This window comes from Spermophilus citellus (genome assembly GCF_964194105.1).
Source record: "Spermophilus citellus genome assembly, chromosome: 3".
In the NCBI taxonomy this organism is placed as follows: Eukaryota; Metazoa; Chordata; class Mammalia; order Rodentia; family Sciuridae; genus Spermophilus; species Spermophilus citellus.
The window spans coordinates 199094354-199238532 of record NC_138184.1 but is presented as its reverse complement, the minus strand read 5'-3'; the positions used below and the strand labels follow the sequence as shown (position 1 = coordinate 199238532).

General features: G+C 37.2%; 2 protein-coding genes across 2 annotated transcripts; one reads left to right on the top strand and one right to left on the bottom strand.

Moving 5' to 3' along the window:
* The first annotated feature begins 32004 nt into the window (after positions 1-32004).
* Positions 32005-90932, top strand: ASB4 (ankyrin repeat and SOCS box containing 4). Its single transcript, XM_081286357.1, has 5 exons — positions 32005-32265; positions 42427-42726; positions 71015-71505; positions 84483-84596; positions 88723-90932. The coding sequence occupies exons 1-5, from the start codon at positions 32079-32081 to the stop codon at positions 88909-88911; spliced, it is 1281 nt and encodes a 426-aa protein (XP_081142483.1). The 5' UTR covers positions 32005-32078; the 3' UTR covers positions 88912-90932.
* Positions 90933-129652: 38720 nt separating this feature from the next.
* PDK4 (pyruvate dehydrogenase kinase 4) lies at positions 129653-142127 on the bottom strand. The gene is made up of 11 exons (XM_081287391.1): positions 141778-142127; positions 140694-140835; positions 139451-139522; positions 138520-138704; positions 138278-138364; positions 137725-137802; positions 135791-135867; positions 133875-133973; positions 133565-133675; positions 133163-133276; positions 129653-131894 (listed from the first exon to the last, which is right to left on the bottom strand). The coding sequence occupies exons 1-11, from the start codon at positions 141905-141907 to the stop codon at positions 131751-131753; spliced, it is 1239 nt and encodes a 412-aa protein (XP_081143517.1). The 5' UTR covers positions 141908-142127; the 3' UTR covers positions 129653-131750.
* Between the last annotated feature and the right edge of the window lie 2052 nt (positions 142128-144179).

Genomic DNA, 144179 nt, shown 5'->3' with positions numbered 1-144179 from the left:
ATAAATCTTATTTTACATAAAAAAAATACTAATGAATGTGAAACTTAGTAAAACCCTAACTTTTACTTGATCATAGAGCTTCATATTTAACCTGTTATAGTGAACTACATATTTTTAAAAGTAGTGAACAATCAATATACAGACATAAACTCAACTAGGTCATTTGTTTTAACATAACTGCTAGTATTGATTTGCAAATATTTAGTTAAGAGTCTACCTGTATGTTCTTAAGTGAGATCATATTCAATTTTATTTTGAGGGCAGTATTTGCCTTGTTTCTGATTATTGACTGGCTTTATAAGATAACTGTGTCTCTTTTCCTTTTTTCTAATTTTATGGGAGAATTTATATGTTATGTTCTTTGTTTGTCTGAACCTGCTAACCTGTGTTGGATGGGGATTCGATCGTGGCTTCATTTTCTTTAATGGTCATTTATCTATTCTGGCTTTTACTTCTTTTTCTGCAAGTAACAATTATCCATTTTTTTTGAAAATTGCTCATTTTGTCTAGCTCCAGCTTTTCAAGATTATTGCCTTGAAATTGCTGACATTATCTTCTAATTTTTAAGACTACCTACTGTGTCTGTCTGTAGTTTTATTCCATTTTCAAAACCTGATACTATTTACTTTTGTCCCCTCTCTTGCCATTGCTAGTCTGATCAAAGGTTTATCTACTTTGAAAGATTTTTTTGTAATAATCAAGTTTTGCCTATTGATCATCTCTTATTATAGGGCATTATATTTTCCTTTCAGATTCAAAATTTCTTTTCATTTCTTCAGGTTTATCCTATTTTTCTCTCTAGGTTTTTTTCTTTTTTTTTTTAGTAGCACCCTTTTTTCATTAACTTTCAGTTCCTTGTGTTCTAAATTGTATAAATATAATTTAGCTGCCTTTCCTAAATTTTGATAATGTGAAGCTTCAGATGCCTTATAATTCTGAACATTTTTATCATTTCTTTTGTGATTCCCATGTTAATGTATAAAAAATTATTTATGTGGTGCTGAGAATTGAACCCTGGACCTTGTCCTACCTATGAAAAATTTAAAGCATATGAAATGGATTAAATGTTCTTTGAGACATTTATTTCACTCTTTTCTATATCTGGGGTAAAGGAAGATGAGCAATCTGGTAATGGTGCTAGTTACTCAGATACAACACTGAAGTCCTTGTGAAGGTGAACTTTGCTCCATTAATGGCCTTGCAAGGGGCATACATTCCAAAGTCATTGTTCCTAGCCCTGTGCTTAAATAAATTAGACATGATAGATACAATTAAAATTCCTTATAAACCATTTCCATTCCATTTCCCCCTCCTGTCTAAGCTAACCACTCTCCAGAATTTATATGTGTCATTCTGTGAATGAATGAATTCATAAACAACATACTATATTATCTTCTATTTTTACAATATAAATGTTAGTGTATTGTGTCTACTTTCATGAGACTCATTCTGTATTATTCAGTTGATATGTATAGATTATATGGTATTTATGTCTATAAAGTTACTACATGTATTGATCTCCTTAGCTACTGACTTAAAGCATATTCTATACTTTTGCTATTAAAAACAATACCTTAATAAATTTTCTTTTTTTTTCTTTAATTTACTTTTATTTTTTGTGCCAGGAATTGAATCCAGAGACACTTAACCACTGAGCAACATCCCAAGCCCTTTATAAATTTTTTTATTTAGAGACAGGACTTGTTAAATTGCTTAGGGCCCTGCTAAATTGCTGAGCCTGACTTTGAACTTGAGATCCTCCCACCTCAGTTTGACTGGGATAATAGGCATTTGCTACTGCATCTGGCTTGATGAAGGTTTCATCTCCAGGATGCTCTTGCTTCTTCACCAAAAGTTTCTGGGATGTATATTTAAGTGTAGTTATCTCCAATTCTGTTAGTTAATATTAAATTGTTCTCCAGAATGCCTGTGCCCACTTCCTAGTCTGTTAGCTCAAGCACCTCATGTGACACTCCACACCCACTCACACATGATCTTATCATGTTTTCTTTTTCTCTCATAGTCTGGTAGGTGTGAAAGGACAATTGATTTTGTTAAGTCACAAACTAGGCTATATTTCAATTTATGAGAAAATGTGATTTTAAAAAGTAATTGAATTACTTGTTTTAAAGTTTATTGCAATATGGTCAGAGAGCATGGTCAGTATCATGGCTATTCACTATTTCTTGTGTGTGTCTGTGGTACTGGGAATTGAACCTAGTGCCTTACACATGCCAATCATGTGTTGACTGTTGAGCTGTATCCCCAGCCACACCTTTTCTCTGGAATTTTGAGTCTTTTCTTATGGTGTAGTATATGATCAATTTTTATAATGATCCATTGTTATTTGATAACTATATAATGTACAGAGTTTCCTCTGTTTCTTTTAAATTAAAGATTTTATTAGAATTATTCAAGTATATATTCGTGTTGTTTGGAATACTGTTGCCTCCTCTTCATTTTTTAAAAAGACTTTTCTAATAGTCTCTCTTAATCCTTGTTGTTAAATAAAATTTGGATCTTCTGGAAGGGTTGTTTAAGTTCTTCTTCCTTTTTTTTTTTTTTTTTTAAAGAGAGAGTGAGAGAGGAGAGAGAGAGAGAGAGAGAGAGAGAGAGAGAGAGAGAGAGAGAGAGAGAATTTTTTTTTTTAATATTTATTTTTTAGTTCTCGGCGGACACAACATCTTTGTTGGTATGTGGTGCTGAGGATCGAACCCGGGCCGCACGCATACCAGGCGAGCGCGCTACCGCTTGAGCCACATCCCCAGCCCTTCTTCTTCCTTTTCATACTTTGTTTTTTAATTGTATGTTCTATATTCTGTGGGGAAAGAAGTTTGTTTTTTTTTCTTCTAATTTGCTCTTTTTCTGTGTTCCATCTGCTCTTCTATTTATCTATTGAATGATTCATTTCAAAGGTAAAGTTTTTAATTTATGTGATTTGTGATTAAAAGAATTGTTGGTCAAAATATTCTCTTGTATCTCTCGGAACTTGGTGTATTTCTGAGACTTAGAATCAAATTAGAAGTTCTCATATTGTCCTAAAATGTCTATGTGACCATGCCTCCTACGGGTTCTCTACCACCCATTCTGCTCCAGAAATTTTAGTTTCCTTGCTATTGTCACCGTTTCAAATCCTCTAAACTGACTCGTTGCTCCTGCCCATTATTCAGATCCTTATTCAAAGGTCACCTCCTCATCAGAAAGAGACTCCATCTCTGTCCACAGCACACCAAATATTCTCACACTCGTTCTTTCTCCCCCATCCCTTACTTAGCTTTATTTTTGTCCCTTACACCTTTGATTCTGTGATATTTTGCTTAGTATTTCATTGTCCATCTCCATCCGTAAATCACAGTGTCCATGATGGTAGAAACCTCGCCTATTTTTTGCTTAATGTACTTATATCCAGAAGTTAAAAAATTTCTGCTTCATGTAAGAAAGGCTCACAAAATCGGTGTTAAATGAAGTGGTGCTGGTGTTCCTCTAGGCTAGTTCCACCCATTCTATTAACCACTTCTTTGGGAGTGTGTCCTTCCACACTTAGTGCCCTCTCTCATAATGCAGGCTCTTTTCAATGATGATTACTCCATGTGTTACGGCTGCCTGAAGATGGGTGCCACTTGCTTCACACAGAGGGAAGAATGGAATGGTTGATCTACTTTTCTTCTGTGACTGTAGTAGTCACATTATCCTTCTCCTCATTCCTTCCTATTTCAAATGTCTTTCATCCAGTACACGAGAACCTATTTCTTCAAAATAACTTTTTTTTTTAAAGTAGTTTAAGGTTCACAAGAAGTTACAAGGCTGGAGTTGTGCCTCCATGGTAGAGCACTAGCTTAGCATGTGTGAGGCCTTGGGTTTGATTCTCAGCATCACATATAAGTGAATAAATAAAATAAAGGTCCATCAACAATTTAAAAAAAATAAAAATTAAAAAAAGAAGTTACAAAATTGTACTTCAGGGAATTCCCATGTTCTCTCCAGGAGACTCGTCTTGGTCCAATACTATTGATTCAGGTCTGGACCTTATTCAGGCTCTTCCAGTTTTTATATGCACTCTTTTTGTTTGTTTTTCAAACAGCTTTATTAAGATATGATTCACATGTTATAAAATCCACCCATTCAAAGTGTACAGTTAAATTTTTAGCATGTTTACAGAGTTGTACAACCATTGATACAATATAATTTTAAAGTGTTTTCATCACCTCCCAAGACTGGTCCTCATCAGCAGTTACTCTTTGATTCTGCTTTGTCCAGTCCTATGCAGTTAAAATTTACCTTCTATATCTATAGATTTTCCTAATGTTTTTATCCATGGTGTAGCATGTATTACTACTTCATTCCTTTTATTGCCAAATACCATTTTGTTGTATTGGTACACCACACTGCATGGATCCATCCATCAATTGATGGTTTGTTTCCACTTTGGGTCTGTTATAAATGATGTTGGACAAACTGTTATGGAGAAACAGTTGTATAAAATTTTATCACTTAGATTTAAATAACTACTATCACAAGTAGGACACAGCTATTTTGTCACTATAAATAATGTCCCTTATATTACTCCTTAATAGTCACACATTTCCCCCAAGTCTAAGTCCGGATCTGTTCTCCATCTTTACAGTCTGTCACTTGGGAATGTTATACAAACAGAATCAAACAGTTTTAACCTCCTCAAAATTGACTTTTTTTTTCAGACTAGTGATCTCAAGATACATCTAAGATGTTGCATAATCTATGTTTTGTTTCTATTTTTTGCTGAGAAATTTTCCATAATATGTGTCTATTCATAGTTTGTTTTTTCACCCATTGAAAGACACCAGGATAGTCATTAGTTTGGCACTGTTACAAGTAAAACTACAGAGAATATTCCTTCGTGTTGTGTAAACATGCATTTTCATTTCTGAAAGACAAAGCTCAGGGGTGCAAGTTTAGGTCCTGTGTTGGTTACATGTTTAGTTCTTTTTGTATATATATATATATATATATATATATATATATATATATATATATAGAGAGAGAGAGAGAGAGAGAGAGAGTGAGTTGTGGATGGACACAAATATCTTCATTTATTTATTTTTATGTGGTGCGGAGGACCAAACCCAGTGCCTCATACGTGCAAGGCAGGTGCTCTACCACTAAGCTACAGCCCCAACCCACATGTTTAGTTTTTTAAGAAGCAACAAAACTTCTCCCATAATTCTACCATTTTTACATTCTCACCAGCAATTTATAAAAATCTAGTTTCTCCAAATATTCTCCAGGGCTTGATACTGTCTGTAATTTTTATTTACACTATTCTAATGTGAGTGCAGTGGTGTCTCATGATGTTTTTTTTTTTTTTTGTATTTTTGTAATGACTAATTACATTAGTTTTCTATTGCTTTCCCAACAGATTACCACAATTCTATCATCTTAAAACAACACAAATTTGTTATCACAAATTTATAACACAAATGTATTATTCTACAGGATGAAAGTCCAACACAGGTCTCACTGGGCAAAAATCATGCAAGGCAAGGCCTCCTTTCTAGAGGGCTAAGGGAGACTGTGTTTCCTTGCCTCTTCCAGCTTCTAGAGGCCACCAGCGTTCCTTGCCTCATGGTTCCCATTCTTCCATCTTCCACATTGGCGACGTTGCATCCCTCCTATTCTTCTATTGTCACTTATATCTCTGGCTGAAGGTAGAAAAAGTTGTCACCTTTGAAGAACTCATTTGATTAGATAGGGACCACCTTGATCATCCAGGATAATCTATGGCAAGATCCATACCCTTAACAACATCTGCAAAGTCCCTTTTGCCAAGGAAGAAAACATATGCACAATTTCTAGAAATTAGTAGGTGAAAAATCGGAGGGGGGCATTATTCTATCTGCTACACAAATACTGTGGAATAGCATTTATTTATTTATTTTTGGTACTAGGGATGAGATGTGGAATATCTTTTAATGTACTGTTGCCATCCATCCACACATCTTCTTTTGTTAAAATTTTTTACCCATTAATCGTCTTACTTGGGTCATTATTGAGTTTGGAGATTTTTTTTTTTTCTGGGGACAACTGTGGAGGCTGAGGCAAGAGGATCACTAATTCAAGACCAGCCCCAGCAATATAGTGAGAACCTCAGCAACTTGGCAAGACCCTGTTTCAAAATTATAAGGAAAAAGGGCTGGAGATGCAGCTCAGTGGTGAAGTGCCCCTGGGTTCAGTCCCTAGTACGTGCCTCCCCACCCCCTGGAAAAATAATACTTTTTTTTTTTAACATATTGTGGATATAAGTGTTTTAAAAAATATATTTATTTTTTAGTTGTAGTTGGACACAATACCTTTATTTCATTCATTCATTTTTATGTGGTGCTGAGGATCGAACCCATTGCCCCACACATGCTAGGCAAGCGCTCTACCGCTGAGTCACAACCAAGCCCATGAGTGTTTTATTGGATATATGACTTACAAATATTTTCTTTATAATGGCATATTTTACAGCAAATACCTTAAATTTTGATGAATTGCAGCTAATTATTTCTTATGATTCATTCCTTTGATGTCATGTTTAAAACTCTTCATTTCTAGTCAGAGATTTTCTGCTATGTTTTTGTCAAAAAGTTTTATAGTTTTGCCTTTAAATCTATAATCTATTTATCCAGAATACCACTAATATTTTTACACCTGTGCACCATCAAGGCTTTTTGAGCAAAAGTTACTGGTGATATGGGCTAAAGTATAATTTTACTACAATCGACTTCACCTTCTCCACAGCTTTAGCTCTTCCACCCAGAGTTACCTGCAGTGATAGGAAGTAATACAGAGGAATCCTTGTACACGTCACATCACTCAGTTTACCTCAGTTGATAATATTTAGCAAATTTATAGCAGGCTACACAATCAGGACACTGACTTTGACAAAATCTGTTGATCTTATTCATATTTCCCCAGTTTTACTTGTACTCTTGTGTGTGCTCATGTGTGTATGTGTGTAAGTACTAAATAATCCCATTGCTTTCAAAGGTTCATGTATCCACCACCACAGCCAAGATGTTTAATGGTTTCAACATCACAAAGATCCTTCAAGTTACCTTTCTATAACCACAGCTGTCTTCCTCTCATCCTCCATTTCCCTAACTCCAGGCAGAAATGTATCTGTCTTCTTCTCCTAGGATTATGTTATTTCAAAAATGTTACATAAGTGGAATCATACAGTATAGAATTTTGAGAGTTTGTTGTTGTTGTTGTTGTTGTTCATATTCCCTTAAGGATTTGTTCCATCTGTTATTTGTACCAGGAGTAGCAATAGTAGTAATGATGGTTCCTCCTCCCCTTCTTCTTCTTTTCCTCCTCTTCCTCCTTCTCTTCCCCCTCCTCCTCCTTCTCCTCCTCCCCCACTCCTCTTTCTTCTCCTCCTCCTCCTCCTCCTTCTCTCCTCCTCTTCCTACTTGTAATTGCTCAATAATTTTCCATGGAATGTATGCCTCCAGTTTGCTTGACCACTCACCTGTTGAAGGACACCTAGACTTATACTAGTTTGGGGCTGTAACAAATAAAGCTTCTGTGAACATTTACCTATAGGCTTTTATGTGAACATAAGTTTTCATTTCTTTATAGTAAATACCTGGCACTGCAATTGCTGAGTCATAGTTCCAAGTTGATTTTTTTAAAGAAATGTCAAGCCAGGTGCAGTGGTACGCACTTGTAATCCCAGCTACTTGGGAGACTAAGAAAAGGATCCCAAGTTCTAGACCACCTGGGCAATTTAGCAAGACCCTGTCTCAAAAATAAAAAACGTAATATGGTTGTAGATCAGTGGTAGAGTGCTTGCCTCGTTTGCATGAGGCTGGAAGTTTGATCCCCAGTAGGAGGAGAAAAATCTGCAAAACATTTTTCCAGAGGAATTCTACTATTTTGCATTTCTACCAGAAATGTCTGAGAGTTTCAGTTTCTCCACAGCCTCATCAACACGTGGTGTTGTCATCATTATTATTTTATGTAGCCTCTCTTTTCAATATGTAGTGATATCTCATTGTGGCTTTCCAGAGGCTTATATGTTATTTGCACTTTCATTCAGTTTATTTAGAAAACAAATTCCCTTGAGACTTCTTTTTTAACACATGGATTAAATAATTAGGTTGCTCAATTTCCAAGTGTTTGGAGATTTTCTGATATCTTTCTGTTGTTAAATTCTGTTTTGACTCCACGATGATGAAAGAAAATGCTTTCAATGATATCAATCATTTTAAATTTGTTAAGGTTTGTTTTGTAACCCAAGGAGTAAGCTCTTCTGAATTTTCCATGCACACTTAAAAAGGATGAGTGGTTTGCTGTTGCTAATTGAAGTGTTCTCAGGAATATTGATTACATTTCATTGATCAATGTTGTTGTTTAATTCTTTAAAATCATTGCTGACATTTTGATTAGTGTTTCTACCATATTCTATCAAAAGAGTATTGAAGTCCTCAACTGTAATTGTGGATTGGTCTATTTTTCCTTTCATTTCTGTCATTTTTTGCTTCATATTTTTTTAACAGCTCTGTTTTCCAGTACACACACATTTAAGACTGTTAGGGGTTCTTGATGCATTGACTCTTTTTTCATGATGCAATGTCTTTTTTTTTCCCCCAGTAATTTTTTTTTTCATTCTACATTCTACTTCCTCTAATATTAACGTAGCTTCTCCACTTTGTTTCAATAAGTGTGTACAAGAATTGGTTTTGTTTTTAAAAATCTTTTCTGCCAATCTTCCTCTTAATTGGTATGTAGGGACCATTTAGATATAAGGTAATTATTGATATTTCAGAACTTATGCCTAACATTTTGGTACTTGTTTTTTATTCCTGTTTCCCCTTTCCTGTCTCCCTGTGTTCCACTTTTATTTATCTACAATATACCTCTTGTGTGTGTCTCTTCATGCATTTTTTAAAAAATGGTTGTTCTGTGGGTTTCAATAAGAATATGCAGCATATTGTTGTCTATTATTATCAAAATTTTACAACTTTAAGTGGAATGTGGATACATCACACCATGTAAGTCCCATCAGTCTCCCCTTTACAACATAGTTGTCTTAAAATATTACTTCTACATACATTGAGAAGCACATGAGACATTGTTACGTTTTACTATTAACTAAAGATCATCAGGAAAAAAAGTCTACTAAACTTACAAATTTAATTCTAAGTTGTTTCTTCATTTCTGATGTTCTTGTGTTATTTTCTTTCTGTATGGTTTCCTTCAGTGATTATTTCATTCTTCTAGTGACAAATTCTTAGTTTTTTTAAATCTTAAAATATATTAATTCTTTTTTACTCCTGAATAATATTTTCACTGGATGTGAAATTCTGTGTTGAGAATTTTTATTTTCTTTTTTCACTTAAAAAAAGGTCACTTCTTTTGACCTCCATTCTTGATGAGTAATCTACTGTTGTTTGAATCTTTGTAGTTCAGGTTTTATAACTTTTTTTCTGTTTTCAAGGTTGTTGTTTCTTCTTTTTGCCTTAAATTTTTGGAATTTTCTGACTTAGATGTTAATGGGGAGAGGGGAAGTCTCTGAATCTGTACAATTACATCTTTCTTCAAATTTGAGAAGATTTTAGCTATTATTTCTTCAAATACATTTCAGTCCTTCATTCTTTTTTTTCCTTTTTCTCTTATTCTGGAACTTTGAAGCACATATATTGTATCTCTTATTATCCTATTTTTTCCCTAGGGCTCAGTTTGTTCTAAAAATTTTTATTTTTCTGTTATGCAGTGGCACATACCTATGATTCCAGCTACTCAGGAGGCTAAGGCAGGAGGATCACAAGTTCAAGGACAGCCTGGAGAACTTAGCATGATCTGTGTCAAAATAAAAATAAAAGAACTAGGGATGTAGCTCAGAGGTCAAGCACCCATGGGTACCACCAAAAACAAAAGCAAAATGCAACTTTCTGGTTTGGGGATTAAATAATTTTTATCAATGTACCTTAAACTTCACTGATTCTTTCCTGGCCCTCTTATTATGTTATTAAGCCCATCCAGTAAGGTTTTTTTTTTTTTTTAATTAACATATTATTTTTCAGTTCCTGAATTTCCATCTTGTTCTTTATGTCTTCTATTTCTTTGGTGATGTTTTCTGATTTTTTATTTGTTTCAAGGTATTCTCAATTTTTCATTAAGGCATTTTTGTGCAGCTTCTTAAAAATTATGCTCAGACAATTGTATTAATAGTCTTTTCTCATTTGATTTGAGATTTTCCTAGTTGTTAGTATCATCAACAGTTTTGTACTATATCCTGGACATTTTGAGTATTACTCTAAGATTCTAGTTCCTGTCCAATAATCTACTTTAGCAAATTATTGAGATTCTGTATGCATATCCTGAGACTTATTGTGTGTTGTAGTTCAAATATCAGTTTGTTTTAAGAAACCTCTACTATGCCATTCCAATTTGCTCCACTTCTGTATTACCCAGGTTACAACACTGTGTCCCAGAGTATCTTAGCACTGACTGGGTGTTTAGGGTAATGCCACTTTTTACTGCATGGCAGACTTTGGAAGACAAGGTTTCACTCCCGACTCAACTGGAAAGAGTCTCTTTCCTAAATACTGGTGGGCAGGGGCATATTCCAGTCGCTGCAGGGAAAGGGTCAAAGTCAAAGTTTTGCCCAAAGATTCCACAGGAAGAAGTACTCCCTGTTGCTGCAAGCAACTTGTGGAAATCAGAGTTCTGCTCACAAGGTCTGGAGAAGGGCTACCTCCTTGTTGTGACAGAGACAGGGTAGAAGATGAAGCTCTGCTTTCTAGTTCTGCCACTGTAGTGCCATTGCAGCAAGAGAGGGGGGTGATCTTTTTCCTAGTGTTCACCCCAAGAGCAGGCAGGGATGATTAAAGAGTTTCTGACCAACATTTCCCTTGTTTTCTGGCTAGAGAAGGCAGACTTTTATTGAGGCTATATTTTGTCTATGACTTTTGTTAATGCTAGGTTCTGGCTTCTAGGACCAAGGTCAAGCTATTTATTTATTTATTTATTTTTATTTTTTAATTTTTTTATTATTAGTTGTTCAAAACATTACGTAGCTCTTGACATATCATATTTCATACATTTGATTCAAGTGAGTTATGAACTCCCATTTTTACCCCGTATACAGATTGCAGAATCCATCAGTTACACATCCACGTTTTTACATACTACCATACTAGTGTCTGTTGTATTCTGCTGCCCTTCCTATCCTCTACTATCCCCCCTCCTCTCCCCTCCCCTCCCATCTTCTCTCTCTACATCGAGCTATTTATGAGGCAACAAGAAACTCACTGCCAGGTTGTTCTCAAGCTGTGAGGTCCCTCACCTTTCTACCTTCCTTTTCCCTCCATTCAGAGTCCTCTACAAGTGTCATATTTTTGTCCAGGATTTGTGTGTGTGTGTGTGTGTGTGTGTGTGTGTGTGTGTGTGTAGAAGTAGAATAGAGTGTGATTACCCATTTCATCCAGAAACAGAAGTCCCTAGAGCAGCAGCCTTTGTAGTTGCTTGTTCCTGTTTATTTTTTAGCAGGCGTTTTTCCCTCACATTTAATTTCATATACATTTTTTTTGTCTTTGTAGGATTCTTTCAAAGGAATCCATTTATGTTTTCCTTTGTGACAATAGACTTTAAGTCACACATGTTTTCTGTTATTTCTAGTAATTCAGTGTTGAAGAGACAGGCTTCCACATGGGCTCAGTCTGTCATTCAGAATAAGATAAAAGAATGTTCTCTACTGTGAACTTATTTATATGTAAAAGTATTACAAAACATTAAAATTAAATCATTTAAAACTCAATTAAAAAATCACGCTTATTGAGAAAAAGAAAATTATATGCCAAGAAATACGCATTTCAGCAAAGATATGTACATCAATTAATATTGCATTTGAATAACTAAACTAGGATTATTCTAGCTCTGCATATATAAAGACATACCACAGACACAAATTGAGCTGTTGGATGGAGTGGCTTCTGAGAAATCAGACAGCTATTGATTTGGGAATCGTTGCTATGGTTGACTCCATGGCAACAGTTGAAAATTTTAAAAAAAGTCAAATGAAAAGGGAGAAGGAAGAGAATTTGGGTGAAAATCCCAACAGAAGCCCAAAGAAAAGAAAAAGGAGGTCTCAGGAATTTCTAAAACAGATTTGTTCAAAGTACAAGAAAACTGGGAGATCAGTGAGTTCTATGTAACTATTGAAATAGAATTAAAGAGATTCATTTTGAAGAGCAACCGTGGATTGATATAAGTTGTCTTCAACCTAATCATCCATTACTTACTATTACTATTACGTTACTATGTCATTTTACCATTGAAATTGACATAGACTGTTTAAGAAAGAAAAATAAATCATGGCAGTTCTAGAGATGTAAGGATTTTAATTAAAGTGGAAAAGATGTCCTATTGCATTAGATGTATACAAAAATTAGTTTATTAAATGAGATGATTTTAAGATGAATAAAAATTTTGTAGCTTAGAAAAAAACATTATTCTGACGAGTTTTCAATCCGTGAGAATGCTCAATTTATTTACTTTCTTCAGAGCAGTCCTATCCTTGATCATAGAGTTGAGAATATGAATCTAGAGGTTGAGTAAATTGAAAGTTCACTCAGAGCCTGTAACAGGGGGTGAAACTTAATTGCTTTAAAAATTCTAAATTAGATGACTTGAACACAAATACATTTATGTAATTTTTTTAGTAATTATAATAACATTAATAATGACTAATAAAACATTGCTAGAGATTCTGTTAGACCTAGATGAAAAAATAAATTAAGATGACAGTAGCTTGTGAGCAAATGATGCTTGAAAACAACAAATGCAAATAGTGCTTGAAAACAATGGCTTAAACATCTCCCACATCTTACAACTATTAATTAGCAAACTATGCTTTCCCAGATTGGATTGAGGAAGCTTCAGTGCAGTCAATGAAATTATCATAAACTTGAAATTAGTCTGGAATGAATGGTATTCTGTACTAAAACTAAAAGCTTGATTTACTTTTTTAAGATTGTAACACTTTTACTTTTCTTCTCTTGAAAACTTCCCTTGATTCTATTTTGTTGATAGTTAACCTTTCTTCCTCTTGAGGCACATTAATAGTAAATTGAATGGAATCAGGATTCCTTTTTACTTAGGGGGAAGTCATTTAAATGATTGGTACAGGAATTCTGTGCCCAGCTCTGACCGTATTTTATATTACCAATCTTGGCTTGTAATGTTCTCAATTTATACCAACTAGGAAAAGATAAGATATTGTATGTTTATTGTCAGTGATAAGTTATTTTTACTCAATATTAAATTCTAAATTAAATCCTATAAAGAACATCTAACAAAATCTGTAGTCTGCTTTACAACTGGATGCGCGTTACCTTTAGGGATTCTGCTACCTCTCACATTTTCTGTTACCGCAGAAAATTAAACGATATCTTAGAAAAATTGAAAAAGATTAATACTCCGTGGAAAAATAATTGAAAGTATAGCACTGGACTCTTTTCAATGCCTTTTCAAATATGACCTCATAGCTCATTTTGGAGCTTACAGAATCACATTTATTGCAGTCATAAAAATTCTGGGCATACCCATGACACAACAAGACACAACGAAAAGTGTCAGGGAAGCCATCTGTAAGGAATACAATGGAAATAGTGCCCCTGCAGTCCCTGGCTCGTGTACTTGTTCCTGTGCCAGCTACTGAGATACTCTCAGTTTAGTTAGGAAAAACAGATATATGAAAAAATGATTTTTATGGAGTACAAAAAACAATAATGAAATATGTTCAAAATACTATGGTAATGCAAAGGAAGAATTCACATCTGAAGAAGTCCTCCAAGACCACCTACAGCCTTTTTTGTTGTTTGTTTATTTGTTTGTTTATGTTACTGGGCATGGAACCCAGAGCCTCATGAATGTTAGGGAAGGGCTCTACCCCTGAGCTACATCTCCAACCCATTTTGGTTTTTGTTGGTCAGGGTCTGGGCAACTTGGTAGCTGAGGCTGGCTTTGAACTTGGGATCCTCCTGTCTCAGCCTCCCAAGGGAGGGATTATAGGTGGGAGTATAGGTATGCAGCAGCATGTGGGGTGCCTCATTCACTTTTAAAGAATTATCAACAGAGGACAAGTCTTTACAAAATAAAATAATGCAGTTAAATCATTATAATAAGGTCCACTTATTGGATTCTTACTACGTACCAGGCCTTATGCCTTTTTTTTACCCTTCTTTTTTTCTTTTGGTGGTACTGGGAATTGAACCTAGGAATGTTCTGCTACTGAGCAGATATATCTCCAATCCTTTCTAATTTTTTTTTTTTTTTTAAACAGGGTCTTGCTGGGTGCAGTGGCACATGCCGGTAATCCTAGTGGCTCAGGAGGCTGGGGCAGGAGGAATCCAACTTCAAAACCAGCCTCAGCAATTTAGTGGGACCCTGAGCAATTTGGTGAGACTCTGTCTCAAAAAACAAAACGAACTGGGGATGTGGCTCAGTGGTTAAGCGTCCCTGGGTTCAATTTATGGTACACATACACATTCACACACACACACACACACACACAAGACAGGGTTTCACTAAGTTTCCTGAACTTGTATCCTTCTCCGAGCCTCCTGAGATTCTGGGATTTATAGGCCTGCTCCAACATGCCTGTATGCCATTTATTTAATGTGCCCTGCTTTTTTATGTAATTCATACAACAAGCTCATGACATAAGTATTTTTATAGCCATTACAATATTTGAAGTTTGCTGAGTGAAAACTTTGAAAAACCAAGGTCACATGGTTCTTCTAAGAGGTGGAGATGGTATGTTTGGGGAGATGGGTACAATAATGGTGTGCAGCAGGGACCTTCAACATGGCAAAATGAGTATGCCCACTGCCTCTAAGGATCAGGTACAATGCCGCCAGGTTTACATTTGTGAATTACTAAAGGCTGTTTTTACGAAGCTCAGCAAGGTGAAAAAAAATTTTAGTCCTGCAGTTAGCATCCCAAGCAGGGACATCCTGTGGCAGCAGGATAGCCTATTGTTAGCCTCACTCTACCATCATAGCTTGTGTGACCTTGAGAAAGTCAGTTAATCTCTCAACTCCCACTCTTCTCCATGAAAAATATATGAATTATTCTTTGCTAAAACTCAGTAGTAGGTACATAATAAAAATTAAAGTCCCTTGACATCAGGGAGTCGGGAAGGGTAGGTTAGGGAAAATGGATCACAAACCTTCAGAAACACTGTAAGAGTGTGTATGTGTGTGTTTATAGAACTACAGAGAGGATCTAGACTTAAACCTACACACAAGCGTGAACAAACATTATTTAATAAACTTTAAGTCAAGGTAAATTTAACTTCGAGCCTCCATTCTGCTTTGGATGCTAGAAAATCCAAGCTCAGTCATTTTTGATACTTTCCCCATCCCTCCCTTTGGCATTACACAGGTTTTCGGGCAGGGTGGGAGGCTTCTATGAGTCGATTGGCAGGTTGTGCTCCACACAACCTTAGGGGCACCATTCACATCTCAAGAGGCTTGACCACATTCTTGGAATAGGAGAGAGAAAAAAATAGAGCATGAAACAACCCACCAATTAACATTTCAATAAATTAGCCGGCCACATGCATTTTTTTTTTTTTTTTTTTTTTTTTAGGGAAGAGGGTTCATACCTTTCATTAGATTCTCAAAGCAAAGAGGGAGGCTGATTTGATCCAGCGAAAGAGATGGGTGTCAAACCTCTGTGCTCCACAAAGCAGGAAAACATCACATTTGCATTGATTATAGACCCCTTTCATAGTGCTGACACATCTATGAGCTTTGAGTGGCCTCATTATTTTTTTATTAAATTGGGTCAGGGTGGGGGCCCCCCATTCAACCTAAATGCAGATGGGGTCATTGTGAATGAACTGCAATATACACAATAGGTAATAAATTCTGGGAAATGAAATCTGTCATCAGACCACTGTTTCACACAACAAAAACCGAAATGGGGTATAACATTAAGACTGCAGGCCAAAAAAAAAAATCTCCAAGATAAAGAGGCAGAATTGAATTCATTGAGTTATAAAGCATTTGGGGGGCCTCTTCTATGGATAGAACAGGAAAGAGCCAGTACTGTTGCAGTAAAAAGTATATAAAACTACTAAACAGAAGAGCATGCACGTAATGGAGGGAGCTTATGGAGTACACAATGGTTTCACAAATAAATATGGACACCTGAATGGGAACATCATTATCAGCCTCATCTTCAAATATAGGCAGAGAAGGCGCTTTCAGAAGAGTCGTAGGAAAAACACTCAGGTTAATGAAGAAAGCCTGCACTAAGTCATATCTGTCATTTTAAGTGCTCATTACAATGATTATTTTTAACCGGCATTTAATTTTGTACAAAATTCAATTGATCAGACCTAGAGCCATGATTAATCACTTGAGGAAGACTAGACGTAAGTGGGTACTAATGAGCAGTAAGTGGATGTCCAAGTCCCATTTTTAGCATTGTTCTTCAAATAAGCAGCGTCCACTTTCTGCATCCTGTCGCCTTCGGATGAATCTGGAAATCCCCATCTCGTGACAGTTCAATTTAGCCTTTTGTCACTTTGATTCCAGAGTTCTTTAATAATTAAAAAAAAATCAGTACTCAGAGTTTCAACATGTCTTACAATCACGCTTTCCATTCATCATCACAGAAAATAATTCATCTGTAAGATAACTGAAGGCTCTTCAGCAGCTTGTGGGAGGGAGCCCAGGGGAATACACAGCCCGTGACATGTGGAATGGACAGCTTTACATCATCTAATCCGTTCTCTCACTTGTTAAATGGGAAAGCAGTGCCTACCTTCCAATGATACAGGTAATGAGCCAAGTGTTCAGCATTGGTGTTAGGATGTGGTCATCACTAAATAGTTCTTTCTCGCTTCAGGGAAAAAGTGAAAAATGATGGATGATGTGGACCATTTTATCTTGTGAGTTCTGGAATGATTGATACTTTGGAGCTAGAGAGATTCTCAGATGAGGAAACTGAAAGCCTGAAGGGGAATAAAGGCTTTTCAAGTTCAGGTATCTAGTTTCCTCAATCAGTAGTGTTTGTTGAACCAAGGAATAACATTACAAAATCCACCAGAAACGAATTTCCTATGCATGGAGTATTAATGTGTCTCTTACAAGTGTGGCCTATGACCTAATTGTGACCATGTGAAATGTTAAGTGGGAAAAAGAAATTGGACATGGTGGTATATGCCTGTGATCCTGACTACTTGGGAGGTTAAAATGGGAGGTTGCAAGTTCAAGGCCAGCCTGGGCAACTTAGCAAAACTCTGTCTCAAAGGAAAACAAGAAGGGTCTGGGGGTGTATCTCAGTGGTGGAGAACTTGCCTTGCATGCATGAGGCCCTGGTTTCAATCTCTGGTACTGCAAGGGAAAAAAAGTGAAAAGAATTCCTTGTTTTAATTATATTTTTGTTGGAAAACATGTATTGAATTCATTCACACTCAACCAATTTAACTTGTCTATTTAGTTAAAAATGACATTGATTTATTGTTCCAGCCAATTACCTACTTCTACTTTTATAATTACTGCATATTATATTAAAGACAAGGACTGGGCTGGGGTTGTGGCTCAGCAGTGGAGTGCTTGTCTAGCACGTGTGAGGCCCTGGGTTCGATTCTCAGCACCCATAAAAATAAATAAATAAAATAAAGGTTTTGTGTCCAACTACAACTAAAACATAAATATTAAAAGAGAGAGAGAGAGAAGGACTAAGTCACACGTGGCTGCTTCATCGCCCATTCATAAAAAAATAGAATTATTGCAAATAAGTTCATCAGTACATAATGTGATTCATCTGGCACACTTCTGATGCTTAGGATTTGGTTAAGTTTTATTTTCTATTATATCAGTCTTATTTATATGTGAAAACTACCTAAATGGTGGATTTACATATAAAAGAAGAGGCATTATAATGTATGAATTTTAAAATAGTGGTTTCTGAGAAATTGCACTGTGGCAGTCCTGCCTTCCTGGGGTTATTCAACAGCACTTCAGCTTATATAATTACCACACATGCCTCCTGTACAGAGCCCGTGAATCTCCCAGGTTGGTCACCATGGCAACAGATTCTGAATGGAGTAGCCCTATCCCAATACTCTGCATAGCACTCTTCTTGGAAAAAAGTTTTATTTAAAAAATAAATAAATAAACATGGCCCCCCAAATTACAGATATACAATTTCTGAGTATTTGTTCTCCTTTTCTTGTAACTGTAATATAACCACTAAAAGTCTGGACACACACAATTTCTTCAATAACAAAGGAGATATAATACAAAATTTAAATACAGATTGCTTTTTCACTCTGGCACCATTTTGAAAAGAAGAGAATAAACTTTCTTAATAAAAAAAACACCTGAACGGATAGCTATTGGAGAAAACCACCTCTCTTTGATGTTTATGCTGCTCTAAGAACTTTTATGTTTACTTTTAAGAGACTCTTAAAATCCATAGATATAAGCAAATAAAATGTAATTTTTCCATTAAGATTTTTTTAAGTGAACAAACACTCGTCGAGAGGACCACATTTGTAAACTTTGTGCAATAAAATCTTTTCAATCAAAGCAGAGCATACACAGATTTGCTCAAGGTTCCCTGGCTATCCCACCCCTCCATGAGTCAGGTACAACTGGCTGAGCTGTTGAGAAAGCTCCTTTCTCCTCTCCTGTTTGCTATTTGGACAGGTCTTGCAGCTGTGTGCCTGAATTCAAGAAGAAGGGCTGATAACACTCACTGGCTCACGAGGCCAGTAGGACTTCCCAAGGTCTTTCCCCATCCATTAATTCACTTGAAACTGAAGGTAGGGTTTTCTTTTTTCCATATTGAAAAAGATACTTACATGTTTTTTTTAAAAAATTCATTTTTAAATCCATCACCAAGCAAGAGGAAGAAATTCACCTTGTTCAGTGTAGCTCCCTGTTTCCAAAATAATCTCGACTTTTGGTTTGTTTTCTTTCAGAACCCTAAATTCAACTTCAATTTTATTCTTCACTTCCATTTTCAGCCATCCTTGACACCATCTGGATTTAGGTCTTGATGACTTCTTTGAAATACTTCCCTTTTTCCTTTCCTCTTGGGCTCATTTCTTAGTGTTTTCTATGCACCCTTCCTAGTGCTCTGCAGCAGCTGCATGACTTAGGAAGAAACAACATTATTAACCCTGTTCTATCAAAAAAGGCATGTGACCCATTCCACTGATAAGGCTGGCCCTGAGAAATTAGGGTTGGTGTTTTAGTCAGGCAATTGAATCCCCAGATCTCCAAGGCCAAAGTTATTATCCGATCTTTTTCATGCAAACCCCCTCATTTGCAAAACAATGTAGATTTCATGCTTGTCCTGTATTTAAAAAATGAAGAAATGCTGAAAAAAGGGCTGTCGTGCACTTAAAATGTTTCCACAGAACAATTATATTTGTATGAGGAACAGAGGCTCTTCCAACATAGTGGACTCCTCTGATTGTACATATCTAAAATTCATTTGGAAATAAAACAAACGTCCAAATGTTTGACTCTTCATAACTTTGAGGTCCTGGTTCAATGTCCTCTTGTCTTGATACAGAATGCCCTAACTCCAATGTTAATGGTTCAGCGGACAGCAGTAGTGTCAAGAGTGGAGTGATTGCAACAGAGTCAAAGATGGTAGGCTAGTGACAGTTAATACCTCTGGAGCATTTGCTGTGTACCAGGGACAATGCTAAGTATTTTATGTGTTCCAACACAGTCTGCTTTCTTAGGCAGGCACTATTATTATCCACAGTTTAACAGATAAGAAAATGAGTCACAGAAAGTTTAAATAATTTGCCCCTGGTAGCACTACTAACAGTAAAATTGAGTCTGTACTTTTGAGTACTATGCCATTCTGTTTATCACATGATACACAGCAGAAAACATAGGGGTGTGAGGGTCCTCAGGCTCATGGCAAAGGGATCTGGGTGGGGCAAGAGGATGCTTGGATGGCATATGTTGAAGGTAAACTAGGTGGTGCTCACCAACTCACACCGTTTTTGATTCTTCCTCAATCTGTGGTTTTCCCCAGGGATGAAAGATCTGGGTAAACAAGGTTTACATCCTCACTCATATTTTCTCCCCACAGGCCATATGATGTGCTCAAATCAAAATGGAAAGTGTCACTTTTCAGTGACACTTAGAATTGGGGCAGTCACACAGGGCCTGGTGCTCAGGATGACCCAGCACTTAGATTAATGATCTGCTGTCGCCGTCTGGAAAGTCAATAATTTTTGAACAAGGGGCCCTGCGTTTTCATTTTGCACTGGCTCCCACAAATGACATAGGCAGTCCTGGGTAGGATCCTAGTCAATCTGCAGATGCTAGTGGCTCCAGTCTCCCAGAGGGAACGAAGTTCCATTTCCCTGTGGTTCCTCTGGAACTGCAGTGTCATAAATCTGCAGTTGCCTGTTAGTGGATTTGCATTTTACCGCAATGTAATACTTTTCCTCACAGGGAAAGCAGTCGGCTCTCACTAATAGGGGTTTTAATGATGCTCTGCCAAGGTCCACGTGCATAGCTCTAAGCAAAAAGGCCCGAGACAGGCTCTGAATTCAATATCAGGGTTAACCGTGAAGGATCCTCTCTGCAGAATGATAAAACAAGGTTGGCCTCAGTGGGATTTGCAACTGGCCCCAAGGAGTGCTTCCGGGGAACAATACAGTTCTACATTTCAATGTGAAACATTAAAGCCCTAGTCCTCCTGGAAGAGAGTACTTTCCATCCCACTGTGTTTGCACGCTATAGCTAAGTCAAGATTTGATAAAACTTTCAGAGAAAACTAAACTGCCTCAGTATGAAGAGGAAGCCAATCTGATAAACCAGCTACTTCTGCCCCCAATGTTTAAGCAGTTTGGCCCCAGAATAAGCGATTGCTCACCAGTGGTGAGTTTCTGTGGAGTCAGTTGCTCCTGAGGCCTTTTCTGAGGTGAAGGGTAGTGAGCTGATTTTTCTCCACCAGTGCAGTAATGGTACCACAGAACAGACACTCTGAGGGGGAAAAAAGTCAACTTCCCAAAGAAGACAGAAAGGGAATTGCACACCTCTGTCAGTCAGAAGAGTCAGAAACTTCACATTGAAGGAGATCTGTCAGTTACACTGAATTAATAATGATGGCTAACATCTTCTAGCATTTACTATACCTCAGACACCCTTGTAAAGGCTTTATAGATGTCAACTTAGTTAATCCTCACAGCAACTCAATGAGGTACATATTATTATCATCTCCATTTTAAGGGTAAAGGACCAGAGGCACAGAGAGGGTAAGTAGTGAAGTCAGGAGAGCAGCTGCCTGGCTGCAGGAGCTACAGGTTTATCCAGCAGGACAATAACGGGCAGTGACGAGTTCCCGGTGGGGCCTAACTGGGAGTGCAGCTGCCCGGCCTGTGTCCTGTTTGTCTGCACAATAAACCCCCATTAACGGGGAAGCATGATTGGTCTCCCTTGCTCTTGCAACCTGAAAGAGCCTATAGAATACAGATCCTATTGTGAATGCTTTTGTAATTTGGAGATTCTTTTTTTTTTTTTAAATAAATGGAATAATCAGCCTCTTAATGTATCCATAGGGAATTCAGGAGAGGGATGAAGAAGCAGCTCCTGTTTTTGAGGCATTTGCAATCATTGTTGGAGAGACAGAACCAACAGATGGGGAACAATGGGGAGGGATTCAGGCCTGGTGCAGGCAAATGCTGCTGTGCTGTGGTCTTTGCCTGTGAATGGTGTGGGGAGTGAGAGAGGGGAAGGGTATTTGCTTACTGGTTAGCAAGCTAGTTCAGAAAGGAGATAGAAAGAAGAAACTGGATGACTCTGGGCACTTTTCTAAATCTTCAGACTTCACCCACTTCTACTGAAAATAAAGCTATAAATTATCTCCAAGACTCTTTCCAGCTCTAGCATTCAATGAATCTCGACCTTTTCTGTAAAACTTAATTTTTATGTGTGGTATTTGTTAAAAGCTGGGGCCCAACCATAACTGATGTGCCCTGGACTTTAGATCACGTGGTCAGATTGTTACAGTTTCTTGACCTCACAGTAGGTCCCAAGTGCATGTGTGTGCTGAACTTTAGTCTCTCACTTTTCTGGGCAATTCAACTTAATGCTGGCCCTAGCAGTATATTGAATTTACTTGTTTTTCTTAGCTATTTGTATTTTTCTTCATTTGGTTGAATTTAAATAGAGGATATATGTAGGCTGTAGCACTTAATAACTTACAGGTTCATATTTTTCAAAGAAAGAAAATTTACCGAGTGGGATATATCATTTTGCTTGCTGTCTGTTAATTTTTTTTCTTGTTTCTTTGTTCTCATTTCTTTCTTGTAGCCTTGTAAGTTATTCTAGACCCCAACATCTGGTTATGATTGCTGAATATACAGTTTAAACTCAATGAAATCTGTAATTGATGTAGATTGAATAAATTTTAATAATTAGTTTATATATCATTATGCACACCATGTTTTCAATAGTAAAATGATTTCATCCTGAACAGGCATGTTATTAAGATAAAAAATTATCTGATGTTACCAATCATTGAAACATAGAAACAATAAGAAGGCAGGATTCAGAAGGTAGTTTTGCAGAATGATTCTCACAATCAGTTGGCTTTCTATAACCTGGCAAGTATCCTATAGAGCCGGTAGACCATTTTTTTTCTTTACATATGGTCGCAGACCATCAAAACTGGCATTTACATAGGTCTCAGGTATCAGACTTCATCAGATATGGCCCAGCAGGCTGTGTTGTAACAAGCCTTTCAGATGATTCCAAAGTACCTTAAAGTTTGGACACTGCCAAAATAATCTAGGCTGTCAAGGGAACAAAAAAGAGTCATAAATTATCGATGACTATCAATCCTTATATAGTCTCTCCTCATGCCCAGCTGGATAGAGAACTGAGAAGTAATATCACAATACAAAGGATAGGCAGCATTCAATGATTCCCCATTTCAGGCTGAATTAGCATGGACTGCTCCAGTTGCATTCAAAGCTGTCTATATTAATGAATGTAAGCCTGTCTCCAAAGTTATCTTCCATTTCTAATGATATGCTTTTTTTAAAAAAAATAGTGACATCGGGTTACTATACTTTGCTTCCTGGCTTCTCTCCTGGCCAAAGGGACTATTGTGGTCAGGTGTGAAGTCTGGGAAGAATCTGGAATAAGTGAAAGCGTAGGGTGCACATTCCTCCATGAAGCCACTACATTAAAAAGACATTAAGTCACCAGAGACTTTTGGTCTCTGTCAAAATCCTGCCTCAAACACCATTTCCTCTGTGAAATCCTTTTTAATTCTTCAAGCCAAATAGTGTGATCTCTCCCTTCAGCAATGCCCTAGCCCCTCACCTCCTGTGTTTTGGATTTCTCTCACAGTATATCCTATTCCACCTTATAGATTCCATATTGTGTAATTTATTTGATTTGCTGGTATGTTCTTGAGATCAGGACTGTGTCCCACTCATCTTTCAGGGCTTTCCACGCCTATCACAGTGTCAGGCACATCATAACTCAGTCAATCGAGGTTGAATTGTGGTATGCAGAGGCAGGGCTTCCAGCCAAGCCCGGAGTCATCGGATAGCTTTCAGCCAAGGCTGTTCTCTGTATGAACTAGGTGACATTGCACGTTTGTCTGAAAAAAAAAAAAAAAAAAAAAACCCTTGCAGGTGACTGACACTCATTCTTTTAAGATTCATAGAAAACCCACAACCCATGTTTAAAATATGAAATCCATCACGGAGGAATGGAGAAATGGAAGGAAGATCTAGAAGACAAACCTAGCTCTTTTACCCCCTGGAGCTATCAAGGGGTAGCTGTAGACACTAGAAAGGATTGGGGCTGGGAAACAAGAACAAATCTTTGATTTCACAGTCTTGCCTGGGGCCTTGACTGACAGTAGCTGCTGCCTTAACCTCCATCTGTGGCTTCACGCTTTTTTAGAAGGGACTCAGGAAATCTCACTCTGGTCTTATAGGGAATATTTCCAGCTTAAGAGGAAAATTGTGAGCATGAGAAGCAAGCTTGTCTTTCTTTCCCACAGCAAAGACAGAGACTCCTAAGACAATATCATCAGGAAAGACTGAAGACACATGGTACAAAACATATTTAGTTCATTATTTTCAATGCCCTTTTAATACCTGTGTAGCAAAACAAACAATAAATGGATACCCCCCTCCTAACAATGTTTAATTTGCTTTTATGTATTTGTCAGACACATCTTGAAATTCATTCCATAAATCATAAACCCAGGGTGAATTCTCAACAGAGAAATTCATTGTAGAAAAATATGATCAGAAAAGATATGGTTCCTGTGGATTAAAAACAAGTTTTTTTTTAAATTTTTTTTTTATCCGCATTTATGATTTAATCTAGATCATGTATTATCTGCATTGGCACGATTTTTCTTTTTTTCCTTTCCAGGAGATACTGCAGCTGTTCTTCCAGGTTTATTTTTCAAGGAACACTGCCATCATGTGGCCTGATGGGCTGAAAACAGTGCATCAAAGACAACCACCAGCATGGATTCAATTTTGATTCTCTCCAGAATAATGTTTGTGTCCTTAAGATGTATTTTGTTGTTCAAAAGTGTTTTCTGTGAATTTCTTTCTGAAACAGCATCCTTAAAATATATGCCAAAGAATGATCTCTGTGTAGTCCTTTGGATTCCTCCAGTATAGTTAGCACATCAAAAATGACATGATAAAATAATAACTGATCACTGGTCATTGTATAAATTTGTAATTTTTCCTGGATTTATCCACTTTAAAGTGAGTGAAATACCTTTCTCATGTACATGAATGCGGCTTCTTATGTTTTTCTTTACTCTTATAAATCAGTTCAGGGAGAGAGACTCAAAACAAGAATTTTAAGAGGCAGCATTATGTAGTTCAAAAACTAAAGGGTGAAACTTGACACGAGGTCAGAGTCTCTGCTTTGCCAATAATTAGCTGTATGATTTTGAGCAAACACATAAGTTATCTGGTTTCTGTGCTTTCTCAAATGAGAAGCTTTGATTAACTAGAAATTGTTTTTCAGCTGTAATTCTGATTCTACTTGACAGGTAAACAAGTTGTTTAAAAAAGCAGATCAAGATCTTTTTTTTTTTTTCCTTTTGAAGGAGATTGCTGTCCTCTAGGTTTCCTGAAAATGTGCAAGCCCCTCTGCTCCCTCCCCCACCCCTGATTTCAGCTTTGTCTGCATGACTCATCGTGCAAAATTTCCTCTGCAAAAAGCCAGAGAATATGTGTTGAGTTCAGAACTGCTCCAGCTCAAATAGCTTTCATGCATTAGGCATCTTCACAAATATAAAATAAAGTTGATGCATCTTTGCAACTGGTAAACAGCTTATTGGCTTCTGAGAACTATGAGTCTTAAAGGACGTTCCAGAATGTTAGAAAGACAATTCAGAGGACAGCCTGATTTCTTTGCCTCCTGAAAGGGAAGGGCAATTTTCTTCCCTAACTACACCTTCTGCTTCATAAATTTGTCAGAAGTAAAAAGGGAATGCAAATGCTGTGTGGAATACAATTGTGAGGTTAATGTTCTGATGAGACAAAATTATGGTAAATTATTCCCTCGAGTTGATTTTGTGAAGTGTGTAACAGGGTGAGGGATGGAAATACAAGCTGGTGTTGATGTTTAAACTGCGCTGGAAGGGCATGTAAATGCAGGTCAGTTGCTAGGAGACCTGGCACAGAGCTAATGCCCCCCTTGTGTGCGAGGGAATGTTTTGTCTCAAGAAACCTGGTCTTTCACAGCCAAAGATGACATTCAATGTATAGTCTGTCAAAATTCAGGTGGACCAGCGCTTGGTTATTGCTTGTGTCAATCCAGCCATTCTGACACTCACCACCCACAAAGGGACTTTCCGAAAGGGAACAAGTTAGCTTTGTTCCAGGGACCAAGATTCTCAGTAAACACTCAGGGCAGTTAGCAACAAATTCAATTTAAACACTCTCATTTGAAAAGCAGCTGGTTCGTTCCCCGATATCGGTTCCAAAGGGAAGTACTGAAGAAATAATCACTTCAGCCTTCCAAAGGGAGGAATGCCAACCCACAAATAGAGTTCCGAGAGAAGATGTGCTCACATAGGACTTTGGACCCCGATGTTGACAAAGCAACCATTTCAGCCATTTGCGGGAACTGTTTAAAACAAATTTTTATGTGAAACACACAGGCTTCCAGCTCGTAATTACTACCGAGAGCAGAGATGCACAGAACTCAGAGCTGGAACGTCTTAGGAGTTCTTCCAGCGCCCCCAACTGGTTGAAAACAGAACCTGAACCCGTTCGCGGACAAATGCAGCGCTGGAAAGAGCTTTCCCGAGGCGAGTCTTTCAGAAAATCATGGTGAGGTCTTCTGCCTTTGTAAAATAGTGTCAAGCTTTGCTAGTGTGCAGAAAACTGGATTCAGCAAGGCTTAAAAATGCCTAATGACTGAGGCATGAGTCCAGTATGCCTCCTTTTACCTAGAGAAACTTAGATTAACTGAGAAGTATTTTAAATTATTTGAAACACACAACTGATTATCAACAGAGCCTGGAACATGATCCAGTACTCCAGACTGATCCACCTAGTTTTTCTCAGGAGAGTTGTGGTATTTTTTTTTTAAGCTCACTTAATATGAAAGACTAAAATCTGTAACTCTATTGTAATGCTTAACAATGTACAAAGCACATTTATATACACTGTTTCATTTGATTCTTTCAACCTGGGAATCATTCTTATGAAATGGTTATTTAGTATGCAGAATTGATCTGTGTTGTTATTAAAGTATAATTCTAATTGCATTACTTAGCTAGATTTTGTAGAATTTTGTTGTTATGCCTCACATTCAAAGGTGGTTTGATTTTTTTTTGCTCCACTTTAATATTGAATATCCACAAATAATATATTTACTTTTTTGACTATCTATAGAAAAAGCACAATCATTGTCAGTTACCATTTTGGAGGCCCTACTGAGTGGTAGCGTGTCACATGCTGTTTTGAGGATGCCATTCCAGGCTTAGCTTTTGGTTGAGAGAGTTGGATGTGGGTTTAATATGTGGTGGAAATGAAATCAATGGATATCCATCAGTTCTATTCCTAAACTCTATTGACCTTCAAAAATACCTGAAAATAGGTGGTGGCCCCTGATTGAAGATGGCTTCCTGGTGTTCTCTCTTTTTCCTGATCTTAGAGACCTTCAGATCTGCTGCACCTCTTGTTGGAAATATCCTGCAGCTCATGTCCGAGCATGGTTCATTCTCACACTGCCTGCATGTTTGTGCTCAAGGGAAGTGAGGATTTCTCTGACCATTTGTTTGAAATTGCAATGCTTTCTAGGCCCTTATACCTTCCTAGGACCTGCCTGGAAACAAAGGAGGCTTGTCTTATTGGTTCAGATGAGCATACCTTTTCCTGATCTGTAAAAGGGTGACTTATGGTCTTGCTGAGACCCTAGAACTTTCTCAGTTTATTTTTCTTTGTAGCATCTGACAAACTGTATCTCACTTTTTTTTTAAAGTTGTTGTTGTTTGCATGCTCCCTCTCAGTCCTTCCACCAGAATCAAAACTTGATAGAAGTAGTAATTTTTGCATATTTTCTTTATTTATCCACAGTGCTCAGAAGAAGTACTGGTGTCAGCTAAGATGGGCCCCTGTGTTTCTTTCTTCCTGGAAGTCATTCCTTTATTTTATTCTCTCTCATGTTGTTAAATCAGGACTAGTCAGCGTCACAAGTGGATGGGCTGGAAATAGGGGCATGTGACTTTACCGGTTAGGTTATCACAGCTTCCAACTAGCTCTGCTGAAATTTTTTCATTCTAGAGGAAGCCTGCTGCCATGTTGGGGTGACACTCAATCAGCCCCGTGGAGAGCACTACATTGATAGAAAACAAATTGTCAGCACCGACTTGCTAGCCAAGTGATTCAGTCAGTTTGAAAGGAGGTCTTTTAACCCCAGCCTTTGAGTATTTCATCTGGGGCCTTCAGTACCACAGAGCAGAGAGTAGTCTTTCTACTATGTCTTGAGAGATTGTAAATGATTATTGTTACTTTAAGTCAATACATTTTGGGGTTATTTGCTATTGCAGCCAAAGATAGCTAATACAGTACCTGGTCTATATAGTAAATTGCTGCCAAATATTTACTCATCAAAGGAATAAATAAAAGCAGATTTCTTCCTAGTTTACTCAGGGAATTTAAAAAATGTCTATAATTAACCTAAATGAAACTGTCTAAAAAGTCATTTGAACAATGGAAACATTAGTTTCAATTTTCAACATCTAGGCTTGAGTCTTACATCTGCTACTTATTTGCCATCGAAGTCACAGTAGACTATAGAAGTCACTTAACAGTCATTAGTTCTTAGTTTTCCTGACCAGTATACTACATAATAACTATAATTACGTGACTAATAATACCACCTCCTGTACAATTCTGCTGATACTAAAAAGTTCTTCATCAGATCTCTGCTAAAACCCATAGTACAAATGAAATTTTCCATTGTGCGAACCAATAAAACTTCTTTACTCTTTTTAAGAAAGTTTCTGTTGTTGGTGTTACCTACAACCCAAAGCATATTTATACAAAACATTAACACTAATATATGAAATCATGACAAACAGGGTGACAGGTCAGGAGTAAGATGCTATGTGGTAGATTTAAGTAAAACAGATAGAAAGAAAGGGATGTCAGATAATCTTATCACCCATGTCATGTTTGTGAGCTGATAGTGCAAGCATTCTAATTCATCTGCTGGGAAAGTCAGGCAGGCTTCTGGGGTTCTGTTTTCATAGAAATTCTGATTTCTTTTTTCTTTTCTTTTCTTTCTTTTTTTTAAGACAGTGTAGACACAAATATTTAATGTCTTGAAAACTCAAAGAACTTCCTAGACAAAATTACAAAGAGGCATAAACAATAAAAGAAAAATACTGACATCTGTATACGTTAAAATTCTGCTGTCAAAATGTATCATGAAATATATGAAAACACCATTATAGGCTGGGAAATGACTTTTTTTTTTTAGTTTTTAGAAATTTTGATTTCTGAAGATATATTTTAGATCTATTGTGGCTTCTCTTTTCTTGCCTGTGATTGTATTTGGTAATTGCCACTTAGCAGCATCAAATTCATGTTTCAGTGTAACAATAAACTAAGGAGCCATTCCTGTTCCAGAGATGGTAGTCCAGTGGTCAGATTGTGTTGTACAGAGACATCAGGAAAACAAACAGCTGGGCCTTTGTGCCTCCTGCCTCAGCCACAGGTCCCCAGAGAGTCCAGTAGGGTTTTGTGGGCCACTTGCCACAACATCACACCTTGTCAGAAAGCTTCTTCATACCATTTCAAGAGAAGAGAACACTGTCCTGGGAACGTCATGAAACACTAATAAAAAAACTCATTTTACAGGATGGAGAGTTTTCATTTTAAAGCTGAGGAGACAAGATTTTCTGACAGGTCTGACTAGACAGTGTGAAACATGGCCACTGTGTAACGTGGCCTCCTGAGTCCTAGAGGAATGGTGACTTGAAGCGTGATCTAGAGAATGAAGACAAGTCTCAAATCTGTTTTATTAGCATTGGTCAAGATGTTTCCTAGATGTTAGAATGACGTTGTCAGGCAATTTTTAATTACACTGATATTTGTTTTTAATTATAAATAATCTCTAAGTTTTATTTTCTGCTGCTTGGATAAATTGGTCAATAATTGATTTTTTTTTTTTTTAGTGGAATAAGGTGATAACTTTCTTAATTTTATATATTTCTTCACGATTGGCTTTGTTTTCTCAAATTATCCCACAAAGTTTAGCTCTATTTATTTTTACAGCTATGGAACAGGACTTTCAGAAAGACAATAGTTATGAAAATCAGGCATTAAGAAAAGGAAGTGCTTTAGCACTTCCTTTCTAGTGTATCAATGATCATGCCTGAAGGACTCAAATCATGGAGTTTCTTCTGCAGTACAAAGATGAAAACTGTTTTTGACCTATGGCTTGTTGACCTAGAGAGAAGGAGGGAAAGTTATAGAGGAAGTAAAAAGTTCAAAACTGGACCCTTCTGCCCAGGATGTTTGGAAGTCTTAATGGATTATGAGGAGTAGAGGTTGATCCAGGGGTTAGATGTCAGGTTCTCACCTCCCCCCTTTCATGCACTTCTTCCAGTTGAACTCTAGTGGGGTGGGATGGTTCCAGAAAAATACAAATATGCTAGAGAAAGTCTAGGGAGGCATAAATATGAATATAGCCAAGTAGGACCAATTTTATGATAAGCCCTTATCCCAGACCAGGGACAGTTTAGAGGACAAGGAGTTCATCTGAAGACCCCCTTTACCTCCCTGATATACACTCATCTGCTCATACTGGTAAGTTATGGCAAAAATCCCTTCTAATAATACTGATGGTTAAGTATTAGCATTTTTAAATCTTACCTCTGTACAGGAGTCTTTAAGTGAATTTGAATGCATCTATTGAATTCTATTCTATTCTTTGAGACTTTTGACTTTCCCTCTAAAATAGCTTCCAGGAATATGAGATATATATAGGTAATATTTAATATACTAATATCTAACCATCAATTCAGTAGAAGAGACTTTTGCAACAAGTTGTCAAGTGTGGCTAGACCAGTCTATATGGCTGGTGGTTACACAGGCATGTTCACTTTGTGAAAATTTGATAAGCCATAAACTTATGACTTGTCCTTTTTCTATATTTCTGTTACACATCAATATAAGAAGTCAAAAATTGTATTATGGTTTGCATCTATGTTTACATACTTAAATGAATTCTAACATTCAAATAATAGTATCATTATAAATTGTTAGAAATTCATATTGCTAATTATATCACAGAAAGTCCCTAGCGGTTTGATTCCTAGCAACAGTATATAAAAATGTATTTTATTTGCATTCTAGCTAGTGTTTGTTATCATAACTTTTCTAATATTAATAAGTTAAAAAAGTACATTTTTCTCTTCAACTTTTTATTTTGAAAAATTTCAAATATCCATAAAAAACTGAAAGAATGATGTAACAGACAACTGTATATCTTTCATTAAATTTGCCAATTTTTAACTTTTTGCCACATGTACATTTTCTCTTGGTCTACACACACACACACACACACACACACACACACGTATTCTTATCTACTTTTCTACATGAGTGTTATCTGAAGTATTATAAAAGAAGTTTTAGGGGCTGGGAGTGTAGCTTAGTGGTAAAGCATGTGGTGTGTAAGGCACTGGGTTTGATCCACAGCACCACTTTAGTCCTTAATGCATGACTTAAGAAAAATAATATTCTTCTACATAATGACAATATCTTTATCATACCTTAAAATCAACAATTGAATAATTGCATTTTATCAAATAATCTCTAGTCCATATTTGTATTTCCAAATGGTCTCTGTCTAGTCTTTTCTAATTGATTTGAAGAAAACACAGGGTTCAATAAAGTTCATTCACTTGTTGCATCTGGCTGTTTTGCTTCTTTAGCTCTTTTTTACTTAAAATACCCCCCACCAACTGCCCACCCTGCTGTTTCATAATATTGAAAATTTTCAAGTCTAGGTCATTTGAAAACCTTCTGTTTGTTTTCAAATGTGTATAACCATTTTTGACTTTTACAGACTTCTATTACAAAATTACTACAGGTTTCCAGAACTGAAACAAATTTTCGTTTTTTGGCTATTGGTTAGTCAGAGCAAGACCCTGGGTCTCCAGCCAGGCACCAGATGTTTTTACTGAGTGGAGAAAAAAAAAGAGCATTAAGAGCTTTTAAATCTTACATTATTACTTTGATCATATAAGAAATAAGAGTGACATTTCATGCTCGGAAATGTGTTGCGGGAGCTTTCTTTCATATCAGCACTATATATTACTGAATGGATCTGCTAATATATAACCAGTTTAAAGGACCTGAAAATGCACTGACAGCCAAGAAGGATATTTTGAAGTTTGAAATGATCCCTATATAAATAGAACGGATCAGCATAACTTTGGGATAAAATTAGCCGACAGTTTGTGGACTCTCCAGCATGTGCCTGTTCGCTTAGTGCTGTTCTCCTGATAAATCACAACAGAGCTTCCAGAGAGAGAGGAGGATGGATAACAACAATGTCCCTCTCAGTAAATCTGGAACTGCCAGGTTAATTAAGAGAAATTTTCTTGAGGCGCTAAAGTCAAATGACTACGGAAAATTGAAGTCTATTTTAATCCAAAGGGAAATAGATGTGGACACAGTGTTTGAAGTTGAAGATGAGAACATGGTTTTGGCATCTTATAAACAAGGTAAAAATACAGGTATAATTGTAAAATTGATAGAAAAGAAATTTTTAAAAAAGGCACAGCTTCAGTGACCTCCAAAAAAGTAGCTCTTATTTTTCTTTGTGTTTATTTAAAAAGTATTTTCTTTTTAAACTAGAATGCATATGGACTGATACATATACATATATATATATATATACACGTATATGTATGTATGTATAAATGTATGGATATATGTGCATATGTGTGTATTATCTGTGTGTGTGTCTCTCTCTCTCTGTGTGTGTCTGTGTCTGTGTCTGTATCTTATATCTGTCTTTCTTCTTTCTCTATACCTTTGCCTAGATTTTGAAATCCTGGACAATCACATTTAGTGACACACTGTGTGTTTCAAACTTTTCTTTTCTTTTTTTTTTTTTTGTGTGTGTGTGATGACCCAGAATAGAGAAAACATCTTTGGATTATGGTTAAGCAAACTATTGAGATATAATCTAGACAATGTGGCTGGCTTGGGAACAGGCTGTTAATTCTCTGTTAACAGCCACTTAGGGATATATTATCTCTGTGTTCATATGGATGAAAAAGGGGATTTTCTCCCCAATTTGGAGGTTTAATAAATGGATAAAGCTGTGCCACAGTCACCTTGATGGTCTTCATCATTTTAAAGAGTTTCCATTCAGACACAAAAGTGGAACTCAGAGAAACCAAAAACTTAACTTTTTTCTTAGACTACAAATGCTTAATGCAGAAAGGTGACCTGCCTTATACAGAGCTAAGGAAAAAATAAATTAGGAAAGAGTTCTTTTTTTTTTAAATCTCAGTATTTTCAGGAATACATGTTTAATAAACTGGAAATAAATTAGCATACTGATTCTGATTTTCCAAATCAACTAATTAAAGGGGTGGGGGAACTTGAGTAGTTGGGCCCTCTCCTGAGTGGATTGCAAATAAATACCCTGCTCAACATCACTTCTGTTTAAATAAAATAGATGATGAAGTCTTGTGTATAGCATTTAGAAAGAGAGTACTTATTGTTACAGTTTAAATATGTTTTGTGCTTATATAAAAATCATCTGTTCCATCAATTTTCAGATACAATAGCTAATGATACATATTTCTATGCTAATTCACTCATATCTTCTTTTCAGTTCTAAAGAAAGTACTAAATAGTTGAGGCCAGTTACTGGGTTTGTGATTTGTACTTTCAGGACTTTGTAATGAATTGACATTTCTATTTTGATTGAAAGATAAAGGAGAGGGTCTATTTTTTTTTCTTTAAATGTTGATAGGGACTTTGTTAAAAAGAAAAAAAATTATGTGCTAGAATTATAATATAATATAATCATCATATAAGGTGATTGCTTTCATCTTTTGACTTTGTTCAATGAGAGACTATCTGAATGCTCAGTATATTTTAAAGGTATTTTTAAAACTTATATTTGCGCTCAATGTAAAATAACTCAGGTTCAAGCTGGTGGGTAATTTATTTGACCCTGAGTCACAAAGACTGCCTTTTCTCATTTCCTGAGCAGCCAAATTACCCAGACCACGAAAAGGTTCTGGGGTTATGAGAAAGGAACTTTGAGATGCTGGCTCTCGGGAAGCAGGGTGTTTTTTTTCTGCTGCTTCTAATGGTGTCATCACCTCTGAATGAGAAGAAAATGCGTTTTAAATTCTTCTTGTCAATATGAGCAGACTCCTATGGTCCTCCTAGAGCTAAATTTTCATTCACACTAATGGGTGTTTTCATAGTGTTAGGACTGTGGGATGTGGCTTTCAATTAGGAAACAGCAATTTACACCGTCTGGGAGAGGAAAGAAACAGTTCCAGTCTTATGTATAACAGGTGGGTGTCTACACAGAAATAATAGGACTTGTGGTCTTATCTTCAGGATTTATGCAGGATATCCTTGGTATGTGCGTGTGTGCACGCAAGAGAGTGCACAAATATGTTTCCTCTCTGTTTAACATGAGTGTGGGTATATGATTTTCTCTTCAGTCTTCAATCCAGGCAAAAACCTCATCTTTCTTCAAAGTTACTTCAATTTTTTCCCTACATCCTTCCAGCCTAATAATCAATCCTTTAATATTAAGATTAAGCATAGAAATGATAAATAGAATCCTAGTTGCTTGCCAAACAAAGTATATGTAAGTGGTTCTGTTAATTTCTTCATTCACAAAGGAATTCTCGGAGAACAGTGTGGAGCCCAGTGATCTACAACTGGTTAGTGAGTTATTGAGTTCTTTTCCCAATAGTTCTAAAAGAATAGGACCCATTTATGTGTGGCCTTGAAGGATTGTGGCTGGATTAAAGTTTTTGAGACTTTATTAAATAAAAGCAGGACTTCTAGACGTTGCCCTCTTGAACTGTTACGAGTTACTCTTTGACTTTTAAAAGTGCATTTGAAAAGCTCTATGCAGAAGAGTTATAAATGGGCAACTTGATTAGTTTTCACAAAATAGGGGAACCTATGTAACTAGTATTCAGATGAGGAAACAGAACACTACTGTTTTCTTTTAAAGGATGAAAACCTTCAGTTTTTAGTTATTTTTGGCTTAGTAAGTAATGTGTAAAGTCTATAACAGATATGCTTTTACATTTTCTTATGTAGTTAATAATATAATTCTGTATTCAACATTTGATTGTCCTGCAGAAGATTAACAGTAGTACAATCAATTCTTAATCTTTTTTTATTTCTTTTAGGACATACAATAGCATTTTTATAGGATTTTAAAAGTTATTAAATTTTATTTCTAAATATAGTACCCATAAGCCAATATGAAATCAGTGTGTAATTTTTGGAATGGCAACTCAGAACTTTGCTGGCAAAGAAATTAACTTAGGATCTGAATATCATTCTTCCAAATATATAATCTTATCAGTACATGAGTAGTCAAAAGTTGATCTCATGAACAAATGTGGATTTTGTGAGGAAGATAGAATAAAGCTATTGGATTACAAAGAAGTTCTAGAAACTAATTTCTGCTTTTCCCTCTAGCCCTGGGCTTCTTTCACTGAGTAATTTCTCCTATTAGTATACTAGAAAACAGATTTAGAATCCAGTTTCCAGAATGAGTATTTAAATTGTTGGTGCTGTGTCTGTGTTTTTTTTTTTTAAATATTTTTTTGTTGTAGATGAACACAATACCTTTATTTTATTTATTTATTTTTATGTGGTGCCTAGGATCGGACCCAGTGTCTCATGCTTGCTAGGCAAGTGTTCTACCACTGTGCTACAACCCCAGCCCTGTCTGTGTGTGTGTGTGTGTGTGTTTTAACCAGCATCATGTTTTTTGGGGGGTGTGGGGTGGGGCTTTGAACCCTGGGCTTTGAATCCCAGTACAAAAAAATTATATATTCTTTTTTTTTGGGGGGTGGTGGTTGTGTAATCACACTGCTAGGCAAGTGCTCTACCGCTGAGCTACACTCCAGTACCATAATAGTGATTCTTAAAATGAGAGAGATCTCACTTTATTTTTTTTCAAGTTATTTTAAGCTTCATAATCACATCTTCAGGTAAAATCATGTTTTATTAATTAAAAAAAGCCACTTCTCACATTTTGCAAAGCAAACAATAAAAATGTGCTGGCTGGCATCTGAGAGGCCTCCCAGGAAATGGAAGAAATGTGAGTCTCAAAAGCAAGAAAGCAAAATAGCATTTACCAGATGACAATTTTAAATTAGGAACGACCTATAGTTGAGTGAATTCTTAACTCTTGAATGTAATGTATCTGAATAGTCCAAGTATGTATGATATGAGTTTTTTGTTTATTATTATTATTTTTTTTCTGAGCCAAGCAGACAGTATTTAGAATGAAAGTAAACTCAGAAGAAATCTCTAAGAAAACTTAGAGGCCTTTTGTATTTTTGGTTCCCACTGGTGACGGACATTCTGAAAACCTGAACGAGTCTCCATAAAGTTGTTTCCAGTGATTTTCCCAACTATGCATTTTGATTCCCCTTCAGATGTATGAGTTTTGGCTTATTAATGATACAAACAGAATATTATACTTATCTCTTTGGTATGAAATTCCCTAGTCAGCAAGGTTAATCAGAGTCCTTTTATTAATCAGTGTAATGCACTTTAAGTACTTCATTTATGGCCCACAGCTTCTGATTCCTTGGTTGGTAGTCATATTTTTAATTAAAATAACCAATGAATGATTTTACTTGAAAACTTTCTGGCAGGTACTCTATCTACTTTACTAAGTAGCAACTGCTATCCAAATATCATGAAGGCTCTTATTTTTACTCCCCTGATGAATAATCTCTTTTCCTCTTTGCCAGAAATTTGCTCTCCTGCATTCCTATTACTATCCTAGGGTACTTTTCCCTGTCTAGATTTTTTAATTAAAATTTTTAAATTATATATATATATATATATAATTTTTGGGGGAGTGGTTGTGTAATCACACTGCTAGGCAAGTGCTCTACCGCTGAGCTACACTCCAGTACCATAATAGTGATTCTTAAAATGAGAGAGATCTCACTTTATTTTTTTTTCAAGTTATATATATATATGTATAATTAAAAATTTTAATAATGTTATATATATATATATATATATATATATATATATATATATATATATATATATATAAAACATTTCAAACTCACTTTCCTGACCTTGTCTGGAGGAACTCTTGGGAATTTTCCAGAAAATATTACTATTAACAAATAGCCAAGAAGCTGGGCACTGTGTTGCACATCTGTAATCCCAATGACTCAGAGTCTGAGGTAGCAGGATTGCAAGTTCCAGGACCTAGGATATGGCTCAGTGGTAGAGTGCTCCTTGATTCAATTCCAATCGCAAAAAAAAAAAAAAAAAAAAAAAAAGGCAAGAATTTTGCTTCAGTCTATAATCCTCCAGGACTGTGTAAATAAGTGGACACAGGCAGAGCAAATGTCTGCTAATCCGGCCTTGAGCAGTGTGTGTGACCTTTGGCTGTATCACAGAGGGTTCTAGGGTGTGGGGTTCATTTGACCCAGATAACATTGTCGTTGATAACTGCAACAGAGCTTAGCTGAAGTTTTACCAGAGATATGAGCATCCGGCTCAAATACAGGAGCAGAACCAGTTCTCTCCTCCAAAGGCGTCCCAAACACTCTACTCCTTGCCTTGTTTCCTGAGCTAGGGGGCTCTGAGCCCAGCCATACAGGCATCTTTCTTTTATTTCAGATTTAAATTAAGCTTGCACACACACTGGCGCATGCGCACTCGGGGGATTAGTCTGCATATTTTTTGCAAGGGTAAAACTTCTAACATTCCTTAGAACTTTTAGCTACAAGTGATGCTGGTTTGGAGATGAACCGTTTGTAGCCTCTAAATCACAGATTTTTGGGGACACAGAGTTTGAGAGTTTGACTTTGTCAGGACTAGTTATATGACCATGGGAACAATTTACTGATTAACCTCTACCAGACTAATTGTCTTCATGTGTAATATGGAGGCTTTGCCAAGACCCTCAGTAATCTATGATGTTATGAAGGTGAAATCATGGGAGTCCTCTGTGGGATTCGTGCACGGGGAGAAGAATCTGTATTTCCCTTCCCTGGCTTCTTTTCCATTGAGCCCCTTGCTAAAGCCAAGCTGTTCTGAAAGGAGCCATCACTGTGCACAGAGGGAAGATATGAGATGGGAGTGTGAGTGGTTTGCTGCAGAGGGAGGCAGCCGCTTCTTCACCCCCCATCCGGCCGGCCGGCCGGCCACTGGCTTTGTCTCCTGCTTGCTGCCCACCCCTGTCCTTTGTGCAGTCTGAGCACACAGAGAAAGGGCAGCCCAGCATCTGCAGAGGTGAACAGAGGGGGGCCTTTGAAAGACAAACACTAAGAATAAATCACATTCTAGGTTTCAAAGTCCTGGGAAAATTCTGCTGGGAGAAGAAGGGAGAGTATAAAAAATGAATCTGCCTGATTACTTTGCTGTGTTTCCTTATGCCGTTGACCATTGGTGGGTTTATTTTGGAGGACACATTTTGATCTCTTGACTTATCAGCATGCACACAAGTATGCTAACAGGCATAACTTTATCAGTTTTTTTTTTCTTTTTCCACATTTTTTATTTTTTATAGTTGTACATATTAATGGGATTTGTTGTTACACATCCATCCATGCTCACAATATGACAATATAGTCTGTGGTTTTGAAGACAGTCTTAGCTCGGGTTTGGTCCTCCCTAGGGATAGGTGTACTTATTTCCACACTTGCTACACAGTGTAACCTGGGGCTCCAGACTCATTTTAAGGTGGTTGATTGTATGTGGGTGGCCTCTTAGTTAAGGGCTGCTCTTTTCTCTGCTCAGAGCAGCAGCCTTCCCTGTTCTGCTCTGGGCTGAATCATCTAGAAGCCCCTCCCAGCACACTTAAGTTCTGCAACAGAGCTTCAGGATACCTACCAGCATACCCTGAGCCATAGCCTACGGTCTGTTTATACCCTTTTCTCCCTGCCAGCTCCCCAGGAGATGCAGCTAAGGTGTCTTGATGTCCCCCAACTATACAATTTTTATCTAGGAAAGGCAAGTTGTAGGCACAAGGCCATTCTGGGAGTTGGACGAATTCAGGGTCTGGTGGTCTGTAAGCCTGATTTGCCAGTTAATGGTTATGATTACAGGAGATGCAGATGAAACTAGCTGAGAAGCCAAGGATGACTGATTCATGTAATAAACGGGCAGGATAAATTCTCTAGGTGCTACTGGGAATTTAAGAGAAAGAAAAAAAATCAACAAGCAAATACATTTCCATATCTGAGATGTGACATATTATAGATGAATTCAGGATCTTCTTCCTTTCTTTGTGATTGGTAAAACAGGCTTGGAGCTAAACCTATTCTGCTTCCACAAAGACAAAGACAGATGAAAACTGCATTGCAGATATTCTGAGTCTATGAGCTTGGGCTGAGGCAGGCGACTTATGGCTTTAGCAAACTGAAAAAGTGGCAGTTTTCTCATCTGGAAAATGAAAGGCTTGGACTGGATAATCTTCCCTTCAGCGCTAACATTCTGCGTTTCTTTGATTTTACATCAAAATGGTGTTTTCTTAATCAGTTCTCTGCTGCTTCCTTTGCGAGATCATTTTTCTTCCCCTTACAGAAGCAGGCGTGAGTTTCCCATCAGTTGCAGCATGGAGCTGTCTAAGCTGTGCTGCTAATCAGCAGGGAAAACACACCCACCCTTGTGTGCAGATCTGGAACCAGCTTCTTTCCAAGACAGAGAAAGCTGTCTTTGCAAGTTGCTCATTGAGGAAATTTGAATATTAAAATGATTTAAATATTGCTTTTAATGTAATTCATTCATCATCAAAAGCAGGTTGCATACCATATAACATAAGAACTCTGCTTGGAACATAGATTCAACATAAATAAATAAATAGAAATGTATAAGCAAGTGTAGATATGAATACACACACACACACACACACACACACACACACACACCCCTATATTGTATGTGTACCATCGTATGGAACCACACTTGAGGCTTAGACTGTCTATGAAACTATGAACTTAAGGACACACGATTTTGCCAGGGAAAGGCCATATCACTAAATGTTGTTTTCTCAGTGTCTAGAATCTTAAATTAGTGTCTTAGAACTCAATTCTATTGGCTGAATACAGATTTCTACATAAATTCAGATAATCCTGAGAGATTACATTTCAATCCTCAATCCATTATTAGACTTAGTGTGAAATAAATGGAGTTCTTTTGAAAAGGTATATTGGGTAAGGGGACACAGGGGACAGAAAGAAAGCAAGATAGCCCTAGAATTCTGAATAGGATACAAAAGGGATTAATTGTGTGTGTGTGTGTGTGTGTGTGTGTGTGTGTGTGTGTGTGTGTCTGCCTGTCTGTCTGTCTGTCTCTCAGTGTGTATCTAGGTTAAACGGTAGACAAACTTTGGGTAAGTTCATTCATCCTGTAAATGGCTTCTTTAAAATCCCCCCCTGCCCAATAGAAAGCTAATAGTTTATTTTTACTAATTAAAAAAAAAAAGTAATACAGCAGGTACTAAGTTTAAAAGTGACAAAGGGGGCATTCAAGAATATACATCTATGTCCTTGTCCCCCAGTTCCCCAGTTCTTCAGTTCTTGGAAACCACCATTATAAACACTTTCTTGTTCTAGTATTTAAAATATATTTGCATACGATAGCATAATATATCTTGACATTTGTCCATTTCAGTGTCCATAGAATTGTCTGATTATTTTTAATAGCTGTATAGTATTTAGTTGTATGGATGCATTATAGTTATTTAAATAGGTTCCTATTGATGAAAAATGAATTTCTTAAAAATTGTTTAACTCTTAGAAACAATGCTGTAGTATATGTATATTCTTATACATATGTCAGGTTGCCAGGATTCATGACTCTCAAAATCACCTTTCACAGAGCACAATGCAAATGATTTCTTGGAGTTGGACAGCACAGTGTGCTCCTTCAGGACATTTCACACAGGAATGAATATGCTTGTAGGAAAAATATCCAAGAATAATACATATGTAGGTTTTTGGTTTTTTTTTTTGCTTAAATGAGAGAATCTTAATACCTCATCACCAGGTTTACTTTTAGTGTGGTCATCACCCTCTGAGTGCCCACTAGTTGCTTGTCATTTCTTGCAAGGGTTGGTGCCCAGAAGTAATCACACTATTCTAGAGTTATTCTGGCTTCATTTAATCAGGTAAGAACACCCCTTTTAGTTCTCTTGTTCTAGTCTGTGTACTTTAATTAATGTGGCACCTCCACCCCACTGTTTGCTTATTTGAGCTTACTGTCAACTCAAATCCCGAGGTTTTTCTCAAATAAATCACCATTAAAACATATTCTGCTAACCTACTTGTCAGTGGAATGTTTATAGCCTCAAAGCAAACTTTTGACTTATCCATGTTAAAATTTATTTTGTTGTTTCAGCCCTCAAGCCTCCACTAGGCTGTTGAGTTATCTTCACATCTTCATCTTGGCATCAATATTTCATCTTTCTCTACCTATTTCCCATTCCTCATTCATAGTGAGTTCAAATGCTGTGGCTGTAGGTATTGACATAGAAAGGTTTACAAAGTCATCATTTAACAATGATGTCAAATATGGCAATTCTCGAAGACTTGCAGAAAAAAGACTCAGTGTTAAAAAATATTGGGTCAGGAGGATAAGAAAGGGAGGGAGGGAGAGAGAGAGGAAGAGGAAAAGAGAAGATGTTTTAATAACTAATGGGAAAATTTTATTTAAGATCAGTTCTAGAGCTGTTCTTCTCCTGATCTATTAATTTGTGTATAGCTCTTGTGGTCACAGTTAACTGTGAAACACATCTAGTTTTCCTGTTTATTTAGGCTGCCAGGAAGTTCAAAGGCAAATTTGCAATGCAGTTCTATTGCACAGAACATAGACCCTACCTTACTCTTGAACTCTTCTCATTTTTCTTTTTATCTATTTTCTATATCATTTTTAAAAATCATGTATTGTGTAAACATTTGTGATTTACTTTAAATTCTTCTTTGGAAAGAGATGTTGTATAAGCCAAAGGTAGGCATGTAAAATCTCCATGTGACTTTCTAATTTTTTAATTTTTTTTTCATCATTAATGATGGAACCCAGAACTTGCACATGCTGATCAAGGGCTCTATCCCCAGCCCTTGATGTGACAAATTTTTAAGAAATATTGAACATAATCACACTTTGGACAATAATAAGTGTAGGAAAAAAGAATTGGGATGGAGTAAAATTATAAGCTTACAAATTTATAGCTTTGAAATTGTTCAAGATAAATCATTATTGGGAATTAAAATTCCTGAAGAGTGGGCTGGGGTTGTGGCTCAGTGGTAGAGCTCTTGCCTAGCATGTATGAGGCACTGGGTTCAATTCTCAGTACCACATTAAAATAAATAAATAAATAAATAAATAAATAAAATAAAGATTAATTAACAATTAAAAAAATATCCTGAAGAGTCTATGTAACTCACCGTGTAAAATAAAATACAAGATAATAGAAATGGTAGAGACAGTTCTTACTAGAACTGGAGAAAGGCTGACCCATTGAAGTGCATATAAATATGCTACTGAATGAAACACTGGTAGACTATCTACTGATCCAAAATCACTGAGTAATTTTGTGCCTTGATTTTATAAATACGAGAAAAAAAAATTCTTTTGAAACTCTAGGTAAAAAAGTTAAAACCATCTTTCCTTTTCTCTTTCAGGTTATTGGTTGCCTAGTTATAAGTTGAAGTCATCCTGGGCAACAGGCCTGCACCTGTCTGTGCTGTTTGGTCATGTGGAATGTCTCCTGGTGCTATTGGACCATAATGCCACCATCAACTGTCGACCCAATGGAAAAACTCCTCTTCACGTGGCTTGTGAAATGGCCAACCTAGACTGCGTGAAGATCCTCTGCGACCGGGGAGCAAAGCTCAATAGCTACTCCCTAAGCGGACACACGGCTTTGCACTTCTGTACAACTCCGAGCTCCATTCTCTGTGCCAAGCAGTTGGTGTGGAGAGGTAAGCCTTTCTGGGAGGCTGGCATAACTGTCTGCTAACACACTGGGGGGCTTGAGACTTGATGATCCCCCTTTACTTTGGGCAGCAGTGTAGTAGGCATCTCCCTGCCTTAAGCTTAGCTTAAGAGCTGTAGGGTAAACATACACAAGCATTTATGTAGTTCTTATGTAGCCAAGGTCCTGCGGTAATGATCACTTTGCCATCTTACTATTTTTTAAGTGTAGGAAGGGCATCAATTTACTCCTTTCCTTAACAAATATTTATTCTGCTCCTACTATGCATGTAATATATTTTGGGAAAGGAATTGATGGAATTCGGAGATGGATTAGATGTGGGTGTTGGGGGGGTGAAGGAAAAGGAAGTTCCAAGTATCATCTCCAGGTCTCTGGTTTCAGAAAACGGGTAGATAGTAATGTTATTTTTTGAGATGGAGAAACTTGAGAAAGAAGCACGTATGGCAGGATGATTTTTAAGGTAGATTTTTTAAAGTCTCGTTAATAGAGGTGTAATCAGCACACCGTAAAATTCACCTGATTTTGAGAAACACCATTTTTGTGAGACCATCACCACACCTTAAAAAGGTTCTTGATTCCCTTTTATTTTTTTAAAAATATTTTGTTTTAGTTGGACACAATACCTTTACTTTATTTTTATGTAGTGCTGAGGATTAAACCCAGCGCCCTATAAGTTCTAGGCCACTGGTCCACTGCTGAGCCACAACCCCAGCCCTGCCCTTTGTATTTATTTATTCCTTCCACAATAACCACTGATCTGTCTTCTGTCTCTATAGTCTTGCCTTTTTAGAATGTCCTAAAAGTGAAATCATACAATGTGTAGGCCTTTGATATGGTTCCTCCCACTTATCATAATGGGTTTGAGATTCATCCACGTGGAGGATTGGACCAGTAGGTCAGACCTTTTACTCTCTGAGGACTATTCCAGGGTGAGCATGTAATGCAGTTTATTCACTCCCCAGTAGAGGCACATTTGGAATATTCCTACTTCATCAGTTTTGAAAAAATGCTGAAATAGACATGTGTGTACAGATTCTTACGTGGACATGTTTTCTTTTGAATAAATACCAAGGAGTCATATAGTAAATTCATACAAGATGGGCACACTGTTTTCGTAAGTGATTATACCATTTCGTATCTCCACCAGCAATGTGATAAAATTCCATTTTTTCCTATCTTTGTCAAAATTTGATGTTAGATATTAAAAAAATTTTTAACATCCTTATAAGTATAGATTGGTATCTCATTGTGGTTTTAATTTGAATTCCCTAATGACTAAGAATGTTAAGTATGTTTTCATGTATTTGCTCATTATACATTCACTTTGGTGAATTACCTCTTTGCATCTTTTGCTCCTTTTTTTGGTTGTTGTTTTTAAGTAGGTTATTTGATTTCTTATTGTTGATTTGAGAGTCTTTACATACTCTGGTTACTATTCCTTTTTCAGGTGTATAGTTTGCCCATATTTTAACTTTTTTTTTTTTTTTTGGCTTTACTTTTCATTTTCTTAGAAGAGTCTTTCAAAGAGTAGAAGTATTTAATTTTTTTATACCTTTATTTTATTTATTTATTTTTATGTGGTATTGAGGATCAAACCCAGGGCCTTGCATATGCTAGGAGGGCGCTCTACTATTGAGCCACAACCCCAGCCTGAAGTATTTAATTTTGATAAAATTAATTTATTTTTTTTCCTCTTATGATTTATGCCTTTTGTGTCCTATCTAAGAAATCTCTGCCTATATCAGATAACATTTTCTCTTATGTTCTCTTCTAAGAAGTTTTATAATTTTAGCTTTTTCTCCTAGGGCAAGATTTTATTTTGAGTTAATTTTTATAGATAGTATGAGATATGAATTGAAGTTCATCCTTTTTTTTTTTAAACATGAATGTCCAATTGTTTCAGCACCACTTTTTAAAAACACTATTCTATCATTACTGAACTGCCTTGATATCTTTATCAAAAATCAATTGGTCATAAATGTATGGGTTTATTTGTGGACTTTAGCCTATTCCATTGATCTATGTGTCTATTTTTTATAGTGCTCCACTGATTTGATTGCTGCAGCTTTATATTAAGTCAGGTAAAGTTCTCCTAGATTGGCTTTATACATGAGAAGTTTCAGATCTCTTTGAGACTTCAAAGTGATTAAGCCAAGAATACTTTTGATATAAAAGTATGGATTTCAAAAGAAAACTGTGGACTAAAGTTACAACTTTCAGAATTGTTGGCCTATAGATTGCATTTGAAGCCAAGAAAATCAATAAAACCACCTGGATAAGCAGTATATATCTCTATAAAAGAGAAGCTAGGGCAAAGCCCCGTGAATTTTAACTTTCAGTCTTGAGAAGGATAGGGAGGAGCCATCAGAGAAACCTAAAACTGTCTTTTGGACAACAGAGACTACAAAAGAGGTAGGTTCTGGAAGTGGGGAGTGGTATGGCCATCAAAGTGTAATGAGATGTTCCTTAAACTGGATGGGACTTGTCACTGATAAAAACAATTTTGGTGAATTGGTATAGAAGCCAGATGAGAACAGTGTGAAAGGGGGTTTGATAAGAGATGGTATAGGTATACAATTGCTAAAAAAATTTTGTCTGCAAAAGTGAGCATAAATGCAGTGGTTGTTGGAGAACTCTGGGATAATACAGAATATTACCTACAGTTGGAGATAAAAGGGAATGCATGTATATCAAGGGGAAGGACTCAAAGAAAGAAAAAAGTTCAGGGCTGGGGTTGTGGCTCAGTGATGGAACACACTAGTATGTGTGAGGCACTGGGTTCGAGTGTCAACACCACATATAAATAAATAAAGTCCATTGACAACTAAAAAAAAAAAGAAAAGAAATGTGGTAAGACTGCAGCGTTCATAAAAGATACCTCCGTCTTCTCAGCCCAGCCTCTCCTCCTTGCCTACTCTAGGAGGAGGGGTCTGGCACAGAGACACAGACAAGACCCATTCCACTTTTCAATTTATTCATTTCTTTTTAGATTTAGTTTCCATTTTTATTCATATTTTCATTAGTTTAAATTTTTTATTTTTTAGATTTTTAGAAGAATATATATTTTTAGAAATTATATATTTGCTCAATGATTCACTTAAAAAAAAAAAAAACTTTTGTGGAGAGAACATTCAAAAGGTACCTTCAGTGACATTTAAGTGCATAATCTTGTGTTATTCACTACAGCTGCCCTGTGTCCATCAAAGCTCCAAACCTGCTCATTGTGTAGTAACTAACTTTACATGCTGCTGACTTTTCATGTGATTTCCTCCAGTACAAAGGAAACAGTGGCCAGTCCTGGTACTCCATGGAGACTTCCCCTTTCCCATCTCTTCTATCCCTGTCAACCCAGGAAACTCCCTAGAGATCAGAAATAGAGCTGTGTGGGGAACTCAACTCTACTCCCTCGAGGCTGACTCTAAAGAATTAGGCTCATAGCAATCAGAGAGAAAAGGTAAGTCCATGAAAGATGGACTTGCTCTTTAGAGCCCTGGCATCAAAGGCTGAATCCAAGAAGAAAAAAAAAGAAAAATTAGAAAACAAAAGTGTTCAACTTCTGTGTGTCAAACATCTTAAAAGGCAGTTATAAAACTGAGACTATATGAAAAATGGCTGATATCCTTAACACATAAAAATAATCTTAAAACAAGCCAACAAACACAAAAAAAAAAGAAAAAAGAAAGAAACAAAAAATTAGAAAAGAAGATGAAAAAAGCAAAAAAAAAAAAGTCACATAAATAAGAACTAATGATATGGATGTAACATAATGGTCACTTTCACTGGTAATCAGTAAAATACCATGGAAAGTAACACTTGGAAGACAAGAGGCTTCAGAATAATGCACTTATGGTATATTTTATATTTTTGTGTTAGAAGTATTTATTGGTTAAGGAAATTGTTTAAAATATATCACAATTTAAGCTGGTGTGGTGGTGCATGCTTGTGATCCTAGCCGCTGGGGAGGCTGAGGCAGGAGAATTATAAATTCAAAGCCAGCCTCAGCAACTTAGCAAGTCCCTTTTTTCAAAATTAAAAAATAAATAAATAAAAAGGATTTGGGATGTGGTTTAGTGATTAAGTGCCCTTGGGTCTAATCCCCAACATTAAAAAATAATTAAAAATAACTGGGGGCGTTGGCACATGCCTGCAATCCCAATGGCTCGGGAGGCTGAGGCAGGAGGATTGAGTTCAAAGCCAGCCTCAGCAAAAGGGAAGCCCTAATTAAGTCAGTGAGACTGTGTCTCTAAATAAAATACAAAAGAGGGCTTGGGATGTGGCTCAGTGGTGGAGTGCCCCTGAGTTTAATCCCTGGTACCTACCCCCATTGAATAAATAAAACAAATAAATAAAATAAAAATAAACGCATGGTAAATAGGAGTTAATAAGAAAATAAAATTGTGCATTAGGCCATTGGGAAAGTCTCTCCCACTTTGTGGGTGGATGAATAAGAGAAGGTAGGTCTTCTGGTCTGGAAACTCTGGAAGCCTGAGCCCCTTGCATTGCTGCTGTCTTGGTATTTTTATGTCCTCAGCCTTTTCGACAATATACATGTCCTACTGACCTGGGAGTAGCTCCCGGAGCCCTGAGTGTGTGGATGGGTCCCACTGTCATCTAATCAATAGAAACTGTTATGTTCACAGTTAACGCAATGCTGCTCTCGGTCAGTTTCTTTCCTCCCAGTCTCTGGGGACACAGCAGAAGGCTGAATTCTCACTCTCTGGCTCATGCGGTAAGCATTTGTGGGGAGAAGTCACATACATCACTTGGTGGCTGGACAGAGTGAATTGAGATAGCACACAGACAAGAAAAATAAGTCAGGCTAACATTAAACTCGGGACCAGGGAAGTCCATTAGGGGGAGAACCAATGCCATGGCAACTGAAAACCGATGTAATTTCATTTGCTATTTAATGGGCTCTTTGTGGAAAAGGCTAATTGAGTCCAAAAAATTGCATGCAATTTTCTCTTAAAGGATTTTCCCCTGTTTTTCAGTGTTGCACAGCTCGCTTTGTCCTCGTGCTGGATTTTTGTCTGCTATTTTTCTGTTTGCCTTTCTACTTAATGCCTCCCATCTCTGGCCTTTGTTTCCTTTGGTATTAGGATAATAGTGTTCATCAGTTGAGAGGGCTTATTTACCTCCGTGAAAACGTCCTCTCCCTACATCCACCATTTCCCTATGAATAAAGAGTCAGGTCAGGTTTGGCTGGCTGCAAAGCAGCATATTATTTCTACCTATTCCCTTTCGTAAGAGGAAAATGAAAGCTGCTTGCTTTGCTCTGCATGAAGCAAATCCTGACAGTGGGAGGAAAATTTGTTACTGCAGGAAAGCCATAAAAATTCAAATGTTTTCTAGCAGAATGTAGCATGAGGGCAATGTAAAGAAGACTGTGCCTTTTAAAAGACTGTCCTCTGCTACTTCGTGTGACAGTGACACAAGTCACCCACATGCTAGGAATTCTTTGTTCCACTTTGTGGAACATAATAGGTCAAGATGGCACTGGTCTTCATTTTAACCAAGAAATAGATATACTTGCTGGACAGACACCACTCATACCACCCACTGTCTTCCAGCTTCCCATCGCTTATGTCACACATCAGAACAGCATAGATCTGACCATCTTAGTCATTTACAAACCACACAAAGATTTCTGCTATATCGGCTCTATTGTTATATACAGCATGAATTTAATTTTTCTTTAAGTTGACATTACTTCTTAAAATTAATTTTAGAGGAAACTTGATATCACTATAAAAAATAAAAAATTCAAATCCCTTGCCATACACAAAAAGGAACAGTAACAGGAAGTAATGGGAAAAGGAATTCTTGACCTCCACCTGCTCAAAACCCCTCTTCTCTCAAGTGGTAGAGAATGATTCTAAAAAGCCTCTCTTCTGATCACTGGTCTCTCCAATCATTCTGTTCTTAAAGAGAACTTGAAATTAGTTTGCAGGTCTTATCTCACGTTCAGTCAGACAGCAGTTCCTCCAACCCTGTGTCCCATGTGAAAATCATCCCACACTTTGCAAAACACAGCTTTAAGTTGTGCAATGTAAAGCTGATGGTCTATTTGGTAGTGGAATTTTAGAAGCAATCCCCTTAAGAATCAGGACGGGAACAAGGTGGCTGTTCTCACCACATTTCTTCAGTCCTATCCTGGAGATCCTAGACTGCACAAAGACAAAAGAAAAATAAATAATGTATGAAGGCCAGAAAGAAGGAAGCAAACTGCCATTATTTCATAGAATCTATTTGTCTCATAGAAAACTTGAGAAAACCTACCACCAAGTGGTTAGTTAGAATGAGTAACTGAGTTCAGCAGAGGTACTGTATTTCAGATCACTATACAAAAATCAATTGCATTTCTATATAACAGAACCAAGTAACTAGAAATTGGTATGTATGTGATGATATATTTGTCATATGACGTGAAATCTAAGGGATCTAGAAAATGTATTCAATCAAGGAGGTGAAAGAGGTCTAAAATTGTTTGATGAAATTAATAAGATTCCATATTCAAGGTTTATTATGAAAAATAAACCTCAGATGCAAACCTTTTCCTTCTTTAATTTGATTTACTGGATGTTTAGCTCCATATTGCTAAATAAACACCATTTATTTATGCATAAAAATTGAAAAGAATAACTAGTAATATAAGTAGTTTTGTGGCAATTGACAGATTTGTCATAGTGGAAAAATGAGGACCTGGCTTAGTATCCTCCATTGGTGGCCCCCAACTGTACAGCTACCTTTCAGGTCCCCCACCCTCATAATATAGTTCCATCATAACTACAAGTTTGTAGCAAATTAGGGTAATTTTTTTTGTACAGTTTCCCCTGCTTTGGATGGTTTTGTGTAATTTATTATTGATTTTTATTTAGTTACCTATATACTCATTGCTATTTGAACCCCCAAACTTACTAAAAGTTTAAATCATTTCTGAAATATGTAAACTCAGTGAGTATTTTAACAATTTCATTTTCTGGAAAAATTGTTTCTTGAAACTTCACACTTGCCTCAATCAATTATGTGTCTGGTGTCTCACCACTGTACTGGGGTCTTCCTTCCCTATCATCCTGGAGATTCCTTTTTCTGAATTTCATGTTTGGTTTTCCTGTTTTCTGAATTCCAAGTCTCCCTAAGTCTTGGTTTGTTGCCTGTATTGGTTAAATATATTCTCTAGTAGATTTCTGAGAAAGGATGCATGAGACTATACATGCTCCCAAATGTGCTTATTCCACCCTGATTGGCATAGAATTCTAGGTTATTTTCCTTTAGCATGATAAAGGCATTACTCCACTGCTTCTAGTTTTCAGTATTGAAACTGGAAAATCTGAAGCCATTTTATTTCCTGTAACCTATTATCTTCCTCTCTGGGGAGTGTCGAATTTTCTTTTCATCTTTGATTCAGAAATTCCACATGATCTGCCTTGGTGGGTTTATTTGCATCTATTATTCCTTTTAATCCCCAAATACTTGCCTATCAGTTCTGAAAAATGTTCTTGAATTATTTCTTGCCTGAATTATCTTCTTCTGTTCTCTGTATGCTCTCTTTTTTGAATTGTGATTATTTGAATATTATTACCTCCCCACCCTACCCCAGGCCATTTTTGTCTGTTTGTATTGTTTTTCCTGTTTGTGCTGTATTTTGTGAGAGATTTACTCCAGGTTACATTTCTCTGTTTTTATTGTCTCTATCTACTGCATTAGTGGCTTTCCTTAGTTGTCTTCTAATCCTTGGCTATCTACCTGTGTTTCAGATTGAGTGACTAAAGTCAAAGTCAAGTTTGTTGACTATTAGCCTCACGGTAGGGGATCTGGCTAAACCTTTCATCCGGGGAATCATTGACATAGTATTTTTTAGATTTTTTTTTTTTAAGACTGGTCATATTCTCCAAAGAAAAATCTAACTGGCTTCTTCCTGGAGGCTCCAGGCCTAATTGTCAGTATTCCAGTTGTTGAATTAGGATAAAAATCTGGGAATGCAAATATAGAATACCTGCTCTGCCCTCTCCTCTCTGCTGACCTCAAATTTACTCCCATGCAAAGTCTGAGTTCAGATTTCCATTCTGAAGATCTTTATTAACTCCCTTATGCTCACTTAGGTCTGTGTTATGTTCTGTATTCTGGTAACACACTCCAGTTTTCCTTTGTGGCACTTATATTTTATTTGTTTTGTTCTTCAATACGTGTCTGCCTGGAGGGTTCAGGAGAGCAGAGACTGTTTTGTTTAGCATAGCCATGTGCACAGTGCATTTTGGGTATTGATTACTGAATTGAGTGTTGATTATTGAATGCTCTTTGAGAACAAGTTCTAGTACTAAGGAGAAGAGTGGGATAGAGGTAAAGAAATTACCAGAGAAAATCATGCCTGCTTTTTGGGTCTATTGTGTTCATCTTTTAGATGACACACTAATTTGAACATTTAAAAAAACGGGTGGAAAATTCCACTAGGGGGAGACAGATTGAAGATAGAGAGGAGGCATAATTTTTGATGTGAGGATTCTGAGAAGTTTGGGAAATGAGATCCAGAGCAATAGAAGGAAAGATGGAATTTAGAGAGGAGAACCTGGTTCTACAGTTGCCAGAGAGGAAGAACAGGAGCTGGTATATGAAGTGTTAGGGCTTTGAAGAAGTTTCCATTTGAAGGGTATTTGTCCATGAAAAGCAAGAAGAAAGATCAGAGAGTGAAAAGAGATGGAAATGGATTAAAGACTTGAAAAAGAGGTTGGAAATAATTATCATGGGGTAAGGGAATAGTTAGGAAGGGAAGCATTGGATTGCTGAGCAGTCTGGAGGGCCCAGTTGTTTTCACATTTGGCCAAACCTGGAGTACGGTTCTTGCTATATGGCACCCAGCTGTGTGGTGCAAGCAGTGAGACCATAGGTAATTGGGTTCCCGAGGATGAGAGCTACCCATCGCACAGGTGCATGTTATGAAGAGATGGAGAGAGTTAAGGTTTTGGCAGTAGAGTTATTGAAAGGATGGGATATGAAGCTAACTGGACAGAGAGGGATGAAAGTAAGGACATCTAATGGATAAAAAGAACATAGAGAGATTGTGTGAATGAATTCCTGGAATGGCTATGTTGGACATTAAGCAAGCAAAATACAAAGATACAAGGTTATGGTCAGAGAATTAGATATGTCAGTTAGTGACTTTCGGAGACTGATCAGTTTCCTGTAATGACTCAGTCCAGCTAGGAGTGTGGGTGGGAGTCACCCAATCACAGGGAGGAGAAAGTCACTCAAGAGAACGAGACCCAGAAACAGAGGGACCAGGGCATTCATTGGGTCATTCGTGTCGTTATAAAAAACACCCAGAAGAATGGCAGAGATTTGTGTACAGAAGCATAATGTGAGTTAGGTCCCTAAGTCTTCAGAAGCTGATGGAGAGATAAATGCATTCGGGAAAGATGTTAGGTGGTATCGTTGCAAAAGCAGAGCCCTAAAGAAGCAGGGATGTTCTTTTTATTTATTTTTTCCAAGGGAATTAGAGAGTAATTGGAAGCAGCAATAGGGAGTCAGATATATGAAAAAAGAACACCCAGCTATATACTGCAGGACAGAGTTAAGCATCCTGCATCCGTTGTTTGAGCTTGGAACAGAGCAAAGCTAGTTTGGTTGCCATGGTAACCAACGCCATGGCTCCAGGCTCATTAATCCTGTGTTCCAAACTAAGCACTTAGCAATAGCTTCTGAATAAATGCAACAAAGCTCTGCATACTGAAAAGGGCACATTCATGTTAAGCAGGGGAAAAAGGTTTTCAATTTCATTCATTAAACTTGAGTAAATAATTTAATATCTTTGTGCGCCAGTCCTCCGAGCTAATGAATAAGGATAAATGCTTAATGGAAAATCTAGCTTAATAAAGTTAACAGCATCGGCTCTCCATATAAAGGAAATTGATGTTGCCAGTATATATGCATATGAAGGGGAAAATGGAAAGGAAAATAACAAATATTAAGCATCTACGATGTGGATATGTCAGGTACTTTAAAATAAAATGTCTCATTTAATCCTTGCAATGACCACGTGAGGCGCACATTATTCTGCTCATTTTATAGATGAGGAATCAGAGACTCAGAGAAGTTAAATAAGGCCTCGGTGCACACAGCTCCTCTATTCCAGAAGACTCAATTCTATTTGGTTAGTGTTCATGATGATCCTCCCTGCCTGCCTGGGAATTGTGTACTGTTTACCCATCCGAGACATTTGACTAATTAAAAAATGAGAAGAAAAGTTTGTGCTAAGGTGACACAGAATAAAAGAGAAGCTTAAATATTGGATTGAAGGTCCATTAGCTTGAAAAATAGTCACTGCCATGAGATGTTTTGAAAGGTTTTTCCTTAAAAAAATACAAGAAGGCAGCTGGGTATAGTAACAGGGTGTTTAATTAAGACATGAAAAACAGTCCATGCTTCTTCCAAAATTTGTTCCCTCAAAGCAATCATTTATCCCCACTCTGTCACTTCCTAGCATGAAGAAGGTTTGGAGTTGGGCTGCAGACCCTCAACACAGGAGCTGATTCTTTCCCTCTGGATAGGGTATCATGCCTTTGTTTGGGTTTTTTTTTTTTTTTTTTTTTTTTTTTGGATTTGCTGCAATGAAGGTGGAGATAAGTGATGAAAAAAAGATATAGTAAAAAATCCATTAATTCATTTTCCTTAAAATTAAACTCTTTAATTAAAAACACCACCTTGATCAATTTCCAATTTCTGCCTCCAACAATGTGATATAGCGAGGTGTGAAATCATAGAAATAACTAGGTGCAGGTTAAATATCCCTGTCATTAAACTTAGCTGTTAGCATTTTGCTTTTTTAAGCTAACTACCAATTGTTCAGTCTCAGCCTTACAGTTATCTCAGTCTATTTTCTCACATCAGAGTCACATAATGCTGCCCAGACTAGTCCCAAGAGCATTTTTCAGAGGGAAAGAAGCAAGAACAGCTTTCTTTCACCCCCGTCGGCATTATAGGTTTTCTTCTCGGGCTGGCTCTCTTGACTTTAAGTTCCCCTATCAAAAGCCACATGTGACTTATGTTCTGAGTTTTCATCCTGGGCGTGCTATCTTTCCTCTATAGCTAGAAGCATCAGAAATCGGAAATTAAAGGATGACATTTCCTTGGGTCTGTACTACTTCATATTTTTTTTCCTATCAGCACTTCTTTAATTTTATCTTCCTTAGAGTAGCCTGGATCTTATTATCCTCCAAACATTTTAAACACATTTAGCAAAAGATATCAGATTTAGAAACAGAAATGCAGTGTTTTCTTTGTAACCTCTGTAAGTAATAACTTATGTATGATAATCAAAACAATTTAAGAAGGGGATTCAAGGTCTCAGACTTGGAGGTAGTGGTCAAATCAAACAAAAGCCCGAGGCTCCAATCTCAGTTTTCCATTAAGCTAACAAAGAAAACACACAAATAAGGAAAATGGAAAAAAAAAACAAAAACATCAGAACTGGCGGTTAAGAAAATCAAGTGTATGCCAGCAGAATTGGAGGTTAAACATAAGCCAGCTTCCTAAAGGTCTCTACTAATTAGAAAGCCAATGGGAACAGAACGAGTGGACCCTTCTTTTCTGAGACAAAACATCTCCCTAGCAATCAGAAGAGGTATTAGCCAACCCCTGTGAAGAGCCATCAAGGGGTGGATGCTGCTGGGGGGGGGGTCCCCTATAAGGGGGCCCACCTAAAGCAAATCCCTGGAGCTCAATGTTCTTTGTGGTTGTTTACTTGTGGCCTTAGACATCTTGAAGCTCTCAGAAGCATTCTTCAGAGAAGAGGGCCACACCAACCAAAGAACTAGATGGTAAAGACAGGAAACAAATTCACTTCCTGTAAGCAAAGCTGAATTAACCTGGGTGAGACCCTGAAGCAAGGTGGGCTTGGACTTAATAATAGCAGCAACTATCAGATGCCATTTCTATTGCACACCTGGAAATTTATCCACGTTATCATCAATCATCACAACTATCACGTGAGAGCAGTTCTATTATCCTCATTTGCTGATTTAAACTCCCAGCTTTAGACAAATGGCTGTAATGGTAAAACCAGATTTTGATTGTAGATTGATCACAATGCGGAGTACCTGTTTTGTCCACCAGGTGGTGTTGCCTTCCCTTTGCTAGGGAGAGTACTGGGTTAGAGGTATCTAATTAGTCTTGGAACTGTCCTGGGACTTTTCTATTGCCCTACCTAGGGAATTTTTGTCTCCCTATTGTGTTTGACATTCAATCAGTGAACTTGCACTCCTTTAGCTCTTATGTAAAGGATGGCAAGATATAACTCCCTGAAATCTCAGCTCTCATCTACCAAATAAGGACATTGTTAATAACTCAATTTCATTCTAGGAAACTCCATCAAGGGCTCAGGGATCATGTATGACTCCCCTCTGCATCCTCAAAAAAAGGAAGATTCCTTTGGTTAAAATAAGTTTTGGGAAATTCATGTTAAGTTAGATTTCCTCACCATAGGGCTTCCTCAGAATCTTTTATATGGTAATGTGAGTTGTAAATAGACAACGTTATACAGAATCAACACATTAATTTAGCTACAGACCTTTTTAATTTGAATGCATCTCCTATTACCAATATGCTATAGAGCAGACTTTGGGAAATGTTGGCTTAGAGGAATGAGATTGGGGCTTAGAAGGGAAGCTCATATTTGTGCTCCAAGAACTGCACAGAGCTCTGTGTACATCGGTCTTCTGATGTACAGCTGAGGGCAGGCAGGCAGGCGGGCAGGAGATCCAGGGAGAAGCTGCAGTCCGCTAGCAGAATTCCTTCTGGCTTGTGTTACATGGGTTTTTGCTCTATTAAGGCCTCCAAAAGATTGGGTGAGGACCCCCTGGATTATAAAGGTAATCTCTTTTCACTCAAAGTCCACCGATTCAAATGTGAATCTCATCCAACAGACATCTTCAGAAAAATGTTTGATCAAATATTTCTGGGCCACCATGGCCCAGCCAAGATGACACATGAAATTAACCATCACATCCACTGACACCTGTGTCAGATCTCTGACCTATAGATCTATAAGATAAATGAACTTGTGCTGTTTTAGGCCATTCAGTTTGTGGTAGTCGGTCACAGCAGTAATAGGAAGTCAATACAGTGGCCATCTACGTAGTCTAAGCATCAGCGTCTACTACAATGCTGGTCATTTCCTGAGGAATTGGTCATCTGTTTTTTAGTTTTAGTTCATTCCCCCAATTCTGCCATCGTCAGGACTGATTTCGTTTCTGACATAGATCACCAATCCAGTCTCCCAGCTCCGTGACCACCACCACTCCATGGAACCACCTTCATTGTGCTCCAGTTCTCCACTCCCATGATCACACCTGGGCCCTTTATATTGTCCCATTATTTTCTCTTCTTGCCTTTTCTCTCAGTTACCCCTCACCTGTTCTTCAATGACACGATGGCTCCAGTTCCTCTTATCCAGGTTTCTCATCCCTTAGCATCATTTCTTTCCTTTTTCAGTCAGGGCTTTTGGTTGATTTGTTGAATTTCTCTTTCACCAGTATTCTAACTTTGCCACAACAGGGTTCTTCTGGGCTAGCAGAGACCTGGACTAGTCCACTTCTCTCTCCTTACTGTTAAATTATCTATTAACAATGCATAAAGAGGAAAGATGGTAGAATGAATCAGAAGTTACTTTTCTATGTTTATATATAAATATACCACCAGTGAAATTCCACCTATGTACAACTCTGCATATGAATGGGATCCTAATTAAAATAAGTTTTACTCAATGTATGTATAATATGTCAAAATATACTCTACTGTCATAAATATAAAAAGAACAAATTAAAAAGTGTTACAAAATACATAAAAACTAGCCAGGTGCAGTGCTGTGTGCCTGTAATCCCAGCAACTCCAGAGGCTGAGGCAGGAGAATTACAAATTCCAGGCTAATTTCAGCAACTTAGCAAGACCCTATCTTAAAAAATAAATGGCTGGGATGTAGATAGAGCACTCCTGGGTTCAATCCCCAGTACGGCAAAAACAAAAACATGAAAATTTAATCAAAACACCCTTTAGCAAAGCTATATTAAACTAAACAAATGATAAACCAAAGAATAATAAGTTATCTACTAATTCTATCACCAAAGTTATGTTCATTTTTGAGGAGATGTCATACACAGTATTTTCTTAAACAACATAGATAGATGGCTCCCCAAGAGTTGGAGAAGGAGGTTGACTTGTGTGTTCAGTGTCTGGTGTCAGGGGCACGAACTCCCCCCTGCCCTTCACTTCTTTTTCAGTCTGTGTTTATGATAGTCCACCTCACAGCATGCACCATGTCAGGAATTAGAGAAGATTCTGGGTCTCTACCTTTCATCCAGATGTCTCAATTTGAAGATGGTAAAAAAGAAGTCCAACTTGAAGTTTATGGGAAATATTCTGTCCCAGCTGAGAGGGAACATTACCCTGACAACTCAGAGGGAAATTATTGTAAAAATTGCCTTTCTATAAGAAACAGGCAAAAATTGTGAAGACCTCTGCTTAATTCCATCTAACATTTGAAGTGGATGTGGCCTCTACAAGACCCCAGGAGAAAACAGGCAGGGATACAAAGCAGGGATACAAAGGAAGCTGGGGGTGTACTACATAGTCTAGGGGTCCTAGACTATGTAGTACACCTCTGGTTTTATCAGCCTGGGACACAGACAATATCACACACAGAGATCCTGGGTCTAACAGCTGCAATTGGCCACATTCTGCATTAAAGTGAAGTCTTTCTCCAAGGTTCTCTTTCTCTGCTAGGAATCTCAGCAGAGACTTAAACTCTATTCAGGCCATTGTTCTTTCTGGAAGCTACTGGTGGTAGAAAGAACCTAGGTGTTCTCTATGGACTAAAGGACTTTACTCATAGTCCAGGATATTGTCTACACCAGAGGTGGGCTTTATCATGGGGCTTTTGCTGCTGCCGTTGCTACTAAGCCCATTGCTGCTTACCTAATTTCTGCGTATGTAATTGTTTTCTGCTGACTTCGTGCCTCAGTTGTATCTGTCTTCTTCCTGACACATCATCCCCCATCTCACTCCTGTCCTGCTTCCATGGGGCCAGGGTCATTCATCTTCACCCTCTGAACTGGTCCCGGCCTCCTCTTGATCTCACACACAAGTAGGCAGAATTGTGTCCCTGGGTAGAGGAAGAAGTCCTTATTCACTTTCTCTAAGTTCATAGTCTTTTACTTTTTTTAAAAAAAAACTTCCTCAGGATTCACCTCTTCTTCAGTTGAATGACAGTAATAACATTCATTTCCTACAGTGACAATACTCATCCCAACCCTAAGATAGGGTCTGACTTCATGAGCCCAACAACATTAGTGCAAAATAACATAATAATGGTTCATTTTCCAATGCCTGAGTTATTCAGTCTTATCTCTGGTTGTTTTGCTAAATTTTAATCAGTGTTTTTTTGGAATTAAAAAGATAAAAAATGAAATAAATATAAGGTGACTGAGCTCAGTGCCTGCACCATGATTGTTCTCCAATAACACATCTAGAAAGATATCTTTTCTTTAAGGTTGAGTAAGTTTAAAATAAACAAAATGATAAATAAACATGGGCTCGATGAAAAAAAATATCTGCCTCCCAAGGGATGGGAGGCAATATTCTGAGGAGTTGGCAGATAAGCTTTGATATGAAAAAGATTTGCTTCAGGAGACAGAGGGAAAGTAGTCTCTGATATTTGCTTCCTGTTTTCAATATAGTTTTTTTTTTTTTTAAATACAGATAGCTGTTAAAGAAAAAAACTTGTTTTTGAGAGCAGATAAGTGTACAGGAGTTCTGTTTAACTAGCCAAGCTGACTTTCTAGCCTATTCATGGGCCTTCCTCCAGCCTTGTTTGCTGGGGTTTCCTCTCTTTTGTGTTTAAGTGTTGGTGTGCCCCCCACTAGTTGTCCCATATAAACCCAAGCCTGGCTTCAAATGACATCATAAGGTATTCAACCAGGTTTCTCTCTCCAACCTGACCCTCTCCCCCAGCCTCCAGATGCCTCTTTTTCTCTCTGTAATCTTTCTACCCTGGACGTTCCATAATCATCTCCAACTTACCCTGTCCAGAATGAAACTGTGCTCCCACTGGGCCCTCTGTGCTCACCACCTGTCCCATCTCAAGAAATCACAATTCAGTTCTTCCAGTTGTTCAAGCAAAGGCCTAGAAGGTGTTTCTGTTTCCTTACCCTTTCCTCACACTTCACAATAGCCAGACCTGTTGGTGCTGTTAAAATTGATCCAGTCTGACCCCTTCACCCCACCTACACTCTGGCCATCTGACTCCAAGTCAGACTCTTTCTTCCTGAGCTATGATGATGGACCTGATATAATTTCCCTGCTTTTAAGCTAGCCAGAGTGAGGGGAGGTGCACTGGCGAATCATTTTGTCTCCCTGTGTGTCCCCTTTGCATTTGGACTGTTGGGTTCCTCACTCCCTCCCTGATGTATTCCTTACGGCTCCTGCGGTCACTCATCTCTTTTGTGCTTGTCTTCTTTGTGTTTTCTGAAGCCATCAAATTTGTTCCTACCTTGGAAACTACACTCCTGTGGCTTGCTTTGCCAGGAAGGCCTCTCCCCAGGAACTTCAAATGGTTTCCTTCCTCACCACCCAAACGTCACACCTTAGAGAGCCTTTATGTGAGAAACATCTTGATCCCTTGTCCTTCTTCGTTTCTTATCCAGCTTTATTCTCTCTTTGTTGTATGAGGTGTTGGGAAACTTTTTGTCCATCTTCTTCACTAACAAGTCAACTTCATGATGTTGGTGACACTGTCTGTTTTCTTTAGTGGCTATATTATTCCCAGGGCCAAAATCAAGGGATGGAACACAGCAGGGGCTCAGTAAATACTCATTATGCAAACACCACCTGGATCAATTTTAGAACATTCCATCACCCAACAAGAAACCTGTGCTGTACCCTTCAGCCATCACCCTTCATCTTCCCAAGGCCCCTGCTTCTAGGCAGGTGCTAGCCCACTTTTTGTTTCTATGTACCTGTCTACCCAGGATTTTTCATAAAAATAGAATCTCGTAATAAGTGGTTCTCTATGTTGAGCTACCTTCATTTAGCAGAATGTTTTCAATGCTAGTTAAAACAATGAAATAAAACAATGTACTAGCATTTCATTGCTTTAGATTAAAGAATAATATTCCATTGTATGACTATCCCACATTTTATTCATCCATTCACTAGTTGATGGACATTTGAATTGTTTCCACTTTGGGGCTATTAGGAATAATGCTGCTATGAATATTTATAGATAAGTTTTTTTTGTGTAGATGTATGTTTTCACTTTCCTAAAATATATGCTTAGCAATATTAGCAAAACTGGAATTGCTGGGTGGTACCATAGCACAGTGTTTAGCTTTTTGGGGGAATTCCATGATGTTTTCCAAAATGTCTGCAACATTTTACATTTCTACCAGTAGTGTGTAAGGATTCCGATATTTCCATGCCTTTGCTAATACTTGTTTATACATATGTATGTATTTTACCACATCTATTCTCTATTCTAGTGGGCTTGAAGTAGTTGATTTGCATTTCTATGGTAGCTAATGGCATTATACACCTTTGCATGATTTGCATATTTTCTCTATAGAAATGTCTTTTTTTTTTTTTTTTTTTTTTAGTATTAGGGATTGGTCTCAAGTGCACTTTAGTACTGTGCTACCCCAGTCATTTTTTAATTTTGAGACAAGAGTCCAGGTAGATTGCTAAGGCTGGCCTTGAACTTTTCATCCTCTTGCCTCAGCCTCCCAAGTATCTGGGATCATATGCATGCACCATTTTGCCTGTAACTTTGCTCATTTTTAAATTGGGTTACCATTTTACTATTGTATTCTGTTTTTTAAAAAATCTATCAGATATATAGTTGTTCCTATAATTTCAAGAGTATTCTATTCATAGGTAACATGAAAAGAGTAGTTATGATTGCTCGAGGAAGTTATGTATAGGAAGAAGAGCAGGAGCAAATGACGACATTCATGGTGAAACCCAACAATGTAAGGGGTGAGAGAAGAAGACGAATCCTGGAAAAATCATTAAGGAATAGTCAGAGAGGAAGTTGAAGAGCATAGAATTTCAAGGAGTGCATCATCAGCACCACTGGATGTAGCAGGGAAGTGCAGTAGACAAAGATTGAAGAATGCAGGTGGGAATGATCCATTGGAGGTCCCTGGTGGCCTTTGTCAGAGTTGTCCCAGCAGATTCTGGTGGACTGAGGGGTGACTGGGTGGTGAGAAAGCAGGTACAAAAAACAGAGTACATACTTTCAAGATATTTTTCCAAAAATAGATCAAAAGAAATTGTAGGGTAGCTCAAAGGGAAGGAAAGGTGGGGACAAGGGTAACTGTGCTTATATGATGAAGGCAGAGTGGTGGAAAAGGAGATGTTGACTATATAGAACAGAGAAATTATTCGTGGGGCAACATTTTGTTGCTGGGAATATGATCAATTGCAAAGACGGAGGTATTGGCCTTCAATTAAAGGAAAGACTTCTTTTCTCTTAAAATAAAAGGGAGGCAGTTACGGTAAGCATTATTTGTTCATTTTATTGCCACCTGCAGAAACTCCATTCAGTGGTGGTAGAAAAAGTAGAGGCCACTATTCTGTGGTTCTCATCTACTCAGGCTCGCTGGAAATCACACTTTCTAGTTCCTTTATGGTTTAGCAGGTGTATGACTCTTCTAACTAATGACAAGCAAAAGGGAAAAATAAGAGTCACTTTCAGTCTTTTGGGATGAAAAGTTCATATGGGAGTATTTTTTGTTTTGTTTGGTTTGGTTTGGTACCAGGAATTGAACTCAAGGGCCTTAGACATTGAGCCATACCCCCCAGTACATTTTATATTTTACTTAAAGACAGGGTCTGGCTGAGTTGTTTAGGGCTTCACTAAGTTGCTGAGGCTGGTTTTGAACTCGTGATCCTCCTGCCTTAACCTCCCAAACTGATGGGATTACAGACATGCACCACAGCCCCTGCTTCATGTTGGATTTACAGTCAATTTTTCTCTCTGGTTAACAACACTCAGGTAGAGGTGGCAAAACCACAAGACCAACCAAGGCAGCTTGGATTCCTTAGAGATCAAATAGAAGACATTTGATCCATCCTTTGTGAAAGTGAGAAATAAACCATTGCTCTAAGGCTCTGAGATTTGAGTGTTGTTACAGTATCTATTTAGTTTATCCTGACTAAATCCTAGTCTAAGGAAAAATTAGAATATATCAGCAATCAAGGAAGAGTTTAATGAGTAGCGAAGGGTAAGACAGAGACACAACTGGACCCAGTAACTCGTACTAAGTCTAACAGAGTGCAGATGTGTAAACATCTAACAGGAATCCACTGCAGGAAGATCCAGTGAGATTTTGGGGGAGTGGTAATGCAATTTGCTCTGGAAGTTTTAGGAATGGGGAATGCAAGTATGTTAGATGGGGTGTCTAAAAGGGTTAGCACAAAGATAAGAGAAAGACTGAGCTAGATACCTATGTTGCCTGTGAAAATGGTAGAGTCACTGAGAGTTGTGAGATTATTGATAAAAAAGGATGAGGAATAACTTCCCTGGGTGGCATAAACCTTAAAGGATGAGGTATACAGGGCAAGGAAGTAATGGTTCCTGCTGATCTAGAAGAAAGTAGTTCTTAACTTCAGAGTAAAGACAATGGGAGTATTAGAGAAATGGGACCTTACCGAAAAGGGTATTTCATTTAAGATTTCATTTAAGACAAGACTATGGAAGATACAAGAAAATGTATTTGCTTTAGATTGTAGCCTGAAAGGGCAAAATTGAAACAAGAACAAAGCAGCCAACTGAAAATATGCTTTGGTGACAGTTAATAACAAACTTGACACTGTACAAAATTGCATCCTTGACAAAGAAGCAGACCTGAGAAACAATTCCAGAACACTCAGAAAATGAACAGCTCTGAATAGGAAAAAAAGAGATCTAACCTTTGAATAACAGATGTTTCAAAAGAAAGCTTACCTTTAATAATGAGACAATGTATGTAAGACTCATAGTGAAGGCTCAAAAAATAGCAGACTTTATTAATTTTTTCATAAAGGAACATGGAGCAAACATGATCTCTTTTACCTGCACCAAAACTTGAACGAGTCCTTTGAATGGAGGCAGATGAAGCTCAAGTTGATCAGACCAGGTGTGCAGCATCCAGATGAAACATCTCAGATCAAAGAGAGCTAATGAGGATTCTAAGCCTCCGCTTGAAGTTAGTAAATTGAACTAAATTTCTCCTTCAATCCTTGTTGTCAGCCCACATTAATATTTTCTCTGTGCCTTTACACATGTTGCAGGCCGCTATGAACAATAAGACTGAAGAAATTTTTTTACCCTGTCTTACCACCTTTTCTAGGAAAAGTGCAATTTTTCTAGAGGATGTTGAAAAGAAAGCCATGGGCTTATTTAGTCTTATGTTCATTCATGCACTTGAGATCCAAAGTTAAAAAAAAATTGTAAGAAGGAATTTCTTATCAATGACTATAATTTGATAATTGATGGGTAGTGAACATTTTAAACAAAAAAAGAGGGGTTAGTTTTTAATACAGAAATAAATGTTTCCTTTAAAAATATGACCTGTATTTCATAAGAATAGAAGAAAAAAACCCTTATTTTAAAAATCTGCACCCATTTGGAGATGAAATGGTTAGGTTTGGTTTTTGACAAAATTGATGAAGAAGTCTAAACGTGTTTAATAAAATATCCAATTTCAACAATAAATATAGTACAATTATGCAAACAAGTGGATAAATAGAAGACTACTTGTAAAGGAACAAAACTTAGTGAGCTTCCATTTCTCAACAGTGTTTGGTATTAAAAAAGAGTGGAACAAACATACAGAATTTTGTGGAGAAAATGCTGTTACTCAAAAATTGCATATTCTTCAAATGGCATTTTCAATGTATGACCCATTAGGAAAATATTGTCAGGTACCTGACTTCTTAGAAACATGCCTGAAGTAATCCTACCTAAAAAATCAACTGGACACGTAAAACTATAATTGGATGATGCATGAGATATGAGGTGCAGTCATAAAACAATATTAGTTTTATCTTTGGTGTCTCTTCAAATTAAGAATTATTTCAGAGGGTCTAGCTTTTCCCCCATTGTGAGATGAAAACAGGCAGGTTCATATGCTCTCAGGTAATTCTTAAGGGGGGGGGAGAGAGAGAGAGAGAGAGAGAGAGAGAGAGAGAGAGAGAGAGAGAGAGTTAGTTTGACAGTCACTTTTAGTCTCAAAACTCAGTCCCAATTCAAAAGTCAGACATCTGAGGCTGACTAATAATTTTAAACTTGATTTAAAATTGAGGCACCTCTCCCTCTTCCTTTTGCTTTTCTGCTTCGGATTGGAAGCATGCAGAGGGGGAAGGACACTAATCTCTTCCTCACCTGGCACTTCTACTTTCTATTACTACATCTCATTACTAAGGCTGGTTTCCAACTGCTGAAGAGCTGGTGCAATGGAAAGGGGTAAAGAAAAGAAGATTAAACATGGCATTGGCAGGTAAATGGATGAAGTTAGAAAAAATAAAGCTAAGTGAAGTCAGCCAGTCCCCCCAAAACAAATGCCGAATGTTTTCTCTGATATAAGGAGGCTGACTCATAGTGAGGCAGGGAGGAGGAACATGGGAGGAATAGATGAATTATAGATAGGGAGGAGGGGTGGGGGGGGGGAGAAGGGGACAGGGGATTAGCAAGGGCAGTGGAATGTGATGAACACCATTATCCAATGTACAGGTATGAAGACTTGAATTGGGTGGCAGCATACTTTATATATAAACAGAGATATGAATAATTGTGGAATATATGTGTAATAAGAATTGTAATACAAAAAAAAAACAAAGTACATGTATAAAGGCATGAATTGGCGTGAACATACTTTATATACAGAGATATGAAAAATTGTGCTGTATATGTGTAATAAGAATTGTAATGCATTCTGCTGTCGTGTATTTAAAAAAATGAAATCAATAAAACTAAAAAAAAAAAGAAAGAAAGAAAGAAAAGAAGATTAGGAAACTTCTTCCTTCTAGGGATCTAGCTTGGCCACTTTCTGGGTTTGGCAGTCATTTAACACAAAGGAACTAGATAAGCACATAGAAATAAATTGAAGTAATAGAGTTTACTGACTACAGATCAAAGGCAGTAGTCAATATTGTTTAACAAACATTAACTTTAGAATAGTAGTTATCTCTGTGGAAGAAGAAAGGGAGGAGAGAAAAAGGAAGTGTTTCAGGCTTTCCTGTAAAGTTCTATTTCAGAAAAAGAAAAGAAAAGAAAGCTAAAGTAAATATGGCAAAAATGAATATCTATTAAATAGGGTTATGGTACCTAAATGTTATAATATTTTCTGTATGTTGGAATAATTCATACTTTATAAAAATCTTAATTTGGTGCTATTGCAATAATAGATATTAAGACATAGTAATACAATAGAGTTAACCCAACTCTACATGTAATCATAAAATACTTTTGACTTTTGGGTAAACATGGACATTTCTAGGAAAGTAACTATAGTAAAAAAAAAATCAAGGTAATATTGGGTTTGATTTATTCAGAACTGTCTAAGATTTTTTTTCCTTATTTGAGAATATCATTCATTATGGCTGTGATGCTCAAGATGTTTGAGTTACAATACAAAACAACTGTATCAGTGCAAATATGTAGTGGTTCAGATTCTAAATAAGGGTTCAGTGAAGGCACTATTTCATTATGTCATCTAGGGTGGTCTTCCCCAAACATTAGTAAGTTAAATTTTACACTACATCTTTGTAATTTATATTATTTATAACAATCATAATTTTACTTCTAATCAATGTTAGCAAAGACATTGTATTTATTTTTAAAAACTATGTATGAAGGTAGGTGATATTACCTATGGAGGTTACTGAAGAATAGGGAAGGAAAGGCTTGTCCTGAAGGGCTGGGAAGCACTGATCTGGGCTGGTCCTCCAAATCAGCCCCATTTTCCCCGAAAGGAGAGCTTCAAGAAATCATGACCATCTGGACATGGAGACGAGAGAGGGGATGGTGTAGGGATATGAAAAGGGGAAAGGGATTCCCCAAGTTTGGGAAGACAGAGGGGTGAGAGTTTCTGCAGTGACAGAGACCTGTTCCCATTCCCCTGATTCTCTGGGAAGTGACAGAACTTGGAGGGAGTGGATGCTTGGCCCAGGATGGTTCTGAGGGCCTGTAGGGAGCAGGAAAGGCCAGCAGAGGGAGCCACAGTGACGACTGTTGGTGGATGACCAGCCAACCCCTGAGGTCTCCTCACTAGGACTGATGAAATCACTGCTATCTCTTGAATATACCAAAAGAAGACAATGACAGAAAAGGAAAAATGTAATATTAATGGCACTGTGTTAAAATCCCTCCTCGGGCTGGGGATGTGGCTCAAGCGGTAGCGCGCTCGCCTGGCATGCGTGCGGCCCAGGTTCGATCCTCAGCACCACATACCAACAAAGATGTTGTGTCCGCCGAGAACTAAAAAATAAATATTAAAAATTCTCTCTCTCTCTCTCTCTCTCTCTCTCTCTCTCTCTCTCTCTCTCTCTCCTCTCTCACTCTCTCTAAAAAAAAAAATAAAATAAAATAAAATAAAATCCCTCCTCAATCCTGCCTTCAGGACATTTCCCCACAACTACCTTTCCCTTGGGCCTGGGGCCCTTCCTTATGGCTGGCCCACCTACTTAAAGTCTTATTCTATCTACCCTGATTATCCCATTCTCAGTGCACACAAACCTTGGTATCTGTTGCCCACGGGTGAAATTTTCAAGGTCCTTGTTCTTTATTATGCATAGCAAATTTAAATTTTTATCTGTCTCAGAGTGCCTTGCATGAGTTATAAAGTTCACAGAGGGCATCCTCTCTTGAAAAGTAACTTTACCCCCAATCATTTATCCTGCTCACCTAGGATGAAAATACTCACAAACTCTTTTAGGGCATGTAAATTTACAGGAATGTAAAGAAACCCTCTTAAAGAAATAGACCGTATTTATGCATGGAAGGATTCCATAGTATAAGAAAATCAATTCTTTCTAAATTGATGTGTACATCAAAATAAGGCCCAGATGAATCAAGTGTAAATATTTTATGGGTTAAAAAACCTATAAAGTACTATATTATAAATCTGGATAGTTATGCAACCTCTGAGAGAAGTAGGACATTCTAATATAAAGAGGAGAAAAACAAGGAAAAGTTGGCTTATCTAAAGTTATTGCCACTGTATTTAGGGAAAATCTGAATAAAATGGTTCAAATATAGAGCATTATGATAGCATCAGATTACATTTTAATTTAGTGAGGAGTTCATAAAATGCAAATGAAGCATAAAAGATTCAATATATAAGTACAGTAATATTTGGATCATGAACTAAAGAAGAAACACCACTATTTAATAATTATAAAGAAAATGTTCAAACTCTACTAATCAAATGTGAATTCGGATTTTAAAAATGACACCATTTCTTCTTCCTAACTATCAAAAAATTTTAAAAAAGTATAATAATACTATTGAGGGAAATAGCTACTTTTATGCATCAATGGGAAAGATGAATGTAACTTTGGGTAATCATTCATAAAGATCCTCAACCTATTTCAGATGTTCTAACTTATAAGATCAAAATTTTGGAAATATATTCTGTGTTCAATAGTAGGTTGTATACTTACTTGCTGGAATATTATGTTGTTATTTAAAAATGTTTAAAGTGATAACATGGCAACACATACTAACATATTAGTATTAGGAATACTAATAATAGCACATAAAAAGTAATGCAAATATTAAAGTGTTTAACTTAATTGATAATTAGGGAAAACATTCAAACACAATGAAATATCATGTAGTACCCACCAGATTGACCAAATTTAAGTAGATTGAAAATACCACTGCTGAGGAGGATGTGGCACAGAAAGAACCCTCACACATACTCATTAGAGCACAAACTGGTACAACCACCTGTCTGATGCTATCTAATGAAGTTAAAGATACACATACTCAATGCCCCAGCCATTCCACTTATAGGTATAGAAACCAGAGATTTTTTTTTTTTTTTTTGTACATGAGCACTGGGATACAGGATTGACACTGTGGTTGGAATGACTTAACTGGAAATATTCATTACCAGTAGGATGCATAAATCATGAGTTACTTATTCTAAAAGATAAAGCACAACAAAATGAATAAATGAGTGTTAAACATGATGGTATAGATTGTTTTCCCCAGCATAATGTTGAATGAAAGAAGCAAATCATAAATGAATATGTGTTCATGATTTAATCTATCCTAAGTGCAAAAGTACCTACTAGTTTAGATTTATATACAAAAGTGGAAAAACTAAAAGAAATGCAGAGAAATGCACCTGATTCTCTGATAATGGTTGCCTTTGGCAAAACGGAGCTGTGTTCGGATAGAGTAGGGAAGTAGAGGGCTTTTCTGGGTCTAGAAGTATTTGATTTCTGGGCTGGGGTTATAGCTTCATGGTAGAGCACTCACCTAGCACGTGCAAGGCACTGGGTTCAATCCTCAGCACCACATAAAAACAAATAAATAAAATGAAGGTATTGTATCCAACTAAAACTAAAAAACAATTTTTTTTAAAAAGAAGAGTTTGATTTCTTGACTTGGGATATAATTGTATGTATGGTAACTTTATAATTATATATGAATATATAATATATGTAAGATAAATAAAATGTGCATTTTAAATACTCTATATTGCAAGTTATATTTTATAGGTTGGATTATGTCCCCTACCCCTGCAAAAAAAAAAAAAAAAAAAAAGAAAGAAAGAAAAGAAAAAGAAAAATACATAGATTTAGGCCTCAATCTTCAATAATTCAACATGTGAATTTGAAAGAGGGTTGTTGCAGATGGCATTACTTCAATTAAGAAGAGGTCATACTAGAGCAGTGTGGGTTCCTAGTGCAGTAGGATTGCTGTCCTTATAAGAGAATAGTCATATGAAAAGCAGACACAAATAAAATGCCCCATGAGGATGGAAACAGAGACATCTGCAAGCGAAGGGTCATCAAGGATTACCAGCCATCACCAGAAGCTAGGAGAGAGGCTGAGACAGATCTCCCCCACAAGCCTTCAGACGGAAACCAACCCTGCTGACACCTTAATTTCAGACTCCTAGTCCCCAGAGCTATGGGAGAATAAATTTCTGTTGTTTTAAGTTATCCAGCATGTGATATTTTATTATGGCAGCTCCGGGAAACTAATGCATTGTACTCTCACATTAAAAAAATATTTGTATAAGCCCACCAAAAATTATATTTCTGATCTAATTTCTTGAATAAATCTCCAAAGCCTAAAATCAAAAAGTAGTCAAACCATCCAATTTTAAATATTCCCTGGAATAGTTATTCTCAAAGACACAATTCAAGTATAAAAATAAGGAGCTCCTAATCAGAAAAGACAGCCAAGCTGCATATCTAGTTGTACCAAGGGGTCAAGGATCAATTGTAAACGTCCAAGTCCATTAAAAAATAAAGGATGTAGTTGTTCCACGTTGGCCTGTAAAAATTTCATCCTGACCCTCTGCTTCTTTCCCTTACTGGAAAGTCTCCAGCGACTGATGTGACCCTGCACATGGCTGCTGGGAAAACATGCTTATTCATTCCATTTCACTCCTGAGCAAAGACCTGACCTGAAAGAAGACCTCACCCAGAACTTTTCCAGGGCAGAATACTGATGAATACAGGGGCTCAGTGGAAGATCAGCTTGGTTGCAGCTCGAATTTCTGCAATTTAGGAGTACACAGTCTCAGAGTTTGCAGAGAGCAATGTGCTCTTGCAAACCTCACTGGAGGTTTGATTTTGTGTAGCATACTAAGCTTGGTAGTGGAAGTATTGCTTTTCTCAACTATGTTTCATATGCCATAAATAAGGGCATAAATGAACAATCCATAGAGAACAGATTTTTTGAATTTTAAAAAAGGCAACATTATTTTTCTACTATGCTCTGGTTTTCAAATATCAAACAAAAGTAATGTACAGAAAAATTTTCTGCAGGAAAAATAATAGTGAGGGAGAATAGCATAGTAATAAGGGAATTTGAAGCCAGCTTGTCTATTCCCAAATCGTGATTCTGCTTTACTTACTAGTTTGTTGTACTTTTGGCAAAGTGTTAAGTGCAAATTTCTTCATCTGTAAAATTAGGATTAAAAATGCACATACTGTGAAGAGTTGCTGGGAAGATTCAATGAGGCAGTAAATGAAAAGAATTTAGCTCAGAAGGTTGCACATGGGTAAATGCAAAATAAATATTAGTTATTGAAATAATAATGATAATAATAATAATAACAACAATAATAACATCTCTTCAGACTTACACTTGAAGTAGCTATAAAAATTTCTAGAATTGATTATAGACTTGGCCCCCTAGGGGTCATTTGGTTCGCCATATTAAATTAGATGGAGAAGGGAAATTTCAGCTTCTCAAGTTGACCATTTTAGTACTTAACATTACTTATCAACAAATATAATTTATTTCAGTTTCCTGGTCTGTTAAATAAGTGGGTTGAATTAAATAATTTCCAGGAGCTTTTCAAACACACACAAAAAAATGTATTTCTAATATCCTTTCTCAACCATAAATCAAACATATTACAGTCTCTAAATTATTTCCTTTCTTTCAGGGAGTATTTCTATTATAGAAGCTTTTACCCTTTTTAATGCAAAATATGACCTTTAGGCTAGTTTGGTGGCCAGAGAGAGAGAAATGTATTTGCTGTATTTTCATTGTATTCCAAAGATTGTGATTTCAGTGAAAAGGCCGGGTAATTTCTATGCCACTGAAGTTTTCCTGCAACAAACTTTTAGGTCCATCAGCTTTGAACGAGAAGAAACATTCAAAACAATCGATGATTCTTAAAGTCACCCATCTGAGCTTCAAAGTTTGCGATATAACCTTTATTTTAATGGTGTTTGGTATTTTGCTAATAAAAGCTTTATGGTTATAGAAATCATTTGATATTTCCAAATCCACCTGGGAGTTAGGAACTGAGCTTCTACAAGGCTCCAGCCTTCTTTGTTCTGTTTCCCCTCCCCTGGGTGCATTTGTGGGCTTTCCAGGAGGTGGCGCTGTTGTTTAAAAAGAGTGACTTGCACGGGGATGAGAAATGGAACTGGGTCAGGAGGGGAGATGTCAGGGGTTAAAAGGAATCACCCAGAAAAGTCATGTTCAATGAACCCTGGGAAGATTGACTAAATAAGTATAAGTAATTGTCTGACTCAATTTCCCCCTTTAGGTGCAAACGTGAATATGAAAACCAACAACCAGGATGAGGAGACCCCCTTGCACACGGCTGCCCACTTCGGCCTCTCTGAGCTGGTGGCCTTCTACGTGGAGCACGGGGCCATCGTGGACAGCGTGAATGCCCACATGGAGACGCCATTGGCCATCGCCACCTACTGGGCTCTCCGCTTTAAAGAGCAGGAGTACAGCAGGGAGCATCACCTCATCTGCCGCATGCTGCTGGACAACAAGGCGGAGGTCAATGCCCGGGATGACGACTTTAAATCCCCCCTCCACAAGGCAGCCTGGAATTGTGACCATGTGCTCATGCACATGATGCTGGAAGCTGGTGCAGAAGCCAATCTCATGGATATCAATGGCTGTGCTGCTATCCAGTACGTGCTGAAGGTCACTTCGGTACGACCAGCTGCCCAGCCAGAGATCTGCTACCAGCTGCTGTTGAATCATGGGGCTGCTCGAATATACCCTCCGCAGTTCCATAAGGTGAGGCTGCGCCGGTCCTGGGCCACTCAGAAGGATGACCCAGACGCAAATGGTGCTTGTCCTAAATCTCCAGGTAACTCAAGCTTGTTTGAGGCTTGAGTCCTTGGACTACCGACCTCTCCACCTCTAACTTGACATTCTGTTTACACGCCTAGCTCTAGCTGCCTCATCCTAGTCCAAGTCTGTTTGAAATCTGGGTCTGAGAGTCAGGGATGAGAACAAGGGTAGCAGATAATCTTTCATTCTTGTATGTACACCAGTGAATTGATAGTGACTTTCTGAGTGACTGAGGTGAGTTTCCAGAAAGGTGAATGGTGTCAGGCTGGCCATCTTTGAACCAGAATGTCTGATCTCAAGATGCCTCAACATGCTTTGGAATAAATTAGCTTGTAGCCATGAAAGGGTCACTCCATTTTCCAGTTTGATGGAAGCTAATATTTATTGAGGACTAATAATTATATTTATTCTACATATAAGAATTAAATGCACTGTTAAAAGCATTTTGGTATGTTAATTAAATTGTTACAACAATCCTACAAGGTATATATTAGTATCCCCATTCTACAGAGGGGATATATGTATGTTCTAGCACTGCAACTATAGCCAACTGCAACTACAGCTCCTAACTCCCAGATGGATTTGGTTCCATTATTTATTCTTGTAATACCACACTTCATAGCCTCTTTTCAGAACAACATTGATTGATAATCTCTAATGGTCTGGCAGGGACCAAATGCTAACAATATTGATATAACTAAGACATGGAACCTACCCTCAAGTAGTTTGGAATCTAGGAGGAGAGACCAACACATAATAAGCCATGCTAAATGATAAAGTAGGGAAATAAAGGATGTGATGGGAGCAGAGAAGAGAGAAGATTTTTCATTAGGTTATTGAGGGTACTTAGTTTGGTAGCCAAAATGTATTTCACTTTAGAGAAATCAGAGAAAGCTGTACCTAGAATCTCCCTCATTCTAAAAATTTAATTAACTAGAAGGAGAAGAGTTTGCGGTGTAGATCAGCTAGCTAATGTAGGGCCACAGAAAGCAAATTAACAGAATTTTTACTGAATTCCAGCTAAGTTTTAGCTCCACCTCCTGCCTTGGTAAAATGTCAGGACCTCATATGAAGCCCTGCAATGTGAGGATTATTCAGAAGAAAAGTTCTGCTGAAGAATTTAAGGGTAGTGCACTCAGGGCAAACTCTAGACGGACAACCTAGAGAGAATTCAGATGAAGATATGGTGGAATCAGTGACTCCTGTGACCTCTAGAAATAGAAATAGAAACTCTATCCTGTTTGTCAGTGTTTTAATAGAAGACTAAGTCATTTCTTTTCTTAAAATTATATGTTAAGCTCAGAATGTTCTGGGACTTTCTAAAATTTTTATCGACAATTCCAAATGATTGACTACCAGTTAAGGGTGTGATTCAGATGGAGGACTGTCTGACTCTGAAGCTTGAACTCTTAGTTTCTGCTGTATTTTCTGAAAAAACATTACTCATGAAATGTAATTAAACCTAAAACATCATGAGACAAGATGCCTGAAGAGGTCATTTTTGTTTAATTCTTCAGGTTCTAGGCAGAAGTAGTACTTTTGTCCTATTTGTGAACTTCCATGAAGGCAGATTCTGCACCACTGTGGGATACCTGGGGCAACTCTTTAATTCTGAAACATTGCCTCCCTTTCATTTGTTAAAAAAAATATATATATTTTTAAATTTTAATTCTTTGTACTACTGGAGATTGAACTGAGGAATGCTCTACCACTACATCCCTAGACCTTTTTTAATTTTTAAATTTTGAGACAATGTTTCATTAAGTTGTAAAGGCTGGCCTCCAATTTATAATTCTCCTTCCTCAGCTTCCCAAGTAGCTGGGATTATAGACATGCGCTATCATGCCCAGCTTAACTTAAAAAAAATATATATGTGTATACACACACACACACACACACACACACACACACATATATATATATATATATATATATATCTTCAAGCCAATCTTTCAGTTCATGACCTAGGATAGTTCATATGTATCCTAATTAATTTTTACATGTTTGTATCAGTTTAGACCTGGGGCTTACTTATTCTTTCAAACCAAATTTTATATACCCCCAATTTTTAGCTACTAATTGTATTTGCCTCTGGATCTTAGTTACGTATGTTTGAAAGGACCAAGAATCATGTAGATATTTAACCTTTACATTTTCCCTATAATTTTAAAATAAAAAGGGCTCTATAAAAGAGAAAGTACCCTATATATGGCTTCAAACAATACTCTGAAATCTTTTGTTGAAGATTGGCTTCAGTTGTGAGTTATCATCTTTCTTGTGCTTTCAAATTTTTCAATATTTTTTGACTCAAAGAATATTTTCATATCACAACAGCTATACTGTATCTTTAGAAGTAAAACTTATTAAAAGTCAGAAACTTATTTAAATTTATAATTAATATATTAACTTGTATTAAATTTTATTATATATTAGATATATTAACTTATATTCATATATTATATATTAACTATATTTAATATATAACTTATTTTTAATATATTAACTTATCTTAAAAATATAATTATCTATTAGCTATAAATATATATTGTTTAGATTTCCTCTATTTTCTCAACATACATTGGCATTCTGGACTTGGCTAAAATAACAAATGTTGACAACCTCAAATGTGAATATAGAAAATTTTAAATTGCATATGAATTTGTTCCTGCTTTCAATTTTTCAATTTTTGTCACATGCATCTCATTCACCCTAGATTTAGCTATGCTTTCATATCAGAAATAAGGAAACATGGACTTTGGGGGTCAAACTTGGGTCCTATTACTTTCATAAGACAGCGACTGAATACATTAAAATTCTGGAGCCTCAGTTTCTTCCCCCCGTGAAATGGATGCACCTTGCCTTTATTCCTTGGCAAGTGTGCAAATTCAGTCTTTTGGAAAGAAGTTAATCCTACTTACAGCACTTTACAAATACACTCAGGGCCTAGAAAACATTTCATGATTCTTAGGTTACTTTCTGTCTTTGCAGAGTATCCCTGTTTCTTACCTTGACCTTCACCTGTGTCTTTTAACATTTCTCCCTTGGTCTACTTCCACCTTTCCCCTCCCCCTACTCATGTCTTATAAGGCTTTGTGTATTCTTTATAATGGAAGTTCTAGAAGACAGCTCACTTCATAAAGCATAATTTTGCATATATTTATGCTCCTAGGACACCTACCCTCCAGAGAAAAGGATGGAGAGGGATATGGAGCATAATAAGTAGCTAGAGAGACATCCTCTGCCATTTATTCAGGAATAATAATTGCCTTCTCAAAGGTTGTTTTGAGAATTGAATGAGGTAATATTTAAGGGTTGTTTAGCATGGTGTCTGGGCCATGGTAACCATTAAAGAAATGCTGCTATAATTGTTGTTATTGTTACCTGTCTGCTGAGCAGTAGAATCAGTGCTCCTGGGCCTACTGTGACCTTTGGGGGACTTCCAAGCAAGGAGAGACACTGTGTGCTCGAGCCCTTAACTAGAGACCATATGCTGAGTTTGTACTCTTGATACTCACTGCTGAATGCATGAAATTTCTGGGAAAATAACTAAAAGACCCTATCCTCCTTCCTTTTTAAGAGCCAGATTAGCAAGAATGTGCCTTTAAATGGAGTTTCTATTCTCCAGTAAGAAGTCTTAGGTGTATGGAAGGTCTTCAGGAAAATTTTTCATGAAGGCAATCCTTTGAAAGATACCAAAGAGAAGGGTTTAGAGTGGAGGCTTAGAGACTATGGTCTCAAGTCCTGCTTTGGCCATTTACTTCCTGTATGAGTTTTTATTTTTTATTTTTTTGGTAGTTGTAGATGGACAGCATATCTTTATTTTATTTATTTATTTTTATGGGGGTGCTAAGACTCCAACTCAGTGCCTCACACAGGCTAGGCAAGTGCTCTGCCACTGAGCTACAGCCCCAGCCCCTGTATGAGTTTTGAATAAGTTCTTTAATCTCAGACTCCAAATTCCTCATGTGAACAATGAAGTAATATGAACTTTTCAAGAAGTCTGAGTAGTGAGTGAGTGAGCCTGTCCTCCGTGAGTCCAGGGCTAGAGCTCAACCACACTGCTTCCCTTTCTCTTCCTCCTGGAAAGATGTGCTCTTGGTTCAGTGTAGGCATCTCCCCTGCTAACCCTCTTGGGGGTTTCACTAGCCTGTGTCCCAAGAAACATCTATCCACCATTCGTGTTTTCTTTTTCAGTTCTACGTGCTCTGCCATGTTCTTCTAGTTTGGCTGGATGCTAAAGAGATTTAAGACAGAGTTGGCTACTGGTAGCAGGCTGGTATTAAAATCGTTTTTTTGTTGCTACCCAACAGAATGTGTAAGAGAGCTGGCCCCCTTCCAAAGAAAAACTGAAGAAAAACTATTCAGTTTACTATGCAGATGCTTGAAAGTGATTTAGAACAACTACTCAACAGCTCGAAATTCCAAAGAGAAAGTCATCTTTACGACAAGTAAATGACTGACTCATTTATCCAGAAGATAAAGTGATTTGTTCTCTTGTGGAGGGGGAATTCAGTTTCCTTATTTACAAGGAACAAGGTCAGAGCTGAAGATGCTGTCTTCCAAATACAAAGCAAATTTGTAGAGGGTGTATTTCACTGAAAGCCAATGTATAAATTACATAAGCGGGGGAAAAAAGAATTATAGGGTCTGCAATTGCTTTCCAGGGTACAAAAGGACATTTGATTTTTTTTTTCCTCTAAGCATAATTCAGTAGGAAGTGACACCCCAGGGAGCCAAGATTAGGATTTCTTGTAGGGCAAGAAAGACATTTTTCTAGGGGAGGGAAAGATAATGTGAGGGTTTGGGGGGCGGTAAGGATGATTTCTGCCATTGAAAAATGCTTATATGAAGCCCAGGATACAAGCAGTTCTCTTTGATTATCAAGCATATTTCTGCGCACAAATATATCAATATGTAAGGGCAAAGGTAGCTTTACAATTTCTCTATTGAAGTGGCTTATAAGTGGCAGTTGGATTGAAAGAGTGGCAGGAACTACTCAAAAACTACTTGTCTTGAATCTTTTTTTTTTTAAACGGGTGATATTTATGCATTTAAGGATGAGATGATGAGAGGAAGTGTCTAAAACTCTCCAGCTGTCACCTCTGTACACAGAGGTGGGGTTTTGTTTTTTTTTCTAATTGTTCTTTTATGATGTGAGAGACTCCAGAGACTCGTGGGGGATGAAGCTCCCAGGGTGTCTATTGCTTTCCAGGAAGACAGAGGCAAAGAGAAGACAGTGATGTCTTGCTTTGGGGTCTAGAGCAGTCCATTGTCATTTGATGATCCAGGTTCTGACAGTCGGCATCAAGTGATAATTTAAGTTTTGCTACTTTTGAGGGTGTTTTTTGTTACCATTGTCTGGCGAAATTACTGAGGCCTGAGAAGGTGCGTCCAGTTGGTCTTAGTTCTAGAATAAGCCAGTGAGGAGAGCTGGGAGGCCGTCAAGCTAACAGGAGCCTTCCTGCCCTCAGAACCAAGTCTTCTGTCAGCAGAAAATATAGTAGTGAGAATGTCAGCAAAAACTAATGACAGCGGTGGAGACTTTGGACCTCTTTTTTTTTTTTTTTTTTTTTTTTTTTTTTTTTTTTAAGAGAGAGTGAGGAGGGAGAGAGAGAGAGAGAGAGAGAGAGAGAGAGAGAATTTTTAATATTTATTTTTTAGTTCTCGGCGGACACAACATCCTTGTCGGTATGTGGTGCTGAGGATCGAACCCGGGCCGCACGCATGCCAGGCGAGCGCGCTACCGCTTGAGCCACATCCCCAGCCCGACTTTGGACCTCTTGCATTTAAAGAGTGCAGAAAGTTAAAATTTGAAACCACCTAATTTTTTTTTTTAACCCTAATGAAAGGAGAGAATTCATCTCCCTGTGATATGCAGGGATCTGCTGGGTGCAAATAGAAACACCAAATACATGAAGTTTGGCTCCCAAAGCACAAATGCTTTACATTCCCATATGCACAACTGAGTTTGAACTATTTTTGAACAGGGACTGGGAATAGGATTTCCAGATAAAAAAAAATACCACTTACTAAGTTCAATGCGAATTTAGATACATAGCAAATTTTTGCATAACCCCTTCTCAGGCAAAACTGGGGACATACTTATACGACAACTTATTTGTTGTCTGTCTGAAATTCAAATTTAACTGAGCAGCCTGCATTATTGTTATGTACTAAGTCTGGCAACCCCAGCTAAGAAGTAGGTAACATGGAGCAAGAGAAGAATAACTTTTAGCCACATCTATTCTGCCTCAGTTGCTCTGTGTTCTCAAGGAGGGGGAGGTAAGGAAACCTAGGGACAAATCAACTGTGTCGTTTGGATCCCTTGAAGAGCCAGTGTAGCCTGGGAATGAATGCAGAGCATAAAGGTCAGTTTTTTTGATGACCCTTAAACCATATGCTGAGCCTCCTGTTAAACTCTTTTTCTATAAATTCCATATATATATATATATATATATATTGGTGCAGCACTGAGCACTGAACACACAGCAAGGGCTTTACCACTAAGCTATATCTCTAGCCCTTTTTATTTTATTTCTTGTGATAGGGTCTCTCTAAGTTGCCAAAGCTGGCCCTGAATTTGAGATCCTCCTGTTTCTGCTTCCCAGGTAGCTGGGATTACAGGTGTGCATCATTGCACCAGGCTTAGAATAAGTATGTTTTTGATATAGACTAATTTTAGCTATCATGACTATATTGGTAACTTGTTTTTTTTTTTTTTTTTTTTTTTGGATTCCTCAATTACAGAGGAATGAATGTGTCTGGAAGTCTTTATGGCATGGATGCTATTCCATATTGAGTATTAGCAAAATCTTTGAATTAACAAGGAAATTCTTTTGAATTTTAAACAAAAACCCACATTTCAGTTTCCTCATCTCCATATATTAGGGGGACTGTTTTATCTCTAGGGTCTCTTGCAACTCTTAACATTTTGTTATGCTATGATGGCAGTTTATAACTAGTGCTCAGCCTTTAGGAAGCTTTAGCTTTTGTCTATGTCTTTTGTTTACAGGTACATCTCTAGCATCCTCATCACAACCCCAAGAAAAGAGTAGCCCCATTTACCTCAATTTTCACAGACCATGGTGTTGTGAAATTACCTGCCCACCTCATGGTCATGAACCCAGATCCTTCCAGTTCACTTTCTGTAGGCTCCGGAATGCTGGGTCTTCAGAGGTCCACTAGCAGTGGGTGACTGGCTCCAGTAACCCTCTTACCCCATTATGGACTGAGGATACAGGGTTGCTCTTTGATTGCTGAAAAAGCCATGGTCAGTGGTATGACTCTGAGAACTGTACCCAGAACATGCTTGTGAATATGTCCTCTCATTAAATCAGTGTTCACATCTTGGTCATTTGGATCAGATCATGGGGCAGGTTATTTCTGATGCCTTTACTGATTCAGAACTTCAGTGTGTACATTGAGTCTGTCTTGGCTTGTGACTGAGCTTCTTAAATATGGGGAGTATTCAAAGAACCGTGTATTGGAATTGGGTTCCAGTAACCTATGAGACCTGACTGTGCAATTATCAGAAGTTTTGAGATCGGATTGTTACATGCAGCCATTATTCAAACTCAAATCATAAACTTAAAACAGGTAAAATATACTAAAAGAAAGCAAAAAAACAAAACAAAACAAAACAAAACAAACAAACCCTGTTACTTCCTAAATCTATTCTCTGTATTTCCTAATTATTTTACTGTATATATCTGTGTTCTTGTCTGAATAGTGAAAACACTATAATTCTAAGCAGGCCTTGATTTATTGTTTCATTGGTATCTAGGCTTAATAAATTAATGGAGGCCATGTTTCCAATACAGATTAAACTTAAACATGACCTGGTGATTTCTGTGTTGTAAACACTCTTATCATGGCCAATTTTAAGCCACCCAGGTGTGTGGGAAGGGATGGGCATATACAGATGTGTTAGATGCAGAAAATTCTTTAAAAAAATTTTTTTGGGGTAATATCCCCTTCTGATGATCCTCTCATCATATCTTCTTGTTCCTGATTCCCACTGAAGCTAAGTTTCTATGTATTATTTAGAGAACAGCCCTTTCCTTTGTCTCAAATTTTTATAAGGAAAATTCTGGTCAGTAACCCCCCATCAGCTTCTGTCCTGACCTTTTCACTCCAATTAACAGACTGACCAGTGGGGAGGAGGAAGTGAGTTTCCTCAATATACCTTGGACCTAGAGGATGTCTGACTGTTCTCTTTTTCTGAGTGGCAAGTTTCCAGGCACGAGTTCTGCTTCTAGGGAAGAGGCCTTTACTTTTGGGGAATAAAATTAATTTGGGGATAGAGTTAGTCAAGCTTTGTGTGGCCCCACAACTCAACATATAACACGTCGTCAGTTTCATCCGTATTAAAGACGACAGCCTAATCTCCAATTGTTTGTCATCTTCATTTCATTTTTAATGAGTTCTTAATTCAGAAGGGCAAGTTATTTATTAGGGTTCTAGAACCTTACACTCTGAAGTGAGAGGTCTTAAAGATGAGGGTGGATCAGCCCCAGTTACAAGTGTCCACCCATCTTCTATCGCACAATCTGGTCCTTTCCTGTTTCTGTTTGCCTGACTCCTGGTAAGTTGGCCTTCTAATCAAATCTGTTAATATTTAATCTGTCTTCATCTCTGGGGTTTTCACAACCCCAGTGACAACCCAGGTCTGAACACTCTGTTCATTTGGCATCTTTTACCCTGATATGTCTAGTTTTCTTTTCACTTTGAAGTTGTACAGAACTGCATTAGAATCCTGGCTCTACCCTTTACTGATTAAGTGACCTGGAGTGTCAATTTTCTCCACCTGTGTTTTTAAACTTGCGAGGTTACAGCAAGCTAAACTGTAGAGATGCAACACAGTCCTTGGTACATAGGAAGTCCTTGAACTGTGGTAGCTACCATTCAAGTTTCCATCTTCCCTCCTCTTATTAGGATTTCTGAAGCTGGTCCTCCATCTTTTCCATTTATATACACTTAGAGTTTTCTCAGCATCCCAGCTTTAGCCAGCACATGCTTTGGGGGTGCACAAAGATCCTCTCTCTCCACCTTGTCCTTCTGGTTAGAGCCATCTTCGTGCACATTTTTGATGAACATTAAGACATTACAGATGAAATATCCTCCTGCTCTTTATCTGTTCAATGCCCAAATTCCTATGCCCTTCCAGGTTTCTCATGTCTATCGGGGGCACCCTATTTGTTCCTGACCTTAGGCTTTCACGTTGTATTCTCTATTGCCCATATCTGATTATTACGAGGCCACGCAGACTCTTTCCCATGGCTTCCTGCTCTCCATTTCCAGGGCTAACCCTGATGTGAGCTGAGCAGCTGCTCTCAGCCCCCTCCAGCCTCTCCCTGCTCACTGCCCTTGATGTGCTTGTTTTCTCCTTTGTGCTTTTGCTCATGGCGCTCAAGGGACACTTGATGATCTTTGAGTTAGTTCTTTTATTATTTACTGACTTAGATTGCTCTCTAACTCTTTGAAATATCTGTCTTTTCTCCTCAGCTAGGTTGTAAACTCCTTGAAGACAAAAAAACAAAACAAAACAAAAAAACCCAAAAAACAAAAACCAAAAAAACAGTTCATAAACTTCTCAGAATTATTGTCATAGTATCAAACATAGTACTCAGTAAAGGCCTCCTAATAGCAGGAATAGATTGGCTCTAACCCTTCCCAAGGTCTTCACACTGGCTCTCCAGTGTCAGCTGCCTTTGTTGTACCTGCTCTTAGCTCTGACTCTTTCCTGACAGGGGCCCTCTATTTGAGCTTACCACCACACACACACACACACACACACACACACACACATACTCACACTTACTAACTAACCTGGGCATTAAAATAATAATCTTTCTGTTATAATTTTTTCATGAGACTCTAAGACATTAGGTACTCACTACTCTACCTTGAAAAATGTGATGCTGGATGATCTAGGAAGAACTAGTAAAGGAAGTGGGAAAAAAACTAGTTTTGTGATCTTTTTCTCAAAAATATGAAGTTAAGGGTTGAAACAGACCAGGAAATTAGGAAGAAAATTTCTTTCCAGAGTCATTGACATGCAGAGGCATGACTTTCTTCTAATGGTGGAGGCCTAAGCGCCTTCTCCTTTTCTCACACCAGTGAGAGGTGTCTGAGGAGGATTCCTTAGAGAGCTTAATTTACGGTCTCTCTCTTCAAGGGGGAAAATAGGACTGATAATGTAACTCATGATGAAGGAAGTGAAAGGAGCAAGTTTGTGACTAGAGCTGCTTGTCCAGTGGCATAGGAGAGAGAAGTGTTTTCACTGGGAGTCAGAAGCACCTTCACTGGTGATGGGTCACTTCCCATGGTGGCCCATTTGTTGGGTAGGTTTTAAATGAAAACATGTGCCCATGCATGTGCCCACAAAGAACTTGCTGATTGTTTCTTTGGCTGAGAAGAAGCTTTTTAGTTTAAATCCATCCCATTTATTGATTCTCGATGTTAATTCTTGCACTATAGGAGTCTTATTAAGGAAGTTGGGGCTTAATCCGACAGGATGGAGATTTGGGCCTACTTTTTCTTCTAATAGACACAATGTCTCTGGTTTAATTCCTAGGTCCTTGATCCACTTTGAGTTGAGTTTTGTTTCATGCTGTACAACCAGATATATGAAAAATTGTGCTCTATATGTGTAATATGAATTGTAATGCATTCTGCTGTCATAACAAATTAAAATTTACAAAAAGGAAAAAAAGAAGAACAATAGGGCTAAATATGGAGGCAGAGAAGAGCTACTGTTTTCCACAGGCACATCACCTCCCAGCCCTTGAATGTACTCACCTACCCAGAAACTCTGATTGAAGAGGTGTGGTGATTTAGGAGGTGCAGGCATGTGTGTGTTTGTGGTGTGGGATATTGAAATCAGGGTTGCTCAACTACTGAGTTACATTTCCAACCTCTTTTTAAAATTTTATTTTGAGACAGGGTCTTGCTAAGTTGCCTGGGGTCTCACTAAGTGGCCTTGAACTTGGGGTCACCTGGCCTCAGTTTCCTGAGTTGGCTGGAATTAAAGGTGTGTGCCAAAACACCTTGCCTGATTAGGAGTTTTTACTGAAGTTTCATTACATAGTCATGATTGATTAAATGATTGGCCATTGGTGATTGAACTTGACCTCCAGTTCTCCCCTCCCTGGAGGTTGTGGTTGGTAGGAGAAGTGCTGAAAACAAAACAAACATGCCAAAAATCAAAAAGTCAAAGCTTGTTCTTTCCTTACCAATGGGGCTTGTTGCATGTAACCAAAGATTCTTCTTTAACTCTGGAAATTCCAAAGACCTAAAAAGAGCTGTGTACCAGGAACCAGGGGGAAAAAAACCAGTATTCCTACTGCATCCTACCCTCAAAACCTCCATTTCCACAGGAGTTTTACAGCTTGAAGTAGGACTGGGCTATAGGAGAGAGGACCCTAGAAATAAAAATTGCAGTTCCAATTGTTCAGTTAATGAACATTTTAATTACTGAAATGATATTGTTCTTATATCTAGAATGCCTGGAGGGATTTTTATTATTAAAAATGAACTAGAAACAGGTGTGGCTCCTGTTGAGGTATCATGCCAGGAGTTAGAAAGTAACTTTGTATGATCAGGAAAAAGAGAAAGAAGAAAGCTGTTGGATAAAACTGTTGTTCGTTGCAGGTTTTGAGGTACCTCTGTTTCAGCAGGAGAGCTATATTTGTAGATTCTGTGCAAGCAAGGTGGGTGCACACACACCTTAGACTTCTCTATGACACACACCAAAGCAACTGAAGTTGTAGTCAATGCCTATGAACACATCAGGTGGAACACAGCTGCAAGTTGAATTCAACTCCTCCAAGAAATCTTTCCTAACTGGCCACAATCCAAACAGTTCTCCTTAGAACTTCTTTAGTTCCTATTTTTAAAAACCATGTAAAGTAACACTTACATACATGGGCCAACCAATTGACTCCATTGGTTTTTTTCTCTCATCCTTATGATCAGTGTCTCACTAGGAACCAATGTATTTTATTTTGGGGGTATTTTTTTATATATCTTTACCGTTATAATGTACTTGACTATGGTTGAAATAGATACAAACCTTATGGCCACATCAAACGTCTGTTAAGTGAATTGAATAAATATACAGTTTGGTCTAAAATCTAAAATGAAATTATTCTTTCTTCTATGGGACATGTCAGCCACCTAGAATCAACTTTCCTGTGTTCTGGTTGGCCAATGAACTGTTGAACAGGGTGCTAATGAAATAACTAAGGTTCATATCATCTTTTATTTGTTCATGAAAGTTAAAATACCATAGTAACCAGTGAGTGTGGTTTAGTGTGTGACATTAATCCTCTTCAGGCATGTACTGGGAGACATCTTTGGTTAACTCACATGGTACTCTGACGTTTGCTTTCTCTCATGATCATCAGTGAGCTTCGATCCTTGAATTACTGACTTTCGGATTTTTGAGAACAAAATTTTCTGTAGACCTAGGAGAGTTTCCCAGGCAGCAGGAAGAATATTCTGAGAATATCTCTCTCAAGATTGCTTCAGTTATGGGCAGGGCAAGTAATTCTTCAGGATCCTAGCTGCTTTATTAGCACCTTGTTTTCACTGAAGATGGTAAAGGAAAGTAGTTTGCTTTTATTAATAGGCCTATCTACCATGAGACATATCAAAGAAATTAAGTTCTCCAGGGAGCCTAGCAGGACTGGAATCTGTTAATCACTTCCCTCCCTCCCCTGCACCTTTCTTTCTTTCTCCTGGCTTGATTTTAAACTCCTGGGCTCAAGGGATCCTCCTGCCTCAGCCTTCCAAGTAGCTGGGACTACACATGCACGTTACTGCAGCCAGCCATGAGCTATGAATTCTTGATGTCTCTGTGAGCAGAATGCATGAATCATATGTGTGCATTGAACAATGAAACTGTGCTTCCCCTGCAGGTGATACAGGCTTGCCATTCTTGTCCCAAAGCAATTGAAGTGGTGGTCAATGCCTATGAACACATCAGGTGGAACATAAAGTGGAGAAGAGCCATCCCGGATGATGACTTGGAGGTAAATAATCAATTTATTTCCTATGGTTTTCACTACCAAGTATTGATAGACTGAAATTCAAGTATGGAAATTTCTAATAAAAAATATTGTTTTTGAGAATATTTAAACAATCTTTTCAAATATAATGAGAAAAGGGTTGTAAATTCAGGTTTATATATATGATAGAGAGTTTATAGCTTTATCAAACATACAACATTAAGAAGTCTCTCAGGGAATTTCTCTATTTAAGGTTAAGTTGAATAAAGAAAGAAAGGTGGAAGTTTTACTTTCCATCAATTTAGATGAATTAAATGATAAGATTCGGGGTTGTTTATATAATATTTTAAACCAGGAAATTATAGTTTTTTTGTGTAGATCATTTCACCCAACTTTTTCTTCCTTTTAACAATTGTTTCTTTTTAGTTATATATCACATTAGGATTAATTTTGAAATAATTATAAAAGCATGGAATATAATTTGCTATAATTCAGTCCCCAGTACTTCTCCTTTCTCTCTCCTTCACCTTTTTCTTTCCCTCTATTTTACTGATCCTTCTGCTATTTACTTATAGGTTTTTTTTTCAATTAGTGTCTTAGGGCATACATAATGGTGAGATTCACTGTGGTATATTCATATATGTATATAAGAAAGTTAGGTCAGATTTATTCCACTATTCTTCCCTTATTCTGTCTCTCCCTCCATCTTAATCCCTTTCATCTAGTTACCAACCTTTCTTCTATTTTGATGGAATTCCTTCCCCTTTTTTCCTTCTCTTTCTTTATTCCCCCTTATTTTGGATTAGCTTTGGCATATCAGAGAATATATTAGACCTTTGACTTTTGGGATATGGCTTATTTTACTTAGCATGATAGTCTCCACTTCCATCCGTTTACCAGCAAATGCCATAATTTCATTCTTTTTTTCTAGTTAAGTAATGCTCCATTGTGTTTACATAACACATTTTCTTTCTCCATTCATCTATTGAAAGGCACCTAGTTTGCTTCCATAGTTTGGCTTTTGTGAACTGTGTTGCTATAAACATTGATGTGGCTGTCTTCCTATAGTATGCTGATTTAAAATCTTTTGGATATATATTGAGGAGTGGGATAGCTGAGCATATGGTAGTTCTATTCCTAGTTTTTGAGAAGTCTCTGTACTGCTTTTCCAGAGTGGTCGCACTAATTTGCAGTCCCACCAACAATGTACAAATGTACTTCTCTCCCAGCATATTTGCTAACACTTCTTACTATTTGTATTCTTGAGCATTGCCATTCTGACTGGAATGAGATCAAATCTCAATGTAGTTTTGATTTGCATTTACCTAGAGATGTTGAACATTTTTTCATTTCTTCTTCCAAGAAGTGTCTGTTTAGTTATTTTGTCCATTTATTAATTGGGATATTTGGGGTTTATTTTGGTGTTAAGCTTTTGAGCTCTTTATATATTCTGGATATTAATGCCATATCTGAGGAGCAGGTGGCAAAGATCTTCTCTCATTCTGTAGGCTCTCTCTTCACACTCTTAATTGTTCTCTTTGCTGTGCAGAAGCTTTTTGATTTGACGCCATCCCACTTATTGATTCTTGTTTTGTTTTTGTTTTTTTTCTTGTGCTTTAGGAATCTTGTTAAGGAACTCAGTGGGCCTACATTTTCTTCTAGCAATTTCAAAGTTTCTGGTCTAATTCTTGGGTCTTTGAACTACTTTTAGTTGAATTTTGGGTGAGAGATAGGATTTAAGTTTTATTCTTCTGCATATGGATAACCAGTTTTCTTAGCACCATTTGTTAAAAAGGTTATCATTTCTCTCGTGTGTTTTTGGCACCTTTGTCTAGCATCAGTTAACTGTATTTATGTGGGTTTGTCTCTGTATCTTGTATTCTGCTCCATTGGTTTTTATGTGTGTTTTGGTGCCAGTACACTGCTGTTTTTGTTACTGTAGCTCTGTAGTATAATTTGAGGTCTGATATTGTGATGCCTCCAACATTGCTTTTTTTTGCTTAGGATTGCTTTGGCTATTCTGAGTTTCTTATTTTTCCTAATGAATTTTAGAACTGCTTTTTCTAGTTCAGTGAAGAATGTATTTTGATGAGGATTGCGTTGAATCTGTATAATACTTTTGGTAATATGGCCATTTTGAAAATATTAATCCTGCCCATTCAAGAACATGGGAGGTCATTGCATCTTCTAAGTTCTTCCATTCCTTTCTTCAGTGTTTTATAGTTTTCATTGTAGAGGTCCTTCACATCTTTCATTGGCTTAATTCCCAAGTATTTTATTTTATGTTTTTTGAGGTTATTGTGAATGGGATAGATTTCCTAATTTTTTTTTCCAGCAGATTCACTATTGTAGTATAGGCAAGTGATTAATTTATATATGTTGATCTTATATCCTGCTGTTTTACTAAATTTGTTTACCAGCTCAAGAAATCTGGTGAAGTTTTTGCAGTGTTCTAAATTTAGAATCATGTCATCAGCAAACAAAGACTTCTCCTTTCCTATTAGTATCCCCTTAATTTCCTTCACTTGCCTAATTGCTCTGTCTTGAGTTTCAAGGACTATAGTGGAGTGGTAAGAGTAGGCATCCTTATCTTGGTCCTGGTTATAGAGGAAATGCTTTCAAGAAATGCTTTTTTATCCATTCAGTATGATATTGGCCCTAGGTTTGTTGTATGTAGCCTTAGAATGTTGAAGTAAGTCCCTCTGTCCCTAGTTTTTCTAGTGTTTTAAACATAAATGGGTGCTGCATTTTGTCAAATGATTTTCTGAATCTATTGAGATAAGCATGTGATTCTTATCCTGAAGACTATTTATGTGGTGGATTATGTGGTCTGTTTATTAATTTATATGTCTTGAAGCAACCTTGCCTCCCTGGGATGAAACACAGTTGATCTTGGTGCACTTTTTTTTTTCTTTTCAAATTTTTATTAAGGGAAAAGAGATTGATTTGCTGTTTTATAACAAATTTTCCTATTCACCCATTTAAACAAGTGGGGAATACTTTTAGATGTATATTGTGCACTACCTTTTAAATGTGTTTTTGTATGCAGTTTGCCAATATTTTATTAAGCATTTTTGCATCTATGTTCATCAAGGATATTGGCCTGAAGTGTCCATTCCTTGATGTGTCTTTGTCTGGTTTTGGTATCAGGGTGATACTGGCTTCACAGAATGAATTCAACAGTGTTCCCTCCTTTTCTATTGAGGAGGACTGGAATTCATCTCCTTTAGAGTTTTGGTAGAACTTAGCTGAGAATCCGCCTAGTCTTGGGTTTTTATTTGTTGGAAGGCTTTTGATAGCTGCTTCAATTTCATTACTTGATATTGATCTGTTTAAGTTTTCTATATCCTCATGGTTCAATTTGGGAAGGTAGGATGTCTCTAGGAATTTTTACATGTCTTCCAGATTTTCTAGCTTATTGGAGTATAAATTTTCAAAATACTTTCTGATGATACTCTGGATTTTAGTAGTGTCTGTGGATTATTTTACTAACTTTTAAATGCCTTGATGTAGTTATTGTTAGTCAGGAAATGGAGTATTGCAAACAAGCTATGAGTCATACAGAAAGCCCCTGGCAGAGCTAAGTTCACCTGTAGACTTATGTACTTTGCTGTCTCTGTAAAGCAGTCCTTCCCCAGAGCACCCTGTCCTTGCTTTTAAAATCACAGACTGTCCTCAACACACAGAGAGGCATCAAGTATAGAGTGCAAAGTTCCCTGGACTTAGAGGTCGATGGCTTAGGTGTGCAATTGTTTTCTGCTACTTATTAAGCTCTTTTACTTTTAAAAGTTGCTTCATTTGACTGAGCTTCATTAATCCTCTACTCCCATTAAATATATGAAATTGGAGGTCACACAAGACACATAAAGGACATGCAAAAATATTAGATTAATTTGAAAAGATCCAGATAGCTCACGTAAGTATGTTTTCTCTCATTTCCTGGGTTATGAGTTGTGCAGTATTATTTCTCCTCCTGGCTCTCTATGTACCTCCTTCTTACTTCCTCATCTCAGCTTGATGTTTAATTTTGTCTCAACCCTAGAAGGCTGCCCTCAGGTATAAAGTGGGGATTGAATGCATCACTGTTGATTTTTATTCATATAAATGGTGGGGCCTTTGTAACGTTAACCTGTCTTGCCTTCCTTTACAGAGATACTTTGATTTCTACCACTCTCTCTTCACCGTATGCTGCAACTCTCCAAGAACCCTCATGCATTTATCGAGATGTGCCATTCGACGAGCATTACACAACAGATGCCACAAAGCAATTCCTTTGCTTTCCCTCCCATTGTCATTGAAAAAGTACTTGCTTTTAGAGCCAGAGGGAATCATTTATTAAGCCTTATGAGACAGCAGTTCCCAATCCTAGATATTTAAGTGGACTCGCTGGGTAGACACAGTTTGCATAAATAAAATGGTACTTGGGTTGATTATAACACTTCAGGGATTTCAAAACACTTTAAAAACACTATGTCATTAATCCTGGAGTATCATGGTGAGGGGAAATAAACAAGGAGAGTTAAGGAATTTTCAAAGACAAGAATGTGTTCACAAGGTACAGGTATGACAGTAACAGTTGACAGGTATAGCGCTCTTACTAGGTGCCGGAGACATTATGTTAAACTTTGCATATATTGTCTCATCAGGGACCCATATTTTCTTACAACCATTCTCACTCTCTACCTTATCACTAATAAGTTTACATTACCATATAGTTCGCAACATAGCAGGTTTTGTGATGGGCCTCTTAAACTTGGCGTGTTCTTTCATGACCATTTAGCAGTAATTACTGTCACTAGTTTTGCAAACTCCTATTCCCCACACCAGGCTCCTCAATTTTAGTGAAGAATGCACACAAGCACAGGCAAAACAGGGAGATCTTTGAGTCTGATTAGAAACGAGAAGGGAAGACCAGTCCACTTAATAGTCAGGAATGGCCATTTCAATACACACCCATTAAGTGAGACTGGAGATGCAGAGATGAGTCAATGGGACTCCTCTTGCTCTCCAGGATCTCACCATTTAGCTTGAGGATCCGGACCTATAAGCAGGCGACTGCTATAGAAGAGATCGGGGCAAGAGTACAGGTGCAGACTCATGTTTATTGCTTTCAAAGTTGTGTTTCTGACATGAATTGTGTGATTTTTCTTTGAAGCATGATAATAAAGAGTGAAGGGATTGTGTAAAGTAGAGGGATATTCTGCTGTGGTTAGGGTAAAAGTATTTGAGTGTCTCTGAACATCCAGATATTGTTTTATTTTAGTTTCCTATTTAGTACCTTCCTGGATTCTTTGAGAAAAATAATACCCACTCAGTGGCTCCTGTATGTAGCACAAGGAAGGTCAGGAAAGTGGGCTATTGATAGCAAGGGTGTAAGGGGAAAGACTTGGTCATCTATTTTGCTCTTCTTATGTAATAGACTGACACGTGGAGTGTTTTAGCTAGAAGATAAGGAGCACTTTGCTAGTGACAGCTGGTTTCAGGAACTAAATAGAGTTTTTGAAAATGGTACAAGTTTGAGAAACTTGGAAAGATAAGTGTGTTAATCAGACTTGCTAGAAAGAGGAACTTAGATAATTCACCTCTAGGTCTCTTGGTTTATGAGGCTAACTTTGCTTCACTTTTTTTTGTTCTTGCTAGTCACTTTTAGATAAGTTTATTGCCTCTTAGCATTGCTATTTTTTATAGGTTAAAGCAGAAGTAATTAAGTGCAAACAAATATATTTGCCAGTTGCAAGCAGGTATCTTTTATTTGTGTGGTCCTCCATCATATATAACTTTGTATGCTTGTGTGTTGAATAGAGATGTGGTCAAATATTCCACTAGACTACCAGTAGGCTGTGCTTCTGAACTGGGATTCTCCTACCCAGTTGTGCTGCGGAAGAAAAACCATAGGTAGATATAATAATCTTTTTGATATATTAGTTCTACTCAACTAACTTAGGAGAATATGAGCTCTCTATCATAGGACAGAATGCTGAATTTGCATGAATTATTCATATAAAACATGAACTTTCAAAAAGTAGTATACTTGTAGCGAGTGGTATAGAACACACGGAGGAACATTTGAAGGATTGCAAGCTCTCCTCCATTGTCAGGAATGTTCTGGCAGAAAAATCTGTGACATACTGACTTAGACAAGTAAGCTGATGCTGAGGAGGAGGGGAGGTGGTGTTCCTCCTATGGGGAGATAGTAATGTTTCCAGCTAGCTTGTGTGTGTTTAAACATCTATATCAATCTAGCATAGAATATGTGAATACTCATTTTGAAATGTTTATTTGTGGACTTAAAAGTGAGCTCTTTTTTTTCTTCATTTTTGAACTTTACAGAACTTAAATAAAGCTCTTCTCTTTCCTTTCCTCTTTGAGTGTTGTTTATTTACTGATAAAACTCATCTTCCTAACGCGGTGTTGACTTTTCAGCAGTGACACTTGAAGAACTTTACATATTTCATTGCTTCCTTCAACATTTAAAAAGAAAAAGAGAATGAAGCGTTGTGCCCGTGAATAAATAATGCTTTCCGAAGAAAGTAAAGGGTAAAGATGGTGGAAAAGCAAGTAAAACTCAGGCTAGTGCTACAGGGAAAAGAGTGTTTTAATAATAATGAACAGATTGTGCTGACTCACTCTCCTCCACTTCTCACCTCTTCTGTTGTCCTGGGGTTTTTCATTTCCCCTCATTCTCACCATCCTCTCAACCCTGGGCAAAGCAACAGAAGAAATTACATCCTCATGATGCCTGTGTTGCTTTCTGGGAGAACTTCCTGTAAATAGACATCTAACGTCCTGAAGAAAAAGCCATCAATCTTCTGTAAGTTACACGCCAAATAGAGGCTATGATGTGAAGAAAAGACCACCTGTCCGGTTTTCTCACTTCTCTGGATCTAGTCAGACTCCTGTTTTATTTTTTAATCACCTAGTGTTACATCTCCACTTTGTCCTTCCATCCTGAACCCAGTGGGTTCTGATAAAAACACAGCAGTGGAAAGTCAATGGTAGTGCTCAGAAAAGCAACAAACCATTTGCAGTGGGTTATCAGTGTTGGAAAAGACAGCTGAGCCTGATATTTGTATTACTCATCTGATTGGGAAGAACTCACAAAAGTCCTAAGTTCATACACTTTCGAAACTTTTTAAAAAAAGGACTCTTGACTATTCACTCACTTTCTTTGAAATGCAAACATCGTACCTAATGCCTGGGAGGAACTCCCCGTCATTTTCTATAAGAGGATAAACAGGTACATTAGTTTGATGTTCAGTGTCTTTCTATCTGGGCTCATAGATCAGCTCCCACTCGCATTTGACCTATAATCTAGGGGAAGTGATATAATTATTCCCTTCCTTCACTTCCTCATTTGTAAAATGGGAATAATAGCGGCTCCTGTCTCATTGCACATTTATGGGATTATTTCAAGGGTCAAATTAATACATTAAAACACATAGAACTGAGCATGACAGTTAAGCATTTTACTATTGTCATTGTCACAATCATTATAATTTATGGATAGGTTTCTACCAGTGGGGTATTATATCCTTAGAGTGATGCTGTCACTGTGAGCGAGACACAAAGGAGTTCTGTTCACTTTGGGAAATGAAGCAGGCAAGCTCCTATCATGCTGAGCACTATCCCACTGTCCCACCAATGACCACTGGGAATCAATGGGTAAGCAAGATGAACCAGGTCCCTGACCTTAGGCTTTTTTGAGATGAGGAGTGAGGGGTGGAAATAGCATTGATGTGGAGGATTAGGAAACAAGCCAAATGGATTCATATTTGAAAATTTTCCCTTTGTAAGTGGGTTTATCAAGGAGGCAATGACTCCTTTTATTATTTTATGAAGGCTGTGGGGGGTCAATTGAAAATATACCACATGGACAGAGAGGATTGTTCAGTTGCTTCCTTCTTCAATGGGGAAAAGAGTAGGAGATCACCATATAGTGGAGGAGTATGGATTAGCAATGAGGATCCTGATGGTCACGGTTATTGTACATCAGAATGAATGAACAGGGACGGTTGGAGAATTTCATTCATTGATCCTTTTGCTTGCAAGAATTTATACAGTACTACTACACATACAGTTCTGGATTAAATGGGGATGGAAGGAGGGGAGTGTTTTTACCAAGTCTTTGTAAGATTCAATGTTTTTATTGATTAGTTTTTATGAGAAGCAAGACCTGACACACAAGGCTCTTTAGGGAATTAAATAAGATGACGTAAGTAATTCATTTTAAACAGCATAATGTATGTAGTTAATCCCCAATAAATGGTCAGAAAGTACCCTTCTCTGCTATGTGGTTGATCATGTAGAATATAGAGAATACAGGGCAGAGTTTCTAAGACATTTATATGCACAATACACAAAGACCAAAGACAAAGACAAAACCTTTTTTTTTTTTCGTACTGGGGATTGAACCCAGGGGCCCTTTACCACTGAACCACATCCTTAGCCCTTTTTATTTTTCTTTTGAGACAGAGTCTCGCCAAGTTGCTTTGGGCCTTTGCTAAGTTTCTGAGGCTGCCCTTGAATTTGTGTCCCCCCTTCCCCAGCTTCCAGTCTCTGGGCTCACAGGTGGGCATCACTGTACCCAGCCCAACGTTTGATTTTGATTGCACTTTAACCGTTAACAGTTTTCCTGAGGTACTAACTCACTCTCTGAAGTGAAGGGTTCAAACTGACTTGTCAATCGTTCTCTGCTTGTGGCAGTATGGTCTGAAGGAGGCACTGTGGGAGAACTTCCGCCTGCCCTGAATCAAAGCGGTTACTGGCGGCTGGAATGACTACAGGGAGCTCTCATTTCTAAAATGGACCCTTAAGAAATCTAAACCTAAAGGCCCAAGGAAAACAAATAGATAATCTATAGCAACTTTCTTTTATCTCCTGGTTGTAGTTTCAAACAAATCAACTCTGCTGTTTATTAGAATGAGATCTGGGTAGAGGGAAGAGATTTGACCTGTGGGGATCTTATGGGAAGGAAAAACAGAAGAAGAACAACACTGCAGTGAGTTTCTCTCTCTGTAGCCCTGAAGTAGCCAATTTCATTAATCATTCTGTTCATTCAGTTTCCCTTCTTTCTTCCTCCATCCCTTTTTGTTTCTTGGGTCTTTGGTGGGGTGTGCTTTTTGCCTCTGTTCCGGTTGGATTCCAGTATGAGCAATATAAAGGCCATGCTGCTATACTCTTGGGGACTGTCAACAACCGATGAGATGGGTGTCTGCTGCAAAATTTGCATTTAGTTTACACTTTAGGCCATGCATCAACTGGGACATTCTGTGCATCTTTCTCCTTTCTTTGATTCTGTGTTTCCAGTTTGAAAACCCCAATTTTGGAAGACTTTGTTTTCCTTCTAGCAATAGCTCACAGGTGAGAGATTGGGGCCAAGCTAAAAACAAAAACTACCAGAGAGGTAACACGGAGAAGACCCTCCAAAATTAGGCATGCAAATGCCCACCTGTCCTTGGCAATGCAAAGGAAAATGCAAAAACATCCACTCTGGGTTACAGGTGTCTTGTTTGCTGCTCTGCTCAGTCAATCACACCTAGGGTTATAAATGTGCTCCCTTTGGGAAGAGCACTGAAGAATTACTTCATGAGATAATAGTTGTGGGGAGCCACTCCAAATGCACGCACCTTTAAGTCCTGAGGCACCACGGGGATCTGAAACATCACTGGTGCGGTAGTGCCATCACTCATGACTCAGGCTTTTCCCTCGCTCAGATAACAAGGCATGGCCCTAGGAGTAGGTGGCACTCGGAGAGGTTGAGCTACACTCACCTGTTCCTTTGTAATCCTACCCCTTGCCTCATTTAAATGGCTTCTTTCCAATAAAAGGGTTCAGCACGTGTTTCTCTCTTTCCACGGACCCCTAAGGTCAGAGGAGCCATCACAGGACCCAAGGAAAAGGTATTTCTCTGTCTCTGTGTGATTATTTTGTGCAGCCCAGTTCACCTGGAGTGACCCTGAGGGTTTTAGTCGTGGAAGAGAGGACCACCTAGACCCAGAGTCAGACGGGCAGTACATGTAATTCCTCTATGCCACTTCTGAGGCAGTCTCCACCTTGGTCACTAGGGGCAAAAACTGCCTCATTGTAGAATTCACCAGGGAGTAAATAAAATAAGACCTTGAGCATATTTAGTACAATGCCAGGAGCATGGTTAATGTTATTTAATGTGGTGCTGGGATTGAACCCAGGGCCTCATGCATACTAGACAAGTGCTCTACTACTGAGCTAGACCTCAGCCCAAGTTTTTGATAAATTGTAATTATTATTCTAAGCCCACCATGATTGATTTTTCCAGCTGAATTCTAGATTTTTGTAAGTGAATGATTAGTAGACCCCACAGATGCCAGCAAAGGCTAGACACACATATCTAGCCAACATACATGAGTAGAACACATGGCTGTATCTATTTAAGAACATTCCATTAGTATGTACTGCAGCTCACAAGGGTCATCTCTAGACACTGGCAACATCTAAATAAATCAACATAGGCCCTCTCAAGGTGCTAATCTTTGAGTTAGTTTTCAAATAATTTCTCTTTTCTCTTTCTTCCTTCTCTCTCTCTCTCTCTCTCTCTCTCTCTCTCTCTCTCTCTCTCTCTCTCTCTCTCTTACAGGGTCCTAATATGCTGCCCAGGATGGTCTTGAATTCTTAGACTCAAGGGATCCTCCTGCCTCAGCCTCCCTAGTATCCAGTGTCCAGGGTGATCGAGATATATATATATATATATATATATATATATATATATATATATATATATATATATCTTACATGTGCCTTAAATAATTCTTAATTTTTTTCTGTTCTGGAACAGGTCTAATTGATTCACTGAACATACACTACCTCTGTATGTATGGCTTACTTTCTTATTTAGATATTATGTGGTGCTTAAATTTGAGCTGTTCTGAGATGGCACAGCATTTTCCACACCTATGGCAGGCAGTATTAATGAATTAAGATATTCCCTTTGTTGAGCCCAGACTCTGCCTCAGAATCCTTCTTAACACAGTGTCTGGGCTGCTACTGCCAATTGCTTGGAGTTATAGACAGGATGAAATATATTTGTCATTTCTGGGTTCTACTCTCCATGTTCTCAAAGGCTCATGGCCAAACATATTAATAAAAAGCTGGAAGGAATTAGAAGGCAAGTGATGATACTTGGAACAGGGCTTTTGTTTTGTTTTTATCAGATGAAGCATTGAATTTTGACATATTCAAATATTTCAACAAATATTTGCTGAACTGGACACTGCTGGGGGTTCAAAGGTGAATAATGGTGGATAAAGTCCTGGTCCTCATAGGTCACCAACGAATCCAGGTGTTCTCATTCTGAGATGTACAGCAGAACACCTGTGATAATTTTAAGAATACCAGTACCCATTCATTGCCACCCCCTTTTAAAGCTTCAGTCATCTAATTAGGTTAAGTTTTCCACTTGTCACTATATTTTAAATGTCTGCTTGCCTGTCTTCCCCAGTAGGCTGTAAACTCCTTCAAGGAAAGAGCTACACTGATTCAGTTTTTTTTAATTTGCATACAGTGAAATACACTACTTTAAATATATAATTGAGTGAATTTTAAAAAGTGTACACACCCCTGTAATCCACATTCAATGAAGAACACATTTATTATTCCAGAACACTCCTCCTCTCCTGTTTCCTGTGAATCCCTGCCTCTCATAGGCAGCTACTCTGTTCCTTTCGTCATAGGTTAGTTTTACCTGTTCTTGAACTTCACAGAAATTGAATTATACAGGGTTTTGGTGTCAACATTTTTCTTTTGACAGTATTTTGGAGCTTTAATTTTGTTTTTGCATCTATTAGTAGTTTGTATTTCTTTACTGCTTAGTAGTATTCCATGGTAGGAATGTACCATAATATATATTTTTTAACATTTATTAACACTTATTAACATTTATTTCCCACTCAGGTAATAATGGAAATAATGGTTAATTTTATGTGTTAACTTGGCTGGAATGTGATATACAGATATTTATTTAAACACCAATCTAGACATTTCTAAAATACTTTTTTAGAAGTGATTAACGTTTAAATCAGCAGACTTTTTCCCATACATTTTTATTGATGAATTATAGCTGTACATAATGGTGGGATTTGTTGTTACATATTGCATACATTACAGCAATATAATTTGGCCAAATTCATTCCCCAGAATTTACTCTTTCCATCCCATTACCCCTCCCCCTGGTCCCTTTTCTCTATTGATCTCCCTTCAATTTTCATGGAATCCCACCACCACCATTTTTTTTAAACATTTTCCTTTCTAGCTTCCTCATATGAGCCAAAACATACAACCTTTGGCCTTCTGTGTTTGCCTTATTTGCTTAACATAATATTCTCAAGTTCCATCCAATTTCCTGAAAATGACATAATTTTATTTTTTCTTTATGGCTGAATAAAATTATGTATATAAACTACATATTCTTTATCCATTCACCTGTTGATGGGCGCCTAGGCTGGTTCCATAATTTGACTATGGTGAATTATGCCCCTATAAACATGGGTATGCATGTAATCACTACAGTACGATGACTTCAGTTCTTCAGCATAAATATCAAGGAATAGTACAGCTGGGCCATATTAAATCAGTAGATTTTGAGTAAAGCAGATCACCCTCTACAACAGGGGAATGGGCCTCATCCAAAGTGCAAAATACCTTAATAGAAAAAGACTGAGTTCTGGAGGTAGAAGGGATCCTGCCTTCAGACTGTCTTCAGATTTGGGGTTGAAGTGTCATCTCTTCTCTGGATCTCCAGCCTACTAGTTTGCCTTGCAGATATTGAGTTTGCCAGTCCGCATAATTGCATAAGCCGTTTCCTTAGAATCTTCCTCTCTCTCTGTGTATGTGGGTTCGTGTGTGTGTGTGTGTGTGTGTGTGTGTGTGTGTGTGTATGTGGTTGGGTGGTGTGTGTGCATTCACACTCACTGTGCATTGAATATCCTTTGGGTCAGTGATGGACAGCATATAAGATAGTGGTCCACAGTAGAGGTGAAAGATTCCTATTACTTAATGACACGGCAGCTAATGTAACATCATAGTGCCAGGCATGGTTCATGTGTTTCTGACAGAGTTGGTGTAAAAAAAAATTTACTTCATTGCCACTTGTATAAAAGTGTTGGATTTGTAATTATGTGCAGTACAGGATATTTGAAAATGACAACCAGCAACTATTACTGGTTTATGTATTTACTACACTATACTTTTATCATTTTTTTAGAGTACATTTCTATTTACACTTCTACTTAAAAAAGAAGAAGGAGGAGGAGGAAGAGGAGGCCTAGGAGGAGGAGGAGGAGGAGGAGGAGGAGGAGGAGGAGGAGGAGGAGGAGAAAACTATAAAACAGTTCCAGGCAGGTCTCTGAGGAGGGATTCTAGCAGTAGGCATTGTTATTATAGGAGGTGATGGCTGCAGCAGTGCCCCTGAAGAACTTCTAGTGGGACAAGAAGTGGAGCTGAAGATAATGATATTGATGATCCTGTTCTTTGCAGCCCTAGTCTAATATCTGGGTCTTAGTTTATAACAAAAACTTACTAAAAAGTAAAAAAAGAAAATTTTTTTAAATTTAAAAATCGAAAGAAGTTTTTAGACTAAGAATGTAAAGAGAGAAAATATTTTTGTTCAGTTCTACAATGTGTTTGTCTTAAGCTAAGTGTTATGAAAGAGTAAAAAAAAGTTCAAACAATAAAAGTATTTAAAGTGAAATAGTTACAGTAAGCTTAAGTTAATTTTTATTGAAGAAAGAAAAATATTTTTATAAATTCAGTGTAGCCTAAGTCTTCAGTGTTCCTAAAATCTAAAGCAGTGCACTGTAGTGTCCTGAGCTTTCACATTCACACAACTCAGTCACTGACTCACCTGGAGAGACTTCCAGTCCTACAGGCTTTATTTAGGGTCCATGATGTTAGTACAGGTGTTAGTACGGATAATGTTAGCTTTCCATTACTCTGACACAATACCTGAAACAACCAGTCTAAAAGGAGGAAAGGTTTATTTTGGCTTAATGTTTCAGAGGTTTAAGTCCATGGTCATTTGGGCCTATTGCTTTGGGCCTATAGCAGCATGTGGCAGGAATCAAGGTAGGAATAAATAGCAGGAGAGACCTATTCACCTCATGGTGACCAGAAGGCAGAGAGAGAGAGAGAGAGAGAGAGAGAGAGAGAGAGAGAGAGAGAGAGAGAGAGAGAGAGAAAGATATTCATCTACCTAAAGGAACGCCTCCAATGACCTAACTAGCTTATACTAGGCTCTGTCTTTTGAAGGTTCCACCACCTCTCAATAGCACCAGGCTGAGGACCAAGCTTTTAACACAGGGGCCTCTGGGGGACAAACTAGATCCAATTTATAGCACAGTACGCCATTTTTATTTTTGTACCACATTTTTTACTGTACATTTTCTGTGCTTAGATACATGAGTATTTGCCATTGTTTTGAAATTGCTTACAGTATTCAGTACAGTAATGTGCTATACAAGTTTGTAGTTTAGGAGTGATAAGCTATATAATATAGCCTAGGTATGTAGTATGCTACATCATGTAGGTGTGTATAAGTATGTACTCTTACCTTCTCACAGTGGCAAAATCACCTAATACTGCATTGCTCAGAATATATTCCTTTTATTAAGTAATGCAAGATGATTCTCTCTCTCTCTCTCTCTCTCTCTCTCTCTCTCTATATATATATATATATATATATATATATATATATATATATATATATTTCTCCTCTCACAATCTATAAACATTTCTGCTCAACTACTTTTTGTGGATTTGTTTCCATTTCTCTTGGGTAAATATCTAGAAGTGGAATTTATAGGTCAGCCAGTAGGTATGTATTCAACTAATAAGGAAATGCTGAGAATTTTTTCCAAGGGATGTATAACTTTTTCACTTCCACCACCAATACATGATGAGATATTGACTGCTTACATACTTGTCAATAGTTAGTGAGGTTAGATTTTTAAATCTGATATTCTATTGGGTTTATAGTGATATGTCTTTGAAATTTTAATTTGCATTTCTCTGAGAGTTAATGGTGTTAAACAGCTTCTCACTTGCTGCTAATCTGGTTCATCAACTTGATGTGATTGAGAGATGCCTAGAAAATTGGCAAAGCACATTTCTGCGTGAGCATGTGTGCAGGTTTTTCCAGAGATGATTGGCTTGTGGGTCAGTGAAATGAGAAGGGAAGACCCACGCTGAATGTGGATGGCATTTTTTAATAGGCCGGTGGCCCCGCTGTAACAAAACAAGCAAAGGAAGGGGGAAGTTCCCATTCATGCACACTAGGCTCTTCTCACACAGGTGTGATTTTTGCTGCTGCCATTGCCTGGGGAATCAGCCTTAACCTTTGAATGCAGACTTGCACTAATGACTCCAGGAAGCTTCCAGGCCTTCAACCTTGGACTAGGTCTACATCATTGGTCCCTCTTGTTCTGATGCTCCAGCTTCTTGGACAGAGCAACTACTGTTTATCCTGCAGATGGCTATGGTGGGACTATCCAGCCTCTGATTGTTCGGCCAATCTAATAAATTTTGTTGTTTGTTTGTTTGTTTTCTGCTGGAGAACCCTAATACATTTGCTTATTGGCTATTTATGTATCTTCCTTTAATGAATCACCTATTCAAATTGTCCATAATTTGTACCCTTTGAATTTCAACTCCTGATATTTAATGGTCACTCAATATATAATCATTGAATGAAGGGAGTGTTGAATCTTATATGATTATTAAATGCTTATAAAGTACTCACCATGCCTGATACAGAGTCAACATCCAATAACCATTAGGTATAAGATTTAGTCAGATTTGCATCACTATGACTAAAAGATCTGACAAGAACAACTTATAGGAGGAAAAGTTTATTTTGGCTCATAGTATCAGAGATTCAGTCCACAGTTGCCAGACTCCATAGATTGGGCCTGAGATAAAGCATAACATCATGGCAGAAGGGTGTGTTAGAGAAAGCAGCTTAGGACATAATAACCAGGAAGCAGAGAAAGATCTCTGCCTACCAGGGACAAAATCTAAACCCAAAGGTGATCTTTTTCTTCCAGTCACACCCTACATGCCTATGGTTCCCAACCAGTTAATCCATGTCGGTGGATTAATCCACTGATGAGGTTACACTTCTCATAATCTAATACTGTCACCTCTGAACATACTTTCATTGTCTCACACATGAGATTTTGGGGAACACCTCATATCTAAACCATAACAAAGTGTTATCCCAGTTTGATATGTGAGGAAATGAGGATTGAAAAATATTTTTTATTTGATCACGATAATTTAGTTACTGTCAAAATTGCTGCTTATAGCTGGGCTTCTCAAATTCTATATTTCATGTTTTGAGTTATTTGTTCTTAGGAGCTTGACCACCTAAAAATTGGATTCTCCATTAAATTTGTTATTTCATTTATTCCGGTAACTATTATTCATTCTTTTAACAATTAATATGATAAATGGTGACAATTACTTTATAGGTTTTAATTTATTTGATTTTCACTACAACCTTATGAGGAAAGTACTGATAATTTTATTGTGTAGGCAATTGAACTGCAGCCCAGGGAGGATACGCAACCTCCCAGGCTCACACAGATATTTAGAGGTGCAGACAGGATTCAAACTCAATTACTTCCATAAAATGCCTGTATGTTTTTAAATCATGATACAATGCTGTCTCTTATGATAAAATAAATTTTGGATATGCTGAATTTGAGGGGCCTATGGAGCAGCAGGATGAAAAAATTCCACTAGAACTATAAATTTAAAAGAGAGTTACAGGAGGGTGGAGTAGGGGCAGAAAATTATGTACTCAGTGACTACAGAGCAGGATCATAAGAAGAAAGATGTGTTAGGAGTGATTAGACTAGGTTCTGGATATATTGGAAGATGGAGAAATGCCACCAGTTTTGAGTTCAGAAAGCTCAATGGTTGTCTCCATTTTTGAAGGACTTACTTTGTCCATAAGTGTAGATTAGTAACTGAGGAATCTTAAGATCTCCAATAATTCATCCCTAAGATTTTCTGCAATATATTGGCTACTGTTCGATATTAGAATCCAAGACAGATGGACCTATATTCCCTGTCCAAGGTGTCTAGGAGCTTAGAGTTATTCTTATGACCCCTTTTCTATTTACTGGAAACCCCAAGAGTCCCCACAGGGGCTCCTCAGGCCACGTTGACTAATCCGTCACTCTGCTCAGATTTTGCTCTCCTGATCAGGGAGTATGAGGAGCTTTGAGTGAGTCAGTGCTTCCAAGCTGGCAGTGCCAACCCTGGTGTTAATCTGTGTTATCTTAGCTCCCAGGGTGAGTAATCATGCCCAGAGAGAGGATCTCACCAGGAGAAACAGGTGCAGGTTTCCAAAGAAGGCCTCTGTGACCATAGTAGGAGGTTAGCTGAAACCAAATCTATATTTACTCCTTGCAACAGAATATTTTTTAAACTACGTTTTGCGGGAACATTTGGATTCCCTATAAAACTATTTCTGCCTCTATTACTTTGGCTTTGTGGACATGTCAGCAATGTGCCCTGCCAGGAACTAGTCTTGCTTCTGAGAACTTGCCTAGCCGGTCTGAAGTCAAAGCAGCCCAGAGTAAGTATGTGACACAGAGCAACCAAACCAGTCCCTGACTACTAGGATGCACACACAAACATGTTTTTGAAGTCCTTCATTCACATAGCAGGGAACACACTGTTCTTTCTGGGAAATTGCCAGAAACCTATGAGAAATTCTGATCCATGTCAAGAATAGACACCCAGGCTTGCATAGATGAGGACACTATGTGGTACTGAGTTGCCACCACCCCATCTTTACTCATCTGGCCTCCTAAACCAAGCCAGGAGACTGTTTCCCTGAACTTCTCATATCCTTGGTTAGTTTTTAAATTATTGACAGAGGCCACTATATCTCTAGCAATATCACACTACCACTACTGGCCCAAAGTCAAATGTCAACATATTCTTTCTTCTTTTATTTATATTGCATCTCTTGATTCTCAGAAACTCAGACTATGGACCTCTGAGGTGAAGCCCAAGGAGAATAACCTTTAATCTTTTCCAGTTCAAAAAGGTACAGGGAAAGTTTGAGCTGCAGCTGCACCCCATTAGTCCTAGACTACAGCTTGGGCAAGAAAGGCAAAGATTACTTGAAATTTAGTACAGGTGAAGTAGAAAGAAAACTCGACTCTTCTCTTGAGGTATTAGATATCTCTCTACTCCTTTTCTCCAAGTACTCATAAATTCTCAGTTTTTCCATCTTGATACAATTTTAAAGGCAAATATTTACCAATGTTTCTTCCTCTATAATAATATTTGTAAGAATCAACTTTCAATTTTTAAGTAAATATTTTTAAATGAGATTTTATGATATTCCTCATGTTTATATAGAGTATGACTTCATACTTCCAAGTCATTTGACTCATTCTTCAAGTCTCTAAGACTTAAGTGCTTTTTAGATTTATGAAATTGCCAGTTAACTAAGAGGCATTTCACAAGTGTCAACCACCTGGAATTTAGGTATTTATCCAATCCATCCATGCATGTGTTCATTGACTCATCCAATACTTTTTGAGTTTACAGTCTATCCCTAAAGGTAATCAACCAACATTTATATAACTGAAGTTGAGTATCAACAGGAACTAGCAAATGAAAAATGTCATATAGATACTTACTGCTTATTAAGCAACTGAAAATAGAAAAGTTCAGAGGAGAATGATCTTTGTGAATGGTAAGGTTTCTACCATGGAAGAATTCAACTATGCAAAATACAGAAAGTCAAGGATAAACAGGATAAGCTCATTCTGTGCTTAGAACGTGCTGATTGGTTTCACAGGCACGCGGACAGAACTATCACAAGGCTAGTCTCCAAGAGCGGGAGAGAAATGAGGTATTTCACCTCACTGATTGTTTCTTTTGCTGAGAAGAAGCTTTTTAGTTTGAATCCATCCCATTTATTGATTCTTGATTTTATTTCTTGTGCTATAGGAGTCTTGTTAAGGAAGTTGGGTCTAATCCAACATGATGAAGATTTGGGTCTACTTTTTCTTCTATGAGACTCAGGGTTCCTGGTCTGATTCCTAGGTCCTTGATCCACTTTGAGTTAAGTTTTGTGTATGGTGAGATAAAGGGGTTTAATTTCATTTCTCTGCATATGAATTTCCAGTTTTTCCAGCATCAATAGTTTAAGAGGCCATCTTTTCTCCAGTGTATGTTTTTGGCTCCTTCCTCTAGTATGAGATAACTGTATTTACGTGAGTTTGTCTCTGTGTCCTCTATTCTGTACCAATGGTCTATAAGTCTGTTTTGGGGCTAATTCCATGCTGTTTTTGTTACTATTGCTCTGTAGTATAGTTTAAGGTCTGGTATAGTGATGCCACCTGCTTCATGGGAGCACATTCTTACCACATACACATCAGATATAGCACTAATCTCTAGGATATGTAAAGAACTCAAAAAACTTAACAGCAAAAAACCAAATAACCCAATCAATAAATGGGCTAAGGAACTGAACAGACACTTCTCAGAAGATGGTATACAGTCAATCAACAAATATATGAAAACAATGTTCAACATCTCTAGCAATTACAGAAATTCAAATCAAAACTACTCTAAGATTTCATCTGACTCCAGTCAGAATGGAAGCTATTAAGAATACAAACAACAATAATTGTTGGCAAGGATGTGGGGAAAAAGGGACACTCATACATTGCTTCGGACTGCAATTGGTGCAACCAATATGGAAAGCAGTATGGAGATTTCTTGGAAAACTTGGAATGGAGCCACCATTTGACTCAGCTATTCCACTCCTCAGTGCCAATGTCTTGGCTGGGCACTGAATCACGAGCCAGCACACACCTTGTAGATTCAAACAGCAATTCTTTATTCCCGAACTCACACCTGCCTCTACACACGTTCTGCGGCAATCCCAGTTTTTTCCAATATTTTCTGAATCTCACGAGAACTCAACGGGAACTCAAGGATCCGGCGTGCCTGAGGCAGCAGGATACGCCCTATTCCCCTGCAGGGTACACCTTAAACCTGGAACTTCCCTAAACCCAAGTCTTAAACCGGGAACACCTTAAACCCAAATTATCCTAAACTGGGATACTTCCTAAAACCTGATCAGCTCTAAACCCGGATCCGCCCTGGTCCTTGAGCAAGGTCACCTTACATGCAATGTCAACAGCGAAATTCCAAGGCAAGTCCATTTAACATGGGGTACGCTGGCAAGGAAATTTCGATGCGTCATTCCTACTTGGCAATGGCCCTCAGCACCTCAGTTTATACTCAAAGGACTTAAAAACAGCATATACTACAGTGATGCAGCCACATCAATGTTTATAGCAGCACAATTTATAATAGCTCAATTGTGGAGCCAACTTAGTTGCCCTTCAGTAGATGAATGGATAAAGAAACTGTGGTATATATACACAATGGAATATCACTCAGCATTAAAAGAGAATAAAATCATGGCATTTGCAGGTAAATGGATGGAGTTGGAGAATATCATGCTAAGTGAAGTAAGCCAATCCCCCAAAACCAAAGACCAAATGTCTCTGATATGTGGATACTGATCCACAGTGGAGGTGGGGGAAAGCATGGGAGGAATGGAGGAACTTTAGGTAGGGCAAAGGGGAGGGAGAAGAATGGATAGAGCATAGGGGTAGGAAAAATGGTGGAATGAGATCAACATCATTACCCTAGGTACATGTATGAAGACACAAATGGTGTGACTCTGCTTTATGTACAACCAGAGACATGAAAAATTGTGCTCTTATGTGTACTATGAATTGAAATGCATTCTGCTGTCACATATCACAAATTAGGATAAATAAATAAACTTAAAAAAAGAAATGAGATATTTCATCAAAAGGTATGTCTGAGTCTGGGTGAAGAAGCTTTTACATGATACAACAGCATTTGTATGAGGGTGAACCTCTGTTTAGGAGATGCTGATGATCCAAAAGCAATGGATTTGAATGCCACTTCACCATTTCCTAGGCATGACCTTGAACTATTTATTTACATTATTTATAAATCCCATAAATATTTATTGAGTCCTTTAATGTACTGAGCATAATATAAGGTGATGGAAGTTTCTCTGCCCTGATAGAATAATGTTAATTATTATTTGCAGTTCACTTACCTAAGGCATAACAATACCTATGTTGCAGGGTGGTGTGTAATACTAATACTAAGTGGGGCTTGGCTTATTATCTCAGAATTGGCAACTTGGCTCTAAAGTTGGTGACAAATAGGTGATAATTAGGGAACAAAGAGACAGCTGGGATTTATTAAAAGGCAAATTCATTCTGCTACCCTGGTTATCAGTCTCTAGTCACTAATCTTGAAGGAACTATTGAATTATAAATCTTTAACTTCAGAAAGAGTTTTGTGTCTTTTCTTTCCTCTCCTTCTACAATAAGCCAATGAAGTGTTCCAAGAGGAAGATTTGTAGAGATTAGATTTGCCTGTAAGAAGTTGAGCCTGGAATCTCATTTTTTCAGCTGGATGACTACTCAGGCAATGGATTTGCAGAACTGTCTTTTTGCCTACTACAGCAAGGGGAAAGACATTTAAGGAGGGATCTCAGAGTAGAGAAAACAAGTAGCTGGAGGATGGAGCATACTCCCATTGTCTGAAAGGACAAAGATGCATGAATATTATGTGGAACAAGTGGACACCATGGAAAGCGCCAGGCTTGAACCATTGTGATAGAAACTTGCCCTACACTGTGACTTACTAAGAGAAGAGACCCCAGCTACTAAAGCCCATAGGGTGGGTTATATCGGAATGGGAACAGAAAGACTGGGAGAGGTTCCCTGGAGCTGATTTCCTATGAGACATGGTCATACAGTGAAGAGGCTGCCAAAGGGCTTTGCAAAGAATCATCAGGTGTCTCCCAGGAGATGCAGTATTTGGATAATTGCCTGGTTAGAGGGCAGAGAATACAATGACATCTGGTAAGCCAAAAAAATTCCTCTTCTCTTTTGTGAATCTTTACTTCCTATCCTGTACATAGAAAGCCATGCAGAAGGTGCAGAGGTCGGAGAAGACGCACCGGAACCAGGGAGGTGGGTGTATATTTAAACTGGGTGAGAAACTGAAGTGGATGAATCTGGACTTTTTTTTTTTACAACCTGAAAATTTGGGGAAGCTGGCATCTAGTGGAGATGCCATAAAATCTTGGGAAGGGGAGATTTAGAGGAGCATCATAAAGCCAGGATGGGAGGAAAATATAAACCTTGGAGTTTGAATCCTGTGGTGTTCAGTGTTCAATAAACTGTTGACAAACATGAGGCTCTTAGCAGTCTGTGCCCTACAAATGGCAGATATTATTCTTAGTCAGCTAAAGAGAATAAATGCTCAGAAAAATCTCTCCCCATATATATATATGTGTGTGTGTGTATACACACACACACACACACACACACACATACATATTTACACATATATATTTACTATTGAAGAACAAATAGACATTCAACTTACAGTTTTGGTTTAAGAAAAGGCATTTTTTTTTCTGGGCTGTTTTACCATGTTTCATATAGCTGTCTTAGGTGTTTGCCATCTTTGACATTTTATGGGCTTTCCTTCCCTCCTGGGATGCAGAAAATCACAAGTTTCTTTTAATCTCACTTCTAACCTGGTTAACATAAAATGCTATTTAATTATCAGAAACTTCTTTTGTTATTAAAAAGTGTCATGTGCAAGTGTGCAAATGGAGTAATTTCTGCAGGCTTGACACAAAAGGGAGACCAAGAGTCCTCATGTAAGGAAGAGGACAGAAGATGTGGGCTTGGAGCAAGGGACCCAGAATGACCTCTGCATTGTGAAGTTTCCTACATCAGTCAATCACACTTAGAGTCTATTTCCTCAATGGTAAAATGGGGATTTTGATAAGGACCACTCTGAATTCATATGACAATTAAATGAACGATGGCATCTAACATATAACAGAGTGCTAGGAAAGTAGTTATTGCTCGAGCAATAACTATTGCTCTTTTCCAAAGCTGCAGGGTCAGAAGACACCTCTCAGTCAAAGAGACGGAGGACTCTTGGTCAGGAGAAAACAGGGGAGTACTAAAGAGCAAACCAAACATTACCTGCACATCCAGTCAGGACTCCTGGCATTATTGAGATGATCCATGGAAAATCATGGTGACATTGTTAGAACAAAAGGACAACAGTGGCCTTTTTCCATTGTTTTCAGAATGCATTTATATACTGGCATCAAAACCCATAATTTAGTTAAAATGCTGTTTACAATTCAAAAAGTTTTTAAAAAACCATAGAAGCTAAATATTTGATATTTTCACATATAAAAATCTATAAAAATAAAACATTGAACAAAGCTTAAGTTTCAAACACATAAACATTAAGCACATATTATCACTCTGAGTCCTAGGAGAAAAAAAAAGCAATAAGAATAAGTGTATAAAATAAACAGCACATAAAATGAAAAAGAACCAAACCAGAAAATTGAAAACAAATTAGATGCTTGGATTTTAAGTATGGTATTAAGAACAATGTGCCTCAGGGACATTACCTCTGAGCCTAGTTTTGGGGCAAATTCTTTCAGCACAAGAAAAGATTTTTTTCATATTTTACAGAGGAATAGTGAAGAGAGAAACATAAACTAAATCCAAACACCTTCCTCCAAAACATTTTTTTTTTTAAATTTCATTTTTTGTCATAGAATAAAAATGGTCTTTCAGAAATTTTTTATTTTTATTAAAGAGTACAATATTTTTATTGACAACGGAAGCTTTTGTTGCTTAAGTCTCAGTAGTGAGCTTGCTGGATGCTAGGTTCTTAGCTTCTGCTATGAAATGGTCTTTGTTCAAACAAACAAAGCAAATCAGTCAGGCAGATAAGGAGGTAAACTGCTTTACTCTACCATGTGCTTCCCACCATGATGTTCTACCTTACCAAAGGCCCAAAGAAATGGGGCCAAATGATCATGGACTGAAGCCTCTGAAACCATGGACCAAAATAAAATTTTCTTCTTTTGAATTGATTTTCTCAGGTATTTTGTCACAGTGATGAATAGCTGACGAACACAGCATAAATCATTTATCAGCTGTGAATTTAAGAATAAGTCCCAGAACAAGTCCACCTCTTTTTTTTTTTTTTTGAGGTTGGGACGGTTAAAAGAGAACTACATGCAAGGAGGAGGATGCTTACAAGCGTGGGAGAGGACCAGGGAAGGAGGTGCATAGACTGGCCCTGGAAAGCCTGAATCTGTCTTAGGAAGGCAAAGTGGACTTGGAAGAAATGCTGACGAAGTGAAAGCCAAAGATGGAGTTTGGACAACATATGCCTCCTACAACTACATCCAGGTTGAGCCCTCTCTTGTTTTGGGGCTCTTGTATTAAGTGCAACTGAAAAAAAATGTATCTTGAAAAAGATAAGTCAATGCTTTTACTCCCTTGAAGAAGGGGAGAAATCACTTTTGTATACAATACATGAAGAAAGGCACAAATGAATGGAATCACAAAAATATACAGGAAAAAACAGAGTGAATGAAACAGAATGAATGAAGTAAGCAATGAAATGATTAGTGATGTATGTGTTCCTGTGGAGAAGATATTTTTTTCTTTTCTTTTCGGAATTTTTTATTTGTTCTAATTAGTTATACATGATAGTAGAATGCATTTTGACCCATCAATACATAAATGGAGTATAAATTCTTATTCTTCTGGTTGTACAAAATGTAGAGTTACACAGGTCATGTAATCATATATGTACATAGGATAATGTCTGATTCATTTTTCTGTTCTTCCTACCCCCACCCCCGCTGCTCTCCCTTCAATCCTCTCTGTCTAATCCAAAATACCTCTATTCTTCCCTATCCACCCCCATTGTGAATTAGCATCCATAGATCAGAGAAAACATTCAACCTTTGATTCTTTGGGATTGACTTATTTCACTTAGCATGATATTATTCAGCTTCATCCATTTACTGACAAATGCCATCATTTCATTCTTCCTTGATGCTGAATAATAGTTCATTGTGTACATATACCTCATTTTCTTTATCCATTCATCTGTTGAAGGGCATCTAGGTTGGTTCCATGGTTTAGCTATTGTGAATTGAGCTGCTATAAACATTGGTGTGGCTGCATCACTGTACCATGCTGATTTTAATTCCTTTGGGTATATGCCAAGGAGTGGAATAACTGGGTCAAATGGTGGTTCCATTCTGAGTTTTCTGTGGAACCTCCATACTGCTTTCCATAAGTGTTGCACCAGTTTGCATTCCCACCAGCAATGTATGTGTGTACCTTTCTCCCCACATCCTTGCCAACATTTATTTTTGCTTGTATTCTTGATAATTGCCAATCTGACTGGAGTGAGATGGAATCTCAGTATAGTTTTGATTTTCATTTCTCTAATTGTTAAGAGATGTTGAACAGTTTTTTCTCATATATTTGTTGATCAATTGTATTTCTTCTATGAATTGTCTGTTCAGTTCCTTGGCCCATTTATTGCCTGAGTTATTTTTGTGTGTGTGTGTGTGTGTGTTAAGTGTTTTGAGTTCTTTATACCTCTTGGAGATTAATGTTCTATCTGAGATACATATGGTAAAGATTTTGGAAAAGGATATTTTGAAGATTTGAAAAGAAGTTGATGGGGGGTTGATAAAGAGAGAAAATTGTTTGACAATGAGGGAATGCTCTATGAAAAGGTGTTGTCTTAGTTTGGAGTCCTGAGAAAAAGAGAAAAAGGTTAATCTTAGGAGCACATGCAATGCTGTGGAGCACAAATCCATAGGAAAAAGGAATGAGAAGAAATGGGAGGATAAGAAACAAATGAAAAATTATGTGACCAAGCTCTGATTATAGGAAGTTCAAAGGGTTACTTAGTTTTGAAACCATCTCCAGAGCCACTTATAAATTCACAGCATCTCAGAACCATCCTATGGTGGAAACAAGGATGAATAAACTACCTAGTAGCTTCTTTCCATCTCCTGTTTCTCATGTTTGTTCTCCCCAGCCAAGTGTTAACATGCACACCATCCCTCCAGATAGCTGCTAGGACCTGACTTAGTCATTAGAGCTTCTGTGGTTTCTGCTATGGTAATAGTGATGGAGGCCTTGCCCCTTATCAGTATCTGTAGGGAGTTTGAGATTACTAGGGTGTTAAGTGATGAGTCTTTGTGGTATATGACCATTGAAATGGCACCAGTTAGTCAGCCATGTTGGTCTTCTCCTCCCAGGACTCATGGCAAGCTGAAGTCTAAGATGGGGAGGAAGATGAGGTCAGTGAACTTGGGGAGGTTTATAACATGCCTGGTATAGAGAGAAAAATGAATAGTGAAACAATTAGCATGTCTAAAGGGAGGGAGTGGAACCTAGAAAAACGGATGTCTTCGTGTCTCAGTTGGGTGACATTCTGAGAGAGGCCCAAAGCTAGGATTTAATAGGTTGATTTGAGTGAGCTTGAAATTGGTGTCCATTTTGTTGTGCTTTTTATGACTGATCTGTTGGCTTTCACCTACTCACTAGTCATTTCAACTTCCTGGCTTTATTGCAGGGGCTAGGAAGCAAAAAGCAACTGGAAATATTAGAATGCTGCACATTATTTCTGACTTTTCCAGTAAGATTGGCTCATGAAGACCTTGAACTTGGAGCTGAAGAAAGTAGTGAGCGAAGCATGTGATGCGATTGTAGCAGTGGCGAGATACATCAACAGCACCCACTATGGTGCTTTCCATTATGGCAGGGCCAGTGGTTCCCAGGTAGGCTGGTTGGGTGAGGTGGATTTGGATATTGCTCCTGTGGTCTTAGCCTAGATACTACTTATCTCTTAAATGATTTGCAAACCTTGTAATGTGCACTCCTCTCTCTCTCTCTCTCTCTCTCTCTCTCTCTCTCTCTCTATATATATATATATATATATATACATACACACACACACACACATGATTTTCTTAAGATAGCTAGAGTGGATATATTATGTATGATATATGTGTTTACACACATACACATATATATTTATACATCTTGCTTACAATAGAATACATATAACTTGCTTACAATAGAATACATATAACATACAATAGAATACATATAACTTGCTTACAATAGAATACATATAACATACAATAGAATACATATAAGCTAGAGTGGATATTTCTTTCTGAGGAAATGACCACTGACATAATATTTTTAAAGGTTTATTGGAGAAGTCTATAGAAGGTGTGTGTGTGTGTGTGTTGAGAGAGATTGAGAGATTAATTCTGGTTTTTAGATGCTATTTTACCATTTAATGTCTGCCCACAGTTATTAAATCTGATCATCTCTTTCAGCACATATTCATATTGATAGGACACATGACGAAACCCAGAACTCCCAGAATCTTGAAGGTACCCAGATGCATTTGACTTCTCAGTCATCATCAAACGCTAAGAGAACCTCAGTAAAACATGCATCATGTTAAAGACTTTAGCATCCAAAAATAAGGAAATATATAGTGTTTGACTAGACATCTGCCACCTGTCTCTGTCTGCACTGGACAGATAGATGTTAGCTTGCTGCTTTCTACATAACCTCTATGTCCTTCTGGTACACCTTGATCCCTTATTGCACAGTGTGACTTTTTTCCTCCAACTGTGCTTTGCCAAGCAGGTGATTAAAAGATCATTTCAAGCAACTGCAGACAGATGAGTAAAGAACAACTTGTACCTAATTTTATATTTTATCTGGAAGGTGAACTGAAGGTAATGGGCTCAGAAACATTAAATAACTGGTCTACATATAAAGAGCTTACAGTCTTAAAAAGCCAGACCTATCAAAGTGTTCCATAAAGGGGTATTTCTGAATTCATTAAAAAGATTCTATGTCCTTAAAAGACATTTACATTTAAAATAGAAAAAAAAATTTCCCAATAGTATTAAGAGAAAAAAATAACTTGAGACTAGTACGTGGTTAAGACAAAAGCCATATGAAAGAAGGGAAAGTGATGTTCATAGTCACCAAATACACACGATGGCCTTTACTAACTTCGTAGGGACCAATTTTGATTTTTGTCATAAAAATCAAGGATGATTATTTGCAAAAATATTAATCCACAGTAAACTTCATGCTGACCACACTGAAATAATTAAAAAGATGTGGTTTGTTTTCTAGATTCTAGCTGTTTCAAGTGTCAGCAACCTTGGAATAACCTGGAAAATTGTTAGATGTCCAAGGTCAGCCCCCACCCTCAAGCCCCTCTGTTGATATTCAGATTCCCCTGACCACGTGATAAGATCTGACAGAAAAGGATACATTAGAGGTTTATGGAAAAGTCTATGCTCCCTAATAAGAGGAAAATAAAGATAAAAAATAGCTGACTGGTTCTTGTGAATTTTTCCTTCAACTTAAGGCCCAAAGCTAGGATTTAATAGGTTGATTTGAGTGAGCAAAGCAGACATGATGCTCAGTGCTGAGAGCCATCCTGAAACCATGAAGTGCTAAAAATAAGGAAAAAATTTAACTTGCTGAAAATGGTACAGAGGAAAAGTAGGAAGAGCTGATTCCTGATGAGATGATAGACTCACTACCCATGTTCTGGACTCTTTATCCAGAATTTATGTTTCGTGAAAAAAGAAGAAGAAGAAGAAGGAGGAGGAGGAGGAGGAGGAGGAGGAGGAGAAGGAGAAGGAAGAAAACAAAAACAATCTTATTGTTGGGACAGGTCCAAAATGACTATAGTTGGGCTCCCTGGCTGAGACTTCTGGCAGGTTATGTTATGTTTTTAATGTGTAGTTAAGGCTATGAGTTGGCTATGTTATGGTTAGTTTGTAGTCAGGGTTAGAAATACTCTGTTTCAGTGTATGTATTCAAGGTCAAAAACATTTGTGCATGAGCATGCACCCTCTTATATTATTAACTTGTTGCCAATATTCCTTCTTTCTTTGGACTTTATATATAAAAAGGGCCTATGGAAAAGACATGGGGGCTAAATGGAACTGGCTGGGACTAAATGAAATGGTCAGGAGCTAAAGCCAAAGCTGGAGGTTGGCGGCTGTTGCCTTCTCTGGATAAAGCACATTTACTATAGTAGCTTCATCTTGCATTTTCTTCCACCTGCAGGGATCCTGAATCTGTTTCCTGGGCCTGAGGAGCCACAGGACACTTATCTAATTAGGTAATTGCTAATCTACTTTGCTGTTATTTGCTGGTGATAAAAATAAGAACTTGCTGTAGTTGGGAAATTACTCTGTAAGTTAGTGTGGTTTTGGAGTCTAGGTATCTAAATAGGAAACGTGCAAGACACAAGACCTGAATTCTGATATGAGTTTCTATACCTGTCATCTGTGTAAAATTCTGAGCCTTGCTTTATAGGGACTTTGAATCCTCTTATTTACAAGGTAAGTGTCAATACCTAGTATCTTTCTTTCATGCATAAAAGGGTAATGGGGTTAAGTTCTGAGGATTTTTTTTTCTGTAAATATATGGGGTTTCTTAAAATTTTTTAGAGTGTCAAATATTTTTCTTGCTAGTGGTTGTTTTCTATAAATGACATTTAATTACAGAATCTTTCTAGAGTATATTTTTAAGTAGTTATTTTTATTTCTCTTTTAAGGATGAAAAAGAAAAGTCAAGTCTTAACAAGGTTTTCTTTCACAACATTTTCCTTCTTTTTTTCCCCAAGAGAAACAAAATCTTATGCTGAATTAAAACAGATTTCCTGAAATCATATTTTAATAAACAGTTTTCTTTTAAAACCACAACTAGGTCCTGAGAGGAAAATGGAACATTATAAAAGAAGCAACAAATTAGCATTTATAGGATTTGGGGCCTACTAGAATTGAATACAGGTTTTTCAAGCAGCTGAGTTCTAATAGTTCACAGACATTCTGGTGTGATCTCTCCATTATTGTTTTTGGTTTTTTTTTTTTTTTTTAGTGATGGGGATAAAACCCAGGGTCTCACAAATGCTAGGTAAGCCCTCTACCGCTGGGCTACACCCCCAACTCTTCCAAAATTTTTTAAAAAATCTGAGTATGGTCTTTGGTTCTCATTCTTACCTTTTGGTGTCCCCACATTCCTACACAATTCATATTTCAGAAGCACTGGAAGTTTCTTGATGCCCAAATTGTGTTGTGCTGAGTGGTAAGGCTGATGAGGGGTATTATGGGTTGAATTGTGTTCCCCCCAAAGATGCGGAAGTTATGGCCAACTCAGAACAACTCAGATGTTGTGATTTGGCAAAAGGTCACCTAATTTTGAAATAAGGTCTTTGTGGATAAGTTAAGTAAGATGAGGACATCAGGATGGGCCTTAATACAATAGCATAGGGTCCTTATAAAAGTGAAATTTGTGAAGAGACAGAAGACGATATGAAGACACAGGGAAAGTGCTCCCTACAAGCCTGGGAATGTCAGAGACTGCTGAAGGCTAAGAAAGGGTCACAGAACACACTCCCACTCACAGTTCTAAGAGAATCAACATTTCTGGTACTTTCAGTTTGGACATCAAGCCTTCAGAACTATGAGAAAATAATTCCTGTTGTGTAAACCTCTCATTTTGTGATTCTTTCTCATTGTGCCCCTTGGGCACTAACACAGAGGGAAGATCTTCACGGTTACATTCTTTTGGAGAAGCTTCAAAGCATTGCAGCATGGAAAACAGTATTTAAAATTTTAAGTAGTATCTTTTAAAAATAGTATTTTTAAAAAATATACTCAGTAGAACTTAAGCAATGAGACAAATCTGATTGAAAGAATATATCTGATACTCAAAATTTCAAAATTGTGTTTTCTCCTTATTGTGGGTCTTGAGTACTGAACTAAAATCATTACACCTGAATGAATGCTATAGAATGCATTTTTCTGATTTTTGCTTCAACAGATTTTCAGTCATGCCCTGGTAAATTTGAGTGTTTCTTAAGTGTAAAAGTAGGAAGGAATACTGTAAAAATGAAGCAATCTACAGATTCAAATTATTCCCTATCAGTGACATTTTCACAGAAATAGAAAAAGCAAAACTAAAATTGGTATGGAACCACAGAAAATCTTCAAATAGCAGAAGCAATCTTGAGTAAAATAAAAAATGTTAGAGGTATCACACTCTGTGATTTCAAAATATACTACAAAGCTATAGTTATCAAAACATGTTGATCCAACAGACAAATGGACCAATGGAACAGAATAGAAATCCCAGAAATAAATTTACCAGTTCTGGTCAATTGATCTTCAACAAAGGTGCCAAGGTAACACAATAGGGAAGAACAGTCTTTGTCAATAATTGATGCTGGGAAAACTATTTATCCATTGGCAAAAGAATTAAATGAGACCCTTATCTCACCCAATATGCAAAAATAAAACTCAACGTGGATTAAAAACATAAATGTAAGACCTGAAACTATAAAACTACTAGAAGAAAATACAGAAAAATAATGCTCTTGATATTCTTCCTGGCAAACATTCTTTGTATGTGACAAAACAGCATGGGTTTAAAAAATAAGAGCAAAAAATAGGCAGTGGGATTACAGCAAACTGAAAAGCTTCTACCCAGAAAAATAAATCATCAACAGAGTGAAGACACTAGCTACAGAATTAAAGAAAAAACTTCTAAACCGTACATCAGATAAGGGATTAATATTTAAAATTATAAGAAACTCAAATAACTTAACAGTAAGAAAACAAATAACCTAATTTAAAAAATGGGCAAAAACCCTGGGTAGACATTTTTTAAAACAAGACATATGAAAAACCAATAGGTATATAAAAAAGAGACTCGACATCACTGATCATCATTAAAAGTCAAATTCAAATAACAATAAGATATTAACACACATCTCTAAGAATGGCTTTTATCAAAAAGATAACAAATGCTAGCAAAGCTGTGGAGAAAAGGGGCTGTCAGTACACTGTCAGTGGTATAGCTGTTATGGTAAACAGTTTGGAATTTCCTGAAAATTTTAAAAATAGAATTACCACATAATCTCGCCATCGCACTTTGGATATTTATCCAAAGGAAATGAATTAGTATGCAAAGAGATATCTACATTCTTATGTTTACTGTAGCATTATTCACAAGAACTAACATGAAATCAATCTAAGAGTCTACCAGCAGATAAATGGAGAAAAATGTGGTATGTGTATGTGTGTGTGTGTGTGTGTACAATGAAATACTGTTCAGCCTTAAAAAGAAGGAAATCCTGTAATTTACAAAAATATGGATAAACTGGAGGACTTCATGCAAGTTGAAAAAAGCCAAGCATAGAAAGAAAAATTCTGTGATCTCATATGTGGAATCTAAAAAAGGTGGACTCATGGAAACAGAGAGTAGACAAGTGTCCAAGAGAGGGCAGGGAATGGGGAGACATTGATCTAACAGTATAAAGTTTCATTTAGACAGGAGAGTAAATTCTAGAGACCCGAGGCAAGTATATCCAATAATATTGTATTATATATTTACAAATTTCAAAGAGAATAGATTTTAAATGTTCTCATCACCAAAAATGATGTATATGTGAAATGACAGATTAATTTTTTTGATTTAACATTCCACAGTGCATACCATCTTTCAAAATACCATGTCATACACCATGCACAGATGCAATTTTTCTTTTGTCAGTTAATAAAATAAAAAATAGTAAAACCCCAAATTATAACCTGAATTGCCTTAGACCTCTGCCTCCTCTGCATATTACATGTTTGAGTCTCATCTAAACTTAAATTGGACCTCCATAGCCTTAGCAAAACCCTTCTAGAAAGGGCAAAAAGATTTCTTATTAATCTGTCCCAAGGTATCACTTACTTATGAGAAAATTCTTTTTTTTTTTTACTTCACTTTGAAGCCATGATCCAAAACAAATGTGTTTAGTGCAGGGGAATAACTTAGGGATAGGGCATTCAACTGCAGTACAAATGTGTTCACTTTTGTTTTATCTTTGGTAAGCAGAAAAACTGTGATAAGATGATTCTTAAGACAAATTTATGTCCATTGGTAGGGGTGGTGCAAGTTTTAAGATATTTCACTGTCTTCACTAAATAATCCTAGTACCTCTAATCTCAAAGCTTTTAACTTCGAACTTTTAGTCATTTGAATTCTTGGGTAAGAATCCCTCATCAATATCTCCATGTTAAAATTTAAGTCACCCAACTGGTAATGAATTTTTCAGACATGAAGTAAAAATAATTGGTGTGCATATTCAGAGGAAAACGTCCTACTTTACAATTCAATTTCTAATAGAAATTAAAGTCCTTACACACCGAGCTTCTCAGATTAAAGCATGGCAGTTCTTTCACACTCCTTTGAAGAAAAAATTTAAAGTTGTGGTGAAATTATGTTGCTTATCACATTAACATTCTTTTGAGAGGACAGAAAGTAAATGACATGTTGTTGGGAATTCTTCCATCTAACTTTACTAAGATTTAAAAAAATGTCTTCACTTTCAAAGATACATATACAGAGCTGTAAAAATCTTTCTCCTCTCTAGGGTATCTTGTACACAAATGCATTTCTAACTTATATAAAATACTCCTTTGGTCAAGTAGCTCCTTGGTCAAAATCAATAATGTCTTCTTACTATGTATCAGATCATGTCTACACTTTTCAGGACCCTTGATAATCTGCACCCATCATGCGTATCATAAATTTTATTTCCTGTGAACCATGCTGTTGCCTTACATCCTTTCTCTCCCTGTCAACTCCAGCACATGTGGATTTACATACAAATGCACACATGGGTGCACACATGTGACACATACATATTGTGACCTGGAACCTGACACATTTTCTCTTTTCTTCTGTCTGCTTATATCTTTTTCTCTTAGAATCCAAATTCCCAAAGCTGCCACAAGTCTGTTTTTTTCTAAGTCCCCATGATGGCATTTATCTTTGTTGTTCCTCTGCTTTCTTGTTCTGGTCACTCACTGAGGATGATATTATCCAGCACTTGGCTAAATCCCATTTCATAGTGCTTTCTAATTTTTCACCTTCTTTTGCATCAAGTTCTTCCTGGCACCTGATGAGGCATAATAAACATTCAACTTCAACAGCCCCCTTTCCACCTCTGTGTAGTGAGCTGTAGCCATAGCTCAGTGCAAAGTACTTATGTGAGGAAGCTCACTGCCAGAATGCCCACCAGCCACCTCCTCCTGGGGAGACTAAGGTCGTGGGGCTTCCTGGCAGCCACACAGCCATTGCTGTACTGTGACTCAAGAAAAGAAGAAATAGTCCTCCTCATCTTTGTGTCCACTGAGGTGCATGCCCAGGCATTGATCAAATCCGAAGTAACAATTCTTCATATCCATTCTTTCTTTGGTCACCTTTCATGCAAGACATTCTATTTATTATCTCATGTATTCCAATCTTCTTAATACTCATCTCCTCTGATGATGCTATCACCCCTTTCCTTCTTTTTCAAAATCTTTCATGTGTCCTTTGAAACTCAGCTGGTCAACTGAACATCTCTTCACTTCATCAGGTGCATACAAACTTGGCTACCTCCAAATCACTTTTGAAGGTCTCACAACGTGGATATCTCATGGTGAGGGGTCTATATTCTAAGGGTTCATGTTTTCTTGTTTCCTCATTCCATAATTCCTTCACCCATTCTTGAAAAGAAACCCCACGACTTTGCAGCTTATGTGCTAAGCTTCCCCTTTTTGTCCTCATCTCTCAATCTCTTAGAAATTCTACTTTGGTCACTATTGTTCTAGAGCATGCCCATTGCATTCCTCTGCACCAAAAATCCTGCTGTCATGCTAAGTGAAGTAAAACTCTTAATCTTTATTCTCATTCCCAAATGTTCCAAATGTTCTATCCTATTTCTTCCTGTCTCCAGAAGTGGCTCCGTCTATGAGCTGGGCTAATAAGCCAGAAGCCTGGAAATTATTCTTGAGACTTTGTTTCTTCTTCCTAAGCTTATCCAGTCATTCCCTAAGTTTTTTCCAAAAACAATTTTGGAACAAAGATTTAAAGAATTAATATAATACACTGCACATATTTAAAGTACAAATTTCGTGTATTTATATAAATATCACTACAGCCAGAATAACGAATATATCCATCATCACCCCAATTTCCCATCTTCCTTTGTAATCACACTTCTCCCACCTCTCCTTTCCCACCATCCTCTCAATCACTGTACAACTTTTTCCACTAAAATTTGGTTTTTATTTTTCTAGAATTTTATATAATAGCACCATAAAGTAGTAGATTTGTTTTTGTTCCGGTGTCTTCTCTACTTATCATTAGTGAAGTTCTTCATTTCACTTTATTGCTGCATAATAGTGTATAATAGGCCAAAATAATGCATAATAGGCCAAAACTATGCCTATCCACTAGTTGATGAGCATTTTTTTTTCAGTTGCTTCCTATTTTGGGTGCATTCAAGAAAAACCTGTTACACACTTTCACATATAATCTTTGTTTACATGTATTGCTTTTTCTTCCTTTCAGTGTCTGGAAAAGCTGGAACATATGGCAGATATATATTTAACTTTTTAAGGAATTGTCAAACTGTTTTTCCTAAATGGTTGTACAATCCCACCAATAGCATATGAGAGTTTCAGTTCCTTCGTATTCTTGCCAACAAGTGTTATAGCCACATCTTTAAATTTTCATCATTCTAATATATCAGTGGTGGTATCTCATACGTTAATTTGCACTTTTCCAGTCACTAGTGATGTTGCACACATTTTCATGAGAGTATTTGCCATTTTCATACATCTTCATTGATGAAATGTCAGTCAAAAATTTTTTGCCAACTTTTTTTTACTGAATTAACATGTTTCCTTATTATTGAGATTTGAGAGCTTTTAATATATTTTAAAATATGCCTTTTATAAATATATAATATATAAATATTTATTCCAACTTATGGACTGTCTTTTTATTCTTTAAGTCTCTTTAAAATAGTTTATACTTTTGATCAGGCCCAACTTATTATTTTAAATAATGGATTGGCCTTTTGTGGCATGTCTAAGAAATATTCCTTAACCTAAGGTCACAGAGATTTTTCTTCTATATTTTTCTCTATAAGTTTTATAGTTTGGGGTTTGCATTTAGATCATTGATCCATTTGGAGTTAATCTTGAAATATAGTATGATTGATGTTCATAGTTTGCCTGTGGATATCCAGTTGTAGCCACTCACTTGATAAAAACACTAGCCTTTCTCCATTGAATTGCTTTTGCACCTTCGTCAAAAATCAATTGTCCATATAGCTGCAGGTTAATTCTGAATTCTCTATTATCACCAATTGATTTTTTTTTTTTGGCCTATCATGATGCTTGGGCCACATGGGCCTGATTATTACAGTTCTATAATAAGTCTTGAAGACAGATACTGTTAGTCCTTTAACTGTGTCCTTTTTCAAATTTGGTTTGGCTATTCTAGGTATCCAGCATTTCCAAAAGAATTGTAGAATGAGCTTGTCAATTTTCACCAAAAAGCCTACTGAGATTTTGATTAGGATTGCATTGAATCTAAAGATCAATTTGAAGAGAATTGATTTCTTAAAAATGAGTCTTTTGATTTACAGATGTGTTATATCTCTGCTTGTATTTGTATCATTTTTATTCTCTCAGCAATGTTTTCTTTTTTCTTCAATGTGTAGATTCTGTACACCTTTCATCAATTTTATTCAGATATGCTTGTCTGTTCACTTCTCAAAGGTGTCTTTCAAAGAGTAGTTTTAACTTTAATAAAGTTTAATGTATCAGTTTTGGTCTTTCTGGATCATACTTTTGGAATGAGAGGATGTTGTAGTTCTTGCATCTTTTTATGATGCAAAAGTTGTTTCCACTACCACTGATTAAGGTACAATTATTTTTTATTTATGTTATCTTAAAGTTACTCTGTCTATGCTCACTTGATGCTAAGTATCATGAAATTAGAGGCTGTACCTGTTTTTATGACCATTATATCCCAGAGTCTAACTTTATGTTAAATACTGAGTAGACAGCTAACCAATATCATCTGAATTGATTCATAAATAATAATGATTGGTGACTTCACTATCTGGTGGACTCAACGTTTCAACAGTTTTGTTCACAGGGCGCTGAGTGTTGTTGCCTCTTTTAATTTTCATCTCATCTATCAGGTAGCTCTATAATGACAGATGAATGTGATCATCCTGCTTTATTTGCTTGCCCTAGACCAAGAGTCAGCAAACTGAACCCTGATCAAGGAGCTAAGAACAGTTTTTTAAAAAGAACATTTTTTTAAAAAAGTTATTAAAAGAGAAATAAATTGTGAAGGAGACCATAAGTGGTGCACTAAGCCTAAATTATTTCCTGTCTGCTCTCTTCCAGAAAAAAAGTTTGCCAATCCCAAATCCAGACCATTGAGCAAATTATGAGAAAAACACACAACTGAGCAACAGTTGGTCCCCGGCATCTCCTCTCTCCCCACTGAACCTACCACTTTCTCTTACCAGCTCACTTTCTATTCTGCTATTATTTCAAAGCCATTCTCCTAAAACCTTGGATCCTCTCATCTTTCCTCTTTTTGCCTACAGATAAGCTTCTCAGCCCAGAATAGAATCTACCTGTGACTCACACTGTTTCCTCTTGCTGAATGGAGGATTTGTTCCTATCCATAGCTGGGAACTGTCCCCCACCCCCAACTGTGTCTGGACCTCCTCCTTTCCAGGTGTAATGGACATACGCTTGTCTTGTAGTTTGCTACTATCCTTTCCTCTGCAGAAATATCTATATACTCTATTTCCTAATTATCCTATGAAGTTTATTTGATTTGAATTGGACCAACTGCTTGTGATTTACTACCATTAGTCCCATGGGTAGTCACACAACCCAGCTTTGGCTGATTAGAATATTCCATGACAGAGACATCAAGAGATCAAAATATGCCGTTCCTAAATATGCCATTTTGGCATAAGGTTTACTTTGAGCTTCAAGACATGTGTGACTCAACTAACAAATAAAGAAGCCTTCTCAGAGAGTCCCTTATCTGACTAAAAGCAGAAACTTTTGAAAAATAAAGACTGCCATAAATTCTTTCTCCCAGGGAAGTTCTAAGACCATGAAAAAGTCAGAAAGTTGGTGCTGAGATGACCCTACATGCACAAACTCTGTTAGTTTCTCCATATATTTCCCTTGCCACAGTCTGCTGTTCTAGGAGGGCTAAAACCTTCTCCCTTGTCTTACCACTTTCCTATAAATTTATTGTTCTTTTCAAAGCTGCCACATAAGCATAAGTTTTATGCACTCTTTTGACATGTAGATCACTTGAGTTTCTTGGTGTGTATTTGTACAGAATGGGTTAATAAACTTTGCTTTTTTTTTTTCTTGTTAATTGTCTTTTTTTCAGTCTAATTTGCAGGACTCCAGCCAGTGAACCTAAGATGGTAGCGAAAGTTATTTTCATCTCTTCCTCCACTAGGTCTGCATTGGTTGCACCAAGGGTACATTGGATGATTCAGAACGACCAGGGTAACTCAACATCAGGTACAACCACAAGAATAGGAATATAATTAGAATAAGTTTTATTTCATTTGGGTATAATATGCCAAAATACATTCTACTGTCATATATGACTAAAAAGAACAACCAAGGGCTGGGGAAAGTGGTAAAGTGGTAAAGTGCTTGCCTGACATGCACAAGGCCCTGGGTTCAATCCCCAGCACCACAAAACAACAAGAAAAAACAACCAAAAAAAAAAAAAAAAAGACCGGGCCTCTTCTTTGTGCTGGGGAAGGTGGCACTTGTCTTTTCATCACAAGGGACCACACTGAAGAGCAATGGCCAGAGGGAAAGGAATAAAAATGGATACCTGCATGGTTCGGGCTTTGGGGGCAGGTTTTCTTAGAACCTGGATTAAAGGACAAGTCTGGAAACAAAGATAACTGAAAAGATAGAAAGAGACTTGCCTTCCAAGAGTTATTATTTCATGGACATATTTCAAAGGAGGTGAATTCAGAGAACCTTGTCTTGTATTTCCCTTGTAGAAATGTACTTATATTCATTCCAAAGTGTGAAAATGAAGGAACCTTCCCATTTTCTCCCAAAGAAGAGTTTGCATACATTAAGCATCAAAAATTTCTCTGTCTCAGGAGGAAAGTGGAGAGATAACAGTCACTCTTCCGTATGGACTCAGATTCTCTTGGGGTTCTTTACCTACAGTGCTGCCCCAAGCAAGTGTAAAGTGAAATCTGGCTCTCATTGCATCACCTTAGAAGGGGTTAAAATTGGGGCAAGGAAAGTTCATGCAGTTATTACTCTAAATGAGTACACATAAGTTTGTTCCTGACCCCCAAATCACACATCTACTCTCAGAGTCATACGAATAAATATAGATATAAAAACATAGCAATATTTATGAGAGTAATTTCTGTGCACAGATAGGTTATGATGCTCTTTAGCATAGAACTCCTCGAGGTTTATTTGAGTCTTCCTGGGGCCTGGCAGCACGTGATACTTTGAAAATCTTTGCCAATTGCTTGTTGAATATGTGAGTTGCCTCAGTGCCTGAGGAATGGTGAAGTGCTGTTTGGTACAAGATGAGGGCTGGTCCAGTCATCCCAGGTTTCTGATGGCTCAGAAGGTAGGGAGGGCCTTCTGGGTACATTTGTCTGAAGAACTCCAGGGACTTGAAGCTGGTGGAATTGGCTTGGTGCTGATGAGGCCAGTGTCAGTGCTCCTCTTCCATGGAGATTACTCATTGTCAGGGTCTCAAATTCATTTTGACTTGAGGCTGTTGTGGGTGCATCTCTCAAGGGACTGTTTCTACACAGCAAGTGCTCTGGTGTTCCACTCCCAACACTGCCCTTCAATAGGGAGCAACTCACTTGACTTCTCTGTTTTTGTAATATGGAAAGGATAATCGCATAGTTACTGTGAGGATAAAAAGGGTGAATATTTACAGGAAGTTTGTAGTGATGTGCAATGAATTAATATAAAATACTTAGAGGAATACATGACATATGATAAATTCTATAGATTTTTTTTTTACCATTTACTTTTTAATTTTAAAAGAGTTCAGAGAGATAAAAAAGAAAGTCCAGAGAAACGAATTTCTAGTCTAATATATGAGAGAGATGTGTACGGTCACTGAAAAATATAGTTAAAAAATCAAATCAAATGTATTGTCTTTGGTTAAGAGATTATTTCTTCAAATCCAGGAGCCAATTTCATCCCTCCAAATGATTTCACTCAAATTAACACATAGTAAATGAACAGCCTAACTGGAACTTTCTGGATTATGTAAAAATCAGAATAACATCTGACTCTATACAGAATGCAAGATATATTTTTAGTTACAAAGAACCATTGTCAGACATTCTAAGGAAAAAAAAAATAAGAAAATAAGAAAGCACTCTCTACTTTCTAACAAGCCAGGGTACTCTTTTCAAAGGCTTTTAAAAAACCTTGTTTTTGTTATCATTTGGATGTCTGCTTTCACAAGATGAAATATGATATTTAGAAGGGGAAAGAGGCAGCCTAGGGAACAACTGAAGCCTAATTGTTACTCTAATGGCTTAAGCCTCTTTTCATCCATTCGACAAACAATTATCAAGAGTGTGCTTTGGGCAAAGTGCTGTGTGAGGCTGTCTGCATGTTTATTTATAATGTTCAGCAAACTGGCCTCTCTTCTGTGTTCAGGGAAACGAAGCGCAGAGCGCAGTGCTTGCAAAGGGACCCAGAAGAGTTAATAGGTCTCATTAGGAAACACATGGCACCACCATCCACCCAGTTTTTGGTTGGACAGCATTACTAAAGAGGCCAAAGTCTAGGTCTGATCCTGCCTGGACAAGTTTTAACAGCTGAAGCTGTTGATCTAAAAATCTAACCCCAGGGTCACAACTGGTGTACTTTAGAGCAAGTTTTTTTCAATTTTTGTATGCTTACATTGTTAGGGCTTCACATTTTGAGGGCCATACTCTATTTTTATTGCTATCAGCCCATTTGTATAAGCACTTAATATAAGGATTCAGTATCTAATGTGTAAATAACATTTTTGGTAATATAGTTAATAACTATACGATATTTAGTATGAACCAAGCACTTGTAAACATGCTTTAAATATATTAACTTGTGTTTCATAGCAACCTTCCTTATAAGGAAGAAGATATAATATTATTCCCATTTCTCAGATCAGAAAACGGATGGCAGAGAGGATATATAACATTCTGTAGCTGTTAAATGGTAGAGCTGGGATGAAACCTTGGTAGTCTGACTCTAGAGTCTGCATGACTGACAGTTTTGAGACTTGGGTGACACCCACTGTTCTCACTCATCAGTCAACACATATCAGATTCTCCCTGTCATTATTCAAATATTAAATTCTCATTTCAGAACACTGAACAGATTGCTGCATTGTATGTTGAAAATAAACTGACAGTGAAACATGCAGTCTCGAGATTTTCATCAATCGGACCATTTTAATCCTTTTACTAGTTTAATAAATGGCTCCTTGGTCCCATGCACAGGCACTCGGCTATCTTTAGTTGATCTCCAACTTTCCTTTCCAATGGTCTTACCATATACTTTCTCCAATAGAATTTCCATTTTCCCATGTAAATTGTCCTCTTTCTAACTAGATTCTTTGGCCTGAAGTCATGTTTCTTTTTTACATTTTTTTTATCACAGTTTGTACATTTTCATGGGTATATTAGAAATTATGGCATCCCCTCAATTGTTAGTTTGTATTGTTATTAAAACCTTTGGTCATGATTTAACTTCTCATGTTTGTCTTGACTCCAAATTTTCAATAGGACTCTAAGCTCCTAAAGGGCAAAAGCCTGAATTATGTCTAAAACAAAAGGTTTAAGTTAATTGTGTTTATATATTACAGTGAAAATCCGCCTGAAAATAAATATGGATGCTTCTAGAATTGAGAAAAAATACTAAGGGCCATTAAAAATATTAAGATGAGTGGCTTTGGTTTTGAATCAATAGAATATTTTGCTCAATGAGGACTTGTTCCATTGCTTTTCTGTCTTCCCAATTCATCAATAATACATTAAAAAAATATTTCTTGATGTCTACTATACTTGAGACAGGCTTAAGGTCATTTTTAAAAAAATCTAGGTATGTGTATTCATAGTCTAACACAATTAAGTTGGATTTCTGGATTTTCTCTCTCTCTGTAACATTTAACAGGCAACCTTAGGAATTATGTGAGAAGTATTATGATAGTACTGGTCATCTGAAATTTTAGAGGAGGTTGGGAGCTCAATCCATGGAGGCAGGATTTAAGATGGGCCTAGAAGTCTGAGCAGCATTTAGAAAAAAGAGAAGAAAAGAGGGGCATTTCAGACAAGAGGAAATATGGGTGTTGAAAGTTTAGAAGACAGCATACCAAACATAGTTCAGTAATGAAAGATAGGAACTGTAAGGTTGGTCATGTAGGTAATATTGTAGAAAACCATAAATATCATATCAATATCAGATTCTTAAGCATTGGAAGGCCAGTAAAGGATTTTGACTTGGCAGTGATATTATGAGAAGATTGGTCTAGGAGAATTAATCTGGCACTTGTTGTGTAGATGTAACAAAGACAGATTGGAGGCAGGATATTCAGTAAGCAATTATTAGAAAATTTAGATTCAAAGACTTTAGGATTTGAAGTGCCTTCTGTATACAGCAAGAAGAAAAAAAAACTTAGGACTCAACTGGGTAAAGAAAATTACCCAAGAATGTGCATTTTGTTTTCAAATTTGTATTTTCACTTCAGGTCAAATATTTAAAGTTTTAAACAGATTATATTACAGTAAAAATGAATTAAAAGGGAAAAGATTAAGCTAAGGCCAATTGTACCAAATGTAAAAGTATTTTTTTTTAAACCAGAAACACACTGAAAGACATAGCTTTATGAAATGGATAAAAATTCTAGATTTCCATGGACTAAGCAGTTCTAGATTTTAAAAACATCCCTTTACATTTGTGTAAAGTACTATGCTAATAAGTAATTGCTGGCTATATTGTATTACTTGACAACTGGACTTGTGTTTTTCCATTACATTAAATGCAGTAACATTAAACACAAAAATAATGGCTTAAAATTGTTGATGAATTTTATTATTTTGTTGCTGAATTTATTACTAAGCTCACATCATTTTCACATCATTTAATAGATTCAACATGTTTTCAAGGCTACTGACATTTCTGTTGGTTCTCAGTGGCTTTTAGTGTTTATTTACACTTGGGAAAGAACTAAAACATCTTATCAAAAGGTAATTGTTCATTTCCATTAAGGAGCCATGATATATGGGTGGTAATATGTTTTCATCAGAGTCCAAGGTAAGAAGAATAATACTCATACAATCTAAAATGCCAGCCCACAAGATCAAGAAATTTCCTTAGAAGTGATAACTTTCCCACAATTGAATTTCTTATGAAATATGTGGTAATTTCTAGGGGCCAAAGGCCATTGGAAAGTGACATTGAACAAAGATCAGTTTCAATTTAGCTGGTTTGGAAACATATTTCAGAATTCCAGAAATGTTGTAAAACTTCTTGAATATCATTTAAAGCATGAAGTCTTATGAAATTTATGCACAATTATTTAACAGAGTTTCAATTGGCCCTTAATTGCTGGATGATATTCTACAGCTAGAAATTCAGTCATGTAGTCATTCATGTATTTATCCAGTGAATATTTATGGAGTGCCTATATAACTGTGGTGTAAGTGATAAATGTGGAACATGATACATTAAAAAGAGATGTGTGGCTAAAATGCTAGCAGAGATAGAACCCTACTGATCTAGACACTCATGATGGAGATTCAGTGACTTCTTATGTCTTAGGCTCCTGTGAAATTATAAAAGCCCCTTAACTCTTCCACCCAATCAGACCAAAGTGACCAAAAGATTCCACATACTTGTCAGTGTTGGTATGTATGAAAATGTAAATGCGATTCTTGAAAGTATAGTAGGAGAATAAAGAAATTAACAGTCAATGCCCAGGCTACTAACTTATAATGGTCTATCTTTTTGCACAGTTATGGTAGTTGAAAGTAAATAATCTTACTATTTCTAGTTACATGGCCTGAAGAGAGTTTTGATGAAAATTTGGCCCACTTTGTTGAACTTAAAAATTAGAATCCACTGGGAGGGTATGTGTGTATATATACACGAGTGGAAAAGATGGGTGTGCATACATGGAAAGTCATGGGTCTCAAAGTCTTGTGATTATTATGGAAACATGGGTGAAATTTCTGAGACTGTACAGTGCACTAACTTATACCTATTAACCAAACATCTTGAAACAAGGAAATTGAACAGTTATATCTAACATGTGTGCACATGTGTCCGTGTGCACGCTTCTTCTAGGAAACATGTACATAGTGCACTGCTCCCTGGCCAGTGGAAGAAGAAATGAAGATTGTCAAGCCCTGGGAAAGTGTCACTGGTGAAGGACAAGGATGTTAGTGTAGGATAAGGTATAATGCTGTAGGCTGTTGACATTTTTGCTTCAAATGTGATTATTTTGACAAGATTTTAGAATTTAGTTATGATAAAACTCATTCCACTGATTTTATTTATTCTAATTTCTCTTTTCCTTCTTTTCTTTTCTTGCAGAATCTTGCCATTAGGGCATTCTGAAGATGAGCAAGTGTTGCTGAAGGTAAAGAAGGACTGATTTAGTAAAGGAAGGCACTAAGACAGCACAGTTAATATTTGCTGCCATTTAATGTAGTGATTTCTATCCTGTTTCTACCTCACTGCTTTTTAGACATTTAATCCAAAAGTCGTTTGGGAACTGAAATTATCTAAGCAATTATTTTGTTACTCCACTCTCTTTATGCAACACAGGCACTAAGTGAAACTTTAAATTTATGCAAAAAGAAGAAGAAGATTGCAGGGGACATATTCACTGTAAAAAATGATTATTCAATAAATACATGTAGCTAAGCATAGTATTATGTGTTAGTGATGCATACACAAACAAGAAAAGGGCAATCTGAAATTTCTGAACTGCTGTGAAGCACTTATCTTTTGTTTAAATATTAAGATTTTACATTGCTTTCAATCCTTTTAAAAGGCTACAAGAAATATAAATTATAATTGAATGAAGTGAGGAAACTCTTTAATTCAAATTAATCATTTCACTTTGAGGTAACTCAAGAAAAAAGCTTTAAAAGATTATGTCTAATATTATAATAAAAATATTTATTATAAAAATTATCACATTTCTCTGTACATACCAAGACAAAAATACAATTCATACATTAATAATTTAAGCGGGTCTGAGTGTTCAATAGCCATTCCTAGAATCTTAAAGGTCTTCCGTAGACTTACATATGCCAAGGTAGACAATTTCTATTTTATTTACATAGTTCATGTTATTGAGATATTAACATTTCTTTCTCTCTAGTATTTTAAAGATAGTTTACAGTGTTTGGGTTAATTATATAACTGCTTAAAATCTTTGGTAAATACAGTATGTACATGCAAAAAGTTTTTGCTCACATTTCAATAAAAAATTAAAACAACAAATAGCCTTTTGAAAACAGTTTTGGGTAATCACTAAATGCATCAATCAAAGTTGCATCATCAAGAAAAGTCACTGTCTAGGACTTTTGATGATAAAATCTGAAATCCACAGGAAATAGTTGAGGCTTCTATTACCCCAACCAGAAGCACCACAACACCAGGTCATTGCAAAATTAAATACCAACACCAAATCCAACATGTAACAGTACCAATTATTTGACAATGTAGAAAATTCTAGTTTTATTTCTGTATATCAGTTTAACATTAATTTGACACGGATGGGTTTATTATCTCATAAAACTTATCAACTTGTAAGATCGAGAGCCATTTAAAGAAGCCACACTCTTTTGAGAGTCACCAATTCCTCCTCTTGCCAGTCATTTTTCCATAACATTTTTTCCAATGTAGATCATTATCTGGAATAATATGTGGGGGAAAATAGATGCCTGCCTTCTGCCTCCTTCCCTTCCTATCTCCCTTTCTTCCATCATTCATTTTGTCTTTCCTTCTTTTCTAAGAGTAATCTGCATGAATGGCCGCCAACCTGCAGGCCATAGTCTTCCCAAGAAATACCTTGTGCATTACAGCTGTCATTCATTAGCTCTCAGCCTCAATGACTTTTAAATGAAAGCATCCTGGCCTTAGAACATCTTACTTCCAGGCTACCTGTTGAAAAAGACATGCCAAGAACTATTTAAATTCTAATGTTCTTAAGTGATTCAGCAACTAGAAACTTTTAACACGCATGTGAATGTGTTAATATTGGAGTGTAGAGGATATAATTAAATATATAAAAAATGCATCTTTCGTAGCCTAGAAAATGGATGCCTGTGGCTTATCACCACTTCAGGGTAGAGACTAGCCCTTACCAAGTTAGATACTTAATATGTGATTTCTTCCCTGAACATTGTTTTTTTCCATCTATTGCTTCACTTATAAACAAAGCAAGGTAAGATATCATTTGGCTCTCGATTTGGCAATTCTTCTCTCTCTCTTCAACCTCCGACTTCCTGAGTTCAGTGCACATTTAACAATTCACACAGGACGAGGCACGTGGAAATAAGTATTCACTTATTGTGTGGAGTATGAACAAGACAAGCAGCATAGTACTGCTCAGAAGAGGTTTTCTTCTGAGTTTTTACATAGTCTGAATGCCTTGGCTGAAATGTCAAATTAATGCTGTGATTCATTCCTCCTAAAAGTGAACATTATTTTAGCCATTATTCTTTTCTCCCTAGAGCATGTAAGAGTATACAAAACGTACAGGTACATAGTACAGAGTGTAAACTAACTAAGCTCTAATTTTCTCATGGCAGGAAAATACTGAAATCTTGACATTTGATATTCATTAAATAACAGTATCTTTTGGGGGTATGTGGAGAGTACCAGGGTAGTATCTTGTGATGTCAACAAAAGGTCTCAACTTCTAACTGCTAGCCTCTCTCGTCATGTTTTCTCAGCTTTCCATCTCTTTATCCAAGAGGTGGAAAGCTGAGTTTACTTACTCTTCAGGATCTGGAATCCACTCATAAGTTATTCTCCATTATAAAACAAGGGACTGGCCATCTGTTAACTCCTGTGGTCCTGCTCTGTGTTCTCTTTGGGTCACAGAAATGACCTCCGTTCCTCTTTGGAGCAATGTTTTTGTTGCTTTCCTTTGTTTTTGTGAAAACAAGAGTTCACACGCAAACATTCAAGAAGCAGCACTCTCATAGACCCACTTTGATCCCATAAAATGTCCTGAGTGTCCCTCTTCACATAGCCATTTTTTCCTTTGAGAGGTTCCTTGGTTCCCTGCTTGGGATACACCAGTCGTCAGCCTCGGAACTCATCTGATAATGTTTGAAGGCGGATTTGTTAAAAACGGGGAGTTTTTCTACAGACTCAGATGATAAAGCCTAAAAGAAGAGGGGGGAAAAAAACATCAGACCAAAGAAGTTTTGCCTTCAAGTTTGTACTTGAAGTTTTATTCAAAATACATTCTGAGGGGCTGGGGTTATAGCTCAGTGGTAGAGTGCTTGCCTAGCATGTGTGAGACACTGGATTCTATCCTCAGCATCACATAAAAATAAATAAAATAAAGAGACTGTGTCCATCTACAACTAAAAAATAAGAATCAAAAACACATTCAGAGGCATTTCATGTTCAAATACATTCATTTAACTGATTTAGTAATAAAAGCATACCAATGTTCCAGTGTGCTAGGCATTTTTGAAAATAAAACTAAAATATAAATATTATTTCCGTCCAATAAGAGCTAAAATAGCACATATGCAATTATAAATTAGGGAAAAGAATTTACTTTTAGTATTTACACATCCTTTGTTTGAATATTGCTGATCTGATAGAATTGATTAGCAAAGCTATTATTTCCAGGGAAAAACCAGTCTGGCTAATGATAGAATGAGGGTCCTAATCTGATACCATTAATCTACTAAAAGGCTCTTTTCCAATAGTTTGAAGACTTTTCCCCATTTCATAAATGAATGCATTAACTATTTCAGACAGTTAAAGGCCATTTGGCATTTAATTCCGATGTACAAAATGGGAGCCTAGGAGCTTAATGTTTTAGCTGCTACTCTGTAAATGTATTTTCAGCTGAAGTAGTTGGCAAATGATTAACAGAATCAGGGCAGTGATCTTAGTAAATAAATTGAGCCTTTTTCAGATATAGGAAAAAACATGTACTAAATTTTAAAGTTCAAACAGGAAATGCCAGCCACCCCACTGACAGCTTGTGAGCAGTCAGATTTCCTTCCCCTGGATTTCTAATAAGGTCAGCTTAAGGTCTCCACGTGTCTTGATTTCTGTTGCCTTTTAGGCTAGAACATTATTTGCATATGTTTCCCCACAAATTTAAGTAAAACAAAAGCACAGCTTCTCTCACAGATGCCAAGAGGAATTGCCTTAAGAAATTCCCATGAGCATGTCCTCACTCTGAAAGTCAGGTAACTGCTTCTTGGGAAACAATTTTGGTCACCTGAGGCAGGAAGCATGACCCAGCTTTCTGTTTGGTAGATGACAAAATTAAATAATATGTGTGAACACACCCAAATAGAAAACAAAACAACCTGTGCTCATTATTTGCATTAATTCAGTTTGTGTAATTCACTCTGGATCATAGAACCCAAACCTGTAAAAGAAAAAACAACCATTCAAAGGCTACCTTTAAGTAGATGATAGCATCTGTCCCGTATCCTGACAAAGAGTAGAGATTCAAATCTCCTTGAAAGTACTTGGCGTAAAGACGAGAAATTGGCAAGCCGTAACCAAAACCAGCCTAGAGAGGAAAGGTTAGTTATTAGTGAAGAAGTGGACATGATCATTAGAATCTGATCCTCACTGATGCTGATGTCCTAGCTCCTAGGTAAATAAATTCTGGTTCCTATTGGAGACTCCTATTCGAATTGCTTCTCTTTGTTTAGTTTGCTTTGTCATTCCTTCTCATATCCCTCATGCCTAATTTAACTAAATTGATTAACTTGCCTAAATACTCCCTTGTAATCCTTACTCTACACCTAGAACTAGGGACTGGGATGAATTCAGCCACACAATTAATTGGTCTCACCAAAGGTGCATTCCGGGAACTGTCCATCACGGGTGTTGGTGCAGTGGAGTACATGTAGCTGAAGAGGCGGTCTGTAATCCGCAGGGGAACACCACCTCCTCGGTCCGAAATCTTAAGCAAGCAAACAAGTCATTAGAGCTACACATTAAAAACCATGTACATTTTGTCTCTGTAAAAATGTCTCTCCTTCATTTAAAAATCACCTGGTACAGATGACTTGAATCATTTGCCCAAAGCAGAAAGCCTCATTATTACTGACCCTTTCCAATTCTCTCAAGAGAGAACCACAAGAAAAGCAGAAACTGGTTACCTTAATTGTAAGATCTTCTTTTCCCAGGACAACAATCACCTCAACTGGTGTGAGGGAAGACCAACTTTCCTGGTGTTCAACAGTTGCCCTCATTGCATTCTAAAGAAAACAAAACCATAAGGAATTCAATGGCAGAAGAACGAAGGACAATAAATAACTACTTTTTATGTTTAAAATAAAAGCAGCACAGAGGGTAATTCAAAGTTTCTATTTTTTTAAGTTAGTGGTAAAACAGCTCTGTAAATAGCCATTTATGAATGTGTCATGTAGGATGTATAATGAAAAATATTCATTTACCATGTAATATAGCTCTTGGGAGTAATGTCTAATGGAAAAACAATTCTGCTAGCTGTCAAGTTCTTATTTGTAAGCTTAATTTAAAAGTAGAAATTGGTTTTTATAGTCCATTTCCTGCCTCTCTCTTTTCGGTCTTTCCATTACATTTTACATCCAGGCACCAAAGACTATTACATAACAAATGAACAGTGAATCATTGAACCAATTTATTGGCTTTTATAAAATTTGCTGGAAAAAGGTTGTTACTATTTAAAAGGACAGTCAATAATTCTAAATTAAGTTTCAATTTGCATCTGAACTTTTACCAGTAAAGGCAAAATAACTATGAGTTGGATCATTCAATTTAAAAATAATTCAAATCCAAAAAAAATGTATCCTTTGTCTTTTAACACAGAACAAACTTAAACTAGTTTGGCCTACTGGCTGAATATCCTGCAGATAAAATCTTGGGTTATTTACATCATTTTCCTCTCTCGCCACCTTTTAGTATATTTTCTGCTTTCTGGTTTCTATATAATATTAAGATCTATTCATTCATTAGTGGAAGTGAAATAAAATAGATGAGATGTTTGTAGTTCAGTCAATAACTCATTGCAGTAATATTAGAATAAGTTAAGAAACAGTACATTTTGAAGAGCTATGTCAGAGTTAGGGGCAGATTTTATTGTTGCTTTTTTTTTTTTTTTTAAGTTTCCTCCTCTCAGTCCAGGGGACTTTTTGGAAAGTATCACAAAGCTTCAGGTGTTTCCTAGTTTTTAATTTTTGTTCTTGATTGTTTGTTTTTGGTTTAAGTTCAGAATTGTAGTTTAATCTTAGAACCCATGAAAGGATTGATCCTTAGCACCTGGTTACCTAAGACTGGAAACATTGGAATCCTCTGAGAGTTAGTTAGAATTACAAATTCTCAGACCTACAGAATCCAGATCTTTAGGGCATTCAAGCATATGCATTTTAACAATCCCTCCAGAAGACACTAGTGCATGCTAAAGTTTGAGAAACACTGTTCATTGTTAGGGAAAATGTAGACTGTGGGCAAGCAGCACCACTAGTAGGCTTGTTGGAAATTCAGCATCTCAGCCTCCACCCAGATTGACTGAATAAGATTTTGCATTTTAACAAAATCTCCAAGTGACTCATATACCCTGTAAAGTAGATCACTGAAGAACTGTCCTCTGAGCATATTCTAGACTAAGAATGCAGCCATATCACCAACAGTAACTCTGAGTTTTAGCCTCTCAGATTTGCGCTGGACCAGCCTTTGGGGGAAAAGTTTACAAGATCTAGTTCACTGAAGCATTCACCCTGTGACCTCTCTTAATGAATGCATAAATGACAAGCGCTTTTTTTGACAACTGGAAAAGTAATGGGAACATATTCTTGGCTCTAAAGCATTGAGACACCATGAATCATGTTGTGTGTTCTCAAACATGTTGATGCTCACATACTTTTGCTTCACGCACTTTTGCAAATATTGGCTCTATAGCTTCTTACTATTAGTAAGCACAGAAGTAACAGTGGAGAATATATGGAGGGTCTTGTTGAGTGGGGAAATAAAAATATAAACCGTGAGCTATTTTACATTTAAAGACAAAAATCACAACTCTTGTAGAATACTATACCTTGAATAATTCAAAGAGCATATGATGAAGGTGAGAAGGAACATACACGATGTGAATTGGCTGGCCTGGAAATTTTCCTGGAAAGAGTAGAATCTTTTAGAATTAGAAAGCAAATATTTTGCTAAAATAAACTTCCATATCTTCTTGATTAATAGTTTTGATTAACACAAGGTTGGAATATTCCCCATCTTCCCCAGCTGAAAATCCTGCCATAGAACTTCTCTTCTTAAACAATAAAGACAACTGGCTTATTTTCAAAATGTTGTTCTAGCTGCTTTATTTTTTTTTCATTTTTTCTATAAATGCATAAAGTTCAATGAAGTATGAGACAAAAATATTATAAATTAGATTATATGACTCGCCCCCATCTTGAACATATTTATATTGGACAATTTCAGTGTTAATATTATATGTATTTGGAGCTGGGGTTATAACTCAATGGCAGAGTGCTTGACTAGCATATATGAGGCACTGGGTTTGATTCTCAGCCATATAAATGAGTAAAATAAAGGTCCACTGACAACTAAAAAGTATTTTTTAAAAATATTATATGTATTTTAAGATAGAAGAAGAAATATCTGTTTTAATGGTATAACAGTGAAATTAATTTTAATTTTTTTAATGAATGGTAGAAGAACACAACTGATTTTTCTATCACCCTAACATTCAATCTTACATGCTAAATATATTTGAAATTTACCAATAGGCTAATGAAAACAGAGAAACAAAAACCTCATGAGACTGTTTTGAAAAGAAAAATAAAAGTATTCTTTAGTGTCCCAGGCCTTGGCAAAGATTGAATCAGAAAACACAAGGTCTGGCACGATCTGCTCTTTATCAGACAGTTCAAGCAGTTTATTTACAAGTATTATGCAACAATGCAGCTTATGTTGAGAGATGTTTTTCAATCTTTATTTATACCCCTGCTTTATCTAATTCACTTGCATTTTCATGTTCCCAACCTACTCTTAATTCGAGCAATTTGATTTTAAATTTTGTACCTAACAAAAATTGTTCCTATATAAGTGTTACATGAAAAAAAAATGTTTACTTTGAATGAAAAAGAGAAAGTCATTCTAATATAAGCATTCTGTCTTGCTTTGAGATACAACTATTTTCTAGAACAGAATGGGACAAGATAAAAAAAACACCTTTCATACATCATATAATTATTTTAATCACTGTGGGATGACCTTGTCTTGTCAGAGTTGAAGTATGTTCTGCTTCCTAACAGTGATATATACATACAGTACATTTTTTTATGTGGTGGTAAGAACATTTAACATAAGATCTATTTTCTTAAAAAAATTTAAGTGTGCAATACAGTATTGTTAGTATGCACATATCTGATATCTAGAACATATTTATCTTGCATAACTGAAATTTTTGACCTGTTGAATAGCAAACTCCCCATCTCCCTTTCCCCTCAGCCCTTGGCAAACACTATTCTACTCTCTGCTTCTGTGAGTGTGACTATTTTGGATATCTCATGTAAATGGCATAATGTAGTATTTCTTAGTGCAATTTAAAGTATTTTGGTTTCCAAGTCTGATGAGGGACCTCTTTGAAGATATCTCCACTGCTAAGTGGCTCTCCCTGTTTCTGGTCTCCTTATCTTTCTTATTCTAAAGTAAGAATCTTTTCTTGATCTAAGATCTTGGAAGCTAGGTGCTACTTTAAATTCATAATTATTTGTTTAACCATTCTTCTTTATGAATCATCATTAACAATTTAACATGCACAATTAGAGGTTTCCAGCTGAGATAGTTAAAGGGAACTTTGGCTCCAAAAAAATGAGTACAAGTTCTAGACAAGTTCAGAAGAGGAAAAAAAAAAAAAAGAACACAAAAGTTGTTTTATATTTACAATAAGGAATTAGACTGGAGGGATAGTGAATTTTCTATAGGCTAAAATATAGTTTATTTATAGCTTACCATTTACTTGTGTGAGCTTTAATTCTGGAGATGTTAAATAATACTGATCGCAGAGCATTTTTGAACTCTCGAAGGCATCTAGAATAGAATTTTTTTTCAAAACAAAATGAAATGAATTTATGCCAAGTACTGTTTTCAAGTAATCTTCAACATGCATGGTACCCTGGATCTAAAATATTCACTGCAGCATAGCTTTATATATATGAAAAATGTCTTTTTAATATTTATTGGGCAATATTTTATTGAAGTTGTAGTTGTAGTAATAGGAATATATATATATATATATATATATATATATATATATATATATATTTGAGAGATCAAATATAATATACAAGATTGTGACATTAGCCATTTATGTTTAAATTTTTTATATTATAAATGAATGTTCATGCTTCTTACTCTTAAAAGCAAAGGACTTTGATGGCAGTATTTATAACAATACAAACAAAATACTATGAACATAACTTCATTTGCAGTCACCTCAGTTATAGATATGTCAATAATTTATCATATATTTTCAATAAAGGAAATGCAGGAATTTAGAAATTACCTTGGATCACTGCTACCACGTCACATTTTGGATCAATGCTTCCAATGTGGCTGGGGTTTCCTGTCTGTGAGTCACTAAATATAAGAACTGTTGAAAAATAAAAATATGTTATAGTAAAATGCAAGACAGTGATTAGAATTACCACTGAGAAAGACTGTGACCCACTGGTTATTAGAAGGCACAGTTATAGTCTGGCTTATAGTGGATACCCATATCTATGTATCATGATCAAGATAACTTACTGTGCTGGTTCATCAGCATCCGAGTAGAAATACGGTTCATATAAAATCGATCCAAAAAGTACTGAAGACTTTGATTGGTGACTGGGTCAACTGTACAGGTATCTTTGTACTCTAAGATTCCTTGTGCCATTGTAGGTACTACATTGTGGTGTCTATTTCGAACTTTGATGAGTGTATCTACAAAGCTAAGCCATAACATTTACAGTTAACATAAGCTACATAAATTTCATCTACTTCTTTTTCTTAGATTGTTTTAAAGAAAGCTAAAGTTTTTTTTTTTTTTATGGTACCCATCTAAGTCGAAACAAATAAAATGATAAAACGCTGGGGTGAAGATTCACTACAGATTCTTCTAATACAGTAGAGGAGATAGTTTCATAAATAGATTTATTTTATATCCATGTTACGCATAAAACTACTAGCTCTGTGACTGGTACATTGATTTAGGCATTCATTAAGCCATCTCTTTAAAAAATTATTGAAATCCAAGATGACTGTGGAATATCATTGTGAAAAATGTCTCAAAATTTCTTGTCAGATGTAGAAAACATCTGAACTCAACTTATTTAGGTAGTTAGAAACTGTCAGTTACTCTGAAAGTAAGTGCATAATCTTCAATGCCACTGAGATGTATTGAAATTATTTAATAGTACAAATATAATCATTGGAATAAATTTATAGTAAAAATGGAATTCCTTGGGGGGGGGAGAAAACCTCAAGACCTATACATTTATTCATACTCAGTACCAATTTTTGATGCCATATTTATTCACTTCTAAAAGCCCAATAGGACAAAATTTGTCATCTGTAAGGGATTGGAAATTTATTATTCAGAGTTGGAGTTCCTTTAATTTAGGTCTGGAAAAAATCTTAGGATTATGTCTGAAAATAGACAAAGTTTTAAACCCTTATTCTACTGCATAGAGCTTACTCTGACAAATTTTTCTGGTCTTCTGGGCTTTTCTCATGGAATTCCACCAACTCCATCAGGCTCTGGATATACCTGTAGAGTAACAATATGCTGTGTTTTAAAATCAACACTCAGAAACAAATGGCTGAAAATAAAATGCCTTATTTTTCCCAAATGATTTGAAAAGAAAAACCAAGCATTATGTTCAAAATTTAAACTTTCCTTTACAACAGTTGAAAAATAATAAGTTAAAAATGTAAAAAGCTACAAATTTCAATCCTCAACTTTCTAGCTTAAAAGTTTAGCTTAAAATGATTTTTTAGCTATTTCATATCAGTATTCATTTCCTGACTATTAGCAAAGACACTTGGAAAGGACTTTTTTTTTTGTTTTTAGAAAATGTTTTTTACTTTTTTCTAGTATTTTTTTCTATAGGAGAGTAGAAGTCTTGAAGGCAGCAGTAAATACTACAGATTAAATACTTGTGTCGGACTGTAACTATTTCATGGGTGTGTATGATACATACATTTCCTGAATCAATGACTACAGAGCTGTGCAGTAAATGGATAAGGGTGACATTCTGGTTATCCTGGCTTTGTTCTTAAAAAAAAAAATTCTCTTTTAGGTTACTTACCTTCTCTAAGTATCAGTAATCTTATTGCAAAAGTGACACAAACTGAGTGCTGGCTGTGTGCTAGGTACTGTTCTAATTTTCTTAAATGCATCACCTCACTTAATTACGTTCAAACATCTTTTTGACTCCTACACTTACTCTCTTTAATAACAGATGGGGGATTGAGGCATAGAGGGTTTTAAGCACCTGCCATGGATTCCACAACTAGAGAGGCAGAAGCAGGATTTCAACCCAGAGCTTACTCTGTAACTCAGTGTTAAGTAACAAAGATTAGGCTCTCTATAAATAGTCATTTTAATCTATTTCTAGGCATAGGATTTCTTTTGCAAACTCCATGTACTATTTTGTAAAGAACAAAATTGAAATTGCATATGTTGATTATTTTTCAAATTTCTCCCAGAAGTCAAAATTATATTGTAAAGAAATCTACATTTTTAGGATAAAAATCCCTATTTATAGTTTCATAACTGCCCTAATGATAATTGATATTAATAAAAAAATTCTTTACATCTTTCAAAAGTTTACTGTTTCAGACCACCTGTTTTCTGATTATGATTTTACTACAGTACAAAAAGCCATCATTGGGTCATTGTTTTAAAACTCAAAACTTCAAAATAGTTCACCACTTACCAGCTTTTAACCAACTGCACTGAAGAAGTATTTGTTAATCGATCAGGGAGAACATCAATCTCCTTTAGGATATTGGCTAGTCTCACTGGCAATTCTTGTCGCAAAAATGAAAAAGAAGTTCTTTCACATGCATTGTCTGAACCTATAATAAATGAAATTCGTTTAGTTTTTGGATAAAAAATAATACCTAAATGATATAACCAAAACCATTAACTATCAAATATTGAAAACACAAATATTATACAATTATATTTCACTGCATTGAGTTACTCTTTCTAGGTAATTCAGGAGCACATATCTTTATTGACTTTTTCTTTCTTCTTTTTTTTCTAAAAAGTCACCAATATAGGAGAATTCTTTTATTTTTCAAGAGACTATGTTCCCAAGAAGTAAAAACATCCCACAGTTCTTAACATTCAAAAAGGGTCAGACAACAACACAACATTCTTTAGTGAGTTTAGACTGAATTGGGAGTGTGGGGGGGGGGAAGGTGATGGAGTGAAAATGGAGATGTTTCCAGACGAGCAATAAATAATGTTTCATTTAAACCCTTGAAACTCATAAAACTGCTGCAGCAAGTATATAAATATTTTCAGCAATAATTCAAATATATGGCAAACTATATTGGCGAAAAAGACAAAGTCTGTTAGGAATACAGAAAGATGTACCCTGGAAGGGGTAGAATCCATTAATTGGAGGGTACTTCATAATATTAGAAATCTTCTCCCAAGAAGTACACTGTTGTGAAGGAGGGGACACTTTCTAGTTCATTGTTAAATGGTGACTGGAAGCTAAAAATATTTTAACTCAAAGTTTAGGCAGATATAAGAGAAAGATAAGCTGAAATCGTTCAGTATCAGCAGGGCTGCAGGTGGCCTTGACCTGTAAGCGCAAACTGTCAAGAGAGTAGCCACATCTGGGAAAAGGCCAGGTGCGCAGACCTTAAGGTTCCAGGACCTCACCGCAGAGTGGACCCCCATTCGTTGCTTAGCCTTGATACCAGCCCTTCCTATACCAGGGTAGAAAGTTATGGCAGCTCCCCAGTGCTAGTGCCACCCGGCCTGGATCTTACGTCCCCTCTCACCAAAGTCCAGCAGCTGCTTCATGGAAAGCGGGGAGGGGCTGTAGCGGGAGAAAAGCTCGACCTCCCGGGGTACCAGGCCGACGCTGCTCAGGGAGCCGGCGCTGCGCATCGCGAAGCGAGCCGCCTTCATCTTGACGCCCACCGAGCTTGGCAGGGACTGGTGCTGGCGAAAGCTGCTGGGAGCAGAACTTGGGACCAAGGAGGGGACGCGGTGTGTCCAGGCGAGAACCGCAGGTGCACCGTCAGGCTCGGGTTTGGAGGGTGCTGTAGAGGAGCCAGGCAGTGAGACCCAGGTGCAGTGGCGCAAATCCTTGCGTCTTCCCACCCTAGCTGCCTTTTATTTGTCTCTCTGCACTCTCCACCCCCAACCCCAGCCGGGAGGAGTCACTGGGACTTGGCAACAAGTCCTGAACTTGGGGCGACGCCAATCAGCTCAGAAAAGGAACTTTTGGCCCCGCCCCCTGGCCTGGGTCACCAAAGAGTGGCACAGTGACCACGTAGGGGCCTGGCACTGGCGGAAGGGTAGAGTGGGACGGTGGCCAGAGAGGCGGAAGCTGGGAACAATGTGGGCTCAAGATCAGTCTCTGGGGACCGGGACCCAAGTCGCGTGGGTTGGGGGCCCGCCCAGGCTCGTCCTTGTTTACAATTCCGAAGCTGTCTCAATGTCGCGCATTCCGGACCTGAAACTGTTTCCAAGAGTCACTCAGAGAAGCTTATTGGTCCTCGCTCAGAGCGGGACTTTTACAGTAGCCAGTCATCTGCGTACAAAAGTATGGGCTTCCCTGCATTGGACAGAGAAAGGAATGAACAATCTAGAGGTTTCCCCGCATTTCCCCATTAGCAAACTGCGCACACCTTGGGAACTGAAAGTCCCTTTTGCTTTGACTTTAGGAGCTGCCAAAGGGAATCTACTTTTTTTCCCCCTGGGGGGAGGGGGAAAGACCATCAATTCGTTTATCTCCAGTAAACACTCCCCCCCCCATTAGATTTATCTCTTTATTTAAAAAGTGAAAAAAAAAAGTGATCAATTCGTTACTTTGACTCACCTTTTTCTCCCATCAGAAAATTTCATCACTCTCTCCCCTTGTATGAAATGTCCTTACACTAAATCTTTGCCCGAGGCATTCTATTCTGCCTTCAAATGTCCTGCACAAACTATCTGCCCCAAGAGGTTTTTCCTGATTGCTCCTCTGCCCTCCTTCTTCCACATATGGCCTTTGTCACTCATGTAATTACAACACACTGTAGTTGTTTAGGTTATTATATTATCGCATCTTCCTGATTTTGCTCCCCTAAAAGAGATCAGAATAGGAACTTTTCTGATGAGTCTTTGGGATTCTTACCCTGCTTTGTCACTACTCAATATGCATTAAATTAGAACATTCCTCCTAACATTCTTCTCCTCTCCCTACACCTCCTACATTCCCTAAAGGGAATGGAGAATGAAGCCACAGGGTTGGGGTAAGCTGGTAGTATGAAATTTGGTTACTAATGAAATGGAATGGGACCTAATGAGTTTAAGATGTTGTTTGCTATACAAGATCCCATTTGGCCTCCTGCCCCTGCATTTAATAAGCAGCCTGGGAGAAGGGGATTATGAAAGTCATAGGTGAACCTCAACTCCATTGTCACTCTTTGCCTTCTTTCTCTAGGAGATCTCCTTCAGTTATAGGACCAATACCCAATTTATTTCTCTAATACAGACTTTCTCATGACAGCCAAATTCCTATGCTTTATTAACTATTTGACTTCTCCACTTGGATGTCTAATCAGCATAAATTTTGCTCCACCCAAATCCACCACTATTACTGGGGTTCTGAGCTTGTCCTGTTAAGCTCTCTGTAATTTTTGTTACCTGTGTATAGACACCATATTTACTTTCCTACAATTTCCCAGTTTGTTTTTGATCATAAATCTTCCAGGATTTTTGACTCTCTTTGGTCCCCAAATATTTTGCTGAGACTTAAGAAAAATGGCCTTATGAAGACATCTGACTATTCTAATCTTCTTAATTATGAGAATGGGGCTTAGCTTTTTAAAGACAGTGAGAGATGATTCTGGGGTGCATGAAAAGACTCCAGCAGTTGCACTTGGGTGACACAGAAAAAGAAAAGAAAATGCATCAATTCAAAACAACAGCTCAAGCATTTATCTTAAGTTGGAACAGTTGTGTGAACATAGCAAATTTCAAACTGCATCTCCACTTGTACATAGGTTTTGATACCACCATAATTTATATTTTGGTACTTGGAATCATTTATTTAACATTTACATAGTACTATGAAGCAAAGACCTGTGTTCAAGAAACCAAAAGATGAAATAAGACTCACTTTTATGAAGCAAACAAATTTAAGGCAAAATCCCCTCTTTTCCATGAAAATCCTGGGAGAGAATCCCTCCCC

Coding starts and splice junctions, on each gene's coding strand:
- PDK4 (XM_081287391.1), bottom strand. CDS start 141,907: ATGAAGGCGGCTCGCTTCGCGATGCGCAGCGCCGGCTCCCTGAGCAGC. Junction 139,523..140,693: donor GTGCAGTTGGTTAAAAGCTG/GTAAGTGGTGAA, acceptor GTTACTCTACAG/GTATATCCAGAGCCTGATGG. Junction 135,868..137,724: donor AAAGCTCACACAAGTAAATG/GTAAGCTATAAA, acceptor TACTCTTTCCAG/GAAAATTTCCAGGCCAGCCA.
- ASB4 (XM_081286357.1), top strand. CDS start 32,079: ATGGATAACAACAATGTCCCTCTCAGTAAATCTGGAACTGCCAGGTTA. Junction 32,266..42,426: donor TTTGGCATCTTATAAACAAG/GTAAAAATACAG, acceptor TTTCTCTTTCAG/GTTATTGGTTGCCTAGTTAT. Junction 71,506..84,482: donor ACCCTCCGCAGTTCCATAAG/GTGAGGCTGCGC, acceptor CTTCCCCTGCAG/GTGATACAGGCTTGCCATTC.